At 43.1% G+C, this 144,179-nt stretch overlaps 7 protein-coding genes, 2 long non-coding RNA genes and 1 pseudogene across 13 annotated transcripts in view; 7 read left to right on the top strand and 3 right to left on the bottom strand.

The window, feature by feature from the left end:
• Positions 1-11,747: 11,747 nt before the first annotated feature.
• On the bottom strand, positions 11,748-17,013 carry LOC135542767 (histone deacetylase complex subunit SAP18-like). The gene is made up of 4 exons (XM_064969951.1): positions 16,838-17,013; positions 16,467-16,576; positions 15,362-15,484; positions 11,748-12,169 (listed from the first exon to the last, which is right to left on the bottom strand). Exons 1-4 carry the CDS (start codon positions 16,907-16,909, stop codon positions 12,004-12,006), a joined length of 471 nt encoding a protein of 156 aa, XP_064826023.1. The 5' UTR covers positions 16,910-17,013; the 3' UTR covers positions 11,748-12,003.
• A 27,093-nt stretch (positions 17,014-44,106) lies between these two features.
• LOC135541222 (gap junction beta-2 protein-like) lies at positions 44,107-45,915 on the top strand (annotated as a pseudogene).
• A 3,412-nt stretch (positions 45,916-49,327) lies between these two features.
• Positions 49,328-51,005, top strand: LOC135541221 (gap junction alpha-3 protein-like). The gene is made up of 2 exons (XM_064967322.1): positions 49,328-49,396; positions 49,513-51,005. The coding sequence occupies exons 1-2, from the start codon at positions 49,328-49,330 to the stop codon at positions 50,869-50,871; spliced, it is 1,428 nt and encodes a 475-aa protein (XP_064823394.1). The 3' UTR covers positions 50,872-51,005.
• A 6,445-nt stretch (positions 51,006-57,450) lies between these two features.
• LOC135542766 (paraspeckle component 1-like) lies at positions 57,451-80,731 on the top strand. Of its 4 annotated transcripts, none has more exons than XM_064969948.1 (9): positions 57,452-58,016; positions 58,372-58,673; positions 58,791-58,886; positions 59,088-59,284; positions 60,200-60,284; positions 60,360-60,465; positions 66,838-66,895; positions 69,424-69,578; positions 70,383-77,425. In XM_064969948.1, the coding sequence occupies exons 1-9, from the start codon at positions 57,603-57,605 to the stop codon at positions 70,599-70,601; spliced, it is 1,632 nt and encodes a 543-aa protein (XP_064826020.1). In that variant the 5' UTR covers positions 57,452-57,602; the 3' UTR covers positions 70,602-77,425. The 4 variants fall into 4 exon arrangements, with proteins under 4 accessions (XP_064826022.1, XP_064826021.1, XP_064826020.1 ...); XM_064969947.1 differs by having other exon boundaries at positions 70,380-77,423; XM_064969950.1 differs by lacking the exons at positions 66,838-66,895; positions 69,424-69,578; positions 70,383-77,425 and adding an exon at positions 80,534-80,731 and having other exon boundaries at positions 57,451-58,016.
• Positions 80,732-82,257: 1,526 nt separating this feature from the next.
• On the top strand, positions 82,258-90,848 carry LOC135542763 (zinc finger protein 32-like). The gene is made up of 2 exons (XM_064969944.1): positions 82,258-82,764; positions 88,079-90,848. The coding sequence occupies exons 1-2, from the start codon at positions 82,572-82,574 to the stop codon at positions 88,909-88,911; spliced, it is 1,026 nt and encodes a 341-aa protein (XP_064826016.1). The 5' UTR covers positions 82,258-82,571; the 3' UTR covers positions 88,912-90,848.
• A 1,972-nt stretch (positions 90,849-92,820) lies between these two features.
• On the bottom strand, positions 92,821-103,157 carry LOC135542765 (uncharacterized). Its single transcript, XR_010456130.1, has 5 exons — positions 103,032-103,157; positions 101,030-101,190; positions 100,833-100,934; positions 100,629-100,734; positions 92,821-93,091 (listed from the first exon to the last, which is right to left on the bottom strand). It is a non-coding gene; the product is annotated as an uncharacterized LOC135542765 (long non-coding RNA).
• LOC135542764 (zinc finger protein 239-like) lies at positions 102,844-109,283 on the top strand. The gene is made up of 2 exons (XM_064969945.1): positions 102,844-103,189; positions 106,906-109,283. Exons 1-2 carry the CDS (start codon positions 102,997-102,999, stop codon positions 107,646-107,648), a joined length of 936 nt encoding a protein of 311 aa, XP_064826017.1. The 5' UTR covers positions 102,844-102,996; the 3' UTR covers positions 107,649-109,283.
• Positions 109,284-120,022: 10,739 nt separating this feature from the next.
• Positions 120,023-121,142, bottom strand: LOC135542762 (uncharacterized). 2 transcript variants are annotated; one of them, XR_010456128.1, is made up of 2 exons: positions 120,910-121,142; positions 120,023-120,798 (listed from the first exon to the last, which is right to left on the bottom strand). It is a non-coding gene; the product is annotated as an uncharacterized LOC135542762 (long non-coding RNA). The 2 variants fall into 2 exon arrangements; XR_010456129.1 differs by having other exon boundaries at positions 120,940-121,142.
• A 14,549-nt stretch (positions 121,143-135,691) lies between these two features.
• Positions 135,692-138,437, top strand: LOC135541220 (zinc finger protein 566-like). The gene is made up of 2 exons (XM_064967321.1): positions 135,692-135,975; positions 137,146-138,437. The coding sequence occupies exons 1-2, from the start codon at positions 135,783-135,785 to the stop codon at positions 138,012-138,014; spliced, it is 1,062 nt and encodes a 353-aa protein (XP_064823393.1). The 5' UTR covers positions 135,692-135,782; the 3' UTR covers positions 138,015-138,437.
• Positions 138,438-142,432: 3,995 nt separating this feature from the next.
• LOC135542761 (rho GTPase-activating protein 20-like) overlaps positions 142,433-144,179 on the top strand; it is a 26,889-nt gene continuing 25,142 nt past the window's right edge. The window contains exon 1 of the mRNA XM_064969943.1: positions 142,433-142,862. Within this exon, the coding sequence (XP_064826015.1) occupies positions 142,767-142,862 (96 nt within the window). The 5' untranslated portion in view covers positions 142,433-142,766. The remainder of the gene's footprint in view (positions 142,863-144,179) is intronic.

Raw genomic sequence — 144,179 nt, 5'->3', positions numbered from 1 at the left:
TGTGTGTGTGTGTGTGTGTGTGTGTGTGTGTGTGTGTGTGTGTGTGTGTGTGTGTGTGTGTGTGTGTGTGTGTGTGTGTGTGTGTGTGTGTGTGTGTGTGTGTGTGAGCGTGCACACGTGGACATGTTTAACTATTCTTGTGGGAACCTGAAGTGCCCACAAGAATAGTAAACAAACAGATATTTGACCAACTGGGGACATTTTGTTAGTCTCCACGAGGTCAAATGCTCTTTCAAGGGGGTTTAGGGTTAGGGTTAGAATTAGTGTTAGAATTACATTAAGGGTTAGGAACTAGGGTTAGTTTTAGGGTTAGGGTGAAAGGTTAGGTTCTTGGGTTAAGGTTAGGGTTAGGGTTACGGAAAATAGGAATTTGAATGGGCCTGAGTTGTGTGACCCCACAAGATTAGTTAAACAAGACTGTGTGTGTGTGTCCGTGTGTGTGCTTGCGTCCGTGCATGTGTGAGTGCTCCTGACTCTACAGAGAATGTAAGTGACTGGAATGTGTACAACAGGCTGTCTAGACGAGATGACAGACAGCACACAGCCTCTATCTCTGAAGGCCAGACAGGTGAACTTGACAGAGCATCAAACGATACTTAAGGAGACCAGGAAAGTCACATCGTCAAACTGAACCACCAACACACACAGTCACACACTGAGATCCCCGTGGAAGACACAGAGGGAAAATGTCACATCACATAGCATCTACTGATGTTGTGCAGCATGGGTCCTGGAGATACTGTATCATCAGGAAATGGAACAAAATATCACCATACAGCAAATGTCACCTGAACACAAACAGATTGTGGAGCTACAGGTTTTTTATCAAACAGGGGAAATGGGTGTGTGTGTGTGTGTGTGTGTGTGTGTGTGTGTGTGTGTGTGTGTGTGTGTGTGTGTGTGTGTGTGTGTGTGTGTGTGTGTGTGTGTGTGTGTGTGTGTGTGTGTGTGTGTGTGTGTGTGTGTGTGTGTGTGTGTGTGTGTGTGTGTGTGTGTGTGTGTGTGTGTGTGTGTGTGTGTGTGTGTGTGTGTGTGTGTGTGTGTGTGTGTAACCTAAATCCCAATCAACCATCTACGGATCACATAGATGACTAACACTCTGTATAAAAGTAGATTACATCTGTGTGTGGCATACCAAGTGGATGAAGACAAAACACACACACACACCACACACACACTCAGGAGCAATGCCTGGGCGTGGCCCCCTTCTCTGACTCGAAATGTAAAGCTCAGACATGGAAGATTAGAGCAGACAAAACAGAATTAGCGACAACAATCACAGCGTGTCACAATACTTCACAGCACACACTCACACACAGGTGTTAGCCTGGGAGGAGTACGGATGGAATAGGCAGTCCTTTGTTGAACATTCCAACAGGTTCTTCTTGATGTCATTTAACCAAATAATATGACAATGATAAAAGCCAAAGAAATACATTTCTGTTGGGGTCACTGTTAGATTGTGGTCACTTGAAATCCTGAAATACATACAAAACCATTCCAGAGTGAAACCTTTAAATCAAAGATGACTTTTGACAACGGCTGTGTATGATGAAATGCATTCCTTAAGATCCAATCCTAAAAGTTGACCCCCCTTTTTAAACGGTCGAAACAGTGGAGAATGTCAATTCAAAAACGTAGCGAAGCCTTCAAAAGACAAGTTAAGACATTGTATAACTGTTGAGTAATTATTTGGAAAGTGTTTTCTACTGGGAACAATGTGCTTATGTTCCTAACTCTCCAACAGAGAGTGATGGGTTTATGTCCTGCTGGTTTGTAGAGAACGTGGTATGTTTTGCCATTAGTCTGAAAGGCTTTTTGTGAGCGTTTTAAGTGTCTCAGATGCATCAGAGTGGAAGGGCAGCCACAACACCCACAGGTTGCTTTAGTTTAGACTGAAGGCTAATTCACTTTGCAGAGGAAATCGCTGTAAATTACAAACATAAACAAGAGAGTTATTCCATCTACCAGCCATATTCCATATGCATGACAAAGCAGAAATACATATATATTTTAAAATGGTTAAGTCTCTCTCTCTCTTTCTCTCTCTCTCTCTTTCTCTCTCTCTCTCATAGAAACAGGAAATGTCTGTATAATTTCAGAAATGTCGACAGACAATTTGCTCGTTGGACATGGTGGGATCTTTTTTTGTCTGTCAAATGAAATATGGGAGAAATGGCAGTAGAAATGCCTTTATGCACAAATATTCATACAATAACCATCATATGGAAGTAAACTTGGAGTAACACGACGATATGGGCGAACCACCACGACATGGAAAAGCATCAGAAGTTTATAGCAGATGAAATAGATTATGATGAACTTCACATGGGGGTAAAGTGCAAAGTGATCAGGTACATTTCCAATAGGCTAAACATCGAGGGTAGGCTATTATTTGAATGCTGGTGACATGATGATTGGTGCTTGGCTGCCAATTATCAAATAAAATAAAATGATTTTACTCTTATCCATATTTCTCATTTATCAGCAAAGTTCTGAGAGCAGGTGCAAAACAACTGATTGTGCAAGTTTGCTATGTGACAAAACCATTGGTAGAGTAAGAATGGTGATGGAAATCCAGTTAACTATTCGGAATGTAGAGCAAAAGTTATTTTTACGTGTACTACGTCATCACGCACAGGCTTTTATCCGCAACAAGTCCATCTGATGGAAACACATATTGTTTAATGCAGATTTTAGAATATTCGCATGAGAATATGTTGCTACTTGGATGGAAACCTAGCTACTATGACTAGCGTAACAGGAGGGGATGTACATAGAATTAGGAATTGAATAGGATCTCTATGGGGCCGTGAGCTCCTTGTAAATGGACAGTCAGCATTCCTGTATGTCTCCTAGCCACTGCCCTATAACCATGGCCTCCTTCTGAACCTGTGGTAAGCTCCACTCAGAAACAGAACTCTTCAAAACCAGTCCTGGAGAGATACAGGGTGTGCAGGCTTTTGTACAAGCCCAGCATTAGCGTACCAGACTGCTCCAATTAAGGGCTTGAGAAGCCCCAGACACATTTCAGCTGAAGGTAAGCTCTCTGTTCATCCTCCACAACAAGCACATTACTGTCAGCGGTCGAATTAACATAATTGACACGCGAGGAAATGCAAGTGTACAAAAAATCTGTTTTGCCCTTAACGAGACGGTCGTTAACATACAGGGCCTTCAGAAAGTATTCATACCCCTGGACTTATTCCACATTTTGTTGTGTTACAGCCTGAATTCAAAATGGATTAAATAGTTTTTTTCTCTCACCCATCTACACACAACACCCCATAATGACAAAGTGAAAACATGTTTTCAGAAATCTTTGCTAATTTATTGAAAATTAAATACAGAAAAATCTAATTTACATAAAAGTATTCACACCCCTGAGTCAATACATGTTAGAATCACATTTTGGCAGCGATTACAGCTGTGAGTCGTTCTGGGTAAGTCTCTCAGAGTTTTGCACACCTTGACTGTACAATATTTACACATTATTTATTTTTTTAATTCTTCAAGCTCTGTCAAGTTGGTTGGTTGTCAAGTTAATTTCTTTGCCTCATTTTTTGCAGTTTTACTTTAGTGCCTTATTGCAAACAGGATGCATGTTTTGGAATATTTGTATTCTGTACAGGCTTCCTTCTTTTCACTCTGTCAATTAGGTTAGTATTGTGGAGTAACTACAATGTTGTTGATCCATCCTCAGTTTTCTCCTTTCATAGACATTAAACTCAGTAACTGTTTTAAAGTCACCATTGGCCTGTGAAATCCCTGAGCTGTTTCCATCCTCTCCGGCAACTGAGTTAGGAAGGACACCTGTATCTTTGTAGTGGCTAATTAACAACTTCACAATGCTCAAAGGGATATCAATGTCAGCTTTTCTTTATCTTTTTTTTTTACCAAGAAGTGCCCTTCTTTGCGAGGCATTGGAAAACCTCTCAGGTTTTTGTGGTTGAATCTGTGTTAGAAATTCACTGTTCACCTGAGCGACCTTACTGACAACTGTATGTGTGGGGTATAAGAGATGAGGTAGTCAAAAATCATGTTAAACACTATTACAGCACACATAGTCCATGCAACTTATTGTGTGACTTTTAAGCCCATTTTTACTCCTAAACTTATTTAGGCTTGCCAAAACAAAGGGGTTGAATACTTATTGACTCAAGACATTTTAGCTTTCCATTTTTATTTATTTTTATTTTTTTAAACATGAAAATCATAATTCCACTTTGACATTATGGGGTACTGTCTGTAGGCCAGTTGTATTCAGGATGGAACACAAGAACATGTGTAAAAAGTAAAGGAGTGTACTTATACTTTCTGAAGGAACTGTAGATGATCTAATGAGACAGAGAGGGGGAGAGGGAGAGGGAGGGGAGGGGAAGAGAGGGAGGGGAGAGGGAGAGGAAGAGAGGGAGAGGGAGAGGGAGAGGGAGAGGGAGAGGGAGGGGGAGATGGAGAGAGAGAGGGAGAGGGAGAGGGAGAGGGAGAGGGAGAGGGAAGGGAGATAGGGAGATGGAGAGAGAGAGGGAGAGGGGAGAGGGAGAGGGAGAGAGGGAGAGAGAGGGAGGGGAGAGGGAGAGGGAGAGGGAGAGGGAGGGGAGAGAAGAGAGGGAGAGGGAGAGGGAGAGGGAGAGGGAGAGGGAGAGGGAAGGGGAGATAGGGAGATGGAGAGAGAGAGGGAGAGGGAGAGGGAGAGGGAAGGGAAGAGAGGGAGAGGGAGAGGGAGAGGGAGAGGGAGAGGGAGGGGAAGAGAGGGAGAGGGAGAGGGAGAGGGAGAGGGAGGGGAAGAGAGGGAGAGGGAGAGGGAGAGGGAGAGGGAGAGGGAGGGGAAGAGAGAGAGGGAGAGGGAGAGGGAGAGGGAAGGGGAGATAGGGAGATGGAGAGAGAGAGGGAGAGGGAGAGGGAGAGGGAGAGGGAAGGGGAGAGGGAGAGGGAGAGGTAGAGGGAAGGGGAAGGGGAGAGAGGGAGATGGAGAGAGAGAGAGAGAGGGAGAGAGATGAGGGGTTGCAGACTATATTTGAGCTAGGACATGAAGCTATAATGAATTATAACCAAATCATTAACTCTCAAATTTGACACCTAACGCATAATATCAAATGCAAGGAGAGTGGGTATCTATTTGAATCAGTGTGTGTTGTGGTTGTGCTGTCTTCGTTGATAAGGATTTGCATTTTACATAAAGGGTTTGTATATAGAGGATTTGTATATAGAGGATTTGTAAATAGAGGATTTGTATATAAAGGGTTTGTATATAGAGGGTTGGTATATAGAGGGTTGGTTTGTAGAGGGTTGGTATATAGAGGGTTGGTATATAGAGGGGTGGTATATAGAGGGTTGGTATATAAAGGGTTGGTATATAGAGGGTTGGTATATAGAGGGTTGGTATATAGAGGGTTGGTATATAAAGGGTTGGTATATAGAGGGTTGGTATATAGAGGGTTGGTATATAGAGGGTTGGTATATAGAGGGTTGGTATATAAAGGGTTGGTATATAGAGGATTGGTAGATGACTACTGGATGATTGTTACACTAAAGAAACTGAAAGAAGTGTCAGCGCCTGCAGTCTCAAGAGGTGTGCTGTTCTTCACAGCTGTGTTATCAAAGGAAAGGAGAGAGGGAATAATAGAGTGCGAAAGAGCTCTGCCACACTGCCTTTTCTATTACCTGCCTGACATCCCTCTTTCCTCAACCTGTCAATCACAGTTCACATCCCATTGACCTCTGCTGAGAGCCTATTGTAGACACACACATAGACCGCACGCACGAACACACCTGCCAACACCACACACACAAGCACACGCTAGAGAAGAGGCGTCAAACATGTAGCCCGGGGCTTTTTACCTCCTGCCATCTGATAACGTGTTCCCAATACAAACCTCTTAGTGTGGAAAAAGCATTGAGGCTGGAGAATTAAAACTCCCATCAATGCAGTTAATGAATTCAAACGTGATGCTACGTAGTTAATGAGGCAGCTAATATTCTCTGAACATATACGGCACATTCGGAAAGTATTCAGATCCCTTGACTTGATCCACGTTTTGTTACGTTACAGCCTTATTCTAAAATTAATTTTATTGTTTTATCCCCTCATCAATCTACAAACAAAACCCCACAATGAGAATGAGAAAGCAAAAATAGGTTTTGAGACATTTTTGCAAAAAATTTAAAAAATTAAAGATCACATTTACATAAGTATTCAGACCCGTTACTCTGTACTTTGTTGAAGCACCGTTGGCAGCGATTACAGCCTCAAGTCTTCTTGGGTATGACGCTACAAGCTTGGAACACCTGTATCTGGGGAGTTTCTCCCATTCTTCTCTGCAGATCCTCTCAAGCTCTGTCAGGTTGGATGGAGACTGTTGCTGCACAGCTATTCTCAGGTCTCTCCAGAGATGTTTGATCAGGTTTAAGTCCGGGCTCTGGCTGGACATCTCAAGGACATTCACAGACTTGTCCCGAAGCCACTCCCGTGTTGTCTTGGCTGTGCGCTTGGGGCCGTTGTCCTGTTGGAAGGTGAACCTAAGCCCCAGTCTGAGGTCCTGAGCGCTCTGGAGCAGGTTTTCATCAAGGATCTCTTCGTACTTTGCTCTGTTAAGCTTTCACTCGATCCTGACTAGTCTCCCTCCCAGTCCCTGCCACTGAAAAACATCCCCACAGCATGATGCTGCCAACACCATGCTTCACCGTAGGGATGGTGCCAGGTTTCCTCCAGACGTGACGCTTGGAATCGAACCATGGATCGTCGCATGGGACTCTGGACTGTAGATCGTCGCCGGGGACTTCGGACTGGGAACCCCCGCTGGAGGCTCCGGACTGGGAACCCTCGCTGGAAGCTCCGGACTGGGAACCCTCGCTGGAGGCTCCACTCCATGGATCATCACTGGAGGCTTCCGGCCATGGATAATCACTGGAGGCTTCCGGCCATGGATAATCACTGGAGGCTTCAGGCCATGAATCATCACTGGAGGCTTCAGGCCATGGATCATCACTGGAGGCTTCGGACTGGGAACCCTCACAGGAGGCTCAACTCCATGGATCATCACTGGAGGCTTCCGGCCATGGATAATCACTGGAGGCTTCCGGCCATGGATAATCACTGGAGGCTTCAGGCCATGAATCATCACTGGAGGCTTCAGGCCATGGATCATCACTGGAGGCTTCCGGCCATGGATCATCACTGGAGGCTTCGGACTGGGAACCCTCACAGGAGGCTCCACTCCATGGATCATCACTGGAGGCTTCCGGCCATGGATAATCATTTGAGGCTTCAGGCCATGAATCATCACTGGAGGCTTCAGGCCATGAATCATCACTGGAGGCTTCAGGCCATGGATCATCACTGGAGGCTTCGGACTGGGAACCCTCACAGGAGGCTCCAGACTGCGGAGGCGCACTGGAGGCCTGGTGCGTGGAGGCCGGGTGCGTGGAGCTGGCACAGGATATACTAGGCCGTGGAGGCGCACTGGAGGTCTGGAGCGTAGAACTGGCACAATCCGTACTGGGTGGATGCTCAATTTAGCCCGGCAAGTGTGGGGCACTGGCACCGAGCACACCGGGCTGTGAATTCGCACTGGAGACACAGTGCGTATCACCGCATAACATCGTGCCTGAACGGTCACACGCTCCTTAAAGCGAGTGTGGGGAGTTGGCTCTGGTCTGAAACCTGGCTCCGCCAACCACCCTGTGTGCCCCCACAAAAACATTTTTTGGGGCTGCCTCTCGTGCTTGCGTTGTGGTTGCGAACCCTGGAGTCGTCGTTGATCCTCCTTCGCTGCCTCCGCCTGCTTCCATGGCAAGGTCTTGTCCCCTGCCATAACCTCTTCCCATGTCCATGATGTCCTCCACACCCTTTTCTCCCGGGCCCAGGATCCCTGCTCCTCCTGGCCACGCTGCTTGGTCCTTTGGTGGTGTGATCTTCTGTTATGTTCGTCGTTTGAATGAGGAGACCAAGGTGCAGCGTGATAGGCGAACATCTTACTTTTATTAAAATGAACACCGAAAAACAACAAAATACAAAATGAATGTAATGTTCTGCAGGCTACACAGCAACTATACAAAAACAAGATCCCACAAACTAAGGTGGGAAAAGGGCTGCCTAAGTATGATCCCCAATCAGAGACAACAATTGGGAACCATACCAGGCATAACAAAGAAATAGGAAAACTAGATTGCCACCCTAGTCACACCCTGACCTAACCAAAATATAGAATTAAAAGGATCTCTAAGGTCAGGGCGTGACACTGAGTCTTTAGGTGCCTTTTGGCAAACTCCAAGTGGGCTGTCATTTACCTTTTACTGAGGAGTGGCTTCCGTCTGGACACTCTACCACCAAAGCCTAATTGGTGAAGTGCTGCAGAGATGGTTTTTCTTCTGGAATTTTCTCCCATCTCCACAGAGGAAGTATTTTTTGTATTTGCAAAAAAATCTAAAAAACAGTTTTCGCTTTGTCATTATGGGGTATTGTGTGTAAAATTTTATTTAATCCATTTTAGAATAAGACTGTAATGTAACAAAATGTGGAAAAAGTCAAGGGGTCTGAGTACTTTCCGAATGCACTGTAAATAGATAGAAACATAAATAGATAGGTTGAGAGAGAGAAGGGGGAGTAAAAGAGAGAGCGAGAAAGAGTAAGAGAGAGAGAGAGAGAGAGAGAGAGAGAGAGAGAGAGAGAGAGAGAGAGAGAGAGAGAGAGAGAGAGTGAGTGATGGGGGTGAGTCTCTTTCTTAATAGGTTTCCTTCAAACACACCTGCTGCCAGAAATGCCATTTAATGTCAGCCGTCCGTATCGGACACACACACTGGCCCCTGTCCCATGAGCCTCCTGGGTAAGTTCAAGGTCGTCTTGCCAGGCTGATGCCATGGTCTGTGACTCAGACCAGAGTGGGTGGCTGAAGAGGCTGCCAGTAGAAGATGCACCCAGGCACAGGTCTGGACAACTCAATATTAGGAAGGTGTTCTTAAAGCTGCAATATGTAACTTTTTGTGTTATAGATCTAAGAAGCGGTGTATCTGTTCTATGTGCACTATTTCTATGCTTCTCATTCTTAAGTTTTGTGTTTGTGTCTTTTACTTATGTTTTTATACACCAGCTTCAAATAGCTGAAAATACTATATTCGTGGTTATGGGAAAGATATTTCACAGCGGTTTTGGTGTTACAATGATTATCTATACTATTCTTGCTTGTTTTGTCACACAAACTGAAATTAGGTTAACTATTCAAATTTTAGCAACAAGGAAATGCCGGAGCAATTTCTGCATAGTGTATCTTTAATATTTTGTATACTTAGTGTACGTCATAATAATGTTAAAAGACAATGGTATTAGATTTTGTCCATTTTGATTTCAACAAGGGTTTTTGGTTGAAAACAATAATGGCCAAAGGCAAGCCAAACTCTGTCGATAACTCTGTAGAGTCGCCCAGCCCTACTGGACTGGTAGCACCACCGCACACAGGGAAATAACTATTCATCTCAGTTAGCCCGTTGGACAGTGCTCAGCTACGACTGGGTGGCTACTGGGCTGAGTACACCATCAGGTCAGAGATATAAAATAAACACACACACACTTCTTGGCATGAGCACACTGTTGCATGTGTAATATGATGGATGTGGCTGAATCAAGAGTGCACTTGCCTGTTAATATCATATCATATAATATGCAATTCTAATCCAATCTAGGTTACTCACTGATATTAAAACCATTCATTTAATTGGCAAAGGAAGGGACTTGGGTGTGTGAGTGCTGCTTCATTTCTTCATTCATGTTCTACTCCTTTCTATCCATCCTGTCCATTGTCACAGCTGTGTCTGTCTCACCAATGCAGTCCCGCAATCATTGGTGTGCTTGCTCCTTCATTGGCAATTTCACCAAGTGCCGCACACCCATTTGGGAGCCAACTATAAATAAACCCAGCGATTGCTCTCAGAGAATAAACAGGTTTCCCGCCCTCACACACCCGTCTGACAGCAGCGTGTCGAATGAATGAACCGGGAGGTGTGCAGGCAGAGAGAAAACGCTCTCTCCCTAAAACATGGGCTTGTCTTTACATCTCTTCCCATTTACTCTGAATGCCCACCGTGGCCTCTCTGCGTAGCTCAGGTGGAATAACTCAGCCCATATTTGCTCTGATGAAAAATGGTTTGCTCCTCTGATTCAAATGTCCGTTGTCATTAAAGCAAATTGCCACTGAAGCGTCAGTCTGTTGTGTTATTCTCTGTGATGTCTCTTCAAATTTCAGAGACACAATACCCATTACGCTATTACAGTATATAGTTGGCTCAATAACCCCAGTGACTGGACCACTGATCTGACATGACAACCTATTCCGAGGTTGTTCCGGTGTATCTGAGAATCAACAGATCAACGGTGCTGTAAATTAGCCTAACCTAGAAGCATTATACTGCAACGCACCTGGCTGTGGGTGATTCGGTGGTCAGCATGTCACTGTTTTAATTGTTTGTTCCCTATAGAAATAATTGGAGGAATGTAATGGGAGTCACATCAAAACCGCTGAGCCTCAGATGAATATCTTCTTCAGGAAATATGCATCGGCTTATTCTGCAAGGCATGTATTGCCACATAGACAATGTTGACGATAACCACCACAAACACATTGGGATGCCTTATGCAGATAGGAGAGATGTAAGATAAAAACATTATTGTACCTCGGGGGACACAGCTGTAAACAACCTATATGGCCATGTTTTGATGTCATACTTAATTCTTATATAATATGTGCAAATATTAATCTCTAATAAAAATCTCAATGGTGTCATAACCTTTTCTCAGTCTGCTGCATCCAATGATAGCAGTGTGTAATGTGAATTAATGACTGACAACATTAGCAGTGATGCATTATCAATCATCACAGACCTTAGAACGCAGAGACAGGAGCAGGTCTTCAAACTCACTGAGGATTACTACATTACAAAGAAAGGCATTGTCACAAGTGAAGAAAAAAATTCAAGACCTGGTCCCATGTCCACAAAGCAATTCAGAGTAGCAGTGCTGATCTAGGACCTGTCCATATATTTTAATTATGATCCAAAAGGCCAAACGGATCCTAGATCAGCACTCCTACCCTGAGATGCTTTGTAGCTATGGGACAAGAACATTAAAATGGCTATCCTTATTGGTAGAGTTGATCATAGATCTAGAACAATTAGAATTACAGGCAACTGATATATTGTCTATGGGCTCTATAAGGTCTCTCCTAAGTGAAGTATAGTATAAGAGACATTCATCAATAATATAAAACATCAGATTCAATAACTGGATCCAGGCCAGATGAGCAGATGGCAGAGGGATTCCCTGGTCTAGATGACAGTACAGGTTTGGTTCTGCAGGACTACAGGGATCCATCACATCTGTGATGCGCCCGCCAGCCCTGATGTTCCGTCCTCATTACTGCTGGATTCCAGAAATAAGGTGTCTAGCAATCACCATGCCAACAGCTTTATTACATCCCTCTTCACAAGGGGGAAAAAATTAAATAAATAGTACATTCGGGATGAAAAAAATAAACATTCCAAGAGAAGTTTTTGGAAACAGACAAGCTGGGATGAAAGGAAACAAGGCCCCAGATGGCTTCCTCTGTTCTCGTGGGAAGGGGTCTAGACTGTGTTAACAGTATTTGTGCCTTAATGCTGCCCCCTACAGGAATCATTATGACATTGCAACAACCAACTACACTAGACATTACGCAAACTCTTTCTGCTGGTATTGTTATAAAAAGGAATGACAGAAATTGTTTTATTGTAAGACGGTAACTTTATTTCACACGAGGGTAAAAAAGTAACATACATGTCTGAAATATGATCTATCAGAAGATAAAAAGGATGTATGTGGGGGACAGTGAAATCTGAAGGATGGCCCTATTGAAAGTCACAGTAGTCTCCTGAGACATGGTAAGAGTCAGTCAGTGTGATCAGAAAGGCTTTATGTATGTTTAGAGGTGGGTTTGGGTTTTGTGATATGATGGTTATGTTCAGGTGTGGATACATTCAGAAGGGCCTCCCCATGCCCATGCGTGGGTTAAGTGGGGGGGCTCTGTTGGGTGGTGTGATAGCTATGTCCAGGTAGTCTCCTATCTGGAAGCGCTGCGACTGTAGCGTCATGGAGTCATTTTCCCCCTTCCTGCCTGACACAGTGTTGCCGATGTCTTTCACTCTGTAACCATAGAGACCGTGGGTGAGACAACAGTACTTTCATAATGACATCATCCAATCAAACAACTGAGGCAATGTTTAAATACTTTTAAAAAGGCAAACTCAGCCGATTTACCTAATCCACTGACCACCAAGCTCTTGATTTAAGGAAAAGTCAGCAATGCACAAAGCAAACAGCAATGTCAGGCCGACTTCCACAACAACTACAGAGCATTCGGAAAGTATTCAGACGCCTTGACATTTTCTTATGTTACAGCCTTATTCTAAAATGTATTAAATGAATTGTTTTCCCTCCTTAATCTACACACAAAACCCAATAATGACAGAGCAAAAAGTATATATATATTTTTTTAATACCTTATTTACATAACTATTCAGACCATTTGCTTTGAGCCTTGAAATTGAGCTCAGGTGCATCCTGTTCCTATTGATCATCCTTGAGATGTTTCTACAACTTGATTGGACCTGTGATAAATTCAATTGATTGGACATGATTTGGAAAGGCACACCTGTCTATATAAAAAGGTCCCATTGTTGACAGTGCAGGTCAGAGCAAAAACCAAACCAGGTCGAAAGGAGTTGTCTGTAGAGCTCCGAGACAGGATTGTGTCAAGGCACAGATCTGGGGAAGGGTACCAAACATTTCTGCAGCATTGAAGATAGGCCACTGTGTTCTTGGCTCCATCATATTTAAATTAAATAAGTTTGGAACCACCAAGACTCTTCCTAGAACAGGCCTCCCAGCCAAACTGAGCAATTGGGGGAGAAGGGCCTTGTTTCGGGAGGTGACCAAGAACCTGATGGTCACTGACAGAGCTCCAGAGTTCCTCTGTGGAGATGGGAGAACCTTCGAGAAAAACAACCATCTCTGCAGCACTCCACCAATCAGGCCTTCATGGTAGAATGGCCAGACGGAAGCCACCACTCAGTAAAAAGCACATGACAGCCCACTTGGAGTTTCCCAAAAGGTACCTAAAGGACTATCACACCATGAGAAACAAGATTCTCTGGTCTGATGAAACCAAGATTGAACTATGTGGCCTGAATGTCAAGCCTCACATCTTGAAGAAACCTGGCACCATCCCTACAGTGAAGTATGGTAGCATCATGCTGTGGGATGCTTTTCAGCTGCATTGACTGGGAGACTTGTCAGGATTAAGGGAAAGATGAACGGAGCAAAGTACAGAGCGATCCTTGATGAAAACCTGCTCCAGAGCGCTCAGGACCTCAGACTGGGGCGAAGGTTCACCTTCCAAAAGGACAACGACCCTAAGCACACAGCCTAGACAATGCAGGACTGACTTTGGGACAAGTCAATGAATGTCCTTGAGTGGCCCAACCAGAGCCCGGACTTGAACCCGATCGAACATCTCTGGAGAGACCTGAGAATAGCTGTGCAGTGACACTCTCCAACCAACCTGACAGAGCTTGAGAGGATCTGCAGAGAAGAATGGGAGAAACTCCCCAAATACAGGTGTACCAAGCTTGTAGCGTCATACCCAAGAAGACTTGATGCTGTAGTCGCTGCCATAAGTGCTTCAACAAAGTACTGAGTAAAGGATCTGAATACTTAAGAGATATATATATATCTATATATATATACACACACACACCTTTTTTTTACAAATAAAACCTGTTTTGCTTTATCATTGTGGGATGTGTAGAATGAGGCAAAAAAACAATTGAATCCATTTTAGAATAAGTCTAATGCAGCAGCGTGTAGTGCACCTACGCAGATATTTTTTGCCAGTGCAACGTCTTGCATTGCACTCATCTGAAAACCCTGCGGTTCATCCTGCTGCTCATGACAACATGTCGCTGAGTCTCATTTTAATTAAGTCAGGTGTGTTACAGGGTTCCATTAGCCAGCTAATGCCAGCTTTATCCATAAAAAAACTAAGCCAATGAATAAAAATGTTGCCAGCCAAAATATAACAAATACAGTTGCAAAATATTGCTTTTTAATCATTGGTGGAAATACATTTGACTGTCATGCTTATTGGTCTATAGGTTCATTTGAATAATTTAGTGGAATTCAAATTGTCCTGTTTGTTACTCATCGTGTATCTTATTTATCCAATACAACTATCACACATGCATGCACAGACTATTTTAAGCGGGATTTCTCCTGCAGCTACTCTACTGGTTACTGCTGGAGTAAAACATGTGATTTATCAGCCGAATCAATGCACAACAATTTCTAAATGCAATCGCATGTAAACAGTTTCAGTATTCGATAAAAAAAATAGCAAGTATTTTTATTTTTCAACTGGTAATTGAAGTGTGCCTCCCATTCACCATTCAAGTGCAGGTCAATAGGCTATCAGCACATCACCCACCACTTTACAATGTGAGCTAGAGGCACTATGCATTTTGTTTTTTAAATACTTAATTGTTTGAAACCTGAATATTTTATTTAATATTATGAGACATGTCTTACCTTGCTTCAAAGTAGCGTATAGGCAAAATCCGACCATGGAAACGTGGAGGCAATTATTTTATATAGACTTCAAAGGCAGCACGTGAGTATCATGTTTGGGGAAACTTACAATTTATCCTACCATGTCTATCGTTCTGCCTGCTAGTTATATTTTCAGATACTAATTTTATTGGACCAGTTTCATTTCAATAACGTTTTTGTTTCTCAAAATCATTGTGAAATGTTTAATCATAAAAATCTCAATTAAAATGTTATTGAATTTAAAAGTCTAGTAACACGAGATCACCAGCCTCTGCCATATGGACACATTTTCAAATCTTCCCGGTCACGTTGTCCACCGCCACATTTTCCTAACAGAAACCCTGGTGTGTTTGTACTGGGCTGGAACAAATCCGTGCACACTCTGTGTCCAAGATTATAGAGCATAGCGTGACTTCAATCTACAACAGCCCAGTTGCCCTGAAGGTAGACCCAACGATATGACATTGCCACGAGCAGCACCGCAGATATTGAGATGAGCAAGATGCAAGACTTCGCTCTCACAGTCACACACAGTATCTACAGATGTGAATGGGTTCGCCTCACACTGTTATAGCGTGATAGCCACGGGACCAAAACAGCAGAGAAGTTGAGACTTACACTTCAAAGTTCTTAGTTGTTACTGAAATTGACCCACAATGCGGTTTACTTTGTGCCCATACATCATACCGCTGACTCTACCTTTAAGCTAGGGCCGTAGAAGAGTATACTAACCTGTAGCCATTTCTTTTGGGCTCAGGATAAACGATGGCGAAACCAAAGTGTGTTCCTTTCTTCCGAGCTTCAGGGTACACCTCCTTCACTAGGCTGGTCAGCTCCTTTAGCGAGGCATCCATCCTTCAGGAGAAGGACACAACATCATGTCACAACAATAATCAAAACTATGTAGCCATGGTACCCTGTATAACACACACAACACTATCACCAGTCATCGACTTGGGCAGAGCAGAGTGCAAGTACCACATTTTTTCTCCTTGAGTTTGTGCACGCCTAAATATAAACAGTAACGACACCCAAAACGAGTGCCGAAAATCCCCCCTTGCCAGAATCCCCCCCCCCCCCCACTTCGCGTTCTTCATTTCTGCGGCTTGGTTGCTAGTTCATATTTCTGCTCTTCACTCAGTTGTCAGCTTAGCCTACATTTCACTGATCTTAGTAGCAGAAAGCATTTGTCTGCAGTTTGGCTATTTGTTTCAAGTGTATGTGGCGGTTATAGCTTGTATGGCGCCCTGGGCGAACCCCCCTCTCAGCGCCTGCCCCCGGGCCCCGTTCCACCCCGGCAGCTGCCCATGTCACCTGTACCTAAATCCTCTACTGCTTTTGTCTATAAATAAATCTCTTTGCCAAAATTCGGCATCTCTCCATGTCTTATTCGACTAGTATGTTTGAAAGTATAAGGATAAGAATTCAGACATAGTTGTTCTGAAATGTTTATTGCTTGCCAACATTTTACTCCTGCCTCTTTGTTTAATATAACACACATTACTTATTACTTTTGGTTGCCTGACGTGAAGTTTGTTCTATAGAAAGTATTTGACTCCGATGTGTGCCACAGAAAATATTTAACTCTAGCCACAAAATGTATGAAATTAGAAGGGGGGGGGGGGGGATTCTGGCAGAAAGGAGATTTTCAGAAACAACAACGGAACCTATTTCAGTCCAATTCAAGCACTGGCTATCACATTTTTTTTAACCTTTATTTAACTAGGTAAGATTCGATCTAGTTACTAGCCCAACGCTCTAACCACTAGGCTACCTGCCGGTCCTGCACCTTGGCTTACTTGAACCTAGGTGCAGCCATCCATGTATATATTCTTACCATGTGTAGATTTGCAGCTCACTTGAAGGGACTTGTCCTCGTGCGAATTCGTCCCCTCTGTGATGCCTGCCACCGTTGGTCGTAAATACCCGCAGCAGAAGAGGACAAGTCTATAGACACACAAACAGTTAGTTAACTGGTTAGACAGGAACGTGGCTAGTCTCTTAGAAAATGTGGTAGCAGGAAAAAATATTAAATGCCCGTATAGCCGATTACAGAACTACAACCAATTAGTTTAGTTTGAAGTGGGAGTCACTTGCACAGTTCAAGCAGTGCAGCTGCATTTGCTAGCACAGCAGGCTCGTTAATGCTAACTACGTTAGCGAATTGCTGTCTCACAAACCAAGCGAAGATAAAGTGCTTATAGCTACCTTTTCTCGGTCGATAGGCTTTTCGGGGATTTTTCGTATCTCTTCTTGTGTGATTCTTGATTCAAGAGCCATTTTAGGAGTAAATAAGTTAATTAATTCACGTTGTTGCTCACAGCAGATTTGCAAACACTGTGCCAAATAGTTATTTCCGTTTCCGCTTTCCCAGCGGATGACGTAGGAAAGGTGCGCAAAAACTTTATAAACCTTTAACGATTGCCGTATAAAAAAACATATACGAACAGATTGCAGTTTGCTTGATTTTACAACATTTTTTTATAAACATCTATTCTCCAGTCCGATTAAAGATAATTAAAGATAGTTCTCAAGTGTATGATTGTATTTCTAGTTTCCTCCCAACAGGTGGCGGTAGACAATGATAACCATTCTTATGTTGATTGCAATCCGGGCTCCTTGGGAGGTCCACACTCTAAACAAAACCCTTTTTATTTTTATTTAACCTTTATTTAACTAGGCAAGTCAGTTAAGAACAAATTATTATTTACAATGACGGCCTACCCTTGCCAAACCCTATCCCCGGACGACACTGGGCCAAATGTGCACCTCCCTATGGAACTCCCAATCACAGCCGGTTGTGATACAGCCTGGAATCAAACCAGAGTCTGTTATGACGCCTCTAGCACTGAGATGCAGTGCCTTAGACCGCTGCCCCACTCTGGAACCTTAACCCCTACCCTTGCCTTTACCCTTACCCTAACCATAACCTGTACCTAACTGTAACCTTAATCCTTAACCATTTTAAATGTCAACTTCAATGTACCCCATTCTTATGGGACAGTGGTGCATTTCAATAGTATACATCTCCTCTCCTCAATAAGGTTAAATTACTGTAAGTGTATGTCTACTGAGAATATTCTTTCACTTCCCAGTTCATGTCAAATCAAATCAAATGTTATTGGTCACATACACATGGATAGCAGATGTTAATGCGAGTGTAGTGAAATGCTTGTGCTTCTAGTTCTGACAATGCAGTAATATCTAACAAGTAATCTAACAAATTCACAACAACAACCTTATACACACAAATACACACAAATGTAAAGGGATGAATAGAATATGTACATATAAATATATGGATGAGCGATGGCCGTACGGCATAGTCAATATGCAGTAGATGGTATAGAATACAGTATATACATATGAGATGAGCAATGTAGGATATGTAAACATTATTAAAGCGGCACTATTTAATGTGACTAGTAATAACTTTGTCCATTTACAAGACCATTTATTTAAAGTGGCCATAGATTTGAGTCTGTATGTTGGCAGCAGCCTCTATGTTAGTGATGCTGTTTAACAGTCGGATGGCCTTGAGATAGAAGCTCTTTTTCAGTCTCTCAGGCCCAGCTTTGATGCACCTGTACTGACCTAGCCTTCTGGATGATAGCAGGGTGAACAGGCAGTGACTCGGGTGGTTGTTGTCCTTGATAATCTTTTTGGCCTTCCTGTGACATCGGGTGCTGTAGGTGTCCTGGAGGGCAGGTAGTTTGCCCCCGGTGATGCGTTGTGCAGACCGCACTACCCTCTGGAGAGCCTTGCGGTTGAGGGCAGTGCAGTTGCCATACCAGGCTGTGATACAGCCCAACAGGATGCTCTCGATTGTGCATCTGTAAAAGTTTGTGAGTGTTTTAGGTGACAAGCCAAATTTCTTCAGCCTCCTGAGGTTGAAGAGGCGCTGTTGCGCCTTCTTCACCACGCTGTCTGTGTGGGTGGACCATTTCAGTTTGTCCGTAATGTGTACGCAGAGGAACTTAAAACTTTCGATCTTCTCCACTACTGTCCCGTCGATGTGGATGGGGGCTCCATCTGCTGTTTCCTAAAGTCCACGATCATCTCCTTTGTTTTGTTGACATTGAGTGAGAGGTTATTTTCCTGACACCACACTCCGAGGGCCCTCACCTGCTCCCTGTAGGCCGTCTCGTTGTTGTTGGTAATGAGGCCTACCACTGTAGTGTCGTCTGCAAACTTGATGATTGAGTTGGAAGCGTGGATGGCCACGCAGTCATGGGTGAACAGGGTGTACAGGAGAGGACTGAGAACGCACCCTTGTGGGGCCCCAGTGTAGAGGGTCAGTGGGGTAGAGATGTTGTTTCCTACCTTCAACACCTGGGGGGCGACCCATCAAAAAAATCCAGGACCAAGTTGCACAGGGCGGGGTCTAGACCCAGGGTCTCGAGCTTAGTGACGAGTTTCAAGGCTACTAAGGTGTTATATGCTGAGCTGTAGTCAATGAACAGCATACTTACATAGGTATTCCTCTTATCCAGATGTGATAGGGCAGTGTGCAGTGTGATCGTCTGTGGACTTATTTGGGCGGTAAACAAATTGGAGGAGGTCTAGGGTATCAGGTAGGGTGGAGGTGATATGATCCTTGACTAGTCTCTCAAAGCACTTCATGATGACAGAAGTGAGTGCAATGGGGCGATAGTCATTTAGTTCAGTTACCTTTGCTTTTTTGGGAACAGGAACAATGGTGGCCATCTTGAAGCATGTGAGGACAACAGACTGGGATAGGGATTGATTGAATATGTCCGTAAACACACAAGCCAGCTGGTCTGCGCATGCTCTGAGGACGCGGCTAGGGATGCCATCTGGGCCAGCAGCTTTGAGAGGGTTAACAGATTTAAATGTTTTACTCACAGTGAGTACGACATCTCCAATGCACTTGCTAATTAACTCGCTCACAGAGTCAGCGTATACATCAATGTTATTATCTGAGGCTATCCGGAACATATCCCAGTCCACATGATTGAAGCAGTCTTGAAGTGTGGAATCCGATTGGTCAGACCACCGTTGTTTAAACCTGAGCACGGGCGTTTCCTGTTTTAGTTCATGTCTATAGGCTGGGAGCAACAAAATGGAGTCGTGGTCAGATTTGCCGAAGGCAGGACGGGGGAGGGCTTTGTATGCGTTGCGGAAGTTAGAGTAGCAATGATCCAGAATGCTACGAGATCGCGTCATGCATTCAATATGCTGATAGAATTTAGGAAGTGTTGTTTTCAGGGTAGTTTTGTTTAAAATACCCAGCAACAATAAATGCAGCATCAGGATGTATGGTTTCCAGTTTACATATAGTCCAGTGAAGTTCTTTCAGGGACAACGAGATATTTGCTTGGGGGATATAAGAGAATTCTCTTGGAAGATAATGTGGTCGGCATTTGATTGTAATGAATTCTAGGTCAGGTGAACAAAAGGACTTGAGTTCCTGTATGTTGTTGTGATTACACCATGAGTCGTTAATCATAAGGCATACATCCCCTGCCCTTCTTTTTACCAGAGAGATGTTTGTTTCTGTCGGCACGACACATGAACAAACTGGGTGGCTGTACCGACACTGACAACATATCCCGAGTGAGTCATGTTTCCGTGAAACAGAGAATGTTACAATCTGTGATGTCTCTCTGGAAGGTAACTCGTGCCCTAATTTCATCCACCTTGTTATGTAGAGATTGGACATTGGCGAGTAATATGCTCGAAAGCGGTGGATGGTGTGCTCGCCTTCTCAGTCTGACCAGTAGGCCGCTCCATCTGCCTCTCCTGCGGCGACCACGTTGTCGGTCGACCTCTGGGATTAGATCCAATGTCCAGGGGGGAGGTCCGAACAAAGGATCCGCTTCCGGAAAACGTATTCCTGCTGCTTCCGGAAAACGTATTCCTGCTGCTTCCGGAAAACGTATTCCTGGTCGTAATGTTGGTAAGTTGACATCGCTTTTATATCCAAAAGTTCTTCCCGGCTGTATGAAATAACACTTGAGATTTTCTGGGCTAACAATGTAAGAAATAATACATAAAATAATACATAAAAAACAAATAACTGCATAGTTTTCAAAGGACCTGAAGTGAGGGCGGCCAACTCTGTCGGGGAAAGAAGCCACTATTGAAAACCCCCATTTGTCATCATCATTTGTGTTAAGAAATAATCATTTTCCAGCAATTGAGGTATAGCTCAAATCTGACATAATGCATTAATTGATTTGTCTGCTGTAGTGTGGACAGTGCATGTCAATATACAGTAGTCTACAAAGCATACCAGACACAGTGGGCAATGTAGTGCGCATGTAGGCTATCTATCAATGCAGATCGTGTGTGAATTTCTATGCACTGGTGTGTGTTTGTAGTTGTGCGAGTGTCTACGTATGCCTCTGCTTATCTCCACATACTGTACTGACTTAGTGAGTGTGTAAATGTACTGGATATAAATGATGGGTTTGCAGTTGGGTCTACATTGCAAGACCCATTGTTTGAGCCTCTGGCCTGGACATCTGTGTGCGTGTGCTCCTGCAAGTGTGTGAATGTGCATGCTTGTGTGTGCGGCATGCCAGCAGGAGTGGGACCGTCCAGTCGTAGATCACCTCTGAACCCTGTTCTCAGATCAGCCCAAACCTCCCTCGTCAGGAGTTACACAATACAGCTGTATATCAAATGTGTTTAGCCTTGAAATGAATTGAGTCAACCCAACTCCATCAAGTGACTTCTGGCCTTTTAAGACAACTAAAGACAACTATGAGATTACCCTTTGATACTGTTTATCAGTATTCAAATTGCTGTGTATTGAAGAAACTAGAGTCAAGCACGTTCCACCCTCATCTATCACAACAAAACTTGGCTGGGATTAATGGTAATTGTCCACCTACACGGCCGAGACCTACTGTTTAGTCACATGCAGCTAGAGCCTCTCTCTCCCACTGTCTATCCTTCCCGCTGAGAGAGCCCTCACACTGGCCTCCTCTGTTCTACTGCTGGCTGGATGACCAGGGTCTACTCTCACTAACAATCACATCCATTTTACCCCGACCAGGCCCATCCCCTCGCAGCATCGCACCAGAATTCTCATGGATCTACTTGAAAGAATCTATCCGCCACTCTCTCTCTTTTCTTTCTTCTTTTCTTCTCTCTCTCTCTCTCTCTCTCTCTCTCAATTCAATTCAATTCAAGGGGCTTTATTGGCATGGGAAACATGTGTTAACATTGTCAAAGCAAGTAAGGTAGATAATATACAAAAGTGAAATAAACAATAAAAATGAACAGTAAACATTACACATACAGAAGTTTCAAAACAATAAAGACATTGCAAATGTCATATTACGTATATGTACAGTGTTGCAATGATGTACAAATGGTTAAGGGTACACAGGAGAACATAAATAAGCATAAATATGGGTTGTATTTACAATGGTGTTTGTTATTCACTGGTTGCCCTTTTCTTGTGGCAACAGGTCACAAATCTTGCTGCTGTGATGTCACACTGTGGAATTTCACAGAGAAGATATGGGAGTTTTTCAAAATTGGGTTTGTTTTCGAATTCTTTGTGGATCTGTGTAATCTGAGGAAAATATGTGTCTCTAATATGGTCATTCATTGGACAGGAGGTTAGGAAGTGCAGCTCAGTTTCCACCTCATTTTGTGGGCAGTGTGCATATAGCCTGTCTTCTCTTGAGAGCCATGTCTGCCTACGGTGGCCTTTCTCAATGGCAAGGCTATGCTCACTGAGTCTGTACATAGTCAAAGCTTTCCTTAAATTTGCGTCAGTCACAGTGGTCAGGTATTCTGCAACTGTGTACTCTCTGTTAGGGCCAAATAGCATTCTAGTTTGCTCTGTTTGTTTGTTAATTCTTTCCAATGTGTCAAGTAATTATCTTTTTGTTTTCTCAAGATTTGATTGGGTCTAATTGTGCTGCTGTCCTGGGGCTCTGTAGGGTGTGTTTGTGTTTGTGAACAGAACCCCAGGACCAGCTTGCTTTGGGGACTCTTCTCCAGGTTCATCTCTCTGTAGGTGATGGCTTTGTTATGGAAGGTTTGGGAATCGTTTCCTTTTAGGTGGTTGTAGAATTTAATGGCTCTCTTCTGGATTTTGATAATTAGTGGGATTCGGCCTAATTTTGCTCTGCATGCATTATTTGGTGTTTTACGTTGTACACTGAGGATTTCTTGCAGGATGTCTGTACTACCGATTTGCATATCTTTTTGTTCTGGGCTCTTTGTTGTATTACTGCAGAGGTTTGCAAAGTGATTTCTCCACATATCCCCATTTTAGATAGTCAATTCCTCACGATGAGGTTTGTTTAATTTATTCCAATTCTCCCAGAAGTGGTTTGATTCTATGGATTCCTCAATTCCATCCAGCTGATTTCTAATGTGCTGTTCCTTTTTTGTTCTTAGGGTGTGTTTGTACTGCTTCAGTGTTTCCCCATATTGAAGGCATATATTTTTGTTGTCTCTTTCTCTGTGTTTTTGATTAGATATTTTCTCAATGATTTTCTTAGATTTTTGCAATCATTATCAAACCATTTTTCATTATCTGTTATTTCTGGTTTGCTCTTATGCTTCTTTAAATTAGCTAAAGAGGCTAATTTGTTAAAAATAAAGTTTATGTTCCAAACAGCCAAATTTACACCTTCATACACCTGTAGGAGAATGTTAAGGCTAAAAAGTTCTCCAGGAGAGATTGTATTTTTTGGCTACTAATTGCTTTTTGGTAAATGTCTGTACTGTTTGCACTCCATCTATAGGCCTGTTTTGTACCATGTCATTTATTGGGCCGTGATGCTTTATGGTTGGGTTCTGCTCTTCTCAGATACACTGTGATTTTACTGCTGTTCTAGCATTCAGGTCTCCACAGACCAGTACGTTGCCTTGGGCCTGAAAGTGACTAACTTCCCCTCTAGAATGGAGAAACTCTCTTCATTGCAGTAGGGTGACTCTGAGGGGGGAATGTACGTGGCACAGAGGAAGACGTTATTATCTGGCAAGACAGCCTCCTTGTTGATTTTTAACCATGTAAAGAATTCTCCTGTTTTGATCAATTCGATAGAATTAATTAGTTCAAATGTATACCATATTAGCATTTCCCCTGAGTCTCTGCCCTGTCTGAGTCCTTCTAATTTAGTGGATGGTATGATTATCTCCCTATAACCTAGTGGACAGCCATTGGAAACATCACCTCTGCACCTTGTTTTCTGTAGTACTACAATATCAACATCATCAATTTCTTTCAGGAAGTCTGGGTTTCTGCTCTTTAGTCTTTAGACTTCAAAGATTTCATAACTTTTTTTCTTTCTTTACCTTCAAAATGAGACAAACACTCACAATCCAACAAGAACTCTCATTCTCTCTTTCTCTCTCTGTTTCTCTCTCTCTGTTTCTCTCTCTCTGTTTCTCTTTCTCTCTCTCCCTCTCTCTCTCTCTCTCTCTCTCTCTCTCTCTCTCTCTCTCTCTCCCTCTCTGTTTCTCTCTCTCTCTCTGTCTCTCTCTCTGTCTGTTTCTCTCTCTGTCTGTTTCTCTCTCTCTCTCTGTTTCTCTCTCTCTCTCTGTTTCTCTCTCTGTCTCTCTCTGTCTCTCTCTCTGTCTGTTTCTCTCTCTCTCTGTCTCTCTGTCTCTCTGTTTCTCTCTGTTTCTCTCTCTCTCTCTGTTTCTCTCTCTCTCTGTCTGTCTCTGTTTCTCTCTCTGTTTCTCTCTCTCTGTTTATCTCTCTCTGTTTCTCTCTCTGTTTCTCTCTCTCGCTCTGTCTCTGTCTGTCTGTCTGTCTCTCTCTCTCTCTCTCTCTCACTCTGTCTCTCTGTCTGTTTCTCTCTCTCTCACGCTGTCTCTCTGTCTGTTTCTCTCTCTGTTTCTCTCTCTCTCTGTTTCTCTCTCTCTCGCTCTGTCTCTCTCTGTCTGTCTCTCTCTTTCTCTCACTCTGTCTCTCTGTCTGTTTCTCTCTCGCTCTCTATGTCTCTTTGTCTCTCTCTGTTTCTCTCTCTCTGTTTCTCTCTCTCTGTGTTTCTCTCTCTTTCTCTCTGTTTCTCTCTCTCTCTCTCTGTTTCTCTCTCTCTCTCTGTTTCTCTCTTTCTCTGTCTCGCTCTCCCATAACAGTGCGTTTTAGAGCCCTCCCGAGAGACTGATATCAATTCATTATTTTTGCAAAAACCAGATTACGATCAATGACCCCCTCCATCTCCTCTCTAAAAAGGGATAATTTCCTCTCTCCATTTTCTCTCATCCCACCCGAATCCCTGCATCCTCTGTGTTTAGTTCTAATGTATAAACTCCTCTCTTCAGATGGACACAATGCGGCCTTGTAACCCTGCTGGCGTATATTCTGCCTCAGGGAGAACAGAGACATTTACTGTAGCTACTGTACCTGAATCATGTAACAAGGTGACTGACTGATGTGAATAGAGGGGATGGAGAGCGGAGGTAGACACTTCAGAGTCTCTTTGAAAGTGTATACTGTAGGCTGATTTTGAAGGAAATTTGGTAATTTCAGTGTGTGCTGCCCGGGTGCTGGACGTATGTGCATGCATGCTCGCCTGAAGACATCTAATGTAATGGACATATTACTGTCATCACTGGCCGCCATCGTCAGCTTAGTGGGGGCAGAGATGAGAGTGATACGACAGAGAGGAGACATTTGGTTGTAATGAGCGTTCTGTCTCCTATAGATGTATGTACGTCGGTGCGAAAAGTGCAAATCAATCCCAGAACAACAGCAAAGGACCTTGTGAAGATGCTGGAGGAAACAGGTACAAAAGTATCTATATCCACAGTAAAACAAGTCCTCTATCGAGATAAGCTGAAAGGGCGCTCAGCAAGGAAGAAGCCACTGCTCCAAAACCGCCATAAAAAAGCCAGACTATAGTTTGCAACTGCACATGGGGACAAAGATTGTACTTTTTGGAGAAATGTCCTCTGGTCTGATGAAACAAAAATAGAACTGTTTGGCCATAATGACCATCGTAAAGTTTGGATGAAAAGGGGGGAGGGGCTTGCAAGCCAAAGAACACCATCCCAACCGTGAAGCACGGGGATGGCAGCATCATGTTGTGGGGTGCTTTGCTGCAGGAGGGACTGGTGCTCTTCACAAAATAGATGGCATCATGAGGCAAGAAAATTATGTGGATATATTGAAGCAACATCTCAAGACATCTGTCAGGAAGTTAAAGCTTGGTTGCAAATGGGTCTTCCAAATGGACAATAACCCCAAGCATACATCCAATTTTGTGGCAAAATGGCTTCAGGACAACAAAGTCAAGGTATTGGAGTGGCTAGTTACTAGCCCAACGCTCTAACCACTAGGCTACCTGCCGGTCCTGCACCTTGGCTTACTTGAACCTAGGTGCAGCCATCCATGTATATATTCTTACCATGTGTAGATTTGCAGCTCACTTGAAGGGACTTGTCCTCGTGCGAATTCGTCCCCTCTGTGATGCCTGCCACCGTTGGTCGTAAATACCCGCAGCAGAAGAGGACAAGTCTATAGACACACAAACAGTTAGTTAACTGGTTAGACAGGAACGTGGCTAGTCTCTTAGAAAATGTGGTAGCAGGAAAAAATATTAAATGCCCGTATAGCCGATTACAGAACTACAACCAATTAGTTTAGTTTGAAGTGGGAGTCACTTGCACAGTTCAAGCAGTGCAGCTGCATTTGCTAGCACAGCAGGCTCGTTAATGCTAACTACGTTAGCGAATTGCTGTCTCACAAACCAAGCGAAGATAAAGTGCTTATAGCTACCTTTTCTCGGTCGATAGGCTTTTCGGGGATTTTTCGTATCTCTTCTTGTGTGATTCTTGATTCAAGAGCCATTTTAGGAGTAAATAAGTTAATTAATTCACGTTGTTGCTCACAGCAGATTTGCAAACACTGTGCCAAATAGTTATTTCCGTTTCCGCTTTCCCAGCGGATGACGTAGGAAAGGTGCGCAAAAACTTTATAAACCTTTAACGATTGCCGTATAAAAAAACATATACGAACAGATTGCAGTTTGCTTGATTTTACAACATTTTTTTATAAACATCTATTCTCCAGTCCGATTAAAGATAATTAAAGATAGTTCTCAAGTGTATGATTGTATTTCTAGTTTCCTCCCAACAGGTGGCGGTAGACAATGATAACCATTCTTATGTTGATTGCAATCCGGGCTCCTTGGGAGGTCCACACTCTAAACAAAACCCTTTTTATTTTTATTTAACCTTTATTTAACTAGGCAAGTCAGTTAAGAACAAATTATTATTTACAATGACGGCCTACCCTTGCCAAACCCTATCCCCGGACGACACTGGGCCAAATGTGCACCTCCCTATGGAACTCCCAATCACAGCCGGTTGTGATACAGCCTGGAATCAAACCAGAGTCTGTTATGACGCCTCTAGCACTGAGATGCAGTGCCTTAGACCGCTGCCCCACTCTGGAACCTTAACCCCTACCCTTGCCTTTACCCTTACCCTAACCATAACCTGTACCTAACTGTAACCTTAATCCTTAACCATTTTAAATGTCAACTTCAATGTACCCCATTCTTATGGGACAGTGGTGCATTTCAATAGTATACATCTCCTCTCCTCAATAAGGTTAAATTACTGTAAGTGTATGTCTACTGAGAATATTCTTTCACTTCCCAGTTCATGTCAAATCAAATCAAATGTTATTGGTCACATACACATGGATAGCAGATGTTAATGCGAGTGTAGTGAAATGCTTGTGCTTCTAGTTCTGACAATGCAGTAATATCTAACAAGTAATCTAACAAATTCACAACAACAACCTTATACACACAAATACACACAAATGTAAAGGGATGAATAGAATATGTACATATAAATATATGGATGAGCGATGGCCGTACGGCATAGTCAATATGCAGTAGATGGTATAGAATACAGTATATACATATGAGATGAGCAATGTAGGATATGTAAACATTATTAAAGCGGCACTATTTAATGTGACTAGTAATAACTTTGTCCATTTACAAGACCATTTATTTAAAGTGGCCATAGATTTGAGTCTGTATGTTGGCAGCAGCCTCTATGTTAGTGATGCTGTTTAACAGTCGGATGGCCTTGAGATAGAAGCTCTTTTTCAGTCTCTCAGGCCCAGCTTTGATGCACCTGTACTGACCTAGCCTTCTGGATGATAGCAGGGTGAACAGGCAGTGACTCGGGTGGTTGTTGTCCTTGATAATCTTTTTGGCCTTCCTGTGACATCGGGTGCTGTAGGTGTCCTGGAGGGCAGGTAGTTTGCCCCCGGTGATGCGTTGTGCAGACCGCACTACCCTCTGGAGAGCCTTGCGGTTGAGGGCAGTGCAGTTGCCATACCAGGCTGTGATACAGCCCAACAGGATGCTCTCGATTGTGCATCTGTAAAAGTTTGTGAGTGTTTTAGGTGACAAGCCAAATTTCTTCAGCCTCCTGAGGTTGAAGAGGCGCTGTTGCGCCTTCTTCACCACGCTGTCTGTGTGGGTGGACCATTTCAGTTTGTCCGTAATGTGTACGCAGAGGAACTTAAAACTTTCGATCTTCTCCACTACTGTCCCGTCGATGTGGATGGGGGGGGCTCCATCTGCTGTTTCCTAAAGTCCACGATCATCTCCTTTGTTTTGTTGACATTGAGTGAGAGGTTATTTTCCTGACACCACACTCCGAGGGCCCTCACCTGCTCCCTGTAGGCCGTCTCGTTGTTGTTGGTAATGAGGCCTACCACTGTAGTGTCGTCTGCAAACTTGATGATTGAGTTGGAAGCGTGGATGGCCACGCAGTCATGGGTGAACAGGGTGTACAGGAGAGGACTGAGAACGCACCCTTGTGGGGCCCCAGTGTAGAGGGTCAGTGGGGTAGAGATGTTGTTTCCTACCTTCAACACCTGGGGGCGACCCATCAAAAAATCCAGGACCAAGTTGCACAGGGCGGGGTCTAGACCCAGGGTCTCGAGCTTAGTGACGAGTTTCAAGGCTACTAAGGTGTTATATGCTGAGCTGTAGTCAATGAACAGCATACTTACATAGGTATTCCTCTTATCCAGATGTGATAGGGCAGTGTGCAGTGTGATCGTCTGTGGACTTATTTGGGCGGTAAACAAATTGGAGGAGGTCTAGGGTATCAGGTAGGGTGGAGGTGATATGATCCTTGACTAGTCTCTCAAAGCACTTCATGATGACAGAAGTGAGTGCAATGGGGCGATAGTCATTTAGTTCAGTTACCTTTGCTTTTTTGGGAACAGGAACAATGGTGGCCATCTTGAAGCATGTGAGGACAACAGACTGGGATAGGGATTGATTGAATATGTCCGTAAACACACAAGCCAGCTGGTCTGCGCATGCTCTGAGGACGCGGCTAGGGATGCCATCTGGGCCAGCAGCTTTGAGAGGGTTAACAGATTTAAATGTTTTACTCACAGTGAGTACGACATCTCCAATGCACTTGCTAATTAACTCGCTCACAGAGTCAGCGTATACATCAATGTTATTATCTGAGGCTATCCGGAACATATCCCAGTCCACATGATTGAAGCAGTCTTGAAGTGTGGAATCCGATTGGTCAGACCACCGTTGTTTAAACCTGAGCACGGGCGTTTCCTGTTTTAGTTCATGTCTATAGGCTGGGAGCAACAAAATGGAGTCGTGGTCAGATTTGCCGAAGGCAGGACGGGGGAGGGCTTTGTATGCGTTGCGGAAGTTAGAGTAGCAATGATCCAGAATGCTACGAGATCGCGTCATGCATTCAATATGCTGATAGAATTTAGGAAGTGTTGTTTTCAGGGTAGTTTTGTTTAAAATACCCAGCAACAATAAATGCAGCATCAGGATGTATGGTTTCCAGTTTACATATAGTCCAGTGAAGTTCTTTCAGGGACAACGAGATATTTGCTTGGGGGATATAAGAGAATTCTCTTGGAAGATAATGTGGTCGGCATTTGATTGTAATGAATTCTAGGTCAGGTGAACAAAAGGACTTGAGTTCCTGTATGTTGTTGTGATTACACCATGAGTCGTTAATCATAAGGCATACATCCCCTGCCCTTCTTTTTACCAGAGAGATGTTTGTTTCTGTCGGCACGACACATGAACAAACTGGGTGGCTGTACCGACACTGACAACATATCCCGAGTGAGTCATGTTTCCGTGAAACAGAGAATGTTACAATCTGTGATGTCTCTCTGGAAGGTAACTCGTGCCCTAATTTCATCCACCTTGTTATGTAGAGATTGGACATTGGCGAGTAATATGCTCGAAAGCGGTGGATGGTGTGCTCGCCTTCTCAGTCTGACCAGTAGGCCGCTCCATCTGCCTCTCCTGCGGCGACCACGTTGTCGGTCGACCTCTGGGATTAGATCCAATGTCCAGGGGGGAGGTCCGAACAAAGGATCCGCTTCCGGAAAACGTATTCCTGCTGCTTCCGGAAAACGTATTCCTGCTGCTTCCGGAAAACGTATTCCTGGTCGTAATGTTGGTAAGTTGACATCGCTTTTATATCCAAAAGTTCTTCCCGGCTGTATGAAATAACACTTGAGATTTTCTGGGCTAACAATGTAAGAAATAATACATAAAATAATACATAAAAAACAAATAACTGCATAGTTTTCAAAGGACCTGAAGTGAGGGCGGCCAACTCTGTCGGGGAAAGAAGCCACTATTGAAAACCCCCATTTGTCATCATCATTTGTGTTAAGAAATAATCATTTTCCAGCAATTGAGGTATAGCTCAAATCTGACATAATGCATTAATTGATTTGTCTGCTGTAGTGTGGACAGTGCATGTCAATATACAGTAGTCTACAAAGCATACCAGACACAGTGGGCAATGTAGTGCGCATGTAGGCTATCTATCAATGCAGATCGTGTGTGAATTTCTATGCACTGGTGTGTGTTTGTAGTTGTGCGAGTGTCTACGTATGCCTCTGCTTATCTCCACATACTGTACTGACTTAGTGAGTGTGTAAATGTACTGGATATAAATGATGGGTTTGCAGTTGGGTCTACATTGCAAGACCCATTGTTTGAGCCTCTGGCCTGGACATCTGTGTGCGTGTGCTCCTGCAAGTGTGTGAATGTGCATGCTTGTGTGTGCGGCATGCCAGCAGGAGTGGGACCGTCCAGTCGTAGATCACCTCTGAACCCTGTTCTCAGATCAGCCCAAACCTCCCTCGTCAGGAGTTACACAATACAGCTGTATATCAAATGTGTTTAGCCTTGAAATGAATTGAGTCAACCCAACTCCATCAAGTGACTTCTGGCCTTTTAAGACAACTAAAGACAACTATGAGATTACCCTTTGATACTGTTTATCAGTATTCAAATTGCTGTGTATTGAAGAAACTAGAGTCAAGCACGTTCCACCCTCATCTATCACAACAAAACTTGGCTGGGATTAATGGTAATTGTCCACCTACACGGCCGAGACCTACTGTTTAGTCACATGCAGCTAGAGCCTCTCTCTCCCACTGTCTATCCTTCCCGCTGAGAGAGCCCTCACACTGGCCTCCTCTGTTCTACTGCTGGCTGGATGACCAGGGTCTACTCTCACTAACAATCACATCCATTTTACCCCGACCAGGCCCATCCCCTCGCAGCATCGCACCAGAATTCTCATGGATCTACTTGAAAGAATCTATCCGCCACTCTCTCTTTTTCTTTCTTCTTTTCTTCTCTCTCTCTCTCTCTCTCTCTCTCTCAATTCAATTCAATTCAAGGGGCTTTATTGGCATGGGAAACATGTGTTAACATTGTCAAAGCAAGTAAGGTAGATAATATACAAAAGTGAAATAAACAATAAAAATGAACAGTAAACATTACACATACAGAAGTTTCAAAACAATAAAGACATTGCAAATGTCATATTACGTATATGTACAGTGTTGCAATGATGTACAAATGGTTAAGGGTACACAGGAGAACATAAATAAGCATAAATATGGGTTGTATTTACAATGGTGTTTGTTATTCACTGGTTGCCCTTTTCTTGTGGCAACAGGTCACAAATCTTGCTGCTGTGATGTCACACTGTGGAATTTCACAGAGAAGATATGGGAGTTTTTCAAAATTGGGTTTGTTTTCGAATTCTTTGTGGATCTGTGTAATCTGAGGAAAATATGTGTCTCTAATATGGTCATTCATTGGACAGGAGGTTAGGAAGTGCAGCTCAGTTTCCACCTCATTTTGTGGGCAGTGTGCATATAGCCTGTCTTCTCTTGAGAGCCATGTCTGCCTACGGTGGCCTTTCTCAATGGCAAGGCTATGCTCACTGAGTCTGTACATAGTCAAAGCTTTCCTTAAATTTGCGTCAGTCACAGTGGTCAGGTATTCTGCAACTGTGTACTCTCTGTTAGGGCCAAATAGCATTCTAGTTTGCTCTGTTTGTTTGTTAATTCTTTCCAATGTGTCAAGTAATTATCTTTTTGTTTTCTCAAGATTTGATTGGGTCTAATTGTGCTGCTGTCCTGGGGCTCTGTAGGGTGTGTTTGTGTTTGTGAACAGAACCCCAGGACCAGCTTGCTTTGGGGACTCTTCTCCAGGTTCATCTCTCTGTAGGTGATGGCTTTGTTATGGAAGGTTTGGGAATCGTTTCCTTTTAGGTGGTTGTAGAATTTAATGGCTCTCTTCTGGATTTTGATAATTAGTGGGATTCGGCCTAATTTTGCTCTGCATGCATTATTTGGTGTTTTACGTTGTACACTGAGGATTTCTTGCAGGATGTCTGTACTACCGATTTGCATATCTTTTTGTTCTGGGCTCTTTGTTGTATTACTGCAGAGGTTTGCAAAGTGATTTCTCCACATATCCCCATTTTAGATAGTCAATTCCTCACGATGAGGTTTGTTTAATTTATTCCAATTCTCCCAGAAGTGGTTTGATTCTATGGATTCCTCAATTCCATCCAGCTGATTTCTAATGTGCTGTTCCTTTTTTGTTCTTAGGGTGTGTTTGTACTGCTTCAGTGTTTCCCCATATTGAAGGCATATATTTTTGTTGTCTCTTTCTCTGTGTTTTTGATTAGATATTTTCTCAATGATTTTCTTAGATTTTTGCAATCATTATCAAACCATTTTTCATTATCTGTTATTTCTGGTTTGCTCTTATGCTTCTTTAAATTAGCTAAAGAGGCTAATTTGTTAAAAATAAAGTTTATGTTCCAAACAGCCAAATTTACACCTTCATACACCTGTAGGAGAATGTTAAGGCTAAAAAGTTCTCCAGGAGAGATTGTATTTTTTGGCTACTAATTGCTTTTTGGTAAATGTCTGTACTGTTTGCACTCCATCTATAGGCCTGTTTTGTACCATGTCATTTATTGGGCCGTGATGCTTTATGGTTGGGTTCTGCTCTTCTCAGATACACTGTGATTTTACTGCTGTTCTAGCATTCAGGTCTCCACAGACCAGTACGTTGCCTTGGGCCTGAAAGTGACTAACTTCCCCCTCTAGAATGGAGAAACTCTCTTCATTGCAGTAGGGTGACTCTGAGGGGGGAATGTACGTGGCACAGAGGAAGACGTTATTATCTGGCAAGACAGCCTCCTTGTTGATTTTTAACCATGTAAAGAATTCTCCTGTTTTGATCAATTCGATAGAATTAATTAGTTCAAATGTATACCATATTAGCATTTCCCCTGAGTCTCTGCCCTGTCTGAGTCCTTCTAATTTAGTGGATGGTATGATTATCTCCCTATAACCTAGTGGACAGCCATTGGAAACATCACCTCTGCACCTTGTTTTCTGTAGTACTACAATATCAACATCATCAATTTCTTTCAGGAAGTCTGGGTTTCTGCTCTTTAGTCTTTAGACTTCAAAGATTTCATAACTTTTTTTCTTTCTTTACCTTCAAAATGAGACAAACACTCACAATCCAACAAGAACTCTCATTCTCTCTTTCTCTCTCTGTTTCTCTCTCTGTTTCTCTCTCTCTGTTTCTCTTTCTCTCTTCTCTCTCTCTCTCTCTCTCTCTCTCTCTCTCTCTCTCTCTCTCTCCCTCTCTGTTTCTCTCTCTCTCTGTCTCTCTCTCTGTCTGTTTCTCTCTCTGTCTGTTTCTCTCTCTCTCTCTGTTTCTCTCTCTCTCTCTGTTTCTCTCTCTGTCTCTCTCTGTCTCTCTCTCTGTCTGTTTCTCTCTCTCTCTGTCTCTCTGTCTCTCTGTTTCTCTCTGTTTCTCTCTCTCTCTCTGTTTCTCTCTCTCTCTGTCTGTCTCTGTTTCTCTCTCTGTTTCTCTCTCTCTCTGTTTATCTCTCTCTGTTTCTCTCTCTGTTTCTCTCTCTCGCTCTGTCTCTGTCTGTCTGTCTGTCTCTCTCTCTCTCTCTCTCTCTCACTCTGTCTCTCTGTCTGTTTCTCTCTCTCTCACGCTGTCTCTCTGTCTGTTTCTCTCTCTGTTTCTCTCTCTCTCTGTTTCTCTCTCTCTCGCTCTGTCTCTCTCTGTCTGTCTCTCTCTTTCTCTCACTCTGTCTCTCTGTCTGTTTCTCTCTCGCTCTCTATGTCTCTTTGTCTCTCTCTGTTTCTCTCTCTCTGTTTCTCTCTCTCTGTGTTTCTCTCTCTTTCTCTCTGTTTCTCTCTCTCTCTCTCTGTTTCTCTCTCTCTCTCTGTTTCTCTCTTTCTCTGTCTCGCTCTCCCATAACAGTGCGTTTTAGAGCCCTCCCGAGAGACTGATATCAATTCATTATTTTTGCAAAAACCAGATTACGATCAATGACCCCTCCATCTCCTCTCTAAAAAGGGATAATTTCCTCTCTCCATTTTCTCTCATCCCACCCGAATCCCTGCATCCTCTGTGTTTAGTTCTAATGTATAAACTCCTCTCTTCAGATGGACACAATGCGGCCTTGTAACCCTGCTGGCGTATATTCTGCCTCAGGGAGAACAGAGACATTTACTGTAGCTACTGTACCTGAATCATGTAACAAGGTGACTGACTGATGTGAATAGAGGGGATGGAGAGCGGAGGTAGACACTTCAGAGTCTCTTTGAAAGTGTATACTGTAGGCTGATTTTGAAGGAAATTTGGTAATTTCAGTGTGTGCTGCCCGGGTGCTGGACGTATGTGCATGCATGCTCGCCTGAAGACATCTAATGTAATGGACATATTACTGTCATCACTGGCCGCCATCGTCAGCTTAGTGGGGGCAGAGATGAGAGTGATACGACAGAGAGGAGACATTTGGTTGTAATGAGCGTTCTGTCTCCTATAGATGTATGTACGTCGGTGCGAAAAGTGCAAATCAATCCCAGAACAACAGCAAAGGACCTTGTGAAGATGCTGGAGGAAACAGGTACAAAAGTATCTATATCCACAGTAAAACAAGTCCTCTATCGAGATAAGCTGAAAGGGCGCTCAGCAAGGAAGAAGCCACTGCTCCAAAACCGCCATAAAAAAGCCAGACTATAGTTTGCAACTGCACATGGGGACAAAGATTGTACTTTTTGGAGAAATGTCCTCTGGTCTGATGAAACAAAAATAGAACTGTTTGGCCATAATGACCATCGTAAAGTTTGGATGAAAAGGGGGGAGGGGCTTGCAAGCCAAAGAACACCATCCCAACCGTGAAGCACGGGGATGGCAGCATCATGTTGTGGGGTGCTTTGCTGCAGGAGGGACTGGTGCTCTTCACAAAATAGATGGCATCATGAGGCAAGAAAATTATGTGGATATATTGAAGCAACATCTCAAGACATCTGTCAGGAAGTTAAAGCTTGGTTGCAAATGGGTCTTCCAAATGGACAATAACCCCAAGCATACATCCAATTTTGTGGCAAAATGGCTTCAGGACAACAAAGTCAAGGTATTGGAGTGGCCATCGCAAATCCCTAACCTCAATCCTATATAAAATATGTGGGCAGAACTGAAAAAGCGTGTGCGAGCAAGGAGGCCTACAAACCTGACTCAGTTACACCAGCTCTGTCAGGAGGAATGGGCCAAAATTCACCCAACTGATTGTGGGAAACTTGTGGAAGGCTACCTGAAATGTTTGACCCAAGTTAAACAATTTAAAGGCAATGCTACCAAATACTAATTGAGTGTATGTAAACTCCTGACCCAATGGGAATGTGATGAAAGAAATCAAAGCTGAAATAAATCATTCTCTCTACTATTATTCTGACATTTCACATTCTTAAAATAAAGTGGTGATCCTAACTGACCTAAGACAGGGATTTCTTACTAGGATTAAATGTCAACAATTGTGAAAAACTGAGTTTAAATGTATTTGGCTAAGGTGTATGTAAACATCCGACATCAACTGTATATTAGCCCTCTGATTACAATGAAGAGCAAGACATGCCGCTCTGTTCTGGGCCAGCTGCAGCTTATCTAGGTCTTTCCTTATCTAGGTCTTTTCACTCAACCACAAGACCAGACAATAGTAAAGATAACACCAAATTAGAGCCTGCAGGACTTGCTTTTTGCAGTGCGATGTCATAAAAGCAGAGCATATTTTTGATTACGGACAGGCCTCTCCCCATCTTGACAACCATTGAATCTGTATGTTTTGACCATGACAGTTTACAATCTAAGGTAATGCCAAGTAACTTGTTCAACAGCCACACCATTCATTACCAGATTCAGCTGAGGTCTAGAATGATGTGTACCAAATACAATGCTCTTAGTTTTAGAGATGTTCAGGACCAGTTTATTACTGGCTACCCATTCCAAAACAGACTGCAACTCTTTGTTGAGGTTTCAGTGACTTCATTGGCTGTGGTTGTTGATGTGTATATGGTTGAATCATCAGAATACATGGACACACATGCTTTGTTTAATGCCAGTGGCAAGTTATTGGTAAACATAGAAAAGAGTAGAGGGCCTAGAGAGCTGCCCTGCGGTACACCACACTTTGCATTTTTTAAATTAGAGAATCTTCCATTAAAGAAAACCCTCTGAGTTCTATTAGATAGATAGCTCTGAATCCACAATATGGCAGATGTTGAAAAGCCATTCTCAACAACAGGTTAGGGTCAATAATGTCTAAGGCTGCTCTGAAATCTAACAGTACAGTGCCCACAATCGTATTATTATCAATTTCTTTCACACCAGTTAACAGGCATTTGTGTCAGTGCAGTACATGTTGATTGCCCTTCTCTATAAGCATGCTGAAAGTCTGTTGTTCATTTGTTTACGGAGAAATAGGATTGTATTTCGTCAAACACAAAGCACATTTTCCCAACAGTTTGCTAACTGGCAGTAAGCTGATATGTCTGCTGTTACAACCAGTAAAGGCCGCTTTACCACTCTTGGGTAGTAGAATGACTTTGGCTTCCCTCCAGGACAAAGACTTTTCTCTCATCTCAGATTAAAGATATGACAGATAGAAGTGACTATAGAGTCCTCTACCATCCTCAGTAGCTTTCCATCTAAATTGTCAATGCAATGAAGTTTGTCATTATTGACAAAATTAAAACTTTAAAAACTTTTCTTTCGTTATTCATTTTTTTATGCTTGAGTACGATGGCTCACTGTTCGTTGTTGGCATTTCCTGCCTCAGTTTGCCCACTTTGCCAATTAAGTAATCATTAAAATAATTGGCAACATCAAATGGTTTTGTGATGAATAAGCCATCTGATTCGATGAAAGATGGAGTTGAATTTGTCTTTCTGCCCATCATTTCATTTAAAGTACTCCAAAGTTATTTTTCTCCATTATTCTTTATATCATTCATAATACAATTTCTTCTTCTTTTTCTTTTTTAGTTTAGTCACATAATTTCTCAATTTGGGGTAAGTCAGCCAGTCAGATGTGCAGCCAGACTTATTAGACACTCGTTTTGGCCCATTTCTTTCAACCAGGCCGTTTTTCAATTCCTCATCAATCCATGGAGCCTTAATATTTCTAACAGTCAGTTTCTTAACAAGTGAATATTTAACAATAATTGGAAGAAGCCAGTTTCATAAATTCATCAAGTGCAGCGTCTGGATGCTCCTCATTAATCACATCAGACCAACATATATTTTTTATATCATCCACATTAGAGTCACAGCAAAATATTTTCTATGATCTTATACACTATTTTAGGCCCTGCTTTTGGAACTTTGGTATTCCTGGATATAGCCACTATAGTGTGATCACTGTATCCAATGTGTATGGATACAGCTTTGATAAAAGTTCTACAGTATTAGTAAAAATGTGATCAATACATGTGGATGATCTTATTCCTGTAGTGTTTGTAAACACCCTGGTAAATTAAAAAATAACCTGAACCAGTTTACAAGCACTGGTTACAGTGAAAAGCTTCCTCTTGAGCGGACAGCTTGATGAAAACCAGTCAATTATTCAGGTCCCCAAGAAAGTAGACCTCTCTGTTTACATCATATCAAGCATTTCACACATATTATTTTGATACCCACTGTTAGCACTTGGTGGCCTACAACAACACTGCAAAAGAAAAGGCTTTAGATGTGCCAAGTGAACCTGCAACCACAACACTTCAATAACACTTGCATAAGATATTCTCTAAGCATTACAGGGATATGGCTCTGAATATATACAGCAGCACCTCCCCCATAAGCATTTCTGTCTCGTCTTAGATGTTATGTCCTTGTATTGCTACTGCTGTATCATCAAATAAATTATCTAAGTGAGTATCAGAAATGGCTAATATAGGAATGTTATGTGTATGTGTGTGTGTGTGTGCGTGCTGTGGGGTTGAAGATATGAACCCATAGGCTTGGCTCTCTCATCCCTTCCGGGCATTTGGGAGGGAGGGTGGACAATGAGCCTGTCATAGCAGATGTAAGAAATGTCCCCACGCGCTCTGGCAGCTTTTATGGCTGGGATAAGTTCTTTCCTCTTCTGGAGCACAGTTTCCGGATAGTTCTAGTTGAGGAAGATGTAGATTCCTCTGAAGTTCCTGGCTCTTTCCAGAACAGCTATCTTGTCCTTGAATCTCAGGATCTTGACCACTATCAGCCTGGGCCTGTCACCTGGGCCGGTGGTTGGTTGGTTTTGCAGATCTGTGAGGGTGCTCCACCTCAATCTTCCTGTGGTCCATCTTCAGTTTCTCCGAGATCATTCCCCTTACTTTGGCCTCAGACTCCGTCCAGGTCTCATGTGGAGATTCTGCAATTCCGTCCACAGCCATATTGTTCTGCCTTGAATGTCCCTCGAGATAATCTGATTTTTCCGTCAATGTTGTCATGGATTCACATACAGAACTAATGTCCTCTCTCAATGACTTACAGAATGGAGTCATATTTCCGTTCTCATATTTAAAGTCATCGAGCTGACCCTGAGAGAACTGCCAATTGTTCTTCAGGTCCTGGACCTCTCTGACTCCACCAGTATTTGGACAAAATACTTGAAGCTATTTTCTTGTTGTTGTGACAACTGCTTGTAGAACTATTTTTCGTTGTTAAAAGATCCTTCCCCTGTGATAGAGAGACACCACTGTCCTCATCGGTACTCCTGCCCGCTTTGGTCTTTGTCATGGTAGCAACACAGGTTACGCTGTAACTTCTCGCAGTTCCAGACAGGGCAGGTCGCACGTAAGATTGAAAACAACAAACAGCAGAGATCTAGACAGCCACAAGCCGCGGTCCCAGCTACATTGGCTAACAGCGTCACGTGCTGCGTTCATGCTCTCAAGAAAACCCAGCTATTTTGATAGGCTGGCTGCTACGTCAAGCAGCTCCTCAGACCCTGGATCGGCAGGATCACGGGACAGATAGCAGCGGTCCAAGCAACGGATGCCAACCGCGTCGCAGGATCTAAACTCAGAAAGTAATTAGCTACTAAGAAACTTTTCAATAGACTTTCAAAACTTTCCAAAACAACAAACCAAGCTCTCACTTGTTCTGCGTTCAACAGGAAGTGAATATACAAATGCACGACACTGGAATTGGTGGAGGGTGTTATGATTTTTTGTGAAAATGTCTTTCCAATCTTCCAATAGGGAAAAGCAGATTTGGAGCCATCATATAAATGGGATAAATGAAGCAGAGAATCGTGCTGAGGTGACGAGTCCTACACTCCAACATGTGTGTCTATGTGTGTCTCCACTCACTGTCTCAATATGATACACACTCACAGTCTCAATACGATACACACTCACTGTCTCAATACGATACACACTCACAGTCTCACTACACTACACACTCACTGTCTCAATACGATACACATTCACAGTCTCACTACACTACACACTCACTGTCTCACTACACTACACACTCACTGTCTCAATACGATACACACTCACTGTCTCAATACGATACACACTCACTGTCTCAATACGATACACATTCACAGTCTCACTACACTACACACTCACTGTCTCACTACACTACACACTCACTGTCTAAATACGATACACACTCACTGTCTCAATACGATACACACTCACAGTCTCAATACGATACACACTCACTGTCTCAATACGATACACACTCACTGTCTCAATACGATACACATTCACAGTCTCACTACACACTCACTGTCTCACACTCACTGTCTCACTACACTACACACTCACTGTCTAAATACGATACACACTCACTGTATCAATACGATACACACTCACAGTCTCAATACGATACACAATCACAGTCTCAATACGATACACACTCACTGTCTCACTACACACTCACAGTCTCAATACGATACACACTCACTGTCTCAATACGATACACACTCACAGTCTCAATACGATTCACACTCACAGTCTCAACTCACGATACACACTCACTGTCTCAATACGTCTCATACACACTCACTGTCTCACTACACACACTCACTGTCTCACACTCACAGTCTCAATACGTCTCAATACACACTCACTGTCTCAATACGATCACAGTCTCACACTCACAGTCTCAATACGATACACACTACACTACACACTCACTGTCTCACACTCACTGTCTCACTACACTACACACTCACTGTCTAAATACGATACACACTCACTGTCTCAATACGATACACACTCACAGTCTCAATACGATACACACTCACAGTCTCAATACGATTCACACTCACAGTCTCAATACGATACACACTCACTGTCTCAATACGATACACACTCACTGTCTCACTACACTACACACTCACAGTCTCAATACGATACACACTCACTGTCTCAATACGATACACATTCACAGTCTCACTACACTACACACTCACTGTCTCACTACACTACACACTCACTGTCTAAATACGTCTCAATATGGTACACACTCACTGTCTCAATACACACTCACTGTCTCAATACGATACACACTCACAGTCTCAATACGATACACACTCACTGTCTCAATACGATACACACTCACTGTCTCAATACGATACACATTCACAGTCTCACTACACTACACACTCACTGTCTCACTACACTACACACTCACTGTCTCAATACGATACACACTCACTGTCTCAATACGATACACAATCACAGTCTCAATACGATACACAATCACAGTCTCAATACGATACACACTCACTGTCTCACTACACACTCACAGTCTCAATACGATACACACTCACTGTCTCAATACGATACACACTCACAGTCTCAATACGATTCACACTCACAGTCTCAATACGATACACACTCACTGTCTCAATACGATACACACTCACTGTCTCACTACACTACACACTCACAGTCTCAATACGATACACACTCACTGTCTCAATACGATTCACACTCACAGTCTCAATGTAATACACACTCACTGTCTCAATACGGTACACACTCACAGTCTCAATGTAATACACACTCACAGTCTCAATACGGTACACACTCACTGTCTCAATACAATACACACTCACTGTCTCAATACGGTACACACTTACTGTCTCAATACGGTACACACTCACTGTCTCAATACGATACACACTCACAGTCTCAATGTAATACACACTCACTGTCTCAATACGGTACACACTCACAGTCTCAATACGATACACACTCACAGTCTCAATGTAATACACACTCACTGTCTCAACACGGTACACACTCACTGTCTCAATACGGTACACACTCACTGTCTCAATACGGTACACACTCACTGTCTCACTACACTACACACTCACTGTCTCAATACGATACACACTCACTGTCTCAATACGGTACACACTCACTGTCTCAATACGGTACACACTCACTGTCTCAATACGATACACACTCACTGTCTCAATACGGTACACACTCACTGTCTCAATACAATACACACTCACTGTCTCAATATGATACACACAGTCTAAATACTATACAAACTTTCTCAGATGAGCAAATCATGTCTGGCTGAGGAGGACATTACCAGTTATCATCACTCTGGTTGTGTCTCTTGTTATGCATCACCAGACCCCAGTGTCAACTCACCTAGTTGGTAAACAGAACTGTTGTTGTCGCCAAAAGGAGCCACACAAAGCCATGCCTGTACTCACTACCCACGCCACCTCAGTCCTATCGAGCCCTGTACCCCCTCCTTCCTCTGCCCTCACCAGGGTTTGTGACCAGTGCCCACCCTTCAGCTCCTCTGCTCTGTCCACACCCAATCTACCATTGGGCATCCGCCCCCAATCACCAGGAAATAGGAGACAACCGTGTGTGTGTGTAGGTGTGTGTGTGTCCTCACTGTGCCCTGCTGTTATCCTGGTGGGGCAGGATGGGGGTGATTAGAGAAACCCAATCTGGTGGGAGCAGTTTGGTAGTGAGGGATGAAGGGAGGGAAGAACAGAGTAGTGAACAGAGAGGTGAATAGAAAGAAAAGTGTTTCACCTCGTCCACTGAACCACTCAGACAGAAGGGGAGTGTTTGGGGTGGAATCCTGTACACTGCTACAATGCAGTTCAACCAAGGTGCATGAATAAACTGGATCTTGCAAGCACCTGGATGGGGGTGGGATGGGGTTGAGTTGGGGTAGGGTTCAATGTGTTTTGTAGAGTGTTTAAGTCTAGATTTAGCTAAAAATTCATAGTGTGTAAAACATTCCCTGAGGTCAACATTTTGACCATATTTGAGTGTAAAGACATCAAGACCTGGTTTGTGTATCCACACACCCAAAAAAGTATAATCACCCAATGTGGGATTCGCTGTTTGGTTAGAATCACAAGAAAGCAAAACAAAACCTCTTTTGATAAACTGACTGAATGAACTTCTCCTCGGTCAGTATATATATACACACACACGCACACACACACACACACACACACACACACACACACACACACACACACACACACACACACACACACACACACACACACACACACACACATAAATAAATATATTTGAGCGAAGCAGAGAAAGATGCAGATCAGCACAACATCTATGGCTTGTGTGTTTCTTATACATAGGAACATCCCTCAAGACTCACTCAAACTGCACTTGTTGTCGCTCCAGATTACAGCTCCGCCACCGAAACTGACGTCACGTAGGTGAATCCACAAGTCCAGGTGCGTCTCTGAGAGCGCTCAGAGCACATCAGTTCTAGTCAGCGGTAAATCAGTGGACTGCGTCTCACCCTAAAGGTCTCTCCCTGGAGCTCTGTTGGATCTGACTATGGCAGAGTGAACCAAGCAGAAGAAGTAGGGGTACATGGAGCCTCCCTGACACTCAGGAGAGAAAAGGTGAGGAAGACAGGCTGATGTGTTGTTCTGTTCTCTGTCAGCTGACTTCTTTTTCTCTATTTATTTCATTAGATGGAACATTTCAAAAACTTTGGAGACATGTTATGTGAAATGTATTTTTGTTATCACATGATGAAAGTATTGTGGGGTTGAAAATAATAATTTCCTGCACAATGTCTTGTATTTACCTATCATAGTAATAATAGATGTATTTTATATAGGGCTTTTCATTACACATTGAATCTCAAAGTCACTTTAAAAACATTTTTTTTAAAACACATCAACTTATTGATATTTTATTACTATAGCATGTAAACCCCATTGATGTGAATATTGTGTGTCTTCGAGAGGTGAATGTAACGTGCAGTTATAGTGCAGTTATAAAAACTTAGTACGGCTATATAGCTCAGCTGTCCTCTTAGGGGGAACCTATGAGGGTTCTTCGACTGTCCCCATAGGCGAAACCTTTGTAGAAGCCCTATTGGTACTAGGTAGAACCTTTTTGGTTCCAGGAAGAACCCTTTTTGGTTCCATGAAGAACCCTTTCCACGGTTCTACATGGAACCCTAAAGGGTTTGATTTGGAACCTTTCCCTATGGGGAAAGACAAAGAACCCCTTTTTTCTAAGAGTACTACACATTAGAACTGTTGGCTGGATCAATAGTTCATTATAACATTGGCACTGGTCTAGCCAAGCAACTCTCTCTCCTCCTCCTCTCATCTCTATACTTCCTCCTCTCATCTCATTCTTATTCTCCTCCCTCTCTATTTATTTTTTTAACCTCAACTTTTACCCCCCTTCTCCTCTCCTCTCTCCCTAGAGTAGAGTGGATTGTTCCTGGGCAGCAGAGGAACGATGAGCTTGGGGACCCTGTACCCAATATTTTCTTATCTCCTCCTTCCTCTCTCTTCCCTCCAACTCTCCCTACTTCGATCCAGCTCTCACTCCCTCTCTCCTCTGGTCTCTCCCCGGGTAGAGGTGTGTGTTCTGGGCCAGAGGAGCAGGAGAGATGACCTGGGGGACCCTGTACACCCAGCTGGCTGGTGTGAACCGCCACTCCACCAGCCTGGGGAAGGTGTGGCTGTCTGTCCTCTTCCTCTTCCGTGTCACCGTGCTGGTCCTGGCGGCCGAAAGCGTCTGGGGGGACGAACAGAGTGACTTTGTCTGCAACACCCTGCAGCCGGGCTGCGAGAACGTCTGCTACGACCACTTCTTCCCCGTGTCCCACATCAGGCTCTGGTGTCTGCAGCTTGTCTTCGTCTCCACGCCCGCTCTCCTCGTCGCCATGTACGTGGCCTACCGTAATCACGGCGACAAACGCCAGGTCCTGCAGCAGGGTTCAGTCGGGGGGCGTTGCCGCAGCGACAAGGCCCAGGCGGCCCAGGAGGCTGAACTAGAGAGTCTGAGGAGGCGGAGGCTGCCAATCGCCGGGCCGCTGTGGTGGACGTACGCCTGTAGTCTGGTCTTCCGCCTGCTGCTCGAGGGAGGCTTCATGTACGTACTGTGTTAGCTCACTGAGCAAAGCCTAACAAGTCTTTATTTCAGGCAGACAAGTTACTTGAGTGTAGCTCAATGAACCACCTCCATTACATACAAACGCTTAAGAATAAGATGTAGATACACTTCCTCAAGATTCATGACATCATCATGTACAAGTGTAAGATCTTAATTTGATCACCCTGTTGCAGGAGAATGTTCCCGCAATGCAGGAAATGTCAATCTTGTAGTGTATTTGAGGTTAAAAAGGCTACTGAAGTTTGTCATTTCCACTTTGATATGTCAGACATGATTTTCCCTTTACGAAAAATATATCAACCCCTACAAAAATGTCCATTAATTATAATCAACAAAATAATTCACATGTCCTGTTGCTGTAGGATTATTTACCCGCTGTTGCAAACTGGCTGAAATAAAGATGCTACATCTGTAGTTCTAAGCCTTTATCTTCACCTTCGTTCTCCAGGTATGCTCTATACGTGTTGTACGACGGCTTCCAGATGCCCAGGCTGGTCCAGTGTGACCAGTGGCCCTGTCCCAATGTGGTGGACTGCTTTGTCTCCCGCCCCACAGAAAAAACTGTCTTCACCGTTTTCATGGCCGCCTCCTCCTGCGTCTGTATGGCTCTCAACATGGCCGAACTGGCCTACCTGGTGGCCAAGGCTATCGCTCGGTGCCCGTCATCACGGCGCAGAGGGGGAAAACAGAAAGGGAAGGGTGCAAAACTGTTCCTCAACCTCTTCCAAAGACAAGACTCTGCAGCAGAACAAGAAGAATGAAAAGTTGTTGTCGTCCTCTTCGTCTGGGTCCTCCTGCAGCAAGGCGGTGTGAGGACGGGGGAGCTATAGACATAGCGTACATATGCACACACAGACGTGCAAAACATAAGTAGCCTACAGTACACACACAACCACCCCGAATCATAAATATGTGTAAACACTGTGTAGTCCACTCCAGACATGCACAGAAGATCTCCTTCCCTGCTCACTGGAGTCACTCCGCCATCTAGTGGCCAATATTCACACATGGCCACTGACCCCTCATAGGCGAAGACAGGCGACAGGCCGACAGACAGACATACAGACACCCAGACAGACAGACAGACAGACAGGCAGACAGTTTGTATTGCTCCTATGGAATTGTGATGTTGGTAATGAAGAGATAACATTGTAAATACAGTGACAATGGCATTCGCAGAATCACAGTAGAGTACCACGAGTAAAGACTTATGCAATGACCTACAGAGGATGTGTGTGTTTTAAAAACTCCTGAAATAAAAAATATTAGATATTTGATATACTGTCGGATCATTGAGACACATTTTAGCAAAGCTGCATTTCACAATTTGGGTGATGGTGGGTGGTCAGATGTTTGTAAATCATGTGGTTGTGTTAGTGGGCCTGAGAAAGCACATCCCAGCACTTAATCATGAGATGTGATGTATTATATATATTATTTTCAGATAGCACAAATGTAAAATAGAGTACTACAAAAAATATACAAAGTGCACAAAGAAGATGTTCAGATAGTACAGATAATATAGGAGAGGAACATCCAGTCCTGTACTATAACTCATCTATATGCATTTATGCCTACTCTCCAACATAGTGAAAGCCATCGTTTTCCCCCTGAGCGCGGAGACGCCATGCAAAATTTTGGAGTCCTGGTGTGGAATTTCAGAAGAGCAGGGTGGCAGGGTGGGATGGGAGGTGACGGGGATTGACGGGTGGGCGACGCCACCCCCACACTCTACCCTCCCCACGCGTGCACTCATGGATGGTCACACAATGTGACAGTAGCGATGGCTGGGCACGGGACGCAGCCGCTGCGCTTTGCGGGACCCCATCTCCAGGTTCCACACGCGCCCTTTGACTAGCATCGCTTTGCTCACCCTCGCGCTCTCTCTCTCTCTCTCTCTCTCTCTCTCTCTCTTGTTCGCTCTCTTTCTCTCGCGCACGCCTGGCCTCGAACCCCGAGGGAGAAAAGAAGAGAACGCAGATCGCGACGCTTCCGGGAAAACGTTTTTGGCCGGCCGCTTTCAAAGGAGATTGGTAAGCTGTCAGAGCTGGGGAGTGAGAGGGAAGGGGAGGGATCTTTCTACCTGGGAAGGTCTGTAGGATTTTCCAAGCCTTTCAAAATAGGGATAGCTTCAGTGACCACCGGATATTGCTTCAAGTGGCCAGGGCACAGGGAGTCTGTCCATCCACCCTGTCCTTACGCTTATTTGGGAACGCCAAGTAGACACTTTTACGCTCACCAATTCCAATGCGAGTGATGTTGACTTGACTTAGCCTGCAATCAATTAGTGTATCAATAGGTATTCTGTTAGGATATCTACTGCCTAAGGTTTATATATTTAAATAACTTGGGTCTGTGTGGTCAAATAGTTAAATGGTGCGGCCGCTGGAACACAATGCCGCTGATCCCCGTCAATAGCCAGTGCCAAGGAGCACAATGCGCGTCTGGCAGCTTCTCTATTGTCACAGGTGACAGACGGTATTTCATCAAAACCTCAAAAGGATCAACACATATACTGTGCAGCTCGACACATACTGTCATTATAGAGGGGTATTGCACCACTTTGATACCAGCGCGTTATTGAGTAGGCTAGGCCAGGCATAACGACCATGGAGTCATCTATTGAAATTAATATTGAACTGTAGAAGGCCAGTGATTTGAGTTGAGCCAGTATGGGCTACATTCAGCAACAATGCACCATAAAATCGATAGATTGGGATACTGTGGTAATCATAGTAATCATAGATTTGACAGTAACAGCCTGCCTGTGTTTTAACATCGGGGAAATAGGTCCTTGTTTTCAAAGTTTGTAAAACCACTTCATGTCCAAACAGGAGTTTGTAACAGGTAGAGTAATGCAGCTGGGATCTGTTTTTGTTGTTGTTGTATCTATGTATTGGTGATATAAAGCCCTCTGTAAATGCATATCAGTCGATCCGGGGCAAATATTTCCCCTGATCAGCAGTTGTGTGTTCTGATGATCCGAGCATTCCTCCCAGGCTGTTATGTACTCATCAGACTGCCACAGATGGCCAGCCATTGTAACCCGCTTGCCCAGCAACACACAGACAGGCCTATGGATGGATTGTATACATTCCTCAATTAAATCTGCCTTTCAAAACAAAACACATATGTCTATCAATTCTGTAGCATTCAAAGGGTTCATGGTTCCATGTAGTCTGTCCAATTAGAAACACCAGTCACCTATTTCAGAGAAATAGACATTTTGTGGGAAGATGATGCAGGTTTTTGACTTTGAAGACATGATACATTTTTATTGGTGGCCAGTAGGCTTGTAGCCAGTCTAAAAAGATTGGAGTTGTCCACTCATCTCCGAAGTGTCTATATCGTAAGTTGCATGGACAATAGGCATACAAAAGAATGGTTAATTTGGGTAATGTGAGCATATTTAAATGACATTATAATTGTAATTCATAACTGATATGATGTGTTTTTTGCTTCCAGGTATTGTATTTCTTTTGCACCACTAGTTGATGGATTTATCACTGACAATACAACAACATTTTAGTAAGTCCACCGTCTGTCACTACTTTGGGTGCTTTTTTGTGTCATTGGACATCTGGTCCTTTTTTCATCTGCTTTGCAATGTGTTTAAAAGTTGCCGTGGGCACTTGATTCTCAATTGTAGCTGATTTGAAATTGATACAACTGTAAAATGTCAGCACCGGGAAAAACGTTCCTTTGAAATGCTGCTAATGATTCTAGTAGGCCTGTAAGAAGCACAATGGTGGTGCTCAGGATTTGTTATTGGCACGTTTATCCTCAGTCTCCAGTACTGTGATTAGAGAATGTATTAGAGAAGTATGTGGCCGGTCGAGAGGGAAAGTGATCAAGGCAGCTTGTTAGTCCCGTATGACTGACTCGATGGCGTCCATCCTGTGTCTGAGGGTGGTTGTTCGGTGGTCTCCACAGCTGTTCTGGGCTGTGCTGAGTGGGATGCCACCTTACAGAATCTCCAGATAGAAATATATTACAACAGTATCATTTACGTAGAACAAGGAATCATGCCGCCTCCTAAATGCAACCCTGCTGCCTCCTTCAGTGCCAAACGCATTGGCTTTGACTGAGAGATTGTGTGACGTCACAGAGTGATGTCGGGAGCAGAAAGTACATAGGATGGATACAATGTGTGTGCATAATATGACAGTAATCTTTGTAATATTTTGGCTTCAAACCAGAGGTCAGTGTTTGTTTTGGTTTCTGAACCTGTACATTTTCATTCAAAGTTTTGTATTCCCCTCTTCTCTCATGTCCCCCTCTCTCATTTCCCCACCTCCCTTTCCTGTTTTCTTACCCTCTCAGTTGTTACTCACCCATGCTTGTGCTCCCCCTCTCCCTGGCCTATGCTCTCTCATTCTGTGTGTGTTCTCTCCCCACCTCTCTCTTCCCTCTCATCCCCAGTCGGTGCCTACACAGCCCTATTCCCTCTCTATCTGCACCTCTCTCCAGCTTTCCCCTACCTCTCTATCTGCACCTCTCTCCTGCTTCACCCAACCTCTCTCCTCCAGCCTCTCCCCCAGCCTCTCCCCACCTCTCTCCCCCAGCCATTCCCCCCAGCATCTCCCCACCCAGGCCTCACCCAGTTGCTACTCATCCCAGGCTGTGCTCTCTCTCCCCAGGCTAGAAATTGTGTGAAGCATGGGTGACTGGAGCTTTCTGGGGCGGCTGCTGGAGAACGCTCAAGAACACTCCACCGTGATTGGCAAGGTGCCTGATTGATCGATTGATACAATTATACAGTTATTTGATTGATTGACCCTTTTATTCCTGTGGTATATAGCCCCTTATGCCCTCTTATGTGGCGTTATGTCCCTTGTGTTCAGGTGTGGCTGACAGTCCTCTTCATCTTTCGTATCCTGGTCCTGGGGGCGGCTGCGGAGGAAGTGTGGGGTGACGAGCAGTCGGACTTCACCTGCAACACGCAGCAGCCCGGTTGCGAGAACGTGTGCTACGACGAAGCCTTCCCCATCTCACACATCCGCTTCTGGGTGCTGCAGATTATCTTCGTGTCCACGCCCACCTTGATCTACCTGGGACACGTGCTGCACATTGTCCGCATGGAGGAGAAACGCCGGGAGAAGGAGGAGGAGCAGCGGAAGGCCAGCCGGCACCAGGAGGAGAGAGACCCTCTGTACAGGAACGGTGGAGGGGGAGGGAAAAAGGAGAAGCCCCCAATCAGAGACGAGCACGGTAAAATCCGCATCCGGGGGGCTCTCCTGCGCACATACGTGTTCAACATCATCTTCAAGACGCTGTTCGAAGTGGGCTTCATCCTGGGTCAGTACTTCCTGTATGGCTTCCAGCTCAGCCCCCTGTATAAGTGTGGTCGCTGGCCCTGCCCCAACACGGTTGACTGCTTCATCTCACGCCCCACAGAGAAGACCATCTTCATCATCTTCATGCTGGTGGTAGCCTGCGTCTCCCTGCTGCTCAACCTTCTGGAGATATACCACCTGGGATGGAAGAAGGTGAAGCAGGGGGTCAGCAACGAGTTTGCGCCCGACCGAATGGCTCTCCCCCTGGCCAGAGACGAGGCGGTGGAGTCCAACATGATCCAGGAGGGGATCGCCCACCCGGCCCTCAACTGCTTGCCCACGTATGGTGGCGTGAACGTGGTGTACCTGCCCAACGAGCAGGCAAACGCCACGGCCGCTATATCCGAGCAGCAGGCAGCGGCGGAGGAACTCAAGATGAACCCTTTCCATGAAGACTTCCTGCTGGAGGCTCCTCCCACATCCTTCTACAACAGTGAGGGCAGTGGCCAGCAGCAGTCCATGGAGCAGAACTGGGCCAACATGGCCACAGAACTGCAGACCCTGGACGCTGCCAAGTCCTCCTCCTACCCTCCTCCTCCCTCCTCCCCTTCTCCGCCACCCTCCTCCTCCTCCCCCACCTCCTCTGACCAGGAGCAATCACCCCCTCCACCGAACACTGCCCCTCTTATCCCTGACTCCCACTCCTCCACCCTCCCCCTGGGGGAATCGAGAAGGAGTGAGGAGCTCCAGCAGCAGGAAGAAGAGGAAACGGAGGCGGCGCTGCCACTGACGCACGTTGATGATGTCACGGTGACCCGGGTGGAGATGCACGAGCCGCCCATTTTCACAGCGGCGGACGCCCGCAGGCTGAGCAGGGCCAGCAAGACCAGCAGTGTTCGAGCCCGGCCCGACGACCTTGCCGTGTAACACACACACACACACACACACTCTCACACACCTTCACACAATCACATACAAACACATGCAGACCCCTATCCACCACCGCACCCCAACGCCTCTGGGTTCTATACATTTTATATCTTTGAGGCTCAGGTGTCAAATGTTGTGTGAAATACAGAGGCGATGTGGGAGGGGCTCTGGAGTTGAGATGCTCCTGACATGACTCTCTACAAAAGTTGCGTTATCTGGAGATGCATTCGGTGAGGTGAGGCATAGCTTAGTGCTTCAACGTTATGAGGTGCCAACACGTGTGTGGAGAGGGAGCACACACATTCACTGTTTACAGCTCAGATGCCATGAAAGGATTAGAGATATTGGACTAACTCGTTTGGGACATTAGCAACATTTGGGATGAATATAATTCTGCTGTTTTCTTTATTCTTTGATGGTAGACGTCAGAAGAGGGTTTGCGCTTTCGTTTATTTTTTTCTCTCCTCCTTTCTCTTTTCTTTTCTTGTGATGGACCCTTTAAGATGAAGCCGATGTGTCCTACTGTCTCTTCCTGGTGTCTGTCTGTCTGCCTTGTAGCTAGCCGTCTGTCTGTTCCATGCTCACCCTTCCTATTAAGCTGAATGAAGAGAGGGACACTCTGACAGTATGGTGGAGTGGAGGAAGACAGGGATAGGGTACCTGGGTGGCACTTTATTCAAAATGACTTGCTATTTACTTACAAATGACATGTTAATCACACAATAATACCTTGTGAATTACTTGTAAAACAAGCACGACTAGGCACATTTTGGTACCAGGTCGTTAACAATGAAGTACCCTCTGATAATATGTAATGTACCAGTAAATACCAGGTTAATACCAGTGCATAAGGTAACGTCCTACCGGTTACTGTCGTGTGTAGCCATACTAGTGTGAAGCTTCAACCCATGTTACCACCTCGATCCCAACCTGAGGCTTGGTCTTTAGGCTTCACAGGCATTGTGTGTGTGTGTGTTTCTGTCTGTGTGTGTGTGTGTGTTTCTGTACGTTTCTGTATGTGTGTGAGTGTGTGTATGTGTGTGTGTGTGTGTGTGTGTGTGTGTGTGTGTGTGTGTGTGTGTGTGTGTGTGTGTGTGTGTGTGTGTGTGTGTGTGTGTGTGTGTGTGTGTGTGTGTGTGCGCGCGCGCAATTGATATATTATAAAGTCTTGTTTCAATGTCTACAACAACATTTAGGCAGTTACATCCGGGTAAATAATATATATATGTAAATATATTACATAGTACATATAGGGTATGTTATACATATAAAATTATGACTTATAAAGAACCCATACTGACGCTTGTGTTTGCAGTGTGTTAAAGAAGTGTGTGTCCTCATCGTAAAGACATTCAGCAGATTTAAGACTGTAGGCCCCCCCCACTGGTAGTCAGTATGGGAAGTTTCAGTATAGTGCTTGGAGAGAGTAGGCAATAGAATTGATAGAAGATAGATAGATAAGGAGTATTATTTAAGGCATTGACATTTCATTCTTTGTTACTGAGTCATAATAGCAAAATCAATAGGAATGTGCATTTGCGTATCATTTTCCTAAACTCCTGCCAGTTTTTTAAATCAGAAAATGGCTCTTAACATGCAGTTGTATTTCTTTTAAGCTTCCTGTTTTTTCTCTCTCCAAATTAATTAATTTGATTGTCTTCTAACATTCAAGAAAAAATCATATCTATCGAAAAATGTTTTGGACAAATCTCTTTTGCATTTTGTACCTCCTTATGTTTTGAACAACAGTATATTCTGTTACTGTGAAACTACAACTCACGGACTACTGACTCCCTCAAGCACTTGACCTTTGACCTTGTTATGATGAAATCATATGTTATCATTCCACCACCACCTGGGGTTATTACCATAAAGCAACAAGAAGCAGGGGGCACTTCAATTTTTCTATTTAAAGTAAGAACAGAAAGTTGTGATTCTTACAGTACATTTCAACAATGTAGTAGATAGGCTGTTTGTTCCCATTTCTCTCTCTATCTCCCCCTCCTTTACCCTCACACTCGTCCTTCCTTTCTTTCTTTTCTCTCTTTCTTTTATTCTCTCTCTCTCTCTACACACACACACACACACACACACACACACACAAACTCTACATTGGGGTACATCTTGGGATAGAGGGTTTAGACCGAGACTGTGAATGGGCTGTTGCTGTGCTCTGCTGTATGATGTGTTAAAATGCTTAGAGAATCAGGTCTGCTGTTAGTTGCGTTGCCACACACACAGAATCCAAGTGCCTCTCAAATCGTTTACATACCATACACATACAGTATGTTAAAAAAAGCCACCAGGTGATGAGATCGAGCTGTGACATTGTAATCCAAAAAAACGCTGTCCACCAAAGAGAGAAAATCTAAAATGGCCACCAATAGAACTCTGTTAAGAGTTGTTGAAAACAGGTTACGTTTCTGTTAACTCATAATTTCTGTTTATAACCTTGTCATTTCGGTTGTTTAAAGTTGACACTTTAGCATGTAGATAATGATCTGGACAGTTAAGACAGAATGGTGTTCTAAGATCAAATAACAAAGGACATCTCAAAAAGAGGATGTCTCAATATTTTATAAAGTATTTATTTTTATGAGAGAATTACCAGATTACCAATTACAAAAAAATTGATTTTGAAAAAAATATTGCTACTTTGTTGATTGTTTTGTCCAAAAAAATACAGGAGAGGTGTTTAGCTAGGTTAAAGTTATACCCCATTGTTGTGTCAGGCATCTCCCCCACCCCATCGGAAAACTGACATTTTGTTGGACTTTTGGAATCTCTGGCGTGGAGTGAGATTTCATTGGCCAGTGAGGCAGGGAAGGAGATTTAGATATCCTCAGACCAGATACCCCATTGTGAATTCACTGTCTATGAAGAGAAGTGCCTTACGTCTGAACTTTTGTAAGAACATGTTGATGTAAATGTTAATTTACCTCAAATGTTTACAAAACTGTTACTGAATAAACTTTTTGTACCATATCTAACTTGTCGCCTGGGGGTTTTGTTTGGTGAAATAAAATAAGTACTTTGCCTTCTCACAATGCAGAAAGAGATAGTAGTTATGCTTTTTGAGGACATGGGGGTATGAAGGGAGGGGGAGATGAAGTGAGAGGAAAGGAAGGGATGGGGGAGAGAGGAGAAGGGAGTGAGAGGTTGGGAAGACACACAGGCACACGGTTTTCACACTGTGATGAGGAACGTCCATCAAAATGTAATTTAGTTTCCTTTATAACATGCAACTATAGCCTATCTGACAGGCTGTAACCAACACCAATGGGGAACAGTTGGATGTGATAGTGAAAGTCAAGATTTCTCAGTCACTTTCAGTACTTAGCCCTTACTGGTTCAGTATTCACAGAGATAAAAAAAAATACAATTTGGGGAGGGGCCTGAGGGAAGTGTAGGGGTGAAATTAATCACTATCTTGGAGAATCGGGGACGTCTGGAGTGAATTTGGTGGATTGAAGAAAAGATAGTGGGTGAAGTCTTGGACTAAGAGAGGGAGATCTTAGTCTTTTGAAGAGTACAGACAGCATATTCCATCCTTAGCTCTCCCTCTCTTCCTTCCCATCTCCCTCTTTTGCTCTACATACAGCTCTCCTACTCTTCCTGTCTCTCTCTCCCCCAAACCCCACCCTGTAGTGTGCTCTCTCCCGCTACATACCTCCCCTCCCTCCACATCTCCCACTCCCCCGCCTCTCAATTCAATTCAAGGGGCTTTATTGGCATGGGAAACATATGTTAACATTGCCAATGCAAGTGAAGTAGATAGTATACAAAAAAGAAATAAACAATAAAAAGGAACAGTAAACATTACACTCACAAAAGTTCAAAAAAAATAAAGACATTACAAATGTCATAGTATGTACTGTATATATATATACAGTGTTGTAACAATGTGCAAATGGTTAAAGTACAAAATGGAAAACAAATAAGCATAAATATGGGTTGTATTTACAATGGCGTTTGCTCTTCACTGGTTGACCTTTTCTTGTGGTGACAGGGCACAAATCTTGCTGCTGTGATGGCACACTGTGGTAATTCACCCAGTAGATATGGGAGTTTATCAAAATTGGGTTTGTTTTTGAATTCTTTGTGGATCTGTGTAATCTGAGGGAAATATGTTTCTAATGTGGTCATACATTGGGCAGGAGGTTAGGAAGTGCAGCTCAGTTTCCACCTCATTTTGTGGGCAGTGTGCACATAGCCTGTCTTCTCTTGAGATCCAGGTCTGCCTACAGCGGCCTTTCTCAATAGCAAGGCTATGTTCACTGAGTCTGTACATAGTCAAAGCTTTCCTTAAATTTGCCTCAGTCACAGTGGTCAGGTATTCTGCCACTGTGTACTCTCTGTTAGGGCCAAATAGCATTCTAGTTTGCGTTGTTTTTTTGTTAATTCTTTCTAATGTGTCAAGTAATTATCTTTTTGTTTTCTCGTGATTTGGTTGGGTCTAATTGTGTTGCTGTCCTGGGGCTCTGTGGGGTGTGTTTGTGTTTGTGTTTGTGAACAGAGCCCCAGGACCAGCTTGCTTAGAGGACTCTTCTCCAGGTTCATCTCTCTGTAGGTGGTAGGTGTAGGAATCGCTTCCTTTTAGGTGGTCTCTCTCTCTCTCCCCCCTGTTGTTTTTTCATGGCCACACTAGTTCATATCATGTGATTGGCAGAGGATTGCCTAGTTAATCTCTGGCTATAATTCCCCCTTCGCCACTGGCCTCCCCTGCAGACCTAGCCCACTGACCCTGCTGAGAGCAGCACTTCCTTTATGCCCCTGAAAGCACAGGGGATTGAGCCCTAACAACAAAAACTAATCACCCTCCTCCCCTCTCTTTCTATCGCCCGGCCACTAGCCTGGCAGTGTGTGTGTGTGTTCATGTGACACACACACACATCAGTCAGGTGAAGGTTAGCTGCCAAAGTTTTCTCTGTGACCCTTTCCAGGGATCTGGGAAGACTATCGTTGCTATGCAAACATTAGCACACAGACGATAAATTGGGTGTACCAGGCATCTGCCTGACAACTTTGGTAAAGAGACACCAGATGCTGCGTAACTAGCCCATCACAGAGCTAGATACCTATAAATGATTTTGCCACTGAGCTTGTCCAGGTAGAAATGGACCGTTGGCAAAGATCTAGGACCAGTTTACCATCACCTTAATAACCATTAAGGGGGAACACAAAACTGACTTAAGATCAATGTCTAGGGGCATCTTAGTACATCCTACTCTGAGGGAGTCACCCCCCACAGATCACTATGGAGATGAGGGAGGAACATTCTAATAATGACTGGGCGCCCTTCATACCTACTGTATGAGTGGCTGAATGGCTTGCAATGTCAAATTATGGTGTTCCTGAGTCAGACAATAGGAGATAAGAACAACTGGGCCCCACTTTACTTCAAATCAAATCAAATTTTATTTGACAGAAGGGGTACATTCATCTGTAATGAGGGTAGAATACCAGCTGTCATAAACAGTATTGACAGCTTATGTCCGCTTATAACCAGTTTATGTGGGCTCTGGTCAACTATGTGGGGAATAGAGGTTTTATTTTACAATCATTAGACTTGTGATTTTTACTGTCAGGCATCTGTGTCTGTCTGGTTTCCAGTGACCCTGGCGTCTTTTGTCATCACAATGGGCAAAAATGTGGCTACAGGGCCATTTAGTTGTGTGAAGGTCCCTGAATGCCATCGTTATCACATGACCAGTCTCAGTCATCGTTGTCACATGACCAGTCTCAGACATCTGGCACAAAGAGACCAACCATCCCTTTTATCACCCCATGAACCCCTTCCCTCCACATTACCCCCATAGGATGTGTGCCACCGTGCCATGGTCCAAAGTGTGTGACCATAGACAGAGTATGAGAGTATGAGCTCTGCCCCAGGCCCAAATGGCATTAATGACTATAAGCATAGTGAGCCTACAGGCATCTACCAGTACCACTGCCAAGTGGAGTAATACTCCTACTGACAGAGTTTTCCCACCTTGGGAAGGGAACCAACATACTGCTGTTACGAATAGCAATCATTTAGATAGACTATTGTAAAGTGGCTGTTCCACTGGATGTCAGAAGGTGAATTCACCAATTTGTAAGTCGCTCTGGATAAGAGCGTCTGCTAAATGACTTAAATGTAATGTAAATGTAGTAAAGTGTCAGCGGCAGCACACTGAATCTTCCCATTACATTTTTTTTTGTACCTTTATTTAACCAGGCAAGTCAGTTAAGAACAAATTCTTATGTTCAATTATGGCCTAAGAACAGTGGGTTAACTGCCTGTTCAGGGGCAGAACGACAGATTTGTACCTTATCAGCTCAGGGATTTGAACTTCCGGTTACTAGTCCAATGCTCTAACCACTAGGCTACCCTGCCGCCCCATTGACCTTGAACATGTGCGACACCAGCATCAGCATCAGCATCAGCATCAGCATCAACATCAGCATCAGCATCAGCATGCCACCGTGCCATGCAAAACCTTCCCGACATCCCTGATCTTGTGAAAGTCTTCGTACACCACCTAGCGGCCAAGGGGAAAAACACAGCCACGTTGAATACCTCGCGTCAACGGTGCGCGCGCAGTCATCGCCATTTTGAATTACAGCCGCACTTCGCTGGCTGATGACTGAAAGGAGGCAAGATTTCGTCGTTTCTGAAATATTTCTGCGCATTCAAAGCTATATTTACTGGATACATATTGTGAGAGATTTACATCGCTCTAAGTATGGCTCACCGAAATCTAAAGCAGGTCAACATTCAAAACAACGCACCGTCGCCGAAACCTCAGCAGCAGCAGCAGTACCACCAGCAGCAGCACACAAAGCGCAACATGGACTCTCCAGGCATGGAGCGAAGGCCGAATGTTGCGGATGGGAAAACCCCACCACCAAAGCCGCCGACGGCTGCCAGTCCTGCGGCAGAGGGGGAGGGTGGAGCCGGAGAGTCGCAGGAGATGACGCTGGATATAAAGAGTTTCAGGAGACCCGGGGAGAAAACCTTCACGCAGCGTTGTAGGTTGTTCATCGGTAACCTCCCGACAGACCTCACGGAGGATGATTTCAAAAAGCTGTTTTCCAAGTATGGCGAGGCTAACGAGGTGTTTATCAACCGAGACCGAGGATTCGGCTTCATTCGACTGGTAAGACTGTGTTTTAGAGTAACGTTAATCTGTAATATCTAACTCCGTGGTGAAGGAAGCTGCTTTTGAATGTTGGCGTTTAGGCCGCATTAGTATCGATAGCCATCTGTTTCCCCTAGTTAGTTAGCTACTATTTATTACTCAGGCGGATGGGTCTGCCTGACCAGTTGTTAAGCCTACTCCCCCCACCCGAAGCCATTCATTACTTGATACATTGGGTCCCTTCGAAACATACTTGACTAGATTTTATGGCAACACTATCTAGGTGGCAATTCTCATTAATCAATCAAGACTGCATAAAAAACGCTTGAAAGTTTGCTATCAATGGAGCCTAACCTTTGGCCTGGTTTTCTAGGAAACCAGGACGCTGGCGGAGATTGCCAAGGCAGAGTTGGATGGCATAGTGCTGGGGAACCGACCTATCCGGATCCGCTTCGCCACGCACGGCTCTGCCCTCACGGTGCGGAACCTTTCCCCCGTGGTCTCCAACGAGCTCCTTGAGGAGGCCTTCTCCGAGTTCGGCCCCGTGGAAAGGGCTATCGTTGTCGTGGACGACCGCGGAAGGCCCACTGGGAAGGGCTTCGTGGAGTTTGCCAACAAACCTTGTGCTCGTAAAGCCCTGGATCGCTGTGCTGACGGGGCGCTGCTGCTCACCACGTAAGACAACCAACGACTGCATTTACTTAGTTACCTGGTTTACGAAATAACCCAAACGCGCCAAATCAATTCCAAGCAGTGTGAGTGATCACTCCCATCTCACCATGTTGTCTCCAGGTCTCCTCGGCCTGCCATTGTGGAACCCACCGAGCAGCTGGATGAAGAGGATGGACTCCCAGAGAAGTTGCTGGTGAAATCTGTACACTACCACAAGTACGTTATACACACAATCTCCTATTGGGAGTTTTACTCTCTGTACCAGTCTTGACAACAGGAGTTCTTTATCATAACCAGTATGAATTTGTTGATTTATTCACTTGCCTGTCAGTGTGTGTGTGCACCGTTCCACTTTCCTCATGGTCTCCCTGCAGGTCTTAGTCCAGCCACTAACCCCTCTCCTCCCTGTCTCCCCAGGGAGAGGGAGCACCCCCCGCGGTTTGCCCAGCCGGGAACATTTGAGTTTGAGTACTCGTCCCGCTGGAAGGCCCTGGACGAGATGGAAAAGCAGCAGAGAGACCAGGTTGAGCGCAACATCCGAGAGGCAAAGGAGAAGCTGGAGCAAGAGATGGAGGCCGCCAAGCACGAGCATCAGCTCATGATGATGAGACAAGGTACACACACTCAGAGGAACCTCTCACACACACTGAGGAAGACACTCACTTCTCAAGGACAAAGTTAACATGTTACCTTTTGTGTTGTGCGCATATTCAACATTAGCAGACATAGCCATAGGCCTACTTCAAGTGTTGTCAGAAACTGTCACATGTGAATACAAAAAAACATTAATACCAAGCCAACCCCTTTCTCTCAGACCTGATGTAATACCAAGCCAACCCCTTTCTCTCACACCTGATGTATTACCAAGCCAACCACTTTCTCTCAGACCTGATGTAATACCAAGCCAACCCCTCCTCTCAGACCTGATGTAGTACCAAACCAAGCCAACCCCTCCTCTCAGACCTGATGTAATACCAAACCAAGCCAACCCCTTTCTCTCAGACCTGATGTATTACCAAGCCAACCCCTCCTCTCAGACCTGATGTAATACCAAACAACCCCTCCTCTCCGACCTGAAGTAATACCAAGCCAACCCCTCCTCTCAGACCTGATGTAATATCAAACAACTCCTCCTCTCAGACCTGATGTAATTCCAAGCCAACCCCTCCTCTCAGACCTGATGTAATTCCAAGCCAACCCCTCCTCTCAGACCAGACCTGATGTAATACCAAACCAAGCCAACCCCTCCTCTCAGACCTGATGTAATATCAAGCCAACCCCTTTCTCTCAGACCTGATGTAATACCAAGCCAAGCCAACCCCTCCTCTCAGACCTGATGTAATGCCAAGCCAACCCCTTTCTCTCAGACCTGATGTAATACCAAGCCAACCCCTTTCTCTCAGACCTGATGTAATACCAAGCCAACCCCTTTCTCTCAGACCTGATGTAATACCAAGCCAACCCCTTTCTCTCAGAGCTGATGTAATACCAAGCCAACCTATATTTCTCTGTCATCTCCTCTTTCTCAGACCTGATGAGGCGTCAAGAGGAGCTGAGACGTCTGGAGGAGCTTCGCAACCAGGAGCTGCAGAAACGCAAGAATATAGAGATGAGGTACGTGTGTGTACCTCCCACTCTATTTTCTACTTGTCAGAAGTGTGTGTGTTAAACGTTCTCTCCTGTTTGTAGACATGAGGAGAGGCGTAGGCAGGAGGAGGAGATGATGCAGCGGCATCGAGAGCAGGAAGAGATGAGACGCCAACCGGACGGCTTCAAGCCAAACTATGCGGACACCGTGAGTTCACCGGACAGACACACAAACATGCACACACAAAGGTCAGACCGGCTCAAGCCTAACTTCATGAAGAGTGTGAATACACTTGGAGAACACACACACAGCCAACATAGACATTCACATCAGTACAGTCAGTATCACTCATTTCTTGGTTTTTGAATACACAAACTATCACACTTTAAAAAAAGTTTCTTCAATTCAGAGAAGCAGTGTTCACACACTTTCATTCACATGATTCTGCTGAGGGTCTGCGTTTTAGATGGGGATTTTGAGAACATTCTGATAGGGATTTTTCGGGTCCATCGATCATGTTGGGTGCTGAGAAGAGATGCCTAACAGTCCTACCGCTCTACGTCACACTGATGATGATCAAGCATACTAGGGACGGGCACGGTTAATTAAATACCCGGATATCTGACCGAATGTTAGTATTCAGTTACTTGAGTGTTAATTTTTTTAGATATTTATTTAGACCTATTTTAACGATGGAAAAGCTTTGTCTATATTACGTCATCCTTGTGATATTTTTATCTACAAAGAAATACCAGGACATCTGAAATTCTTAATTGAATTAAACAACAAACCTTTGAATGTAGTTTCTATAGCGGTGCGTTGAGATACTGCTGGGTATTTAGCCCTCCAGGCTGCCTGACTCGGTATGCCATTTCCCCCACTTCAAATAGCAATGACAGGCACTCCCTTGACAGAGTTTCCACAATACCTGACACAGATCAATGCAAAACACTCACCAGAAAACCTTTTTTTGTAGCAGAAATGCTTCTATCACGGCGAAAATCAGACTTCTCTTTCGCTGTTGCTGTTAGCCAAACTACCGGAAACGCAGTATCTCCTCTGTTTACCTCTGCCATGTGCATTTTTTGACTATCTGGAAAATATAAGTGATGTTATTTGAATAGTAAAATCATTTTGAATACCCATTCCTAAAGCATCCCAGAATGCTGCCTTTCTCTTTTCAAATAGTGTCCCATATCACTATAGGAGCATATCTTTTCTAGGCAACTACAGATGAACATAGTGTACCGTAGTCCTGTGTGTGAAAGTCTAATAAAAATGTATTTTGGGTTGGTCTAGTTTAGGGTAGCCTACTACCGATTTAGTGCTATTTCTTATCTAAGTAGCATGTCACAATACCAACAGGGCTCTAGGTTTGGTTTTGGTATCTTCCAAAGACTTTCGCTTGGAAGACGCAAACCTGATCTGAAATTGACCTCAAGCCACTTCATTCTCCTTCTTACGGGACTGATAGGTGTAAGCAGTGCAGCAATTGCTCAACCTAACCCTCCAATGGGCTTAGGGTAGCAGCTGACAGCCACCATCTTGTTTACACCCATCTGGTTTCTTCAGATCTGCTAAAACCAAAAGAGAAAGGCCGAGGGGTTTTCATATTGGTTCATCGTTGTTTTACTGTGGTTTTCAGGGTGTATTTTTCTCACCAAACTGATGTCTAGCAATTAGCAGCCCTTCTAAGCTGTGTATCCACAATACTATCCTCACAGCCAGCGACATAAAACACCATGTAGCTGTCCCACGTTATACGTATATCATCAATTCAAATGTCTGTTGTATTTACCTGGGTTTTCAACACCTATTTTACTAAAGTAGTATGGGTGAGGGACACAGAACAAAATACTGCTCTATCTCTGCTGAGTTGTCTGAAGTAAGTTAGATCCTGTAACCGACAGCTTGGCTTTCTTGTGGGAACGTTAAGAGGGGAGAGGCTAATGATTGACAGACCCTTTCACCACAATGCTCATTTGTGATGCTTGAGTTTGTTCCAGATGAGAGTAACTTCACTTCCAGAGAGAGTCCTCAGAATAGTTCTAAGGTTTTCCATGAAGGCGATAGGGTAACTTGAATGTCAATCTGTTAAAATGTTAATGGCATGTCTATAAATGGCCACTGTGCAAATGCTGTGTCCTTTGGTATCTTCACTTTATCTAATCACTTGACAAAAACACAGGCAAAGAGGTGAGGAATCTGTCATCAGCTTTTTTAGGTGGATTTTAATGTCTTTCATTTCAGGCCTAAGTCTTGGTCCCAATTTTCAGTACTTCAATAGTCTCCAGTCAACTTTTCATCATTGCAACTCTGTGATCATGGGTTGGGAAACATACTGACATTCTCAGGAAACATGTGTTTATCTACCTAGCCCTTGGTGCACTTGTATTACTGCATGCCTGTGGATGTGATGTGTCTTATGATGTTGCTGCATAATAACTTTTCTTCTCTGTTTCTATTGTGTGTTGAGAGGCCGTAGAGAAAGAGGACCGGCTGGAAATATCGTACAAAGCACCCTCTGCTGTTACAGCCACCCTTACACTACTCTTAGCATGAACTCTTGCTCCTATGCAACAGTTACAACTCCTACAGCTTAACCCAAAACAACCCGCACAAGGATTAACATAGATCTATTGTCGTTACCCTTTACCATTAGTCTTGTGGGGTGGGGGGGGGGGGTGTTACACTGGCGGCAATCTCAGAACATGCTCGCAAGCCTCACACACACTTACGAACAACACGTATACCTAACACACTTTTTGTCTCCCTCTTACATTTTAGTAATTTAGCAGACGCTCCCATCCATCCTTAGTTAGTGCATTCATCGTAAGAAAGCTAGGTGAGACAGCCACATATCAGTCGTAGTAAGTCAATTTTTCCTCAATTAAAGTAGTGATCAGCAATGTCAGTGCTAGTAGGAAAAGACGAGTGCAGGTTTAAAAAATTAAATGATGCTCCATCCCCTAACTTAATGCGCTATCGACCGAGGAATGAAAACCAAAAGGGATGGTTGAATAGAAGTCCATAAGACAAAGCTGAACTACAACTTAGAAGTCAGAAGTGTCTGGCAATAATATAACTTTTAAAGATCTATCAATTGGGCACCACTTTGTATTCAATGTGTCCCGTCATCCAGAGTGCCAAAGTTGTGCTCGTGTAAAACATACACAGGATTACAGTACAGTATATGTAGGCCTACTATTATTAGTGGCACTAGCAAAAGTCCTCACTTTAAATATTTTACACAAAAAAAAATACTTATGGTTGTTATTATGTAGCACGCTCTTAACGCAGTTTCAGATAGAAATACCATTTCAAATTTTAAAATGTGTAGACTGGTCTGGATTAAGTTGCTTGCATAGCGTTTTTTTCATAGCATTTTATTTTGATAATAATAATTTTACCCCCTTTTCTCCCCAATTTCGATCTTGTCTCATCGCTGCAACTCCCCAATGGGCTCTGGAAGTGAATGCCGAGTCATGCGTCCTCTGAAACATAACCCGCCAAACCGCGCTTCTTAACACCTGCCAGCTTAACCCGGAAGCCAGGTAAACCAATGTGTTGGAGGAAACACCGTTCACCTGATGACCAAGGTCAGCCTGCAGGTGCCCAGCCCACCACAAGGAGTCGCTAGAGCGTGATGAGACAAATGAAGCTCCCCCTGTCAAACTCTCCCCCTAACCTGGATGATGCTGGGCCAAATGTGCGCCACCCTTTGGCATTCCTGATCATGGCCGGTTGTGTGATACAGCCTGGGATCGAACCCGGGTCTGTAGCAACACCTTTAGCACTACGATGTAGTGCCTTAGACCGCTGCGCCACTCGGGAGGCCCTGCATATATACTTGTTAAATTATTAAACTTTTTGTCCTTAAAACTTTGTATAACAATGTGACTTTTTACACATCAGCTGCTTTGACCTCTTTCCCAACAATTTAGACAAAACTTAGAGGACATGAAATATTTGTCTTCTCTGCTATTCAAATCTGAAATCGGGAACGGAATTATCTTCTAACAATCAAACTATACAGCTGTTTTAGGAACCGCATCAACTATCTCTTCACTTTTGACTACTTTCATAAAAACTTAGTGTATGAAATCTTAAGTCTGCTTTTCAAATCTGAAATCAGAACAGCAATATCAAATTATTATTATTTTAATGTATTTTACCTTTATTTAACTCGGCAAGTCAGTTAAGAACAAATTCTTATTTTCACTGATGGCCTAGGAACATTGGGTTAACTGCCTGTTCAGGGGCAGAACGACAGATTTGTACCTTGTCAGCTCGGGGGTTTGAACTTGCAACCTTCCTGTTACTAGTCCAACGCTCTAACCACTAGGCTACCCTTACTCTAGCCTACCGATCTAAAACAGTCACTACTGCAATGTAGACTACTGCTAGTACTTCTAGGCTACTTACTATACTACCTAGTCTCCCACTGAAGGCTACTATTCATAAATTAATTTTATAAATCAGTCACACCCTCTACTACACCAGACTCAAATTTTCAACACTAACAAACTTCTACCACTAGGTGTAACATATTCATCACCCCTAATTATAGCCTACAACTTTTCTAATTCCTTATGAGTAAAAGTATTGTAGTCTGAGTGTATTTACTGTATTCGTGATGAAATATGTGCTCTGACTCCCCCACACGCCAAAGTAATAAGGTTTTTATAGTTGTCTATCATAGTATGGGCTTATCAGACTAGATATTTTATCATTTAACTTTGGCTATAATTCTTCACTTAAGTAAAATGTTTTACATTTCTTCAACTACCACACAAATACTTTCAAATACCTAAAGCAAGTCCCACAATTTTTTGTTAATTGATAATTACCTTCTAGTTACTTTTTAAGGTATAAAATAAAAATGTTTAGTAGTAGTGCATACTGTACTTTGGGGAGTATTTATCCATAAACATTTGTGCGGAAATTGTTCCAAAATACCTATATCAGATATTCTGATCAATACTCAAGATTTAATTCCAACAAATACTATACATTTTGTTTTGTTTCTCGTTTAACAGTTCTCATTCTTTTTCTTTTAAAGATTCTTCCATTTAATTAACTCAAACTTTTGTAATACTGTCACGTGTCATGTTAATTAACATGACATTTTAATTTCCCATACTGCACTTACCTCTGTACTCAACAGAGACGAGAGTGAGTGTGTGAGAATTTGTTGCCTCGTGTGTTTGTCTGTGATGAGAATTTGTGTGTGTGTACTTAAACTACTTCATGTGCTTGTCTTGAAGGAGTGTTGTGTGCAAGTATGTGTGATGGAAGTGTTCGATCTTCAATGTGGAACATTTGCATTGTATTCCAGGTAAGTATATTCAAGTGGAGCTGTAACTATATAACTAGAACACAATTTGTCCCACAAAAGATGAGTGAATGCAGCTGGTGAAGGATTTTTAGTGTCCTTCCCTCATTAACTATTTAAATGTAACATGATTTGAAATATAGTATATTAATATGTAATATATGTACTATTTACCCATGTTTACTTTGTTTTAGCTGGCCAGTTTAAAATTCACAGGAAACTCAGATTTGACAACATTTTGGACCAGGAGGTGTATTCTGTGGTTCTGCAGTGTTTAGAATGTTGCTGGTAGAAATGCAATGAGTAGAGCTGACACTGTTCCCTATTACACGTTACAGAGCATGTCTGTTCTAAACAATGCTTTTCTATCTGTAACGCGTCTGACGTTCACACTATAACGTAGCACACAGGACTATACTGTATGTGTATCATATTTGTATGATGGTGTGAGTGAGCGAGTTGGGAGGATGTTGAGTGTACTTGCATATTATTTGTGTCTGCGAGTGTGTGTGTGGGGGGGTTGAGTGATAATGTGTACTTATGTGTGTGTGAGAGGGCGAGTGGGGGCATGTTTATTGCATGTCCTTTATAATATATTTTATGTGAGTGTGTGTGTGAGGGGAGGTCAGTGTTGATAATGTGTGTGTTTTGTACAGCTTCATTTGTGGGTTTGTGTAGTGTACATATATATTTGTGTTTACTAATGTTTAGGTTGTCTGAACATTAATGTGTGGAAGGGATTTATCTACTTCTCTATCTTTTCTCTTGCATATTTATCAGTAACCCTTATTCCTCTATTAGGCTGTAATTACCACAAGGTCACTTCAGTGTTTGATCAACTTTGGACTAAATCCATGTTATATTTTGGTTTGGCCCATATTAAGTTATCACATACAGACCCATATTGACCTTTTTAGATGGACCTTGAGAATCCATACTGGACACATAGGTAACTTGTTAAGCAAACCTAGGAACTCAGATGATCATTCCGTATGTGCTCCTCTCACACTAAATTCTTACATATCCAATACAGTATCATTCCACACACAGCTTTTGTAACTTCTCCTTCATGACTTTTTCTATCACAGTTGGGAGAACATTATTATCCTTATTCCCTGGCTGTTGCTTATATATCTGTGTGAGTGTTGTGATGTGTGAGGAATCATCCTACACATGTCCTAATGGTCCTAGTAGTTATTGTCCACAAGGTTTACGGGTGCACCACTCTTCTTCACTTCTTCCAGAGAGAACAGGAAATGAGAATGGGTGAACTGGGCCCTCGTGGAGCCATTAATATGGGAGGTAGGGTCATAACGATGACTCAGCACTGACTGGTCCATAAACAACCATGAACTACCCCCTCCCCCTTTCGGTGTCTACAGATCTAAAGGAACTGGGAAGGTGTTGGCCATATGGCTATGTTTGTGAAATTCTGGTAACTTTCTCAATTCCCAGGGACTGGGATTCCTGCAAAGCCTGGGAATTTGAGGAAAGTTACTGGAGTTTTGCCACAAGGCAGAAGTTCCCCCTAAGAAGGCTAGGTGGAGCCTCCGCCATATTGTGTGCACCTGGCTAGTTCCTTCAGGTCGGCAGACATTAAAGGGCTCGGAGCAGGGCTAAAGACATATTGTGAGGCTCTGAACGGGATGGGCTGTGTGAGGCTCATGGTGGCTCCTTCACCACTTCCTGATTGTAACCCGGGGCTGCACATCACCTACATACTGTGTGTACTGAAGTACTAATACTACTGGGGGAAATATGCTCATGTGGCGTAGTTCGAGAACATGCTAATCATGTTGTTGTGTCACTGATTAGAACTGTGAGTGAGAGTGACTAGGGTGTAAGTGTGTTTTGGGGGATTGTGAGACTGAAATAATCGTGGAGGGGTTAAAGTTATCTATCACTGCAAAGGATTTCCAAATGTTTTAGAGATTTTTTGTTTGTTTTAATGGCTAAATGGTGTAATTCAGTTTTAATACATGTACCCAATTATCCTCTTTCCTGACAAGTAATGATGGTCATGCCTTTTTTTATTTGAATGAAAAGGGAGTTTTGCAGTCGATCTGAGATTGACTTAAATTTCAGTCATGTGATTTATTTTGTTTTTACCCCTGATTTGTGTGGAGAAACTGAGTACATCAATTCGTAGAAAGACACATCTACCTTTTTTAGTGTGAATTTTACATGATGACTTCACTACTTATGATCTTTTTGTTATCAGGTCATTTGTTATTTAGTCAACTGGTTGAAGGAAACCATTGTTTTCTTTAGTCCTTAATGTTTCATGTAACTTCACTTTTGCTCTTTCTACAGACCTACTTATTTATAGGTTACCTGATTCGAACAATAGATGAGGCCCAAACCGAACAAACATTTCTAGCTTGAGGGTTTTTAGCAAATATTTTGTATCAGCAGTAGCCACCAATCCAACACTTGGTCAACGTTTATCTACAAGCTTAGAATAAACCTACCCCTTTGATTGTATTTACATTTAATGTGTGTGTATGTTTACTACTTACAAACATAATGCCGTGGGTTGTTCAAGGAGGTGGTGGATTATTTTTATTGAGGGGGGGGGGTTTGCAGTATCATTTCTGTGTGTGTATGTTTACTACTTACAAACATAATGCCGTGGGTTGTTCAAGGAGGTGGTGGATTATTTTTATTGAGGGGGGGGTTTGCAGTATCATTTCTGTGTGTGTATGTTTACTACTTACAAACATAATGCCGTGGGTTGTTCAAGGAGGTGGTGGATTATTTTTATGGGGGGGGGCTTTTTGCAGTATCATTTCTGTGTACATATACCATCTAGGATAAGTTGATACTCTGTTCATTTCTAGCAATGTGTGTGGGTGGGTGGGGTCAGTTCATAACTAATACAGCTCTGTCTCATTTAGTACCTAGAAAGCATTATGAACTCTTTACTCGTGTTTCCATTAGTAGTTGATGCAACATTTTCTATCTTAAAAAAACAAACAATTAATGTTATTTTTTTATTAAATGCCTTGTCATCCTACGGATGCTTTTAAAGACCTGTATCTTATGGCTATGAATGCTGTGAATGGGATTTGGGTCCGGGGTTGAGTATCTGGCAACGGTGATGTGCAGTCACGGTATTTAACCTAGAAGCAGAACTGGGTGATGGCGTTCTTTCGCCTGAAATCGGAAATTCATCCTGACTGAGGGCCTCTCACAGCTTGTCCCACATTGCTATTTTACTGTAATGGAACTCTTGCTCTGTTGATTGAATGGTACGATACACTGCTCCTGTTCCCAATGACCTGTAAATAGTCTGTTGTAGGAATCTATCTGCTAACGTTGGTTTTTGGTTGTTCAGCTATATATTAATTCAATTTGACCAATTTTAAGGCATAGCCTAATGATTACATGTGCTGTAGACTTTTAAACTGCCTTATGAAATCATTAACAAATTATGAATGTATGTTTTTAAAAAGTCAATTGAAAAATTCATTAGGCCCCCAGCTCATGTAACATGAGACCAACATTTTACATGTTGCGTTTATATTTTTGTTCAGTGTATATATTGATATGGATATCTCACCACAGACTAACAAAATGTGATATGTTTTCAATTGTGTACCACAGTGCTCAATATTTTTGACTTATTTTTCCTATCAAACTAGGGAAATGAAACATTTGACACCTACATAATTGGCATTGCTTGTGTGACCAACAACCAACGTTAGCTAGCTCTGTCAGCCCTGAGAGATTTTTACACCACTCTACAACAACAAACAGTGCACACGGGGTGTGATGGGTGGGGTTTACTTCCAGTGTGACCAAACGATGCTACGTTGTTTTGCGTGTAGATGGGTTTAACCCCGCCTCTGTTGCCGGGGCCAGTGTAAACCAGGGACCCCCTCAAATGATTGGCATAGGCATGAGCGGAAGAACCGGAGCCATGGGCCCCGAGGGAACTCCAAACATGGGCGCGCCAAACATGATGCCAGACAATGGAGCCATGGTAATGTATGCGCGAAGATGGGCGCTTACTCTCAACCTCTTCAATTTCTCTCAATAACTCGCTCTCCGTAACCTGCTCAACCCTTGGTGCTGAATAGAAACTGCAGTGTATTGTTTTCAGGTTTGAACCAGTGGTGAGAGGAGATGCCAGAGGCTGCTTATGGATATTACATTCCAATGTGTTTTACATTACATTACATTTAAGTCATTTAGCAGACGCTCTTATCCAGAGCGACTTACAAATTGGTGAATTCACCTTCTGACATCCAGTGGAACAGCCACTTTACAATAGTGCATCTAAATCATTAAAGGGGGGGGGGGGTGAGAAGGATTACTTATCCTATCCTAGGTATTCCTTGAAGAGGTGGGGTTTCAGGTGACTTTGATTTGAATAGTTTATGGTACAGATATCTCGTCCAGCTGGTCTTTTCTGGCATCTTTTCCCCTACCATTGCGGTATATTTAATCATGATATCATGTATCCCTTGGTGGTGATTAGCAAATTGAGGTTAATAATAACATTTACTCCCCTGACTTCACTATTCACATCATGAGGTTAGTGCGGGTTAGGAAAGGGATTCTCATAGCTTATATCAGCTCTGCACCCATAACTAATGGACTGATTCCTCTCTCCCTCTTCTGACTCTGCCCGGAACTCCTCTGCTTGCCTACTTTGACGTTCGGAACGCCTTCTCATTGCCTCGCCAAAACGAACATTGTTATTGAATATCCCTCCCATCTGATTCTTCTGCATCTGGACTGCTCATAATATCTCCACCAACCCTATCCCTTTATGCTGTAGCAGCGCAACGATAGGTTCCCCCAGGGGGCTCCTAATCAGATTGGTTCGTCCCCAATGAGTGGCCGTCCAGGTGTCGAGTCCCCTCAGCAGCAACAGGCAGTGGGAGCAGGGCTTATGGGGGCAGGGCCTGGACCTGCAGTGGGGGGGCCAGCAGGCTTCGGGAGGGGAATCCCTGTTGTGGGAAACTATGAAGGGCCTAACAACAAACGTCGCAGATACTGATTGTGTTATTATGTTTACATTTTTTCAACGGTGTACCCCAAGGCTCAATATTTGGATCTCTTGCTTTTCCTTTCTCATTATGTAAAATAACTGATTTATTTTCTCATCAAATGTTTGTTTCTGTTCTTTTAATTTGGGCTGATTATTTCCCTCAGCTTCTTCATGTGTACCAAATGTTGACTGAGGGGAAAAAAATACTTGTTTTATATCAAAAGCCAGGCCCAATAGTCATGCAAAAACACAAATCTTCAATGTTGGCCTCCAAAGGCCAATGTCAACTGCGATGTATATTGATGTAGTCAGGTCTGTAGGTAAGGTTTAGGCCAATATTAACTGTGATGTATCTTGATGTAGGCAGGTCTGTAGATGGCTTATAAACTTCTGTATGATGTTGTTTCTTGATTTTTGCTATCAATATCCTATCCTCCTGTTATTGTTGTTTTCAGTAGATCCTAGTAACAAGTGAAGGCCTGCATTGCCTCTGCAATGGTTAGCTTACTTTGATTTCCTCCCGTCCATGGAATGTCTTTCCAGTACATTGCATCCTGTAGTAGTAGTTTGGCTAACTGCAATAAAACTGTGAAATGCCATTTTGTGAAAACTAAGTTGATTGAAGTAAAAAAAAAAAAAAAAAACTAATTTGTAGCCTCTCTCTCTCTTGCCTTTTTAGATATTTTGAGATTTCTCACCTCCATCCTTGTTTCAAGTATTATGAACTCAAACTAATCTCTTAATTTTTCAGAGTAGAGCCAAAATGATGTCTGTGTAAAACATGCACAGCCTTATGTTGTCACCCAGAGTCACATTTGTTTATTTGAAAGCTATTGGACACAATATTTTGCCAAGGAACATCTATCGTAGTATCGCGATACTGGTATCGAGACATCACTATTGGGTGTAATTGATCCTCAACCAGGCAAAATACCTATATCGGATATTCTGATCAATACACTAGAGTTTAATTTGAACCAATAAGCTACTCTACATTTTGTTAGTCATTTCTCATTCTTTTTCCGTATATTTAAAGTTTCTTGCATTTTAATTAACTTAAAATTATAGACAAACTTTTGTAATATTGTCATGTGTTATGTTATTTTATCATGACATTTGAATATCCCGTACTCGTGCACTTACCTCTGTACTCGAGCGAGAGAATGTGTTGCCGTGTGTGTAGAAACATAGTAAAATCATGTGCTTGTCTTGAGTGTTGTGTGGAAGCATGTGTGATGAAAGTGTTTGATCTTCAATGTGTAACATTTGCATTATATTCCAGGTAAGTATATTCAAGTGGAGCTGTGACTACACTACATGACAGTATGTGGACACCTTCTCATCGAACATCTCATTCCAAAATCATGGGCATTAATATGGAGTTGGTCCCCCCTTTACTGCTATAACAGCTTCTGGGAAGGCTTTCCACTAGATGTTGGAACATTGCTGTGGGGATTTGCATCCATTCAGCCACGAGCATTAGTGAGGTCGGCACTGATATTGGGAGATTAGGCCTGGCTCGCAGTCGGCGTTCCAATTCATCCCAAAGGTGTTCGATGGTGTTGATGTCAGGGCTCTGTGCCGGCCAGTCAAGTTCTTCACACCGATCTCCACAAACCATTTATGTATGAACCTCACTTCATGCACAGGGGCATTGTCATGCTGAAACAGGAAAGGGCCTTCCCCAAATGTATGTATTTTTGATTGAATATCCAAAACATACAATATACGTGCAGTGAAGCCGCTCAACAACTACACCACACCAGACTCCCCTTCAGAGCGAAACACAGAAGCATCCAGGGTCAACGCCCTGCTAAAGGGCATGTCAACAGATCTCCCATGAGGCCAAAAAAGGATCCAAACCCGCCTCGCCCGAACCATGAAAAACAGTCTGACCATTGTTCCTCGTCCACCAAACTATACAGTTGGCACTATGCATTGGGGCGGGTAGTGGTCTCCTGGCATACACCAAACCCAGATTCGTCCGTCGGACTGCCAGATGGTGAAGCGTGATTCATCATTCCAGAGAATGCGTTTCCACTGCTCCAGAGTCCAATGGCGGCGAGCTTTACACTGCTTAAGCCAATGCTTGGCATTGCACATGGTGATCTTAGGCTTTTGTGTGGCTGCTCGTCCATGGAAACACATTTCATGAAGCTCCTGACGAACAGTTTGGAACTCGGTAGTGAGTGTTGAAACCGATGACAGGCAATTTCTACATGCTTCAGCACTCTGCGGTCTTGTTCTGGGAGCTTGTGTGGCCTACCACTTTGTTGCTCCTAGACGTTTCCAATTCACAGTTACAGTTGACCGGCGAAGCTCTACTGGAGCAGCTCTGGCAGGGCAGAAATTTGACAAACAAACTTGTTGGAAAGGTGGCATCCTATGACAGTGCCACGTTGAAAGTCACTGAGCTCTTCAGTTAGGCCATTCTACTACCAATGTCTGTCTATGGAGATTGCATGGGTGTGTGTGTTCGATTTTTATACACCTGTCAGAAATGGGTGTGGTTGTAATAGCCAAATCCGCTAATTTGAAGTGGTGTCCACATACTTTTGTGTGTGTAAATATGTATGTGTGTCTAGCTTGAACACATACACCCACTATAGATGAGTGAATTGAACCGGTGAAGGAATTAGTTTAGTGTCCATCCCTCATTAAGTATTTTGAATATAGTATATATGTTTAATTTGTGTTAGCTGGCCAGTTTTTTTAAATTCAAAAGAAACTCATATCTTGCAACATCTTAAGACATTAAATGTAGATTTTTGGACTAGGTCTATTCTGTGGTGCTGCAGTGTTTAGAATGTTGCTGATAGAAATGTAATGTGTAGAGCTGACACTGTTCCCTAATTACACATTACAGAGCATGTCTGTTCTAAACAATGCTTTTCTATTTAACTCTTTTGACTTTGACAATATAACGTAGCATACAGAACTATACTGTGTGTGTATTTGTATGATTGAGCAAGTGGGGAGGATGTGTCGAGTGATAAGGACGTGCACTTACACATGTTTGCGAGGGAGTGGGGGAAGATTTAGTGGCATGTCCTTCAAGATGATTTGGGATTTTAGTAGTCTTCTGTCAGGCTGACTGCAGGAATGTCCACCAGAACTGTTGCCAGAGAAATTAATGTTAATTTCTCTACCATAAGCCGACTCCATGTTTAGAGAATTTGGTAGTACGTCCAACCGGCCTCAACAGCAGACCAAGTGTGACCACGCCAGCCCAGGATCTCCACATCCGGCTTCTTCACCTGCAGGATCGTCTGAGACCAGCCAGCCGGATAGCTGATAAAAGTGTGGGTTTGCACAACCGAAGAATTTCTACACAAACTGTCTGCATGCTCGTCATCTTCACCAGGGTTTTGACCTGACTGCAGTTCAGCCTCGTATCAAATCAAAGCTTATTTGTCACGTGCGCTGAATACAACAGTGAAATGCTTACTTACAGGCTCTAACCAATAGTGCTAAAAAAGGTATTGGGTGAACAATTGGTAGGTAAAGAAATAAAACCGTTAAAAGACAGGCTATAAAAGTAGCGAGGGTATATAAAAGTAGCGAGGCTACACACAGACGCTGGGTAGTCAGGCTGATTGAGGTAATAGGTACATGCATATATGGTTAAAGTTACTATGCATATATGATAAAGAGTAGCAGCAGCAAAAAGGGGGTTGGGGGGGCACACAATGCAAATAGTCCGGGTAACCATTTGATTACCTGTTCAGGAGTCTTATGGCTTGGGGGTAAAAACTGTTGAAGCCTTTTTGTCCTAAACTTGGCACTCTGGTACCGCTTGCCATGCGGTAGTAGAGAGAACAGTCTATGACTGGGGTGGTTGGGGTCTTTGACCATTTTTAGGGCCTTCCTCTGACACCGCCTGGTGTATAGGTCCTGGATGGCAGGCAGCTTAGCCCCAGTTATGTACTGGGCCGTACACATTGGGGATGAATCAGAATTAGTTGGGTAACATAAGATGTTTTATTTTCATAATATGCTTGTGAGATACTTGTCATTTAGAGGTTATCTTTTTGTACTATAGTTTTGGCCATTTGCAGTTATCCTTTCTCTGTCCTGGGTTCAGTTACTGGGGCCACACAGAGGGGAGAGGTCAGGCTTGTCATGTGTAAACGTATCTTTTAAACCATGTGAAGGGATGATTGAGGGGGAACCAATTATCTCTTGGCTCCACAATGTCTGTTCCAGTCACTCCCTACTTTTCCCATTGGGGAGAGGAGGATGGCAGTGTCTGGAACCATTCCATGTTCCCTCTGAGGTTGCCCTTATTTATCTTGACCTAGAGGCTCACTCTCCTCTCTGTGAGATTGTCCAGGATGGGTTGTATTTGGGATGGGAGTATCTAAAATAACCTCATCCAATGGTATATATCAATTGTTATGTCTTGGTACTATTTTGTACCAAGAATGAGATAAAAGCTTTGTTTAGGAGACCAAACTGAACGACAATTTATAGCTAAATACTGTCTGGCGATGGGATACTCCTCTCTCAAGTAAAATATTTCCTTGTGAAAGTTCCTATTATCTGTGTTTTGTCATCATGTCGACTAGGGGGGTGGATCTTTGCTATAAAAGATCTCAGTTGCCATTATGTTGACCACTCAACTTTTTATTAGCTATACTGAAATGTTGAAAGTCAAAATGCTATTGCAAAAGCTTAATTCTTATTAAAGGTGAAGATTAAGCATAACTCTGACTGGTGTGTGATTTGCTCTCTCATCATTTGGTAATTAAGGATATTTCCACGACAACACACTACCCTCTGTAGTGCCTTGCGGTCAGAGGCCGAGCAATTACTGTACCAGGCAGTGATGCAACCAGGATGCCGTTGATGTTGCTACTGTAGAACCTATTGAGGATCTCAGGACCCATGCCAAATCTTTTTAGTTTCCTGAGGGGGAATAGGCTTCGTTGTGCCCTCTTTACGACTGTCTTGGTGTGTTTGGACCGTTCTAGTTTGTTGTTGATGTGGACACCAGAGAACTTAAAGCGCTCAACCTGCTCCACTACAGCCCCGTCGATGAGATTGGGGACGTGCTCGGTCCTCCTTTTCCTGTAGTCCACAATAATCTCCTTAGTCACGTTGAGGGATAGGTAGTTATTCTGGCATCACCCGGCCAGGTCTCTGACTTCCTCCACTTTCGATGGCCACTGGCATGCTGGAAAAGTGTGCTCTTCCTGAATGAATCCCAGTTTCAACTGTACTAGACAGATGGCAGACAGCATGATGTCGTGTGGGAGAGCGGTTTGCTGATGTCAACTTGTGTACAGAGTAACCCAAGGTGGCGGTGGGGTTATGGTATGGGCAGGCATACGCGAGAGACAACGAACACAATTGCATTTTATCTATAGTAATTTGAATCCACAGAGATACCGTGACGATACTGTGACGAGATCCTGAGGCCCATTGTCGTGCCATTCATCCGCCTCAATCACCTCATGTTTCAGCATGATAGTGCACACTCCATGTCGCAAGGATCTATACACAATTCCTGGAAGCTGAAAATTTCCCAGTTCTTCAATGACCTGCATATCTACCAGACGTGTTACACATTGAGCATGTGTGGGATGCTCTGGAAGTCAAGATCAACGTGCACAACAGCAGGTTCCAGTTCCCGCCAATAACCAGCAACTTTGCACAGCCATTTAAGAGGAGTGGGACAACATTCCACAGCCACAATCAATGGCCTGATCAACTCTATGCAAAGGAGATGTCACGCTGCATGAGGCAACTTGTGGTCACACCAGATACAGACTGGTTTTCTGAACCACGCCCCTACCTATTTTTATTTTTTTTTAAGGTCTCTGTGACCTACAGATGCATATCTGTACTCCCAGTCATGTGAAATCCATAGATAAGAGCCTAATGAATTTATTTCGATTTGATTTCATCATATGACCTGTAACTCAAGTCTTTGGAATTGTTGCGTGTTGTGTTTTATATTGTTCAGTGTAATTTGGCCCCAAAAAATGTCTCAACAGAAAGAAACAAAAATGGTTTAAACCTTCACAAAAGTTTTGAACAGGCTTATATTGCAGCAATTACCAACAAAAGCGGTGCCTTCTGTAGGCCTACAAAATAAAAAACAGTTCAAACTTAATTTAGCCAACAAAAATGTCTCAACAAAGAAACAAAACACTTTTTCCAATAATAATATACAATACTAAAACAAAGTATAATCAATATGAAAATAATATTTTCACTATATTATACTTTGTCGCTAATGGTGATACGAATAAATTAAATCAAAACCCTCTAATTTTACGTCAATGAAAATCCATCTTCACAATCAATAGTAGGGCGAGGGCTGTTGCGGTGACCATATTACCGCCACACCGGTAGTCATGAAGGCAGTCAAATTCCACATGACCGTTTAGTCAAAATAATTAGACTTCTATCGCTCTGATTCTGCTGATGGCCATTAGTAGCCTACCAAACTTGCTAACTGCCTGGTACTCAGCGCACTAATTGTCCCTCTAATCACTGACATCAATGCAAATGTATTCAAATCTAATAAAACAGAGCTCATGTTGTGAAACTTTTTTTTTTACCCCCTTTTTCTCCCTAATTTCGTAGTATCCAATTATTAGTAGTTACTATCTTGTCTCATTGCGACAAATCGGGAGAGACGAAGGTCATGCATCATCCGAAACACAACCCAACCAGGCTGCTTCTTAACACAGCGCGCATCCAACCCGGAAGCCAGCCGCACCAATGTGTCGGAGGAAACACCATGTACCTGGCGACCTTGGTTAGCGCGCACTGCGCCCGGCCCGCCACAGGAGTCGCTGGTGCATGATGACACAAGGATATCCCTACCGGCCTAACCCGGACGACGCTAGGCCAATTGTGCATCGCCCCAAGGATGCACAATGGGTCTAGCGTCGTCTGGGTTAGGCCGGACGACGGGTTAGGCCCCAAGGTCGCGGCCGGCTGCGACAGAGCCTGGGCACGAACCCAGAGTCTGTGGTAGCACAGCTAGCGCTGCGATGCAGTGCCCTAGACCACTGCGCCACCTGGGAGATCTGCAACATTTCTATAGGCTATGCAATTGCTGGAGAAAACAGAGCGATGGCCGCTGATGGTCGCTAATAAAAAGAGGGTCCCATCAGCTTTCTATAGGATAGGCCTACTATATGTATTTGTATGTATTAAGCACATGACTTATTCACAACAGGAGTATAACCCACCTGGCTGGCATGAAATAAACCACCGGGAAAAGCTTCTTCCATTTGCTCTTTAAGTACAGAGATGACATTTTTCCTGCTGCCCCTGTTTCAATACACATGCATGATAATGGTCCATTCTAAATCAAAACAAATTTCACACATTATTTAGTATATGTAAAGACGAATAAATCAAGAATAGCCTGATGGGTGACAATATTAGCTTAATATTATATACAATTATTTGTGAATTATGCCCAGCATATTTTATAGCCCATAGGCCCATATGCTTTAAAGTTTGTATCACAACTAAAGTGGCCAAATAACATCTTAAAATGAAGCACATTTAATCCGCTTTACAAAGGGCGCCTAACTGGCATACATAAGCAGCGTGTGTTTCAAGTTTGGGGAAGATAATTTTCACCATAAAAAATGCACCTTTTCTAATAAAAGCATTACATGCATAACTGCATTTGCGGTCACTTTTGATAATGGTGTTTTCCGCTAATGGAACATTCACGCGTATAGCCTACTACCATGTGCTCATTGCTGCGTGTATAATGTGAAGAAATAGACTAATATGTAGTAAACATTTAAAGCTGAAGTTTTGACCTGTTGCGTCAGCCACATTGCATTAAAAAAATGTTTTGATGCTAGTGGTTTTATTCGTTTGGGATCTCGCATCCCACAACTGTCCCAGACTGTTTGGAATATTTATTTCTCGCGCTGAATAGAATAGGTCAACTTTTGTACTATGGGGGATAGTAGACTGAAATAGGCTATTCCTTTTGCTGTTCGTTAGGCCTACTCATATTGTTGGCTGACGAAAAGTAAATGTGGACAGTTCTTCCCATATCTTCAATATGATTTTTCAAATCATCATGCAGCCTAACAATGTATTAAAAAGCAAAACATATAGCCCAACATTTGTAGAACAAGTTACATTAATAACTCTAAATTGAGCATAAAGGAGTACCTATTTATTTGTTAACGCACTCCCTCAAATCATTATGAGAAAATATATTTTGTTCAACTTTGTTCAATTTAATTCTTAATACTATGAAATAATGCCACGGAATTCTAAGCAAATCCTGTCCGCTAAAGGAACTAGTGTAGCCCACAACCATTTGGCATAGCCACATCAAGACCTAACATAAGGACAACTCAGAGTATACTATTCTAATGAAATAGACATTTTCTTCATATCATGCTTCTTTAGACCTGTCTAAAATAAATAATGGATTTATTGTGAAGGTGTAGGCTATGTTACATGGATTTATTAGACTTTTTAAAATTGTAGACTATATGTTGAAAACAGGAGATGCTAAATGTGTTCATGTTAATTAATGGTCAATTACCTTATTTGCTTGACAATCACCGGCTGATGAGATTTCGTGACTGCCCTAGCCTAGGCCAAGGCTCCTTTCACTCGCTCTCTCCGTCTCCACAGCAGAAGGCACATGTGAGGTGAGCAGCCGGACCCAGTTTCAGCTATACATTTTTATTGGGTTGCAATTGGCTGACACATAACAAGCTTGCGTAGTTGTCATCAACTCACACACACATTAAAGAGGACGGTTCTGGTTGGTAAATCAATTTCAATTGCACGTACCTGAGACCGTGACAATTATATCAGATCTGAGTCAAAAGTCTGAAATATAGAACCCGACCGGGTCCCTGGTCAGATCTCAATATTTCAGGCCTGTTGAACCTGAAATAACAGCATTTCTGTAGCTTGTTGGTTGCCTAGCAGCAGGACTGACAAACACTGCTTTAGGGCCACCTGTTCCGTTTAACACAACAGTCCTTACAACATACACCTGTCATTAGTATCCTGAATGAATGTTGTTTCATTGTCCTCTGTGACATGACACTATTAATCCACTTGGTGGAACCCACTGTGTATTAGTAGAATGAAGGAAGAATTAATAAGGGAGTCAATGAATGAAGGATGCTTGTCCTTCAAGTGGATATCACCTGGTGACCATCTCGCACTTCAAGGCCGCAGCACCGTCGGTCATTCTAAATGATCGGTCTGACTTGTCCTGTTTCACTAAAGCATGTACCACATGGAGTTTCGTATTGCATCTGTCTGACACACACACACACACACAATTGTTTTCTCAATCGATATGTGTTTGTCATCTACAAAGTGTGCACCCAGAGGGGGTCCCAGGACCGAGTTTTGGAAACCCTGAACTACTTAGTAAATGAACCTCATCTATCAGTACTCCTCATAAGCCAATTGACATATCAATATAACGAGTAATAATGGCCTGTTTTACGGATGGAGGTTCGGTGTTGAAACAACCCCATGGGTGCACAACTATGCTCCTTGAAGGCAGCTGGTTTTCATCCTAGTGTAACATCAAAGATGTATTCAGTGAGGTGAAACATTGACCATTTCAGATCAACATCGAAGTTAATGAGAAGAGCTGACATGATTTACTCATCTAATGACAGACAACCATATGTTACATATAAGTCATTTAGCAGACACTCTTATCCAGAGCAACTTACAGGAGGAATTAGGGTTAAGTGCCTTACTCAAGAGCACATTGACAGATTTTTCACCTAGTCTCTGGGATTTAAACCAGCACCCTTGTGGTTACTGGCCCAACGCTCTCAGTAGGCTACCTGCTGCCCTGTTCTAATCTATACAATGTATTTCTATCTGTAGAGGATTTCCTGGATTGGGATAGGTCGACTGGTGTGGAGGTGGTTTTAATCATGTCATTGTCTCCCTCTGTTCCCCAGGTGCACTCGCTCTACATGCTGCAGATATGAGACCAGAAAACTGGTTAAAAACAACAACATTAACATTGCTCTTCAGTGTTACCTCATTCCAACTGTTTTTATTTGGATTCCCTACAGGTAAGTGTTGCTTTTTCCTCCTATTTATTCTCCAACGCAGTGTTATGTCTCTTATTACAGTAAATAAAAAAATACAGCTTACAAAAACCAAGTGTTTGGTGCCTTATTCCTTTATTGATTGATTTCAGAGGTAATGACAAAGTCTTCTTTGTATGACGCTACAAGCTTGGCTCACCTGTATTTGGGGAGTTTCTCCCATTCTCCTATGCAGATCCTCTCAAGCTCTGTCAGGTTGAATGGGGAGCGTCACCACACAGCTATTTTCAGGTCTCTCCAGAGATGTTTGATCGGGTTCATGTCCAGACTCTGGCTGGGCCACTCAAGGACATTCAGAGACATGTCCCAAAGCCACTCCTGCATTGTCTTGGCTGTGTGCTTAGGGTCGTTGTCCTGTTGGAAGGTGAACCTTCGCCCCAGTCTGAGGTCCTGAGTGCTCTGGAGCAGGTTTTCATCAAGGATCTCTCTGTACTTTGCTCCGTTCATCTTTCCCTCGATCCTGACTAGTGTCCAAGTCCCTGCTGCTGAAAAACATCCCACAGCATAATGCTGCCACCACCATGCTTCACTGTAGGGATGGTGCCAGGCCAAACAGTGCAATCTTGGCTTCATCAGACCAGAGAATCTTGTTTCCTCGTGGTCTAAGAGTCCTTTAGGTGCCTTTTGGCCAACTCCAAGCAGGCTGTCATGTGCCTTTTACTAAGGAGTGGCTTCCTTCTGGCCACTCTACCATAAAGGCCTGATTGGTGGAGTGCTGCAGAGATGGTTGTCCTTCTGGAAGGTTCTCCCATCTCCAGGTTAGTAAACTCGCTACAATCATGCAGTAATGTTACAGTGTACAGTCAGTAAGCAGTTTAGCACTGACACCGGTGGGGCCCAGTGGTAATAAATGAGTAAAACCAAAAGCTTACCTTGACTTAGAAGAGCTCCAGTGTTGTGTTGGATAGTCATAGCCAGCTAGCTGACATAACATCCCTCTGTTTGAGTAGGCTAAACTAGCTTGCTGCATTTGCTAGCTAAGCAAGTCAAACAACGGAAATTACAGTCTCCCTCTTGCTTCTCCTTAATTTTGGAAGAAATTAAATTGATCAAAACTGTTCAACAATTGTCTTTCTCTCTCTTTGACTGAACTACTCACCACATTATGTACTGCAGTGCAAGCGAGCTGTAATTTATGCTTTCAGTACTAGATTAATTATCTGATCCTTTGATTGGGTGGACAACATGTCAGTTTATGCTGCAAGAGCTCTGATAGGTTGGTGGACATCCTCCAGAAGTTGTCATAATTACTCTGTAAGTCTATGGAAGGGGTTGACAACCATGAGCCTCCTCGGTTTTGTATTGAAGTCAATGTACCCTGAGGAGGACGGGGGCTAGCTGTGGTGATACCCAACAGAGTACTGTTGAGGCTACTGTAGACCTTCAATGCAAGTGTCTTTTAATACATGATTTGGTGATGTGAATATATTTAGTATAGTTTTATATAAAAATGATCACTTTTAATGTTTTACTATTTTAATTTGTATAAAATTCACTGAGGATGATGGTCCTCCCCTTCCTCCTCTGAGGAGCCTCTACTGGTCCATTATTGTCCAAAGGTTGCTACCAGCCACTAAACTAATGTCCCTTCCTTCCAGGATGTTGGCCTGAGGTAGGACTACATAGGTTTAAATAGTGGAATAGGGTGGTGGTGTTGTAATGAGTGTAGGGTTAGATGGTACCATATTTTACCCTTTTCATGTAAAGTATAAAGGATTTATACCCCAGTCTAGTTGGTGGCGGTAATGCAACATTTATTGGATGCCAACTGCCGTTAAACCTCATCGAAGAAGAAGACGAAGAACGCTAAGCAGAATCAGTGATAGAGGATTCAACCAACATTTCTTTGATAAAGCGAAAAGCTACTTTCATAACCATTGCTAATATGTCAAAACTACAGATGTTGAATGTGTTTGTCACTGAGCGTTTGTCAGCGGCTGCTGTGGAGATATTCGGAGCCGTGGAGAAGACCGTAGCAGAGTATCAGGAAGAAATCTGCCGTTCAGCGGAGGAGAACGAGCGTTTACGCAGGCTGTTGGATTTGGTTAGCAAACCAGAGATAAAGTTACACAGAGCAGGTTCGTACAACATTCTGTTGTTGAAACGAGATTTGACTAGATTCATGTTTATTTTCGATTTTTTTTAACCGTTATTTTATCATGGAGTCATTCGTGTGCAGGGTTGCCAGGTCTAGCTAACATTTCTAGACAATGACTACTCAAAACCTACCACAAGGCCTGAAAACTAGCCCCAATTTGGGGGGTTGCAGTAAAAGATTTGCCACGTTTATCCAGTAAACCCTTTTCCATAACGTTATCGAGCGAATTAAGAAGGAAAATTCGCGTCACGACGTAAGAATCTAAATGCGTTTCCCATGAAAATAATTATTATTGCGAGCCAACGTGATGTAATCGAGGAATTTTAACATGTCGCAAGAGGAAAGACATATCGCCCTTATTAAACTCGCCAGATAATTTTCCATCAACGGATGTCGATTTAACTCGTTTGACTGCTATGATTGTATATCAATCCCATTTGCGAATGTGTATAACTATACATAAATCCGACAGAAGAGTTTGAGTGATGAAAGTTGGACAGAGCATCACAATCTCTGCGCAAGACACACTTGGACGAACTTTAGGCAATTTTCTGGCAGTTGTGTCCTTACGTGCTAGCGGGGTTGGGTAGGTTACTTTCTAAATGTAATCCATTAGTTACTAGTTACCTTTCCAAAATGTAATCCGTAACTTAACTTTTGGATTACCCAAACTCAGTAATGTTATATGATTACATTCTGTCACGTTCCCCTTAAGAGGCATTATAAAAAGACAAAAATGTATGTTTACTTTATTTAACCTTTATTTAACTATTGAGCCACATCTATTGCAGAATAAAACAATGTTACATTTTACATAGCTGGCTATATATGGATGTTAAATTTTACTTTATAGGGTTGATTATGTCGGCTTCTGACCATTCACTTTCTACTATATATAATAATATGATTAAATTATATATTTACATTAAAAACCAAAGTCTTTCAGAATTCCAATCATTCCAATAAATGCTATACACCTTGATCTTCAAGAATAGGACTTGGAAATATGTGTAACCGATGTGAAATGGCTAGCTAGTTAGCGGTGGTGCGCGCTAATAGTGTTTCAGTCGGTGACGTCACTCGCTCTGAGACCTAGAAGTAGTGGTTCCCCTTTACAGTGTTTGTTTACATTTACAATGTTTTAGAAACATTGGAGTAAAACAAGCTTATATTTTGGGTTGTCATGGAATGTGACAGTTTAACTAAACTCATGAGGCATTTATAAGTTCTATTCTTCAAGAATCAATTGATCAATTGAGATATATATATATATATATATATATATATATATATATATACAGGACCAGTCAAAAAGTTTGTACACACCTACTCATTCAAGGTTTTTTAAATTTTTCCACGTTGTAGAATAATAGTGAAGACATAACTATGAAATAACATATGGAATCATGTAGTAACCAAAAAAGTGTTAGACAAAGTAGCCACCCTTTGCCTTGATGACAGCTTTGCATATGCTTAGCATTCTCTCAACCAGCTTCACCTGGAATGCTTTTCCAACAGTCTTGAAGGAGTTCCCACATATGCTGAGCACTTTCCTTCACTCTGCGGTCCAACTCATCCCAAATCAGGTCTGGTGATTGTGGAGGCCAGGTCATCTGATGCATCTGATGGTTACAACATGATTCCATATGTGTTATTTAATAGCTTTGACGTCTTCACTATAATTCTACAATTTAGAAAATAGTAAAAAAAAAATAGAATGAGGAGGTGTGTCCAAACTTTTGACTGGTACTGTATATTTATCATTTATAATTCCAAAAATGGATGTAGCAACTACAGATTGCTAATTTTAAGTCTAGCAAAAGTGTGCAAGTTTGAGCATGTGTCCAGTAGGCCTATGGATTATTATTATTTTACCAGCATGAATTAGATTGAGCAATAAAATCCCCACTAGTATTCCATAGGTTTGGATCTGCACTATATAGCTGTTGCAAGAGCACATTTTTCTCTGGCTGTCCACTGGTTTCAAAAACAATAACTGATGATTGATAGGTAGCTTAAACTTATTGAATTCAACCATTATTGGGTTCAAATACACATTTAGATGTGGCGCAGATATCTAAAATGAGAGAGCAGCAGTGTGATTCACATCAATGCCCTATGTAGATATCAATACTAAGTGATATCCGTATCGCCGTAGACTACACCTCTGCTGTCATCCTGACCTCCAAGTGTTTATTCAAGTTGGATAATCTTTGGATGCCGACAGCAGTCGCACCATTGGAAGACATAGATTGGACTGTAGCCTACAAAAACCTATTCTGTCTTTTCCCCAGCGATCCATCAAACCCATTTGGTGTCATCATAGTGGTCTCTGACTTGTTCAGACTTGTTTGGGTTGAACAAACTTAAATTTGCATCTTTTTTCAATGCTGATTTGAATGCCATTGAGAACAGAAGTGTAAAAAAAAAAAATCTGCAAACATACTTTCTGAATTTAACAGTAATCCTCAAAGTAATCAGCTAGTTTTTCAAAAGTATGTGTATCCGATTACAATATATTTACTGGTAACGTAACGGATTACAGTTACCGTTTTGTTGTAATCCCTTACATGTTACGGATTAGATGTAATCCGTTACTCCTCAACCCGTTGTGCCAGACTTCAAACCATTATAAAAGGCCTATTTGCGATATTGGATTGTCATTTGAATAGGCATAGGCTACTGACTAACATCTGGGTTTATGATTGTAATTAAACTTTGTCATGGTTTGGTTAGCGAGATGCAGGTAGCCTATAGCCCTTGATAGGCAAGATGTAAAGTGAACGATTTAGCATCTTGCTTAGTTCCAATTGACAGACTAATTTATTCAACATATAGTAAGGCGATTTTGGGGCAAGAAGTGCTTGTTGCCCAATAGCCTGCTGGAATAGGCTACTAAGGGGTCATAATTTCAATCACTGAATAAAATATTAATATGGATATGAACTAATATGCTTGTCAACAACAGCCAGTGTTTATTATTAGTTTTACCTGTAGCCTATTCTGACTGACTTAACAGTCAATCTAATGCTACAGTAGCCTACAAAGCCATAGAAATTAGTACTCTACTTGATGTCTAACATATGCCATTCTCCACATTTTAATGTCAGTTTTTTATTGTGCACTTTTCCCGGAGAGGGAATTCCATAACGGCCATTTCAAATGTCCACTCGAGACCTGCTGCTGTCACACCTCCTTCCGCCCCTCCCCATCACTCATTCAGTAACAGCCCCCCTCACTGCCTGATAGTCAGCAGCAACCGGTCACAGTAAAATGTATATATATATATATTTATTTTTTAAAGAAATGCGATGGTGACCGCAGTGCAAAGTAGGCCAAAAGTGGGCAAAAAACCTGCAGCCCAAGAACAATTCACCCGCAACATCGTTTTCCAAGTAGCCCAATTTCGGGGAATACCACGGGCATGGCAACCCTGCTCATGTGACACGTTGTGATATGTTTAAAGGAAGAGGCTATACGAACACGCCTGGTTCCCAAATTGATGACGTGTGTCGCGCAGTTGAGAGTCGAGTGGAGACGAATGGATTCGGTTCAGTCAGTCGTCCTGGTGATACTAGTTTATGCGGGCTAGTTGTCACAGCAGCATTGCGCTAGTTTAAACGTGTAAAAGACAGTGATGCATATTTCGATGTGCGAGGGAGAAATAACTTGTGGTATTGGTCACCATCTGGATAGCACCCTGATATGCCAATTAGCTAACGTATCGACACACTCGATCCATTGGAATACTGCGTTACTTGATCTTATTTCAAAGAGCGCTCCGTTAGCCACGCCCCAGGACATTGCTTGACATTTTTCAGTGAGACGCGTTTTAATGGGAAGAAACGTCTCTCAATTTAAAATGGGTCGGTGACGTCACTCTCTGAGACCTTGAAGGAGTTGTTCCCCTTGCTCTGCAAGTGCCGCGGCTTTTGTGGAGCGATGCTTCGAGGGTGAATGTTGTCGATGTGTGCAGTCTGTCCTTCACTCTTGATTGCCGAGCACTGCTGTCCTGTAGTAGGGAGAGGGACGTATCTAGATAGTCTAGCCAATATCAGGCCAGAGTGACAGCTAAAGCACATTTATTGTAGTGATTTTCACCGAAAATGTACAACTGCGACATAAAAAAAAATCAACAATGGAATGAAGTCCCAACTTCGGCAAACAAGTTTATAATTCTCGACAGGTTACGTGGGTACAGTAAGGATGTGGCGTGACTGTAAACATCTTTGATATCAAGCATCTCAATCACGTCACGTGATTTCGCATAGGTTGTTTGGTGAACCGTTACAAAATAGAACTAGCTAGCTGAGGAGGACGACTGACTGAACCGAATCCGTTCATCCCCACTCAACTCTCGGCACGACATACGTCATCAATTTTGGGCACCAGGCTTGTCTGTATAGCCTCTCCCATCCTCGGTCGTCACTAGATACCACAGCCACAAAGTCATAAATCCCTCCTATTTCTAACATGTATCTTCATAAAATGTGATTTTAAACTTAACCCCACTGCTAACTTTATGCCTAATCTTAAGAAAGGTTAAATAAAGAAAGAAAACATCAAAAAGCACATCTTAGCCAATTTTGACTTTGTGGCTGTGTGTGAAAACCCTTCCTCTCTGGCTATAAGCACCCTCGAACGAAACTCTGGTTCACCAACATTGCTTTGTATAAATCACGTGCTGAGGGAGCGGCTTTAAGGATATTCCTGACCCGTAAACGACAAACCAAAATCTAAAACCGAGCCTAACCAAACCATTAACCTTAACACTGAACTTAAACTAATTCTGAAATAAAATACATTTTTTTGCAGATCAGGAGTGCCCTTATAGTCTTTTCTGTGCTGTTTATTATAGACTAGTCAACAAAATGGTCTTATTTTTGAGCACAGAGAGGGCTTCCAAACTAAATTTCTGATACTTTATTAAAGCTGGAATATGTAATTTTTTGGCCAACTGACCAAATTCACATAGAAATGTAGTTATAGATCTGTCATTCTCATTGAAAGCAAGTCTAAGAAGTGGTAGATATTTTCTATAGGTGTTAATTCTCTGCTTCCCATTCTTAAATTTAGTTTTTTACTTTCAGTTTTTTACACAAGCTGAAAATACAATATTTTTGGTTATGGAAAATATATTTCACAGCAGTTTCGATGGTATAATGATTCGCTACACTATGCTTGCTTGTTTTGTCACAAACTGAAATAAGGCAAACTTAGAATTTTAGCAACCAGGAAATGACTGAGCGATTTCTGCATAGTGCACCTGTTTAAGATATATTGTTTCCCTCCAGACTTCCAGGTACTGCCTCCTGCTGTTCACCCTGAGCAACTTAATTGTAAGCAGGAGTGGAGCCCCAGTCTGGGGCAGGAGGACCCAGAACCCACACAGATTAAAGAGGAACAACAGGAGTTCAGACTCAGTCAGGAGGACCCACCTCAGCCCTCACATCTTTACCAAAACCAAACTGTGGATGACGGAGAGAGGTGTATTCTACCTATCATCATAACTGAAGAGATCAAAACAGATCCTGATGGAGAGGGCGACATAGTACCAGAACCAACCAGTGATCAGCCCCTTTCAGTTCATCCAGACTGCTCTGCTGCAGTGGAGAAACCATATCGGTGTCAACAATGTGACAAAAGCTTCACACGTAAGGGACACTTGACCATCCATTCAAAGATACACACAGGAGAGAAATCCTATCTGTGCAAACAATGTGACAAAAGCTTCATCCAGAAAGGCGACTTGGACAGACATACAAGGGTACACACAGGAGATAATCCATACCAGTGCAAACAATGTGGCAAAATGTTTAACCAGAAAGGAAGCTTGACCATCCATTCAAGGATACACACAGGGGAGAAACCTTATCAGTGCAAAGACTGTGACAAATCCTTCAACCAGAAGATGGAATTGATATTGCATATGAGAGTTCACACAGGGGAGAGACCATATAATTGTCCTGTATGCAAGAAAGGTTACATGGCATTAAGCTATTTAAGACTTCATCAGCGTGTTCACTCCGGGGAGAAACCTTACCTGTGCAAAGAATGTGGCAAATGCTTTGGTTATAAAGGAAGCTTGAAGTCTCATATGAGCACTCACACAAAAGCTTCAGCTTGAAGTCAGAACAACAAATTTCACTTGAATTTCTTGTTACATCCAACTTGTAAATAATTTATGTTCTATTTTCTGGCATTTGACAACTAAACAAATTTAGTTATTTGAGAGGAGTGATCAAACATCAGTCAGTATCAGATTTGTAAGCTCATTTTAGCTCTTAGTTTTTTTGGATACCTACTGGCCAGGACAATGAGGGAATTTGACCATGCTGGCCCGGCTGAAAAGTGATTGCATCCTTTTTGAAACCAGGCTGCCTCACAGGCATGAGCCACTCCTCCCTCACCGCTTTTTCCTGGTCACATGACAGGCCATAGTCCAGTGCACCGCGGTTCAGCCTAATCAAACTCCTGCACTGCTGGCTTCAGGAAGTTGTCACAGCTGTGTCTAGCAGAACACACACTTGGATTCCTAAACAACAGGAGTTCATATTCAATTGTTTAACAAGGACATACAGGATATTTGGGCCACTATCTGTACTTCTGTCTGCATGTTAGAATATTGAAGTAGCCTAATATATCTTTGTTGACTATATAATGCAGCAAATATAGATCAGCTTTAATATTGCAGACAGATTGTGGCTTTCAATGTAATTATCTGCATCATTTCCCCCATATATATAGATATATCTATATATATATTTACATTTTATTATTTTCCCCTAACCCTACCATCCCTCCCCTAATTGGAGTAAACTAAACTAATGGACAACACTACTTAGGTTTCTACTTCCATCTTATATATACACTATATACATTTTACGGACACAGTATATTTTACAATAGTTATCTTTTGTTTGTTTTTAGTCCCTTCCTTCAGCAACCCTCAACCCCTCCCATATATCTCTGAACACCATCCAATGTTGATTTCTATTTGCCATATGTTTTCCAACTGTGCTGTTTCACATACGTTCTGAAACTCTACACATTTTACGGACACTATATTTGACATGAGTTATCTTGTTATTTTTAGGCCCGCCCTTCAACTCCACTCAACCCCTCCCATCTATCTCTGAACATCAGAAAGTTTGGATTTCTATTTTCCAGACCAAAGGACAGATGTCCACCGGTCTAATGTCCGTCGCTCGTGTTTCTTGGTCCAAGCAAGTCTCTTCTTCTTATTGGTGTCCTTTAGTAGTGGTTTATTTGCAGCAATTGACCATGAAGGCCTGATTCATGCAGCCTCCTCTGAACAGTTGATGTTGAGATGTGTCTGTTACATGAACTCTGAAGCATTTATTTGGACTGCAATTTCTGAGGCTGGTAACTCTAATGAACTTATCCTCTGCAGCAGAGGTAACTCTGGGTCTTCCTTTCCTGTGGCAGTCCTCATGAGAGCAAGTTTCATCATAGCGCTTGATGGTTTTTGCTACTGCACTTGAAGAAACATTCAAAGTTTTTGAAATTTTCCGGATTGACTAACCTTCATGTCTTAAAGTAATGATGGACTGTCATTTCTCTTTGCTTATTCAAGCTGTTCTTGCCATAATATGGACTTGGTATTTTACCAAATAGGGCTATCTTCTGTATACCACCCCTACCTTGTCATAACACAACTGATTGGCTCAAACGCATTAAGAAGGAAAGACATTCCACAAATTAACTTTTAACAAGGTACACCTGTTAATTGAAATGCATTCCAGGTGACTCCCTCATGAAGCTGGTTGAGAGAATGCAAAGAGTGTGGAAAGATGTCATCAAGGCAAAGGATGGCTACTTTGAAGAATCTCAAACCTATTTTGATTTGTTTACCACTTTTTTGGTTACTACATGATTCCATATGTGTTAATTCATAGTTGATGTCTTCACTGTTATTCTACAATGTAGAAAATAGTAAAACGGTGTGTCCAAATGTTTGACTGGTACTGTAATATATATATATATAAATCATTATTGGTTGCAAGAATTTTGTATAATAATTAAAAATGAAAAGCACTTGAATACGCCGTCATTTTGTGTATCAGTACATCAAAAATCTCTTCCCAACTACTTTACAAGCTATTTCTTAATATGACACAGCGGTTATTTTTTTGGTCCTTAAATGAAACTGGTATACTTATTTTCTTTATCACAATTTTTGTTAACCAATTATGTTCTTTAATGCCGACAGGCAAGTTTCTTTCTCCCCCTTTCCACTTGCCTCTTCCATTTTTGCACTATTGCTGCAATTAGTTGGTTGTAATTTTGAGTAGAGCAGACATTTCCATATATTTGTGTTGGCTGCATGTGTGACAACTCCACCAGTCCTATCTATGATATAATTTACAAAGATTATACAGTTGTAAAAAAAAAAAATCATGATTTTTTTAATCAATTAGTATATTTGAGTTGAACCGTTATTTATTGTAATATTTGTTCTGTCTTTTCTGGTGGATTAAACTGAAATTGCAACCAACTTTCTACAGCTTGTTTTCAAAATAGAGATATTTGGGAGAATTACATTTTAAATAACCGAAAGTGAGAGGTTGAAATCTGAATAAAGGGGAAAAGGCCCTTCTTGAACATGGGGTGAGACATTCTTACTCATCTGCTAGAGAACCAGTACGGATTTAAGTAGAACTTTGTATGACTGAAGCCTTTAGTGAGAGGTCTAATGCTTTAATATTTAATCATTTCTGCCCTCCGAGTTCATATTCATTATTTAAATAGGCCCGTTTAATTTTGTGTGGTTTATCATTCCAAATCAAATTAAATATTTTTTGCTCATATAATTTAAACAAATCACTAGGTGTAGGCAAGGCCATAAGTAAACTGGGACATGACTAAAGAGTTAATCATGGGTCTTTTCCACAAATAGGCAGGTATTTTCCTTTCCATGGTAGTTATTTTTACTAACTTTCTATTAAAATGTATTGTAGTGAGAATTTCTTTCTTTCTGGATATGAAAACAGTATGTTCTCCAACCCTAACCACTCAGCCCCTACCCAGATGGTCATGCACCATCGCAATCTTCGCTCTCTCTGTCCCACTACTCTGCTCTTCTATCCTATCATCTCTCCCTTCTGCTAAATCCTTCTCCCCCCTGATTCTGCCTCTTCGACCCCACTCTCCTCCCTTTCCACATCCTATGACTCACACTGTCCCCTTTCCTCCCGACCGTGTTGGCCCTGCCCTCCTGCTCCGTGGCCGAGTGACTCATTGCGAGCTTACAGAACAGGACTGCAGCCAGCTTAGCAAAAATGTAGGAAAACTAAACTTCCGGAGGACCTATCATCCTTTCACTCCCGCCACTCTACCTTCTCTTCCTCTGTATCCACTGCTAAAGCCACTTTCTACCACTTTAAATTTCAAGCTTCTGCCTCTAACCCTTGGAAACTATTTTTCACCTTCTCCTCCCTCCATCACTCACTCCCCCTTCCTCTCTACGGACGACCCCATCCCCTTCTTCAGACCTTCTCACTTCCCTCATCCCTGACCACTGGCTGCGTCCCATCTGACTGCAAAATGGCAGTTGCTGACCTCCTAAAGAAACCAACACTCGACTCATCTGACATCAAACTATAGACCTGTATCTCTTCTTTCTTTTCTTTCCATAACACTTGAGCTTGCGGTCTCTGATCAACTTTCTTGTTATCTCCCTCAGAATGATCTTCTTGACCCTTAGCAGTCAGGCTTCCTCTCTGAGTCGTGGAGGCTCTCCCCACTGACAAAGCTGACTCTTTCCACTGCCTTAGACACCGTGAACCATCAGATCCTCCTCTCCACCCTCTCAGAGCTGGTTGTCTCATGCTTTGCACACCCTTGGATTGCATCCTACCTGGCAGGCCGCTCTTACCAGGTGACGTGGAGAGGATCTGTGTCTGCACCATGTGCTCTCACTAATGGTGTCCCCTAGGGCTCAGTTCTAGGCCCTCTCCTCTTCTCTCTATTGGTCGTGGAAATTCTAACCAGACAGGAAGACAGAGACTGTAAATTCCTCAAAACAAGTTATTTTATTATAAGATTTGCAATAATGGAGCAGGTGCAACAGTCAAGAGCCCAACAAACAACAGTTGTTTCTCAGCCTTTATAGGAACATACCACCTCTTGTCTATGTGGCATTTTAGCAGGTGTGTGAGATCATGGTGGGAGCATAGCATACAAACAAGTGATAATGCCAGTTTTGTTACTCCTTTCTGCAGATAAAATTGTCGCTGCTGCTCAAGCTAGCCTCTGTTCTCTTCATATCTCCACACAGCTGTGCCCTTGAAAGATGGGAAAAGAACAGGTTGGACCAAAAAAACGGGTCACTCAGACGGCCCTTTTGTCACTGGACTCGTGACTAAGTTACTCAGAAACAAGAGAGGAAAAACACATGATAGAAACAGACAGACAGTGGAAATGTTCAGGTTTAAGGCGTATACAAATGATGTGCATAACAGAGTTTGTGTTTTTGTCACTATACTATACACCAAGTCACTCAACTCCATCATATTATCACATGGTCTCTCCTATCATTGCTATGCGGCTGACACTCGACTACTTTTCTCCTTTCCCTGTTCTGACACCCAGGTGGCGACACGCATCTCTGCGTGCCTGGCAGATATTTCAACATGGAGCTCAGCCCACCACCTCAAGCTCAACAAGACAGAACTGCTCTTCCTCCCGGAAGGCCTGCCCGCTCAAAGACCTCTCCATCACAGTTGACAACTTCACAGTGTCGCCCTCCCAGAGTGCAAAGAATCTTGGTGTGACCCTGGACAACACCCTGCCGTTCTCTGCAAACATCAAAGCAGAGACATGCTCCTGCAGGTTCATGCTCTATAACAGCCGTAGAATACGACCCTACCTCACACAGGAAGCGGTGCAGGTCCTAATCCAGGAACTCGTCCTCTCCCGTCTGGACGACTACGACTCGCTGTTGGCTGGGCTCCAAACTCGTGCCATCAAACCCCTGAAATTATCCAGAACGCTGCAGCCCGCCTGGTTTTCAACCTTCCCAAGTTCTCTCATGTCACCCCACTCCGCACACTCCACTGGCTTCCAATCGAAGCTCCCATCCACTACAAGACCATGGTGCTTGACTATGGAACAACAAGAGGAACTTCCCTTACTTACATTCAGGCTATGCTCAAACCCTACACCCCAACCCGAGCACTCCATTCTGACACCTCAGGTCTCTTGGCCCTCCCACCCCTACAGGAAGGCAGCTCCCACTCAGCCCAAGTTCTTCTCTGTCCCGGCACACTAATGGTAGAACCAGCATCTCCCTGAAGCTAGGACAGCAGAGTCCCTGCCCATCTTCCCCCCTGAAGCTAGGACAGCAGAGTCCCTGCCCATCTTCCCCCCTGAAGCTAGGACAGCAGAGTCCCTGCCCATCTTCCCCCTGAAGCTAGGACAGCAGAGTCCCTGCCCATCTTCCCCCCTGAAGCTAGGACAGCAGAGTCCCTGCCCATCTTCCCCCTGAAGCTAGGACAGCAGAGTCCCTGCCCATCTTCCCCCCTGAAGCTAGGACAGCAGAGTCCCTGCCCATCTTCCCCCTGAAGCTAGGACAGCAGAGTCCCTGCCCATCTTCCCCCTGAAGCTAGGACAGCAGAGTCCCTGCCCATCTTCCCCCTGAAGCTAGGACAGCAGAGTCCCTGCCCATCTTCCCCCTGAAGCTAGGACAGCAGAGTCCCTGCCCATCTTCCCCCTGAAGCTAGGACAGCAGAGTCTCTGCCCATCTTCCTCCCTGAAGCTAGGACAGCAGAGTCCCTGCCCATCTTCCCCCCTGAAGCTAGGACAGCAGAGTCCCTGCCCATCTTCCTCCCTGAAGCTAGGACAGCAGAGTCCCTGCCCATCTTCCCCCTGAAGCTAGGACAGTAGAGTCCCTGCCCATCTTCCCCCTGAAGCTAGGACAGCAGAGTCCCTGCCCATCTTCCCCCTGAAGCTAGGACAGCAGAGTCTCTGCCCATCTTCCCCCTGAAGCTAGGACAGCAGAGTCCCTGCCCATCTTCCCCCCTGAAGCTAGGACAGCAGAGTCCCTCCCCATCTTCCCCCCTGAAGCTAGGACAGGAGAGTCCCTGCCCATCTTCCCCCCTGAAGCTAGGACAGGAGAGTCCCTGCCCATCTTCCCCCCTGAAGCAAGGACAGCAGAGTCCCTCCCCATCTTCCCCCCTGAAGCTAGGACAGCAGAGTCCCTGCCCATTTTCCTCCCTGAAGCTAGGACAGCAGAGTCCCTGCCCATCTTCCCCCTGAAGCTAGGACAGCAGAGTCCCTCCCCATCTTCCTCCCCTGAAGCCAGGACAGCAGAGTCCCTCCCCATCTTCCCCCTGAAGCTAGGACAGCAGAGTCCCTCCCCATCTTCCCCCTGAAGCAAGGACAGCAGAGTCCCTCCCCATCTTCCTCCCTGAAGCAAGGACAGCAGAGTCCCTGCCCATCTTCCCCCTGAAGCTAGGACAGCAGAGTCCCTGCCCATCTTCCCCCTGAAGCTAGGACAGCAGAGTCCCTGCCCATCTTCCCCCTGAAGCTAGGACAGCAGAGTCCCTGCCCATCTTCCCCCTGAAGCTAGGACAGCAGAGTCCCTGCCCATCTTCCCCCTGAAGCTAGGACAGCAGAGTCCCTGCCCATCTTCCCCCTGAAGCTAGGACAGCAGAGTCCCTGCCCATCTTCCCCCTGAAGCTAGGACAGCAGAGTCCCTGCCCATCTTCCCCCTGAAGCTAGGACAGCAGAGTCCCTGCCCATCTTCCCCCTGAAGCTAGGACAGCAGAGTCCCTGCCCATCTTCCCCCTGAAGCTAGGACAGCAGAGTCCCTGCCCATCTTCCCCCTGAAGCTAGGACAGCAGAGTCTCTGCCCATCTTCCTCCCTGAAGCTAGGACAGCAGAGTCCCTGCCCATCTTCCCCCCTGAAGCTAGGACAGCAGAGTCCCTGCCCATCTTCCTCCCTGAAGCTAGGACAGCAGAGTCCCTGCCCATCTTCCCCCTGAAGCTAGGACAGCAGAGTCTCTGCCCATCTTCCTCCCTGAAGCTAGGACAGCAGAGTCCCTGCCCATCTTCCCCCCTGAAGCTAGGACAGCAGAGTCCCTGCCCATCTTCCTCCCTGAAGCTAGGACAGCAGAGTCCCTGCCCATCTTCCCCCCTGAAGCTAGGACAGTAGAGTCCCTGCCCATCTTCCCCCTGAAGCTAGGACAGCAGAGTCTCTGCCCATCTTCCTCCCTGAAGCTAGGACAGCAGAGTCCCTGCCCATCTTCCCCCCTGAAGCTAGGACAGCAGAGTCCCTGCCCATCTTCCTCCCTGAAGCTAGGACAGCAGAGTCCCTGCCCATCTTCCCCCTGAAGCTAGGACAGCAGAGTCTCTGCCCATCTTCCTCCCTGAAGCTAGGACAGCAGAGTCCCTGCCCATCTTCCCCCCTGAAGCTAGGACAGCAGAGTCCCTGCCCATCTTCCTCCCTGAAGCTAGGACAGCAGAGTCCCTGCCCATCTTCCCCCCTGAAGCTAGGACAGTAGAGTCCCTGCCCATCTTCCCCCCTGAAGCTAGGACAGCAGAGTCCCTGCCCATCTTCCCCCTGAAGCTAGGACAGCAGAGTCTCTGCCCATCTTCCCCCCTGAAGCAAGGACAGCAGAGTCCCTGCCCATCTTCCCCCTGAAGCTAGGACAGCAGAGTCCCTCCCCATCTTCCCCCCTGAAGCTAGGACAGCAGAGTCCCTGCCCATCTTCCCCCTGAAGCTAGGACAGCAGAGTCCCTCCCCATCTTCCCCCTGAAGCTAGGACAGGAGAGTCCCTGCCCATCTTCCCCCTGAAGCAAGGACAGCAGAGTCCCTCCCCATCTTCCCCCCTGAAGCTAGGACAGCAGAGTCCCTGCCCATTTTCCTCCCTGAAGCTAGGACAGCAGAGTCCCTGCCCATCTTCCCCCTGAAGCTAGGACAGCAGAGTCCCTCCCCATCTTCCCCCCTGAAGCTAGGACAGCAGAGTCCCTCCCCATCTTCCCCCCTGAAGCTAGGACAGCAGAGTCCCTCCCCATCTTCCCCCCTGAAGCAAGGACAGCAGAGTCCCTCCCCATCTTCCTCCCTGAAGCAAGGACAGCAGAGTCCCTGCCCATCTTCCTCCCTGAAGCAAGGACAGCAGAGTCCCTGCCCATCTTCCCCCCTGAAGCAAGAACAGCAGAGTCCCTGCCCATCTTCCAAAAACATCTGAAATAATCCTCCTCCTCACCTCAAGGTTTTTGGTGTCCATTACTGGCCGTTACAGGAAAGCCCCACACAAACCGCCACCATAGATTTTTTTAACTAACCTGTTCTTAGCGATAATTTGCAGGTGGTTCTATAAAAAGAAGAAAACTCAGAAAGATATTAAATCCATGTTTTGTACCCTGGAGGTTCCTTGCCATTTTAGCTGCCACACATCTAACATTTCCCAGCATTTTTTCTGGAACTAGTCATTTCTATGCGAAGCGTCAACGGCCACGTGTAGAAGTAGATGACAACGCATAACAAAGTGCGACCAGAACAAGATCTACACACATGGAAGAGGCATATCTCACTCCATACAAAACATGTATGTAGTATCTTTCAGAATTTTCGTTGCCAAGAACAGGTTAGTTGATCTAATGGACATTAAAAGTATCATCGTTCATAACTATCATCTATGTGCAAACTACAGTTGTTGAATACGTTAGTCACCGAGCATTTCTCGGCGGCTGCTGTGGAGATATTCGGGGCGGTGGAGAAGAACATAGCGGTGTCAGGAAGAACGAAGGTTACGTACGTAACCACGGTTATGTGAGCTATTGAATCATTCCAATATGGTATCCTTCAATAAGGTATCCCTCCGCGCAGCAGGACACATTCTGAGTAAGGATTTCAGATTTGTAGCTGGTAGTGCTGCGACGAAACCACTTAAGTAGCTGCCGCTGCACTACTTCCCCCTCGTGTCCTTTTTCGAGGTGCCATAGATCACCGACAAAGAGGATTGGAGTGATCCGGTAGCACACATAAGTGGTTACTGATAAAATCATTTTAATGTTGAAAGATAATGATTAAATAATTCCACTCTGAAACCTTATAACTGTATGAAATTGATTAGAATCATAAAATTATAATCCGATGATGTGTGTAGTTTTAGTTGGAATTAGGTTAAACAATGTATCTGTATAGTGGAAAAACACAGACTGTCTGAGCAAGGCGTAGCTTAGGATTTGAACTTGTATATGTGTGTGTGCCGAAGAAAACACAGAGAACAGTTCAACTGTGTTTGAACCGACCTGGCAGGAACTCTGAGGAACCTATGAGAGCACAGGGAGTACTTCTCAAGGTTTCCCTAATCTCGGATGAATGGAACTGTCGGCTAGGCAGTGATACACAGTGGTGAGAACTATGGAGATAAAACGCACCTACTGTTTGTGTGGAAGTATGTGCGTAGGATATCTACTGTTTGTGTGGAAGTATGTGCGCATCTATGAAATGGATGTCTTTGTATAATGGACTTTAGAACGTTCTCTGAATAAACTACTATCTTTTTGCATAAGCTGAGTCTTTGACTAATTATTATTAAACCCATGGTCTTACAGATCTCAGGGATTGGTCAAAGCTATTGATTGTCAGTTATTATCATTGGGATTGAAAATTCTTGTGACAGTTACATATGCAACCTTCGTTATGTAGCACTATATTGGATCACTCCAAAATGGTGTCACAATACAAGAATAATCGGTGAACTATGTAAGGGCCAGACAGAGAACAAAGTCCCATAGAACTGAGCTCAGGGCAGTCATAGTTGCTGTATCCCTCCGTCCCCACTCAGAGAAGAGGAGGCAACACCCAGCACAGCCGTCCCAACCTTATTGGCGGGGATAACATTGACTCAATTGTACCTAGAAAAAGTGCTATACGATGCCCAACTGGCCGAGGCGAAAATGTAATTGAGGGGAAACTCCTCAGAGCAGGGCCCACCATGTAGCTACTCCTCTAATAGAATACGCTACTACAACAGAGGTCAGAGGCCGGCTGTCCAGCCAATATACTGCAGTAATAGTGTCCACAATCCAATGTGAGAGTCTTCAGGCTCTGTAGGCTCTGTCCCAGAACTCTCTCACTATAGAAAACGAATAGCCAATCAGACTGTCGTATTGCCTGTGTAATGTAAAACATGAAAAACACCCATCTCACGAAGGGGCATACAGTGCATTTGGAAAGTATTCAGACCCCTTCCCCTTTTCCACATTTTGACATGTTACTGCCTTTCTCTAAAATTGATTAAATCACATTTTTCCTCCTCAATCTACACACAATACCTGATAATGACAATTCGAAAACACTTTTGTAAATTTATTTAAAAAATAAAACATACCATATTTACACCCTTTGCTATGAGACTCAAAATTGAGCTCCGGTGCATCTTGTTTCCATTGATCATCCTTGAGATGTTTCTACAACTTGATTGGAGTCCACCTGTGGTAAATTCAATTGATTGGACACAGTTGACAGTGCATGTCAGAGGAAAAAGCAAGCCGTGAGGTTGAAGGAATTGTCCGTAGAGCTCCAAGACGAGTCAAGGCACAGATCTGGGGAAGGGTGCCAAAAACTTTCTGCAGCATTGAACATAGTGGCCCCCATTATTATTAAATGGAAGAAGTCTGGAACCACCAAGACTCTTCCTAAAGCTGGCCGCCTTGCCAAACTGAGAAAATGGGGGAGAAGGGCATTGTCAGGGAGGTGACCAAGAATCCAATGGTCACTCTGACAGCGCTCCAGAGTTCCTCTGTGGAGATGGGAACATCTTCAGGAAGGACAACCATCTCTGCAGCTCTCCACCAATCAGGCCTTTATGTGGCCAGACGGAAGCCACTCCTCAGTAAAAGGCACACGACAGCCCGCTTGAAGTTTGCCAAAAGGCACCTAAAGGACTCTCAGACCATGAGAAACAAGATTCTCTGGTCTGATGAAACCAAGATTGAACTCTTTGGCCTGAATGCCAAGTGTCACATCTGGAGGAAACCTGGCACCATCCCTACGGTGAAGCATGGTGGTGGCAGCATCATGCTGTGGGCATGTGTTTCAGCGGCAGAGACTGGGAGACTAGTCAGGATCGAGGGGAAGATGAATGAAGCAAAGTACAGGGAGATGCTTGATAAAAACCTGCTCCGGAGTGCTCAGGACCTCAGACTGGGGTGAAGGTTCACCTTCCATCAGGACAATGCCCCTAAGCACACAGCATAGACAATGCAGGAGTTGTTTCTGGGAATGTCCTTGAGTGGCCCAGCCAGAGCCCGGATAAGAACCTGATCGAACATCTCTGGAGAGTCCTGAAAATAACTGTGCAGTGACGCTCTCCATCCATTACCTGACAGAGGTTGAGAGGATCTGCAGAGAAGAATAGGAGAATCTCCCTAAATACAGGTGTGCCAAGCTTCATACCCAAGATAACTCGAGGATGTAATCGCTACCAAAGGTGCTTCAGCAAAGTCCTGAATAATGGGTCTGAATACTTATGTAAATGTGATATTTCAACATTTTAAACAAACCTGTTTATGCTTTGTCATTATGGGCTATTGTGTGTAGATTGAGGGGGGAACAATTCCATTCATTATAGAATATGGCTGTAACATAACAAAATGTGGAAAAAGTCAAGGGGTCTGAATACTTTGAATGCACCGTACAAGTTTTGCTCAAAGCAGCCAACTAAAGTAATGTAGTTAACGTAAGTTCAATCACAAAGGCTGGTCTGAGTGCATTTCCTGTTTCATTGAGTAGTACAGCACAATTCACAGTTGCATTTCATCATGGGCACAGTGGGAATTTATATCTGTGATGTTTAAATTATGTCTTACCCCCAGAGCGAGAAAGTACATCACTTCCAGCAGATCTCCTTGCTGAGGGCGGCGTTGACCATGCACTGCTTCTCGTGGGGTGAGCCTGATGTTCCGCATATCATGTCTATGTGTTTAACATGGGGAAAAGGGGACACAGTCAAAATTGATGCATCTACAAATTCACTGTTTTACACAATATTGTATCATATTTGAGTTACTGACCTGTCTGTCTACAGGCTTGTCCTGCATTAGTCTCCACAACCGGATCACACTGGCACGGGATGTCCATGCACTGGATGGACTGAGGGATGCACTCCTGTTGGCCTGGAAAAGTGGTGGGTATTTGTCAATGCTGTATCACCATATTTATCTGGACAGAAAACAAATTGTTTCTCATACTCAACACCCAATCCTCATGCCTTATTGTTTGTTCTTGTTTCCCAATCAACAGTCTGGATCTTCATCTTCTGCCATGGTGGATGAGCTGCCTTTTCTGGTAAATACAGGGCCTTTTCTCTTTCCCACCGGAAAAGGGCAGCTACAGACCCAAGTGTTGTCACTGGGTTTCCGGTCCATCCACCTGAAAGACAACAAAAGTTACTTTTACCACCTAGCTAAATTGATATCTTCATTAAAATACCATAACCCACAGACTTGACTATAGTAACAGTAAAATAGACTGGGCTTTGGTCTATCTGCACATCTAAAGTCCTACTATGTGGATGGGACATTTCTGCTGAGATGAAGGAATTATCTGGAATGCTCAACTAGATGATCAGGACAGTCTAGGTTACCATTTGCCAGAAAAGGTGAAATATTGCAATGAGCTATACGACTACTTCTGATTCTAATTCTCAAGAGGAAAGTTAAAACCATCAGCCATAAGGTCACTAAAGAGGAAGAACAGTGATAGGGTGATTGTCTGAAAGGCACTGACATGCAGGAATAATAACATAAGGATTTTGGGCACTGGCCAGCAGACCAAGATTTCTACATTCAGGTCCTAAATCTGTGGCATGCGATGTTTACAAAGAAACATTTTCAATAAAGAGGTCACAACATTCATTATGCTATTATATGCTAGTTTCTTTTTTTTACTTGTAAGGAGGGTAATGTGCATTGTACATGTAACGACAGTCGGTGGTTATCTATACTGAAAAAAATCTAAACGCAACATGTAAAGTGTTGGTCCCATGTTTCATGAGCTGAAATTAAAGATCCTTGAAAAAGTTATTTCCCTCAAATGTTGTGCACAAATTTGTTCACCTTGTGTTGAAGAAAATAAAAGGCCACTAAAATGTGCAATTTGTCACACAACGCCACAGATGTCTCAAGTTGAGAGAGCGTGCAATTGGCATGTTGAATACAGGAATGTCCACCAGAGCTGTTGCCAGAGATTCAATGTTAATTTCTCTACCATTAGCCAACTCCAACGTCTATTTAGAGAATTTGGCTGTACATCCAACCAGCCTCACAATCGCAGAACATGTGAAATCACACCAGCCAAGGACATCCACATCCAGCTTCTTCACCTGTGGGATCATCTGAGACCTGCCACCTGGACAGCTGATGAACTTGAGTATTTCTATTTGTAATAAAGCCCTTTTGTGGGGAAAAACTCATTCTGATTCGCTGGGCCTGGTGATGCCAAGAATGCCAAGAGTGTGCAAAGCTGTCATCAAGGCAAAGTGTGGCTACTTTGAATAATCTCAAATATATTTTGATTTGTTTAAAACTTTTTGGGTTACTACATGATTCCATGTGTTATTTCATAGTTTTGATGTCTTCACTATTATTCTACAATGTAGAAAATAAGAAAAATTAAAAACCCTTGAATGAGTAGGTGTGTCCAAACTTTTGACTTGTATATTCACCTGTATTTACTCCACAAAAATGAAACACTAATTAGCTAATAATGTGGCTTTTATAAAGAACTACAATTCACTATGGGGAAACTGAATGGTGGAAAGGCGATTGGAACCATGTCCCTGTTTGACCACTAGATTTGATGTGTATTATGATACCTCCACTGTGGGGCTCTATTGCAACTTTAATTAGAAGGTACTAACAGACAAGGCAAAGGCATGAATAAAACGGCGTCTTGGGACCCACATTGAAACTGAGGGCTAAACTCTGCTTTGTCCAGGTAATGGGCTGGATCCAATAACTGGTTTTCCATGAAATGCTCCAAAACAGCAGGTGGCGCTAATGTAATGCAGTATTTTTTTTCTGCCGACCAGCTTTTGTGAAAGGAGAACACTATCAATTTTTTTTTTTTAATATAGAAATTGTTGTTCAAAGGGCGCTAAGCAGATTCTTATAGAAAGGTTTCAACCAATATTTATTTGATAAAACGAACAGCTACACTTTCATAACCATTTCCAATATGTCGAAACTACAGTTGTTGAATGTGTTCGTTACCGAGCGTTTGTCGGCAGCTGCTGTGGAGATATTCGTGGTCGTAGAGAAGACTATAGCGGAGTATCAGGAAGAAATCGGCCGTTCAGCGGAGGAGAACGAGCGTCTACGGAGGCTGTTGGACATGGCTACCAAACCAGAGAGAATCTCACACGTAGCAGGTTTGTAGTGAAATACAGTTGATGTACGAGATTTGACTTGTAGACCAATAGATTAGATTAATGTGGCACATTGTGATATGCCAAAGGGGAGGTGAAGGGTGTAGCTTCATCCCAATATGGCGACTGGATTAAGGGCTGGTATAATGAAGTGGGTACGTCAAAAGCGCTCTGTTATGGGTTAGACGGTTTTGATTGGTGTTTTTTTCTTTGGGTTCTTACCATGTTGTTCAACTACTTTACATGCAGCTACTGTACCGCAAGAGTTTGGATATCTGTTTTCAAGCTAGAGGACGAGTCTGAGCATTGGTGGAAAAAGTACTAAATTGTCATACATGAGTAAAAGTAAATATACCATAATAGAAAATGACTCAGATAAAAGTGAAAATCCTAGTGAAATATAGTACTACTTGAGTAAAAGTATTTGGTTTTAAATATACTAAACACTACAACCGCTGGGCCTCGAAGGATCCCCCTTTATGCAAATGAGCAGTCATTCTGACTGCAAAATTCTAACAGTGTAATTAATTCATTTTATATGCTATCACTGAAATAATAATTTGATTGTGTTCATGATGGTGTTTGGTAACATTGGAAAATGTGTTCCCTGATTTCAAGTAACAAAATAGCATTTTCATTAGTTGATGTAGGCTATATGTAAAAACACAAATTCCACTGTTAAATCAATTTTATTTGTGGAGTGCCTTTGTTACAACTATGAAACAGAAACTATATAATATGCGTTGGGACATGGTAACAGCTTATTTTTATAAGTACTTTTGTTTTTACAAAATACTAGGGCTGAGTGATATGGACAAAATATCGTATCACAATATTTTTCTAAATGTTGCCAGTACTTTGTTTTTTAATATAAAAGTTAGACATTTGCTTTATGAGTAGTTCTTGACCCTAGGGTGGCAACACATCCATTCTAAGTTATTTCAATGGGTCTTACTCATTCTAATTGTTTTCTACTGTTCAATTCAACTTCAACTCAAAATAATTTCCTGCACTCATTTGAGATTATTTCATTGAAAATTTCATTGAAAATAAGAATTTGTTCTTAACTGACTTGCCTAGTTTAATAAAGGTAAAATAAATAAACTTGTGATTTAGATCAACACTTGGGTGAACTGTTGGAATCATGGAAAAATTATTATTCTAATTCTATAGCTAGAAGATAATAGTGGACACTTTGAATACAGTGTTCTTTGACAGGACACAAACAAAAATACCAGGGAGGAGTTAGTGTCAGGGTAGGAACCAAAGTGATGGTCAGTGTTTCTTTGGGTAACCTATAATCTCTCTTAGCTACTTCATGTAGCTAACATATTTAAGCTTTGCCTATTCCTCATTGATTTAGAAGATACTGTTGCACAAACAACATGCTGGTTTAGACCTACACCATCACTGGTATCAGGTTGTATAGCTAGCTAAGTTTGCTCCGACTCAGTACATTTATTATCTAGCTAGCCAGATAACTAGCGATTAGCAGCTAACACAACTTAGCCACAACTTGCTAAGAAAATACAAACTAGCAGTTTGTAGATGTTGTAGATTAAGAAGCAAAGTGGAAACAGCATCGTAGTTATCAACATTGTTGCATGTGATGCTTTGAACATGCAGACTGAATGCAAGTGTCCCGTGGTCGAGCAACAACAAATGCACTCGAGTGACAGGGGGTGAGGTAGGGCTAGGTCTGTGTGGAAAGCGGCATGAGAGAGCAGTGATGAAGTAGGGGAGTAAACTATAAAAGTGGACATTACATACAGCGTATCACATTTTAACAAACCAAACATTAAAATACCCTTATAGAAGGTAAAGTAAAAACCCAAACCGGTCCGTGCATCAATACCGGTATATAGTAATATACTGTATACTGCCCAGCCCTACCACTGTCCAGTAAACAACTAACCAAAATCTAAAACTGACCCTTATCTTAACCCTAACCTAACTTTAACTCATTCTGAAATTAAATATACACTGCTCAATAAAATAAAGGGAACACTAAAATAACACATCCTAGATCTGAATGAATGATATTTTTATTAAATACTTTTTTCTTTATATAGTTGAATGTGCTGACAACAAAATCACACAAATTATCAATGGAAATCAAATGTTTCAACCCATGGAGGTCTGGATTTGGAGTCACACTCAAAATTAAAGTGGAAAACCACACTACAGGCAGATCCAACTTTGAAGTAATGTCCTTAAAACAAGTCAAAATGAGGCTCAGTAGTCTGTGTGGCCTCCACGTGCCTGTATGACCTCCCTACAATGCCTGGGCATGCTCCTGATGAGGTGGCGGATGGTCTCCTGAGGGATCTCCTCCCAGACCTGGACTAAAGCATCTGCCAACTCCTGGACAGTCTGTGGTGCAACGTGGCGTTGGTGGATGGAGCGAGACATAATGTCCCAGATGTGCTCAATTGGATTCAGGTCTGGGGAACGGGTGGGCCAGTCCATAGCATCAATGCCTTCCTCTTGCAGGAACTGCTGACACACTCCAGCCACATGAGGTCTAGCATTGTCTTGCATTAGGAGGAACCCAGGGCCAACTGCACCAGCATATGGTCTCACAAGGGGTCTGAGGATTTCATCTCGGTACCTAATGGCAGTCAGGCTACCTCTGGCGAGCACATGGAGGGCTGTGCGGCCCCCCCAAAGAAATGCCACCCCACACCATGACTGACCCACCGCCAAACCGGTCATGCTGGAGGATGTTGCAAGCAGCAGAACGTTCTCCATGGCATCTCCAGACTGTAACGTCTGTCACATGTGCTCAGTGTGACCCTGCTTTCATCTGTGAAGAGCACAGGGCGCCAGTGGCGAATTTGCCAATCTTGGTGTTCTCTGGCAAATGCCAAACGTCCTGCACAGTGTTTGGCTGTAAGCACAACCCCCACCTATGGACGTCGGGCCCTCATACCACCCTCATGGAGTCTGTTTCTGACCGTTTGAGCAGACACATGCACATTTGTGGCCTGCTGGAGGTCATTTTTCAGGGCTCTGGCAGTGCTCCTCCTGCTCCTCCTTGCACAAAGGCGGAGGTAGCGGTCCTGCTGCTGGGTTGTTGCCCTCCTTCGGCCTCCTCCACGTCTCCTGATGTACTGGCCTGTCTCCTGGTAGCGCCTCCATGCTCTGGACACTACGCTGACAGACACAGCAAACCTTCTTGCCACAGTTCGCATTGATGTGCCATCCTGGATGAGCTGCACTACCTGAGCCACTTGTGTGGGTTGTAGACTCCGTCTCATGCTACCACTAGAGTGAAAGCACCGCCAGCATTCAAAGGTGACCAAAACATCAGCCAGGAAGCATAGGAACTGAGAAGTGGTCTGTCGTCACCACCTGCAGAACCACTCCTTTATTGGGGGTGACCTCCATGGGTCTTGCTAATTGCCTATAATTTGCACCTGTTGTCTATTCCATTTGCACAACAGCATGTGAAATTTGTCAATCAGTGTTGCTTCCGAAGTGGACAGTTTGATTTCACAGAAGTGTGATTGACTTGGAGTTACATTGTGTTGTTTAAGTGTTCCCTTTATTTTTTTGAGCAATGTATTTTTGTAGGTCAGGAGTGTCAGTATAGCCTTTTCTGTGCTGTAGTGTAGACTAGTCAACAAACTAGTTTGAGTGCAGAGAGGTCTTCCAAACAAAATTACAGGTATTGTATTAAGAAGACAATATTGACTGAATGTTATTTTTACCTCCAGACTTCCAGCTACTGACTCCGGTCATTCCCCCTGAGCAGCAGGAGTGGAGCCCCAGTCTAGAGCAGGAGGACCCAGAACCCACACATATTAAAGAGGAACAACAGGAGCACAGACTCAGTCAGGAGAACCCGCCCTCACATCATTACCAAAACCAAACTGTGGATGATGGAGAGATGAGCGCTCTACCTATCATCATAACTGAGGAGATCAAAACAGATCCTGATGGAGAGAACTACAGAGTACCACAACCAACCAGTGATCAGCCCCTTTCAGTTCATCCAGACTACTCTGCTGCAGTTGAGAAGCCATATCAGTGTAAACAATGTGGCAACAGCTTCACACGTAAGGGACACTTGACCATTCATTCAAGGACACACACAGGAGAGAACCCCTATCAGTGCAAACAATGTGGCAAAAGGTTTAACCAGAAGAGCAACTTGACCATCCATACAAGGGTACACACAGGAGAAAATCCCTATCAGTGCAAACAATGTGGCAAAATGTTTAACCAGAAGGGACACTTGACCGTTCATTCAAGGATACATACAGGGGAGAGACCATATCAGTGCAAAGACTGTGACAAAGCCTTCAACCAGAAGATAGAATTGACATTGCATATGAGAGCTCATACAGGAGAGAGACCATATATCTGTCCTGTATGCAAGAAAGGTTACATCGCATTAAGCTATTTAAGACTTCATCAGCGTGTTCACAAAGGGGAGAAACCTTACCAGTGCAAATAATGTGGCAAATGCTTTGGTTATAAAGGAAGCTTGAAGTCTTATATGAGCACTCACACAAAAGCTTCAGCCTGAAGTGAGAACAACAAATGATTACTCACTTGAATTTCTTGTTACATCCAACTTGTAAATAATTATTATATTTCCTGCCACTTGACAACAAAACAAATGTAGTTGTGTGTTAAAGGTTTTGTTTTTTCAATTTATGTTTTCAGGTTGGACTTTAGGATGTATAGCACTTTAGCACGTTGGAGGCAGCGATTTGTGTCACCTCGTTAGTCAGTATGTGTTACACCTGTGCTGGCCCTTGTGCTATTTAAGAGTGGCTGGCCCAGTGCTTCAGTTGCCTTGAAATGTGGACGTTCGGTCAACACCTTTTTAGTTGGCTCTCCCGATTTCATTTATAGAAAATATTTCATTTGTCTGATCTTCCCTGTATTTGTTTTGCTCAACTTTTTGGTTTGTTTCCTGTCTTTTAAGTTTGGTGTGGGTTTTTCTTGTGTTGGCCTCTTCTTGGGCAAATTTAGTGGGTGCTCGTGGTGGGTGTCATTTATGTTCCAGTTGTTGTGACTAGTCAACTTTCAGTGGATACCCCAACGAGTGTCTTTCAGAACCCCTCGTAAAACCCTGCCTGTTTCGTTTTGGTTGTCAGTGACTTTTTTTACTTCCCCCTTCTGTTTGAGCAACATTATGTGGTTTTGTAGCTGAGGAAAGTAACAATGTGCGTATGGAGTGTAAAGCATCACTCTATCCAATTTGTAAGCTCATTTTGGTGCTCACTTTTTTTGGATGCCTATTTGCCGTTATAATGAGGGAATTTGATTATGCTGGCCTGGGTGGGCAGAGTTTGCACCAGGTGAAAAGTGATTGCACAGTTTGAGACTATGCTGCCTCACGGGTGTGATCTAATCACATGACAGGTCATAGCAGGTGCACCGCGGTTCAGCCTCATCAAACTCCCTCACTGCTGTATCTAGCACAGAGCACACATTTTGGATTTATGAACAAGTTATTCAATCGTTTAACAATAACATACAGGATATTTGGGCCACTATCTTCTATCTGTACTGATGTTAGAATATTGAAGTAGCCTATTACGTATTTGATAATCTATATAATGCAGCACATAATTTGTTGTAATAAAGTACTTAAAAAAATGGATGTCATTCATATTGGAGGATGTATTAAACCTGCCTATCAGCTCTATTTCCTGCCTCCTACCCCAACCCTATCCTGACCCATTAGGCAGATGGGAATGTATCTGGGCCTGTTTTCATGAAGCATCTTGGGTGAGTGCTAATCTAGGATCAGATCACTCCTGTCCGTTCATTATAATTGAAAAAGCTAAACTTATCCTAGATGAGCACTCCTGCTTTGAGAACACAACCCCTGACCCTGTGTTACTGTTTAGGATCAACATTTACCTCCTCCCAGTTGGTGCACCAAAGACATTACAGTATGAAGATGGGTAGAAACTGCTTCTCCAATAGAAATCCCGATCACACTTGTAGGCGATGCAATGGCGACATTGTGAATGTGCAGAAACGTCATTGGGTCTTACGGTCGTCCCGCCCCGAACTGCGCATGTGCAAATCAAAGGCACTCTTTTGAAATAAAGTTGTTTTTGACAAATGAAAACGTGTCAGTTTGTTACTTTCACAAGGTTGGAGTAATAGCATGTTCAATTACTTATTACAATGACTCAAATCTAGTTTGTGCCTTTTAGATTTAGAGAAAATGAAAAACAGAAAATGCTCTACAGGAATGATGGAGTCCATCTGAATCATCTTGGCTCCTGGACTCTGTCCACACATTTCAAGGATGCGTTGAGACAATGACTTATCGATGATCCAAGCCCAGCTCAGTTAAGCCCTACCATTTTGTCGCTGAGTTGTCATAATGCTGCAGCAAATGTACATTATCCCAATGGTGTTTGCAGACACAATGTAAGTAACCTAATTGATGTCCCCCTAACTGCCCTGAATGCCTCTGTTGATCCTACAGTTATTGTATGCAGTAATCATGTGCCTATGAACAGGAGCTCTACTGCTAGCACTGAGGCGGTGTGCCCTAGTAGGAAGTCCACTCAGCTCAAACATAATGAGCCCACATTAACATCTGTAACCTAAGAAACATGGTTCATGAAATCAATAACTTGCTAGTAACAGATGGAATTCATATCTCTGAAACTCACTGAAATAAAACATTTGATACAGTGGTAGAAATACATGGTTATAACATTTACAGAAAAGACAAAATGCCAATGGTGGAGGTGTTGCTGTTTATATTCTGAACCACATTTCTTTAAAGCTTAGAGAGGACGTTAAATACTCACGTTAAATACTGTTGAAGTAATATGGCTACAGGTTCATCTGCTTAACCTAAAGCCCATTCTTGTGGGAAGCTGTTATAGACCACCAAGTGCTAATAGTATCTGGATAATGTGTGTGAAATGCTTGATAATTTATGTGATATCAACAGAAAGGTATATTTTCTGGGTGATTTAAATATTGACTGGCTTTCATTAAGTTGCTCACTCAGGAAAAAGCTTCAAACTGTAACCAGTGCTTGCAGCCTGGTTCAGATTATCAGTCAACCTACCAGAGTAGTTACAAACAGCACAGGAATGAAATCGTCAACATATATTGATCACATCTTTACTAAAGCTGTAAAAATTTGCTTTAAAGCAGTATTCAAATCCATTAGATGTAGTGATCACATTAAAGTAGCCATATCTAGGAAAATCAACATTTCAAAGGCTGTGCCTAGTAGTGTGAGGTCATACAATGTGTAGTGATTCTTATGCTGATGATGTAAAGAATATTTGCTGGTCTGTGGTGTGTAATGAGGAGCAACCAGACGCTCCACTTGACACATTTATAAAATTGCTTATTCCAGTTACTAATAAGCATGCCCGCATTAAGACAATGACTGTAAAAACTTAAATGCCTGGAGTTTGAGTGAAGAATTAAAAAAATGTAGGGTTGAGAGCGATGAGGCAAAAGTAATGGCAAATATATCTGGCTGCACAACCGATTGGCAAACATACTGCAAATTGAGAAATCATATTACTAAACGGAATTTAAACAAGAAATCATACTATGAAACACAGACAAAAGTATATGAAGAATAATAGTAAAAAGCTTTGGAGCACCTTAAATTAAATTTTGGACAAAAAGTTCAACTTGGCTCCATCATTCATTAAAACAGATGGCTCATTCGTCACAAAATATTGCCAATTACTTGAATGATTTTGTCAATAGCAAGATTAGCAAACTTTGGCATGATATGCCAGCAAAAAAAACGCTGACACTACACATCCAATTATAACTCGTAAAATTATAAAAGGTAAGCATTGTCATTTTGAGTGTGGAAGAGGTGAAAACATTATTGTTGTCTATCAACAATGACAAGCCACCAGGGTCTGACAACTTGGATGGAAAATTACTGAGAATAATAGTGGATGATATTGCAACTCCTATTTGCCATATCTTTAATCTAAGCCTACTAGAAAGTGTGTGCCCTCAGGCCGGGAGAAAAGCAAAAGTAATTCCACTACCAAAGAATGGTAAGCCCCCTTTACTGGCTCAAATAGCTGCTCAATCAGCCTGTTACCAACCCTTAGTGGGCGTTGTTTTGTTAGACTTCAGTGTGGCTTTTGGCATTATCGATCAAAGTCTGCTTTTGTAAAAACGTATGTGTTATGGCTAGGGCTGTCACTGTGACCGTATTACCTCCACACCGGCGGTCAAGAGTCATGAACGCAGTCAAATTCCATGTGACCGTTTAGTCACGGTAATTAGGCTTCTCCAAGCTCTGATGCAGCTGATGGTCATTCGTAGTCTACCAAACTTACTAACTGCCTGGTACTCAACACTCTATTGTCTCTCTAATCACTGACACCAATGCAAATGTATTCAAAAATATAATCAAACCCTTCTTGAGAGCCCATGAGCTCATGTTGCGCAACATTTCAATAGGTTATGCAATTGTGTGAGAAAACAGAATGATGGCCTCTACTGAAAAAAGGAGGATCAAATTTCTGATAATGGTCTATTCTAAATCTAAATAAATTTCACACATATTATTTAGTATAATATATTATGTAAAGACAAGATTGAATCAAGAAGTCTGATGGGTGACAATATTAGCCTTATATATTGATGCCCAGCATAAGAAACAATGGCTTTTTTTGCAACTTTTTCGAATCATAGTCTCACACCTCATGTAGCCTAGCCCATAGGCCTATATGTTTTAATAAGATTTGTATCACAACCTCAGGATGCTAAGTTGGTGGTTGAAGATATCCCTCTAGTGGTGTGGGGGCTGTGCTTTGGCAAAGTGGGTGGGGTTATATCCTTCCTGTTTGGCCCTGTCCGAGGGTATCATCGGATGGGGCCACAGTGTCTCCTGACCCCTCCTGTCTCAGCCTCCAGTATTTATGCTGCAGTAGTTTATGTGTCGGGGGGCTAGGGTCAGTTTGTTATATCTGGAATACTTTTCCTGTCTTATCCGGTGTCCTGTGTGAATTTAAGTATGCTCTCTCTAATTCTATCTTTCTCTCGGAGGACTTGAGCCCTATGACCATGCCTCAGGACTACCTGGCATGATGACTCCTTGCTGTCCCCAGTCCACCTGGCCCTGCTGCTGCTCCAGTTTCAACTGTTCTGCCTGCGGCAAAGGAATCCTGACCTGTTCACTGGACGTGCTACCTGTCCCAGACCTGCGGTTTTCAATTCTCTAGAGACAGCAGGAGTAGTAGAGATACTCTTAATGATCGGCTATGAAAAGCCAACTGACATTTAATCCTGAGGTGCTGACTTGCTGCACCCTCGACAACTATTGTGCTGGTCATTTATGAACATTTGAACATCTTGGCCATGTTCTGTTATAATCTCCACCCGGCACAGCCAGAAGAGGACTGGCCACCCTTCATAGCCTGGTTCCTCTCTCGGTTTCTTCCTAGGTTTTGGCCTTTCTAGTGAGTTTTTCCTAGCCACCGTGCTTCTACACCTGCGTTGCTTGCTGTTTGGGGTTTTAGGCTGGGTTTCTGTACAGAACTTTGAGATATCAGCTGATGTATGAAGGGCTATATAAATAAATTTGATTTGTCCTAAATATTTCAAAAACTAAAAGCATTGTATTTGGGAGTAACCCTGGATTGTAAACATGGTCAAAACATGTTGATACAACAGTAGGTAAGATGGGGAGAAGTCTGTCCATAACAAAGCAGAGATCGAGCGTCTACGGAGGCTGTTGGACATGGTTAGCAAACCAGAAATAATGTTACACAGAGCAGGTTTGTAGCGAAATGCAGTTGTTGTAACGAGATTTGACATGTAAACTAGTTAATAGACTAGATGCTTGTGGCACGTTGTGTTATGCCGAAGGGTACATGCATTGTGCCCAAATTGATGACGTATGTCGAGTGGAGACGAATGGATTTGGTTCCGTCAGTCGTCCTGGTGAGACTAGTTTATGAAGGCTAGTTGTCAACGACCCCATTTATTTCGATGGGCAAGGGAGAAATGACTTGTATTACTGGTCACCATTCTAGATATCACCGTGACCTGCCAATTAGCTAACATAACGAATTAAAAACTCGATCCATTGGAATACTGCGTTACAAATGCTTATTACAAAGAACGCTCCGTAAGCCAAGTATCAGTGGTTGAAAACTAGGTATGTTACACATTTTTTTTAAATTAAAAGGCATACATTGGGTCCGCCATGGTTCAGTGTAGCCTAGTAACGCTAATATATGGAATATACAGTGCATTCGGAAAGTATTCAAACCCCTTCCACATTTTGTTACATTACAGCCTTATTCTAAAACGGACACAATTAAATTTGACCCTCATCAATCTACAGACAATACCCCATAATTACACAGCGAAAACAGGTTATACATTTAACACTTACATAAGTATTCAGACCCTTTGGTATTAGACTCAATTGAGCTCAGGTGCATCCTGTTTTTATTGATTATCCTTGAGATGTTTCAACAACTTGATTGGAGTCCACCTGTGGTACATTAAATTGATTGGACATGATTTGGAAAGGCACACACCGGTCTATATAAGGTCCCACAGTTGACAGTGGATGTCCGAGCAAAAACCAAGCCATGAGGTCGAAGGAATTGTCCGTAGAGCTCCGAGACAGGATTGGGTCGAAGCATAGATCTGGGGAAGGGTACCAAAACATTTCTACAGCATTTGAAGGTCTCCTAGAACACAGTGGCCTCCATCATTATTAAATGGAAGAGGTTTGGAACCACCAAGTCTCTTCCTAGAGCTGGCCACCTGGCTAAACTGAGCAATCAGGGGAGAAGAGCTTTGGTCAGGGAGGTGACCAAGAACCCGATGGTCACTCTGACAGAGTTCCTCTGTGGAGATGGGAGAACCTTCCAGAAGGACAACTATTCTCTGCAGCACTCCACGAAATCAGGGCTTTATAGTAGAGTGGCCAGACGGAAGCCACTCCTCAGTAAAAGGCACATGACAGTCCACTTGGAGTTTGCCAAAAGGCACCTAAAGTATTCTCTTTGGCCTGAATGACAAGCCTCACATCTGGACCTGGCACCATCTCTACGGTGAGGCATGGTGGTGGCAGCATCATGCTGTGGGGATGTTTTTTCAGCGACAGGGACTGGGAGACTAGTCAGAATCAAGGGAAAGATGAATGGAGCAAAGTACAGAGAGATCCTTGATGAAAACCTGCTCCAGACGGCTCAGGACCTCAGACTGGGGGCGAAGATTCACCTTCCAACAGGACAACAACCCTAAGCACACAGCCAAGACAACGCAGGAGTGCCTTCGGGACAAGTCTCTGAATGTCCTTGAGTGGTCCGGCCAGAGCCCGGACTTGAACCCGATTTGAACGTCTCTGGAGAGACCTGAGAATAGCTGTGCAATGACACTCCCCATCCAACCTGACAGATCTTGAGAGGATCTGCAGAGGAAGTATGGGAGAAACTCCCCAAATAAAGGTGTGCCAAGCTTCTAGCTTCATACCCAACAAGACTCAAGGCTGTATTCGCTGCCAAAAGCACCTCAACAAAGTACTGAGTAATGGGTCTGAATACTTATGTAAATGTCATATTTCCTTTTTTTTGGTCATTATGGGGTATTGTGTGTAGATTGATGAGGGGGAAAAAACTATTGAATCCATCTTAGAATAAGGCTGTAACGTAACAATGTGGAAAAAGTCAAGGGGTCTGAATACTTTCTGAATGCACTGCACTGTGCCAACGTTTACTACCTGAATTATTGGGTTCATCTGGTTACCACCAGTGTTTGGAATACACTGAGCTCGTTGACAAAAACAGACCCTGGGAGGCCTTTTCACACGGGGATGTATTTGTCACAGGTGGGTCTGTGTAAACTATGAGGTTCTATTGGAGAAAGGTTGATAGCAGTGAATGTCATCAAATGATTTACTGTTACAGTATTTCTAAGTAGCAGCCATATCAGACAGGGAAACTAAGAGCATTCAGATTTTTCTGCCTGACTGTGGCACTCTTTACCTGTGTTTAAGATTTTCTTGTGATTACAACAAAACTACTTATTTTACTAAACTATAGATTTAAATAAATTGTGATTCTTTAAAAAAGATGGGCCTGACTGTTTCCTCACCTTATTCTCCTTGTGGTTATCTGTGGTTGTTAGTTGTTCAGATTCATTCTGTTTTTATCTGAGTAAGTTCCAACTTTGGCAGACACATTTCAAATTCAGCACATCTCAATCAGATCAGGTGAAGGAGTTCCCATAGGTCGTTTGGCGGCCCTTTACGAAAACAACGAGAGCTAGTTACGATGACTGACTGAACAGAATCCGTTCGTCTCCACTCAACTCTCGCTGCACGACATACGTCAGCAATTTTGTGCTCCAGGCGTGTCCGTATTGCCTCTCTTATGCCAAAGAGCTTTGTATCTTCCTCGGTCGACACTAGTTACCACAGCAACAAAGGCATAAATCCCACCTATTTCAAAAATGTAACTGAAAATGTTAAACCAAACCTTAAACACACCTTAAATTAAGATCAAGGCGCAAATGTTCGATTTCACTATTTTGCCAATTTTGACTTTGTGGCAACTAGTTGAATCCCTCTTCTTCTCTGGCTATGCGCACCCATGAACGCAACTCCTGGTTCGCCAATATTGCTTTGTTATGTCACGTGCTGGGGTACCGGCTATAAGGACACTCCTGTCCTGTAAACAAGTAACCAAAATCTAGAACTGACCCGTTACCTTAATCCTGACCATAAACATAACCTAATTTGAACTCATTCTCAAATTGAATAGTTTTTTGTAGGTCAGGAGTGTCAGCATAGCCTTTTCTGTGCTGTAGTGGAGACCAGTCAACAAAATAGTTTTATTTGAGTGCAGAGAGGCGTTCCTAACAAAAGGACAGACATTAAGATAAGTCTATATTGATTGAATATATTTTTTCCCCGCCAGACTTCCAGCTACTCACTCCTGCCGTTCCCCCTGAAAATCATTACTGTGAGCAGGAGTGGAACCCCAGTCTGGGGCAGGAGGACCCAGAACCCACACATATTAAAGAGGAACAACAGGAGTTCAGACTCAGTCAGGAAGACACACCTCAGCCCTCTCATCTTTACCAAAACCAAACTGTGGATGATGTAGAGAGGAGCGCTCTGCCTATCATCATAACTGAGGAGATCAAAACAGATCCTGATGTAGAGGGATACAGAGTACCACAACCAACCAGTGATCAGCCCCACTCAGTTCATCCAGACTACTCTGCTGCAGTGGAGAAACTATATCAGTGTAGACAATGTGGCAACAGCTTCACATGTAAGGGACACTTGACCATTCATTCAAGAACACACACAGGAGAGAACCCCTATCAGTGCAAACAATGTGACAAAAGGTTTAACCAGAAAGGTGACTTGGACAGACATACAAGGGTACACACAGGAGAGAATCCATATCAGTGCAAACAATGTGGCAAAAGGTTTAGCCAGAAGGGACACTTGACAGTCCATTCAAGGATACATACAGGGGAGAGATCATATCAGTGTAAAGACTGTGGCAAAGCCTTCAACCAGAAGATAGAATTGGCATTGCATATGAGAGCTCATACAGGAGAGAGACCATATATCTGTCCTGTAAGCAGGAAAGGTTACATTGCATTAACCTATTTAAGATGTTATCAGCATATGCACACCGGGGAGAAACCTTACCAGTGCAAAGAATGTTACAAATGCTTTGGTTATAAACATCGCCTAACATCACATATGAGCACTCATACAAAAGGGCATAAATTATATTACTACACTGAGTGCAATAATAGCCTGAAATGAATCTGAAATGAAAACAACAAATTAATACTTTGTCATTGGGAATTTCTTAATACGTCCAACTTCTGAATAAATATGTTGTTTTCTGGCAATTGACAACAGAACAAACTGAGTAATGTGTGTTGAGGGGAAATCACCAGTCAGTATTAGATTGGTAAACTGAATCTAGCGCTCAGTTTCAGGGACCTACACTGCTGGCTTCAGGAAGTCGTCACAGATGTATCTAGCACAGAACACACTCCTGTTCTCCGTATACACAAATAACAACTGTATGCAAAAACAGTGACCTCGCCTTCATCAAATACCTGTATGCGGACGACATGGCTCTGGTTGCTTGCCTGGATGGCAAATCCAGCTCAAGTTTCTCCCAATTAATTGATGACCTCGTGACATGTTTTGACAATAGCTTAATTAACGTCCATTTCACCAAGACTAAAGAACAATGCCTTGGTGGTAAGATGCGGAATAATGCAAGCAAACACACACTGACCATGGTGTAAAGATCCCTGATCGAGAGTGTTCTCACCTTCATCTCCACCTGGTATGGGAATTGGGACCCTCTCGTTCAGGGACAGGAGTAAACTGGCAAAAGTTGCCAGTCAGGTCAGCAAAATAATCAGCAGCAAAACAACCACAACTGCAGAACTGTACAAACAGAACATTACAAGGAAAGCACTCCAGGTCTTCAACGACCACACCCACCCACTGCATTATCCTTCCAAATGCTGCAGTCTGGTTGGAGATGAAAGGTGCCACTCGCACGGAAGAATGGCTGGAGAAATCCCCTCCTCAGTGACAATTCTAAATAAGATGAACTGACATGTAAATGCTTAATGTAATGTGTATGTTTTCATCCATTTAATGTAAGCCAGAGCGCCAAAGACACTTTCCCATTCTGTGCAAATTTACTGGACCAAAACGTTTTCTAATCTCATCTTTCTGAACAACAGGAGTTCTTGTTCAATTGTTTAACAATGACATACAGGACATTTGGGCCACTATCCCATCTGTACTGCATCTTAGAATATTGATGTAGCCTATCACATCTGTACTGCATGTTAGAATATTGATGTAGCCTATCACATCTGTACTGCATGTTAGAATATTGATGTAGCCTATCACATCTGTACTTGCATGTTAGAATATTGATGTAGCCTATCACATTTGTTTTGACATAATCCAGGAAACAAACTACCTTTCCTGTGTAACCCTCTAGAGTCCATTGACACATCGGTGCATCAATCTAAGTAACGTAATACAAATCTGTCAGTTTTAAGCTAGAGATGTTTTTTTTTTTTTGCATTGGATGCTTCTCAATCTGCCTATGTTGCACTTCCGCATTTGTGGTAAATGGTGGCAGAGGTAGAGCGGTGTTTGTCAGACCATGTGACATCGGTCTTCTCACAAAAACGTCTATCAGTGTAAACAATGTGGCAACAGCTTCACATGTAAGGGACACTTGACCATCCATTCAAAGATACACATACGGGAGAGAGCATGTCAGTGTAAAGACTGTGGGAAAGCCTTCAACCATGGAATTGACATTGCATATGAGAGTTCATACAAGGAAGAGACCATATATCTGTCCTGTATGCAAGAAAAGTTACATCGCATTAAGGTAAACTACATGACCAAAAGTATGTGGACACATGCTCATCGAACATCTCATTCCAAAATCATGGGCATTAATTTGGAATTGGTCCTCCTTGCTGTTATAAAACCCTCAACTCTTCTAGGAAGGTTTTCCACTAGATGTTGGAACATTGCTGTGGGGACTTGCTTCCATTCAGCCACGAGGATTAGTGAGGTTGGGCACTGATGTTGGGCGATTAGGCCTGACTCAAAATCAGCGTTCCAATTCATCCCAAAGGTGTTTGTTGGGGTTGATGTCAGGGCTCTGTGCAGGCCAGTCAAGTTCTTCCACACCGATCTCGACAAACCATTTATGTATGGACCTCACTTTGTGCACGGGGGCGTTGTCATGCTGAAATAGGAAAGGGCCTTCCCCAAACTGTTGCCACAAATTTGGAAGCACAGAATCGTCTAGAATGTCATTGTATGCTGTAGCGTTAAGATTTCCCTTCACTGGAACTAAGGGGCCTAGCCCGAACCATGAAAAACAGCCCCAGACCATTATTCATCCACTAAACTTTACAGTTGGCACTATACATTGTGGAAGGCAGCATTCTACTGGCATCCGCCAAACCCAAATTTGTCCTTAAGACTTCCAGATGGTGAAGTGCGATTCATCACTCCAGAGAATGCGTTTCCACGGGTCCAAACTCCAATGGCGGCGAGCTTTACACCACTGAAGCTGAAGCTTGGCATTGCGCATGGTGATCTTAGGCTTGTGTGTGACTGCTCGGCCATGGAAACCCATTTCATGAAGCTCCAGAGGCAGTTTGGAACTCGGTAGTCAGTGTTGCAACCGAGGACAGACTATTTGTATGCGTTACGCGCTTCAGCACTCGGCGGTCCCGTTCTGTGAGCTTGTGTGGCCTACCACTCGGCGGTCCCTTTCTGTGAGCTTGTGTGGCCTACCACTCGGCGGTCCCGTTCTGTGAGCTTGTGTGGCCTACCACTCGGCGGTCCCGTTCTGTGAGCTTGTGTGGCCTACCACTTGGCGGTCCCGTTCTGTGAGCTTGTGTGGCCTACCACTCGGCGGTCCCGTTCTGTGAGCTTGTGTGGCCTACCACTCGGCGGTCCCGTTCTGTGAGCTTGTGTGGCCTACCACTTGGCGGCTGAGTCTTTGTTACTCCTATACGTTTCCACTTCACAATAACAGCACATTCAATAGACCGGGGCAGCTCTAGCAGGGCAGATATTCGTTGGAAAGGTGTCATCCTTCAGCTCTTCAGTAAGGTCATTCTACTGCCAATGTGTCTATGGAGATTGCATGGCTTTGTGCTCGATTTTATACACCTGTCAGCAATGGGTGTGGCTGAAATAGCCAAATCCACTAATTTGAAGGGGTGCCCACATACTCATGTATATATAGTGTATTTAAGATGTCATCAGCGTGTTTCACATGGGAGATCTCTTACCAGTGCAAATCATGTGGCAAATGCTTTAGTTTGAAAGGAAACTTGAAGTCTTATATGATCACTCACAAAAGGGGTTACATAAAAGCTTAACCTGAAGTGAATCTGAAGTTAAAACAATACATTCATACTTTGTCATTGTGAATTTCTTGACACATCCAACTTGTGAATATGTTTTATATGATGTTTTCTGGCAATTGATAACAGAACAAATTGTGTAATTTGTGGAGAGGGAAAAGCATTAGTCCATCAGATCTGTAAACTGAATCTAGCTCTGACTCAGGGACCTACCCTCCAGGACACTGCTGGCTACAGGAAGTCCTCACGGCTGTCTACAACAGAGCACACACGCCCGTTCTCCGTATAGATGACATGCTCTAGTTGCTTGCCTGGAGGGCAAATTCAGCTCAAACTTCTCCCAGTTCATTGACGGCCTCCGGACTTGGTTTGACGTGCTCCAAGACAGCAGGTGGCGCTAATGTAATGCAGTCTTACACCGTTCGCGGTTGATGAATAGAAAACGCAGCACGTGACATTGTTGTTTACAAAGGTATCTACTAGGTAGTGTAAACCCGCTCGGCTGAAGCAGACAGACGTTTAAACATTTCTTTGATAAAACAAACAGCCAGACTTTCATTGTCCTCTCCAATATGTCCAAACTACAGTTGCTGAATGTGTTCGTTACCGAGCGTTTGTCGGCGGCTGCTGTGGAGATATTCGGGGCTGTAGAGAAGACTATAGCGGAGTATCGGGAAGAAATCTTCCGTTCAGCAGAGGAGAACGAGCGTCTACGGAGGGAGATGGATATGATTATCAAATCAGAGATACAGTTATACAGAACAGGTCTGTAGCGAGTTAACGAATAACAATATTTTAATTGTAGAATAATGGTACTATACCATTTATGTGGCACGTTGTGCAATTCTCACCCTGACCGCAGCTCTGGGGAGTAATCATTAGTGCAAACAGATGCAAAATGAGAATTTATATTAAACAAATTCAGGTAGATCCCTTTCCGTTTTGTTCCGTTTGCTTCCGTCTAAGAAACGTTTTGCAACAGATTCAGCGTAAGGAATACACCTCTGGCTTGCCAACGTTGCTTCATTGAATCACGTGCTGTAGTGTAGACAGAAAGGGGTGCAACGTTGAATTTAACGGAAACGGAACGAAAAAGTTTGGATTATGGTGACCAGAGGGCGGTTACCATATGGTGATGGACGATTTTTTGCGATTTCAGACTGAGGGGATAGGATTAACCTGCCCGGGTTGAACCGCTTGCCCGGGCTACTCAAATCGAATGGTCATCTGCGCTGCTCGGTCATATTGTCAAAAATTGATCATGGCGCATCATTCAGGAACATTCAACATCTCTTCTCCATGAAATATGAAGTACCAGTCAAAAGTTTGGAGACACCAACACATTCAAGGGTTTTCTTTAATTTTTACTATTTTCTACATTGTAGAATAATAGTAAAGACATCAAAATTATGAAATTACACATATGGAATCGTGTAGTAAACAAAAAAGTGTTAAGCAAATCAAAATATATTTGAAATTATTCAAAGTAGCCTCCCTTTGCCTTTATGACAGCTTTGCACACTCTTGGCATTCTCTCAACCAGCTTCATGAGGGAGTCACCTGAAATGCATTTCAATTAACAGGTGTGCATTGTTAAAAGTTAATTTGTGGAATTTACCTCCTTCTTAATGCGTTTGAGACAATTGGTTGTGTTGTGACAAGGTAGGGGGGTATACAGAAGATAGCCTTATTTGGTAAAAGGCCAAGTCCATATTAAGGCAAAAACAGCGCAAATAAGCAAAGACAAACGACAATCCATCATTACTTTAAGATGTGACATGAAGGTCAGTAAATGTGGAAAATGTCAACAACTAGTGCAGTCGCAAAAACAATCAAGCGTTATGATGAAACTGGCTAGCAGGAGGACTGCCACAGGAAAGGAAGGCCCAGTGTTACCTCTGCTGCAGAGGATAAGTTCATTACAGTTACCAGTCCAAATAAATGCTTCACAGAGTTCAAGTAACAGACACATATCTACACCAACTGTTCAGAGGAGACTGCGTGAATCAGGCCTTCATGATCAAATTGCTACAAAGAAACCACTACTAAAGGTAGATGATCTCTGCATATGTGATTCCCACCGTGAAGCATGAAAGAGGTGTGATGGTGTGGGGTACTTTGCTTGTGACCCTGTTGGTGACTTATTTAGAATTCAAGGCAACCAGCATGGCTACCACAGCGATACGCCATCCCATCTGGTTTGTGCTTCGTGGGACTCATTTGTTTTTCAACAGAACAATAATGCAACACACCTCCAGGCTGTGTAAGGGCTATTTTACCAAGAAGGAGAGTGATGGAGTGCTGCATCAGATGACCTGGCCACCACAATCAACCGACCTCAACCCACTCCACAGAGTGGAGGAAAAGCAGCCAACCTGTGCTCGGCATATGTAGGAACTCCTTCAAGACTGTTGGAAAAGCATTCCCGGGTGAAGCTGGTTGAGAGAATGCCAAGAGTGTGCAAAGCTGTCATCAAGGCAAAGGGTGGCTACTTTGAAGAATCTAAAATATATGTTGATTTGTTTAACACTTTTTTTGGTTACAACATGATTCCATATGTGTTATTTCATAGTATTGATGTCTTCGCTATTATTCTACGATGTAGGCTTTATTCATCGGCCAGAACGGAGCATCTGGCTCACAACCGGGAGGCAGCCCGGTTCCAAAACAAATGCAGTCAACGCTAACCCGGTACACCAGGAGCATCGAATCCCCTCGTGTTTACACATATGTATCAGGTAATACCGCCTAGCGACCAGGGGTGTGTTCAGTTCGTTTGAAAGTTTGCTATGTTGGTGAACGGTTTGTTTTGTACGTTCTTTGAACCCACAACTCAACCTTATCCGTTCAATTGAACATTATTTTTAAGTTTTTATGTACTGAATGCAACCCAGGCAGATGAACTGCCACAGGCACCTTAAACTAGCAAAGACCTCAAACAAAGTAGTTTTTCTATGGATTTAGGAAAAACTCAAATTTGAGCTTCTCATATCGCCCCAAATCTACTCCAGTTACTGTGTGTGGGGAGAATCAGTAATATCCAATCAGATCCAATGGCTGTCTCATAGTCACCAATGTGATATCAGCTGAACATACAGTTTATCTTTTGCATTGAAGTGTGTATCAAATCAAACTTTATTTGTCACATACACCGAATACAACAAGTGTAGACTTTACCGTGAAATGCTTACAAGCCCTTAACCAACGGTGCAGTTCAAGAAGAGTTAAGAACATATTTCCCAAATAAACTAAAGTTTTTACAAAATTTAAAAGTAATGCAATAAAATAACAATAACGAGGCTTTATACAGGGGGTACCGGTACAGAGTCAATGTGCAGGGGTACAGGTTAGTCGAGGTAATTTGTGCATGTGTGTAGGGATGAAGTGACTGCATACATGGCTACCACTCTGAGTATACACTGTTTTAGAATTCGTGGGCAGTGCACAATAGGTTTGAGAAAAAGTCAACGCAAAACAGGCCCTATTCAATTCAAAAGATCTGTTTACAGGTCCACAGCAATTTGCAATTGTTTTGTTTTATAACCTTTTTGTCTATCAGATTCGGTCAGATCCTATGGCTCTTTCATAGACACTTTTGCGATAGCAGCTGGATCTGGGGCCTCATTTATGAACCGCAGGTAAAAGTTGGCATTTATAAAAACTGAAGTTGATGTGAAAATGTGCTCACATTCCCACAATCTTTAGACCATGCACACTAGAGGTCGACCGATTAATCGCAATGGCCGATTAATTAGGGCCGATTTCAAATTTTCATAACAATCGTAAATCGGTATTTTTGGACACCGATTTAAAATATATATATATTTTTTTTTTACACCTTTTATTTAATCTTTATTTAACTAGGCAAGTCAGTTCAGAACACATTCTTATTTTCAATGACAGCCTTGGAACGGTGGGTTAACTGTCTCGTTCAGGGGCAGAACGACAGATTTTTACCTTGTCAGCTCGAGGGATTCAATCTTGCAACCTTACAGTTAACTAGTCCAACGCTCTAACCACCTGATTACATTGCACTCCACAAGGAGCCTGCCTGTTACACAAATGCAGTAAGCCAAGGTAAGTTGCTAGCTAGCATTAAACTTATCTTATAAAAAACAATCAATCATAATCACTAGTTAACTACACACGATTGATGATATTACTAGCTTATCTAGCGTGTCCTGCGTTGCATATAATCGATGTGGTGCGTATTGTTGCTCCAATGTGTACCGAACCATAAACATTCATGCCTTTCTTAAAATCAATACACAGAAATATATATTTTTAAACCTGCATATTTAGCTAAAAGAAATCTAGGTTAGCAGGCAATATTAACCAGGTGAAATTGTGTCACTTCTCTTGCGTTCATTGCACGCAGTCAGTGTATATGCAACAGTTTGGGCCTCCTAATTTGCCAGGATTTTACGTAATTATGACATAACATTGAAGGTTGTGCAATGTAACAGGAATATTTAGACTTATAGATACCACCCGTTAGATAAAATACGCAACGGTTCCGTATTTCACGGAAAGAATAAACGTCTTGTTTTCGAGATGATAGTTTCCGGATTTGACCATATTAATGACCTAAGGCTCGTATTTCTGTGTGTTATTATGTTATAACTAAGTCTATGATTTGATAGAGCAGTCTGACTGACCGGTGGTAGGCAGCAGCAGGCTCGTAAGCATACATTCAAATAGCACCTTTGTGCATTTTGCCAGCAGCTCTTTGTTGTGCTTTAAGCATTGTGCTGTTTATAACTTCAAGCCTATCAACTCCCAAGATTAGGCTGGTGTAAACAATGTGAAATGGCTAGCTAGTTAGCGGGGTGCGCGCTAATAGCGTTTCAAACGTCACTCGCTCTGGGACTTGGAGCGGCTTTTGTGGAGCGATGGGTAACGCTGCTTCCAGGCTGGCTGTTGTCGATGTGTTCCTGGTTCGAGCCCAGGTAGGAGCGAGGAGAGGGACGGAAGCTATACTGTTACACTGGCAATACTAAAGTGCCTATCAGAACATCCAATAGTCAAAGGTTAATGAAGTACAAATGGTATAGAGAGAAATAGTCCTGTAATTCCTATAATAACTACAACCTAAAACTTCTTACCTGGGAATATTGAAGACTCATGTTAATAGGAACCACCACCTTTCATATATTCTCATGTTCTGAGCAAGGAACTTAAACGTTAGCTTTCTTACATGGCACATATTGCACTTTTACTTTCTTCTCAAACACTTTGTTTTTGCATTATTTAAACCAAATTGAACATGTTTAATTATTTATTTGAGGCTAAATTGATTTTATTGATGTATTATATTAAGTTAAAATAAGTGTTTCATTCAGTATTGTTGTAATTATCATTATTACAAATAAATATACAAAAATTCGCCGATTTAATCGGTATCGGATGTTTTTGGTCCTCCAACAATCGGTATCGGTCTTGAAAAATCATAATCGGTCGACCTCTAATGCACACGCACAGTTTCTAGTGGTTGAAGTATTGCATTGCAACTAGATTAATATTTTGTGAAAAAGGGGCACACGAGGGACGGCTTATTCATCACAAACAGGTTAATATCAAGATGCAATAATTTGCCATTGGTGAGGAGAGGAAGTCTAATTTGTTTGTCTTTGCATTTTAAAATAATTAGAAATAAGTATATTTCCTAGGCTATTATTTATTTAATTGCATAATAAAATCCTCTATTTTTTGCAATGGTTTCATACTCACGAGGTAGCCTATAGTCCTACAACAGTGATACCTTTCGTTCCGTCTCTAGTTTAATGGGACCCACTTCACAGCAGTCAATAGATAAGCTACAGTATTTTGCAGTATTTTGCGGTATGCCATCTGATCTGGAGTACAGGTTATTAAGGTGTAGGTTACTACTATAGTTTACGTCTGAATACTCTAATTTAACATGTCTTCAGTAGACAATATTGGATTTATACTCAACTTTTCATAACCATTGTAGAATAATTTTTTCACCTTTTCTGGGCATGCTGGGTTCATATTCCCGAAGTAGCCATAGCCTATATACAACATATTACCATGCACATCTCTCATTTAATTGGGCCTATTAGATACACTATTATTTCAAGTATTTTGCTCTATACATCAGAAAGGAAGCTGGTTTATAACAAGATCGAATTTAACAGGTGAACAGACAGTTGATAGTTTGCATTGAGGTGTATGGATACCACTGTGAGTAGACACTGTTTCATAATTTGCGGGCAGTGCAGCATAGGTTCCAGAAAAAGTTAATGCAAAACATGCCCTATTAAATTCAAACGATCTGTTTACAGGTCCACGGCCATTTGCAATTGTACAGCAAGTTTAACATTGTGCCATCCCCTCCAAAGACATTTGATCAAGTTCACTATTGCTATTTCCTTTAGAAACATGCTTCGGCCTAATTCAAATACTTTTAAAGTATACAGCAAATAAGGGCGTTATTGTGACCATAAAAGGTGAACGATAAGCGTATTTCAGGCAGAGTTTTAATGCTCGTTCACGAGTGCACAGTTTCAGGACGGGTCGGATTTTATAACCGTAAACATGCGCCAAGTTGATAAATCTCAATATTTTTGTATGTGCGCAAACTTTTCAGAAATGGCGCACAAATTTAATTGGTGTGAAATTTAAGTAACATTATAAATGAGGCTGGTCTACTTATGCGGCAACCAGATAATATGAGTCTATGAGGTGTCTCGGTTTCTACACCTTCTCTGGCGTAGATGCTGCGTTCTTAGCCATGTGGGAAAGTGTTAATTACCAGCTGTGGAGTCGTAAATACGAGTTGGATGCATTCACATGCTTTGAACTCGTTGAGAAATGCAGATTGACCAATGGCAAACAAGCTGCTTCAACCATAATCTAAAAGTACAGTTATCATGCTCACAAATTGTGTAAAACCATATTCATAGATTTTATAAATAATGTTTTGTTGCATTTACCGGCCAAAAATGACATTCTCAAGATAATTATCTTAATGTGTGGTTCAGCATGTGTCAGGTTCAGCATGTGGGATAAGTCGGAGCTTGGGACGATAGATGAGTTTCCCACTAGTATTTACCAGTTGAAGGGATGTTTTTCCCTGTCGTATGTGGTATATACCATCTTCCCATTTGGTTATGAACAAAGCAAGACCAGTCTTCTTCTAAAGTGGGATTTTAGGGCAGACGGCGTCAGTCATCCAAAATGCACTCAGAACCAGGTCTCCAGCCAGTACTCTGTGTAGCCCCTCGTCCATGACATCATTCAATCCTAAGAGATGTTCAGCTGCAGATATGATATCGATCAATCTTGAGTTCTTATCCACTCCGGCAGTGCAGTTTATAACCAAAGCGATAAATGACAAAGTCCACCTTTTTCACAACGAGGGTGTCTGGACCCTGCACCTGGCGAACGGCACCCACAGGACTAGACTACGGTGTCTCCATCATGGCAACCGACCCACAAGCACTTTCTTTCACTCTTTTGGCTGCCTCGGCATAAGAGACACTGGACAGCTCTTATCCTGGAAATCTCTGCCTCCTTCACCCTTACAGGGAATTCAGGGAGCTCATTTTCATGTTTCCCATCAGTGTAGACAAGACAAGAAATAATCTTGTTATTTTTTTTGCACAGACAGGCCTTCCAAGTAAAAGTACATATTTTGTATTAAGATAAGTCAATATTGATTGAATATATTTTTTTCCTTCCAGACTTCCAGCCACTCACTCCCTCTGTTCCCCCTGAGCAGCAGAGCTGTGAGCAGGAGTGGAGCCCCAGTCTGGGGCAGGAGGACCCAGAACCCACACAGATCAAAGAGGAACATCAGGAGTTCAGACTCAGTCAGGAAGACACACCTCAGCCCTCACGTCTTTACCAAAACCAAACTGTGGATGATGGAGAGAGGAGCGCTCTGCCTATCATCATAACTGAAGAGATCAAAACAGAACCTGATGTAGAGGGCTACAGAGTACCACAACCAACCAGTGATCAGCCCCTCTCAGTTCATCCAGACTGCTCTGCTACACTGGAAAAACCATATTGGTGTCAACAATGTGGCAAAAGCTTTACACGTAAGGGAAACTTGACCTTGCATTTAAAGATACACACAGGAGAGAAACCTTTTCTGTGCAAACAATGTGGCAAAAGGTTTAACCAGAAGAGCAACTTGACCATCCACACAAGGGTACACACAGGAGAGAATCCCTATCAGTGCAAACAATGTGGCAAAAGATTTAACCATAAGAGCAACTTGACCAGCCATGCAAGGATACATACAGGAGAGAATCCGTATCAATGGAAAGCTATTTAAGACTTCATCAGTGTGTTCACACGGGAGAAATCTTACCAGTGCAAATAATGTGGCAAAAGCTTTGGTTATTTTTTTATTTATTTTTTTATTTTACCTTTATTTAACCAGGTAGGCAAGTTGAGAACAAGTTCTCATTTACAATTGCGACCTGGCCAAGATAAAGCAAAGCAGTTCGACACATACAACAACACAGAGTTACACATGGAGTAAAACAAACATACAGTCAATAATACAGTAGAAAAATAAGTCTATATACGATGTGAGCAAATGAGGTGAGATAAGGGAGGTAAAGGCAAAAAAGGCCATGGTGGCAAAGTAAATACAATATGGCAAGTAAAACACTGGAATGGTAGATTTGCAGTGGAAGAATGTGTGAAGTAGAAATAGAAATAATGGAGTGTAAAGGAGCAAAATAAATACATACAGTAGGGGAAGAGGTAGTTGTTTGGGCTAAATTATAGATGGGCTATGTACAGGTGCAGTAATCTGTGAGCTGCTGTGACAGCTGGTGCTTAAAGCTAGTGAGGGAGATAAGTGTTTCCAGTTTCAGAGATTTTTGTAGTTCGTTCCAGTCATTGGCAGCAGAGAACTGGAAGGAGAGGCGGCCGAAGGAAGAATTGGTTTTGGGGGTGACCAGAGAGATATACCTGCTGGAGCGTGTGCTACAGGTGGGTGCTGCTATGGTAACCAGTGAGCTAAGGGGGGACTTTCTTTCAGATGACCTGGAGCCAGTGGGTTTGGCGAAGAGTATGAAGCAAGGGCCAGCCAACGAGAGCGTACAGGTCGCAGTGGAGGGTAGTATATGGGGCTTTGGTGACAAAATGGATGGCACTGTGATAGACTGCATCCAATTTATTGAGTAGGGTATTGGAGGCTATTTTGTAAATGACATGGATGGTCAGTTTTACTAGGGTATGTTTGGCAGCATGGGTGAAGGATGCTTTGTTGAGAAATAGGAAGCCAATTCTAGATTTAACTTTGGATTGAAGATGTTTTATGTGAGTCTGGAAGGAGAGTTTACAGTCTAACCAGACACCTAGGTATTTGTAGTTGTCCACATATTCTAAGTCAGAACCGTCCAGGGTAGTGATGCTGGACGGGTGGGCAGGTGCAGGCAGCGATCGGTTGAAGAGCATGCATTTGGTTTTACTTGTATTTAAGAGCAGTTGGAGGCCACGGAAGGAGGGTTGTATGGCATTGAAGCTTGTCTGGAGGGTTGTTAACACAGTGTCCAAAGAAGGGCCAGAAGTATACAGAATGGTGTTGTCTGCGTAGAGGTAGATCAGAGACTCATCAGCAGCAAGAGCGACATCATTGATGTATACAGAGAAGAGAGTCGGCCCAAGAATTGAACCATGTAACACCCATAAAGACTGCCAGAGGCCCGGACAAAAGGACCTCCGAATTGACACTGAACTCCATCAGAGAAGTAGTTAGTGAACCAGCCGAGGCAATCATTTGAGAAACCAAGGCTAACGAGTCTGCCGATGAGGATGTGGTGATTGACCGAGTTGAAAGCTTTGGCCAGGTCAATGAATACGGCTGCACAGTATTGTTTCTTATCGATGGTGGTTAAGATATCGTTTAGGACCTTGGCTGAGGTGCACCCATGACCAGCTCAGAAACCAGATTGCATAGCGGAGAAGGTGCGGTGGGATTCGAAATGGTCGGTAATCTGTTTGTTGACTTGGCTTTCGAAGACCTTAGAAGGGCAGGGTAGGATAAATATAGGTCTGTAGCAGTTTGGGTCAAGAGTGTACCCCCCCTTTGAAGAGGGGGATGACCGCAGCTGCTTTCCAATCTTTGGGAATCTCAGATGACACGAGAGGTTGAACAGGCTAGTAATAGGGGTTGCAACAATTTTGGCAGATAATTTTAGAAAGAACGGGTCCAGATTGTCTCGCCCGGCTGATTTGTAGGGGTCCAGATTTTGCAGCTCTTCAGAACATCAGCTGACTGGATTTGGGAGAAGGAGAAATGGGGAAGGCTTGGGCGAGTTGCTGTGGGGGGTACAGTGCTGTTGACCGGGGTAGGAGTAGCCAGGTTGAAAGCATGGCCAGCCGTAGAAAAATGCCTGTTGAAATTCTCAATTATAGTGGATTTATCGGTGGTGACATAATTTCCTATCCTCAGTGCAGTGGGCAGCTGTGAGGAGGTGTTCTTATTCTCCATGGACTTTACGGTGTCCCAGAACTTTTTTGAGTTTGTGTTGCACAAAGCAAATTTCTGCTTGAAAAAGCCAGCCTTGGCTTTTCTAACTGCCTGTGTATATTGGTTTCTGTCTTCCCTGAAATGTTGCATATCACGGGGACTGTTCGATGCTAATGCAGAACGCCATAGGATGTTTTTGTGTTGGTTAAGGGCAGTCAGGTCTGGAGAGAACCAAGGGCTATATATGTTCCTGGTTCTACATTTCTTGAATGGGGCATGCTTACTTAAGATGGTTATTTCTTTAAATAACCAGGCATCCTCTATTGACGGGGTGAGGTCAATATCCTCCCAGGATACCCCGGCCAGGTCGTTTAGAAAGGCCTACTCACTGAAGTGTTTCAGGGAGTGTTTGACAGTGATGAGTGGAGGTTGTTTGACCACTGACCCATTACAGATGCAGGCAATGAGGCAGTGATCGCTGAGATCTTGGTTGAAAACAGCAGAGGTGTATTTAGAGTGCAAGTTGGTTAGGATGATATCTATGAGGGTGCCCGTGTTTACGACTTTGGGGTGGTACCTGGTAGGTTCATTGATCATTTGTGTGAGATTGGGGGCATCAAGCTTAGATTGTAGGATGGCCGGGGTGTTAAGCATGTTCCAGTTTAGGTCACCTAGCAGCACGAGCTCTGAAGATAGATGGGGGGCAATCAGTTCACATATGGTGTCCAAAGCACAGCTGGGGGCAGAGGGTGGTCTACAGCAGACGGTAACGGTGAGAGACTTGTTTATAGAGAGGTGGATTTTTAAAAGTAGATGTTCAAATTGTTTGGGTACAGACCTGGATAGTAGGACAGAACTCTGCAGGCTATCTCTGCAGTAGATTGCATCACCACCCCCTTTGGCCGTTCCATCTTGTCTGAAAGTGTTGTAGTTAGGGATGGAGATTTCAGAGTTTTTGGTGGTCTTCCTAAGCCAGGATTCAGACACGGCTAGGACATCCGGGTTGGCAGAGTGTGCTAAAGCAGTGAATAGAACAAACTTAGGGAGGAGGCTTCTAATGTTGACATGCATGACACCAAGGTTATTTTGGTTACAGAAGTTATCAAAAGAGAGCGTCTGGGGAATGGGAGAGGAGCTAGGCACTGCAGGGCCTGGATTCACCTCTACATCACCAGAGGAGGAGTAGGATAATGGTACGGCTAAAAGCTATGAGAATTGGTCGTCTCGGACGTCTGGAACAGAGAGTAAAAGGAGGTTTCTGGGGGAGATAAAATAGCTTCAAGGTATAATGTACAGACAAAGGTATGGTAGGATGTGAATACAGTGGAGGTAAACCTAGGCATTGAGTGATGATGAGAGAGATATTGTTAATATTGTTATAAACAGCCATACTTCACATATGAGCACTCACATTAAAGGGCATACATTATATTACTGCAGTGAGTACAGCAAAAGCTTCAGCCTGAAGTGAAAGTGAAAACAACATGATACTTTGTGTCGTTGTGGATTTCTTCTCACATCCAACTTGTAAATTAATGTTATGTTCTGTTTTCTGGCACTTGACAACAAAACAAATTGAGTTGTGAAAATCATCAGTCAGTATTATATTTCTTAGCTGAAACTAGCTCTCACTTTCAGAGACCTACAGTGCATTCGAACAGTATTCAGACTTTTCCCATTTTGTTATGTTACAGCCTTATTCTGAAATGGATTACATTGTTTTTCCCCTCATCAATCTACACACAATACCCCATAATGACAAAGCATAAACATTTGTTTCAAAATTTTAGCAAATGGATCTCTCTGTACTTTGCTCCGTTCAGCTTTGCCTCGATCCTGACTAGTCTCCCAGTCCCTGCCACTGAAAAACATCCCCACAGCCTGATGCTGCCACCACCATGCTTCACCGAAGGGATGGTGCCAGGTTTCCTCCAGATGTGAAGCTTGGCATTCAGGTCAAAGATTTCAATCTTGGTTTCATCAGACCAGAGACTCTTGTTTCTCATGGTCTGATAGTCTTTTAGGTGCCTTTTGGCAAACTCCAAGTGGCAAACTCCTTCTGGAAGGGTCTCCCATCTCCACAGAGTGACGGGCTGTCATGTGCCTTTCACTGAGGTGTGGCTTCTCCCTAGAAAAGCCAAAACCTAGGAAGAAACCTGACCACTCTACCATAAATGTTCAAATGCCTAAATGACCATTGGTGGAGAACAGCTGCAGAGATGGTTGTCAAGTAGTCCTGGGGCATTCTGGAAGGGTCTCCCATCTCCACAGAGTCAGACCTGGGGCAAGGCCCTCCTCCCCACCGATTGCTCAGTTTGACCCCAGTCCCCCGACACATAAACTACTGCAGCATAAATACTGGAGGCTGAGACAGGAGGGGTCAGGAGACACTGTGACCAAGAGTCTTGGTGGTTCCAAACTTCTTCCATTTAAGAATGCTGGAGGCCACTGTGTTGTTGAGGACCTTCAATGGAGCAGAAATGTTTGGTATCCTTCCCCAGATCCGTGCCTCAACACAACCCTGTCTCGGAGCTCTACGGACAATTCCTTCTACCTCATGGTTTGGTTTTTGCTCTGACATGCACTGTCAACTGTGGGATCTTATATAGACAGGTGTGTGCCTTTCCAAATCATGTCCTATCAATTGAATTGTAGAAGTTGTAGAAACATCAAGGATGATCAATTGAAACAGGATGCACCCGAGCTCAATTCCCAGTCTCATAGCAAAGGGTCTGAATACAGTATCTGTTTTATATTTTTAATACATTTGCAAACATTTTCTAAACTTTTTTGCTTTGTCATTATGGGGTATTGTGTGTAGTTTGCTGAGAATGATTTTTTACTCGATTTTAGAATAAGGCTGCAATGTAACAAAATGTGGAAAAGGTGGAGGACACAACTGGCTTCAGGAAGGCCTCACCATATCATCTGAGGAAAACTTTCTCTCTGTATTTGTGTTTTTTGTTTTTAATGCGTTGGTTGTTTCGTGTAAAGAAGAGAAAAATGAAATAAATTGTCTACATCTAAAGAAAAAGGAAGTCCTCACCACTGTATCTAGCACAGAGCACACATTTGGATTTCTAAACAATAGGAGTTCTTATTCAATTGTTTAACAATGACATACAGGATATTTGGGCCACTACCTTCTATTTGTACCAACGGCTGCATGTTAGAATATTGAAGGATTCTATCACATCTGTGTTGACAGTTAATAATGCAGCAAATCATTTGTTTTAATAAAGTAGTTTTTTCAATAGATGTCATAGTGAAATGCTCTTTTTTTGCTGTTGAACATGATTTCTGTGATGGTTCATACTAGGCAGGTTTAATACATCCTCTATCAGCTCTATTTCTTGCCTCTTACCCCCAACCCTATCCTGAACCGTTTTTATAAAGGGTCTGAGCTGAGGGCCGATCTAGAATCAGTTCGCCCCTGCCCATTCATTATAATTGACATAAAGCATCTCCAATGAGTGCTGATCTAGGATCAGATTGTCCCTGTCCAGTCATTATAATTGAAAAAACTCCCAATCAGATGCTTTGGATCCGATTCCAATTTAGGAAATTATGCCTTTTTTACGCCCTTCTCAGTAGTTGGTATTCAGACTTACCATATGAAGGTGCATAATGGGCTTTGCAGGTGTGACTCTTTTGTGTGCGGTGAATAAATGTAATTCAACCACTAAAATCCGCTGGCCAACTGATGTTCTCATTGAGTTTTAATTCAGAAAGGTTTTCAGGTCATTTATCTTAAGCCGTGATCCCTTTTAAATACAGTGTATCTTCAATTAGAAGTTTGTCGACAGACTAGAATACATTGAGAGAACGAGTTCAGAAACGGTTCAGAAAATCGGGGTAAATGAAAGAACGCCATCTAAATAGGATTTTAAAAAATCCATATCCCTATTTTCTGAACCTGTTCTCTCGATGTATTCTAGTCTGTCGACAACATTCTAAATATTGCGCCATGGGTTTAGTTCAAACTGTTACGGCTCAGTCTGTGCCTCAGCACCAGAACGATTTAATTAGCCTGCATCCATTTTTTTGGTACCACTTTACTCGACACCTAGCATCATAACGCGTTATGACACGGTCATATTCATGTCAGAATATGTCATAACAGCTGACATAACTTGTCATAACACTGCCATGACACATATTTACACCTGTTGTGACACATTGCGTTATTTTATGGCTGGTGAAGACGCCTACATAAGAGTATCAAAATCTACATTTATTCAAATGTGTTTTTTTGCAGAATCTCCCCGCGGCCATGTTTAATCATTTCAGTCGCCCAAACTCATATTCCTTATATGAATAGGCACCTTTAATTAGCAACATTTTGGGCTCATATGATTTAAAAACATGTCATCTGGAGTAGGCTGCGCCATAAATTAGACAGTAAAATGGAGATTGGACTTGAGTTAATCAATGTGATTTGCCCATAAATATACACATATACCTCTCAATGGTTGCAGAATCTTGTCTATTTTTGCTAACTTTTTATTGAAATACTTGTGGTAAATTAATTGATATCTTTAAGGATATGAATATCAAGTATGTCTACTTCACCATCAGGCTATTTTATAGGTAAACTACAAGGTCATGTAAAAATGTTGTCTTTTAACAATCCAATACATAAGGTACACTTATCATAATTGGGTTTAAGTCCAAAGAGGATAGAAAATGGATCAAGATCTTCAATGAGACTGTGCAGGGATCCAGATTTGCAGATTTAAGAGGTCATTCTAGTCATTGGCATACATTGACACTTTCGTTTTCAAGCCCTGTATTTCTAACCCCCAGAATTGGGGCCTTTGTGAATACAACCCCATGGCCCTAACCCTGTGTTACTGGTTAGGGTCAACTTTGACCTCCTCCCAACTGGTGTCTCCTGGGACATGGTGGTTTTTCATGCAAAGGCATGAAAAAAACGTCTCGTTGTTACAGAATATACTGACTGACAACAGTTAGAAATCTAAACTAGCAATTCAGAGTATAGTCTGCTAGAAACGAAGAAGAAGACATTTTAGCTAAATTTGGTGTTGGGGGTAGGATCCAGTGACTGGTTTTCCATTAAATGCTCCAAGACAGCAGGTGGCGCTATTGTAATGCAATCTGTTCTTCACCGATCGCGTTGTGTAAGGAGCACACCGTCCATCGTTGTTTACATATGTTATAGATTAGATCTGCTAGGCCAAAGCAGACAGAAGTTTCAACATTTATTTGATCGCCAATATGTCCAAAATACAGTTGCTGAATGTCTTCGTCGCCGAGCGTTTATCCGCGGCTGCTGTGGAGATATTCGGGGCCGTAGAGAAGACCATTGCAGAGTTTCAGGAACTAATTTTATGTTCAGCAGAGGAGAACGAGCGTCTACGGAGGCTGTTGGCCATGGTTATCAAACCAGAGCTAAAGTTACACAGAGTTGGTGTGTATAGCGAGCTACAGTTGTGATACGATATTTGTATATTTAACGTCACTAGACTAGATAATTCAGATGGAACGTTGTGATATGCGCACTCTTAGCCCAATATTATACCTTTGATCAATTATTTATTTCATTAACTAATAAGACGAGGTTTAAATAGCCAGTAGATGCGACATGTTCGCTTACAGCTGCACTAGGGTCGGACAGGCTTCCTGCATAGATTAAGACCCCGTGGAGGGATGAAAATTCGGAGTACAACGCATTTCTCAACCCTGGATTGAGATACATTTTTCGAGACATATCTCGCAGAAGCCTGTCCAAATTTACTGCAGCTGTAAACACGCGGGTTGGATATGCTGGCAGAGTTCTGAAGGGCATTCCATAAAGATTTGAGAATTTGATAGATCTACATCCTAGTTCTGATTAGGCCCATTTGTCCCGCGTCTGAAGCTATCTACACCCTAGTTCTGATTATACCCATTTGTCCCGCGTCTGAAGCTATCTACACCCTAGTTCTGATTATACCCATTTGTCCCGCGTCTGAAGTTATCTACACCCTAGTTCTGATTAGACCCATTTGTCCCACGTCTAAAGTTATCTACACCCTAGTTCTGATTAGACCCATTTGTCCCGCGTCTGAAGTTATCTACGCCCTAGTTCTGATTAGACCCATTTGTCCCGCGTCTGAAGTTATCTACACCCTAGTTCTGATTAGACCCATTTGTCCCGCGTCTGAAGCTATCTACACTCTAGTCCCGATTAGCTAAACACATTTACAGTGCATTCGGAAAGTATTCAGACCCCTTGACGTTTTCCACATTTTGTTATGTTTCTGCCTTATTCTAAAAATTAAAAAAAAATCCTCATCAATCTCCACACAATACCCCATAATGACAATTGGACCATGAGTTATCTCGAATGCAGTCACTATGAAATGCCCAAAGACCTCGTCACTAATTCACAAAATAATTAATGACAAGTCTAATATTGGGATAGCGCACCCTGAACATAACTTTGGTTGGCCAACATTGCTCTGTTGAATCATGCTGTAGCTAGTGTAGTAGACCATTCAACAAATCCTCTTGTTTTTAAGTACAAAGAGGCCTTCCAAACAAAATCACTATTTTTAGTCATTCAAAATATTGATTGAATATATTTGTTTCCCTCCAGACTTCCAGCTACTCACTCTAGTCGTTCCCCCTGAGCAGCAGAACTGTGATCAGGAGTGGAGCCCCAGTCTGGGGCAGGATGACCCAGAATCCACACAGATTAAAGAGGAACAACTGGAGCTCAGACTCAGTCAGGAGGACCCACCTCAGCCCTCACATCTTTACCAAAACCAAACTGTGGATGATGTAGAGAGGAGCGCTCTGCCTATCATCAAAACTGAGGAGATCAAAACAGATCCTGATGTAGAGGACTACAGAGTACCACAACCAACCAGTGATCAGCCCCACTCAGTTCATCCAGACTGCTCTGCTGCAGTGGAGAAACTATATCAGTGTAAACAATGTGGCAACAGCTTCACACGTAAGGGACACTTGACCATCCATTCAAGGATACACACTGGGGAGAAACCTTATCAGTGCAAACAGTGTGGTAGATGTTTCAATGTTATGAGTAACCTGAAACAGCATATGAGAATACACACAGGACAGAAATCTTATCAGTGCAAAGACTGTGGCAAATGTTTCAGTCGGAAGTGTGACTTGGACAGACACACAAGGATACACACAGGGGAGAAATATTTTCAGTGTGAAGACTGTGGCAACGCTTTCAACCAGAAGATAGAATTGACATCGCATATGAAAGTTCATAGAGGACAGAGAACATACAGCTGTCCTGTATGCAGGAAAAGTTACATGGCATTAAGTCATTTAAGACGTCATCAGAGCATTCACACAGGGGAGAAACTTCATCAGTGCAAAGAATGTGACAAATGCTTTAGTTATAAAGGAAGCTTGAAGTTGCATATGAGCACTCACACAAATGGGATACAGAATATCACTGCAATGAGTGCAGCAAAAGCTTCAGCCTGAAGTGAATCTGAAGTGAAAACAACAAATTATACTTTATCATTGTGGATTTCTTGTTACATCCAACTTTAAATTAATGTTCTATTTTCTGGCACTAGACAAAAAAGCGAATTGAGTTGTGTGTATGGAGGGGGAAGCATCACTCAGTGTCAGCTTTTTAAGGTGAATCTAGCTCTCACTTTTAGGGACCTACCCTCCAGGACACTGCTGGCTTCAGGATGTCCTCACCACTGTATTTAGCACAGAGCACACACTTGGATTTGTAAACAACAGGAGTTCTTATTCAATTGTTTAACAATGACATACAGGATATCTTCTATCTGTACTGATGGCTGCATGTTAGAATATTGAAGTAGCCCATCACATCTGTATCAACTCAATACAGCAAATAAACTTTGTTTTAATAAAGCTGTTTTTTTCAATGGATGTCATAGTGAAACCCTATTTTTCTCTGTTGAACATGATTTTTGTGCTGGTTCATATCAGGAAGGTTTAGTACATCCTCTATCAGCTCTATTCCCTGCCTCTTACCCCCAACCCTATCCTGGAACAGCATTCCTAAACTCTCAGACGCTTTGTCCATATAGGCCCTGTGTCAATTTTACCTTCTGACTGGTGTCTCCTGGGACATGGCTGAAAGTAAATCTGTGCCTTTGTTTGAATTATTGGGTCACAAAAACCTTTGTTGGGTAAAGGTCAGGCTGTAAAGGACTTTGTGAACCATTACCTTATACTGACAGTGGCTTCCTGTGAAAACTGTGAGTGTTTAAATGTAGGTCAGTGCGATATTTGACAGGCCACATTCCTAAGGAACACCAGCGTCATGGAGAATCCTAAACATTCCAACTGACCTGACTGCGCTCTCCACAACCGTGTCTCCTTCCCCCATCCCGAGCCTGACCACAGAGGGCCCTGAGGTACAGTGTTGTGAGAATCAGGACCAGCTTTAACTGAGTGTTTGAGGTCCATCTCAGTAGTCATAAGCCCCTCCCCCTTTCCACTCCTTTGACCCCTCCCCTTTTCCACTCCTTTGCAACTCTTCTGCAGGTCGTTGTTTTGTGAGAGAAGGGTTCTCCGTTGACTAAAGTAACTGGAGTAAAAAATCAGGTAGATGATAGCTACAATGATACTTTTCGCCTGTGCATACTGCTCTCTACTTGCAGGGCTCTCAACACATTTTGGGGTTGTGGTTATTCCTCCTGTGGTAGTGACTGTCAGAAATGCCACTATAATGGCAAACTTGAACTGCTGCTGACCTGACACCAAGACAACTGTCTCATCATCTCTAACAACACTTGGCAAAGGAATGTTGTAGGGATTTATTCAGATAGATATTACTAGATCCACAAAAATCGATAATTTACGTCTACTTTTATCCAAATATTTGCCTGTAGGATTAGGGGGACAGTGTCGCTGGTGCCCGTCTTACAAAATCAATAAAGATTCAACCACAAAGTTGACACATCATGAAATATAATACAAATATTTCTGAAGATAATAAACAGGTGGTCCCACTTCTAAACTAATCCTCTGCCACATGTGGGGTGGTTTGATTTGGCCCTATTTGGTCAATGCCTCCTAATAATCTCCAGTCATTTATCAATCAATAAGAACTGAATTTGAACTAGTACTGGCCGCTTAACATTTGTCTGGGTGACTTTGTCAGGACCGGTAGTTTCCTCTGTTCCCTGTGTTTCCAGGGCAGATCTGGGTCTGTGTTTGTTATCATAGGCTGTGATAATCGCTCCTCAGACTCCCTCCAGTACAAACTAAATGAAGGCCTCTGAAAGGAAGGCCTCTGACAGTTGTGGCCAGAAACATTGTTTTAAATTAGATTCATGTAAGCCGGCATTGTTCGTGTGCCAATGGTGGAAATGCAATATTAATTTCAGAGAGAAATGGGTCAAGAAAACAGAGAGAGGAGCTGGAGGGTATAGGACTCTTTTATTACTAGTTTTCAGAGTGGAAATATGTAGGAGAAAAATTCCCTGAGGTCTATCATCTAGTTTTCAAAGGGGCCAGAGACCGTAATAGATGACAGGCCTGCTTGCAGAAAACAATACACCCTGAGACTGAAACATTACAGAAAAAAGTACTACAATTCTTGCATACAACAAACATAATCAAATGTTGCCATAAAAAGACTTACTGTAGTACTTCATTCTCAAGTACTGATGAACCTTTGGGGATGCATTGAAACACGATCCTGATGACAATCCAATGTCTCTGTTTTATCTGACAGTCTTTCAGCGGCAGTGGCAATTGAGGAATACTGTCAGTAGAACAATGGTCAATTGGTCGGTTCAGGGTCCTCTGACTATGATGGAGGGTATCCACAGCTTTTTCAGGCCATTCTTGGGCAGCTATAAAGAGACACGTGAGCCATTAGATTATGGCTATCAGGATGGCGATCGCTGCCACGGGACAAACAGAGTGGATACCAAAGGACAGACTGTATGTGATCGTATCTGATCACATCTGTATGAACCCACTCTAAACCAGTACCAGAACAGAGCTCGAACCAAAGTCATTCAGCTCACATCTCTGGCCCAGTCCCCAAGTCCAAAAACTTCCCTCTGTATTTTATCTGTACAGATGATGTATTGCCTTTACAGCGCTGACACAGCAGAGGAATCTTTCCATAAACAGATGTGTGTGTGTGTGTGTGTGTGTGTGTGTGTGTGTGTGTGTGTGTGTGTGTGTGTGTGTGTGTGTGTGTGTGTGTGTGTGTGTGTGTGTGTGTGTGTGTGTGTGTGTGTGTGTGTGTGTGTGTGAGAGAGAGAGAGAGAGAAAAAAAAGAGAGAGAGAGAAAAAGAGAGAGAGTTTGTCTACTGTTGGACTGAAGGGAGGGAATCTACGCACTTCATAAATATTTATCTCACATATCAGTCTCTCATTTATTGGCAATAAACATATCCTGCCTCTGACGTCTGCAGCTCATACAGGCTACGGAGGGCAGGAAGGAACATCAAGTGATAGGATATAATGTAATTGGATGGCGCCAACTTTTTACATTTGTAATATTCAGTCAATTGTAGTTCTCAGTTTTCAGCCAAGTTTTACATGACCCTGTGTTGCTAGTTGCTGCAGGTAAAGAGGAGAGGTGATGTCCCCAGGACCTTGCATAGCGAACAGACACACGCCTCTCTGCCTTTTTCTGTCTGGAACATTGGCTCATTAGGGAAGCTGATTAAATCGATGGGACGAGGGTCGGGCCAACCACTGGAGGGAGAAATGCTGTGCTGGAATGAACATGGAGAGAGGGAGGAGGAGATGAAGGAAGAGAAACACAGAAAGAGGTGGAGGGACGGATGGGGAAGTAAAGGGCTGTTTGCAGAAGGGAAAGAGGCATGAACAGAAAGAGTGTGGGGAGTTGAGGGAGAGAGGGATAGGCAGAGTGGGAGAGAAAGATAGGAATGTAGTGTTAGTGATTGTAGTTGGCGGCTCTGAGGGCTCTTCGCCACATGTTTTGGCTGTGCAGGGAGACCAGACGTTCCTTTCTAATGGAACCCTACAGAGCACAGGTGAAAAGCCACTCAAATCCTCTATCTAATGAAATAACATAATGTGTCTGTGTGTGCCTGAAAAATAGGGGATGTCAAGAGAAGTTAGGAGGGATGTTACTAGGAGGGATGTTAGGAGGGATGTTACTTTTTCTCTTTTAAACTTCAAACATATTTTTAATGAGGACTAATTAGGTTCCAGGAAACCGGCCCTCAAGATTAAAGGAGAAAGTGGAAGTTTCAGAGAGACAATAATGAGGGTATGTTGTACTTTCTATGTGTGCTGTCTGCCCAACAGCCCAAGGCATTTCATTATCACCCTCATTCATCTAATCATCGGATTTTCTGAACCACTTTAAATGGGGCTATGATTGTGATTGGTTTGGGGAGCACACACTGTCCTGGTTCTTCTCACTTTAGCCCAGTTTGTGCTCCACTTCTGTCTGATGCTGCAGTAAAATGGATTTTTATTACACTCTTTCTTTTTTTGAAACCGAGTTCCAAGTTCTACAAAGTTTTGGGTCCCATTTCTTATCTCCTACTCTTATTATGACATTGAGCACAGCGCCCTCTTGTCTATTACACTGACCACCTGTTAATGAATGTCTATCATGTCTAATTCCTGCTGATCATGATAATAAGAATAGCGTTTTTCACGAACAAGTCTAAAATTCAAAGCTCACCTCAAGTCTTGGAATAATACAACAAGCACATACGATTTTTTTTGTTATCAAGCTTGTAACATAGTCCCACTCTCATTGAAATCTTACCTGGTCCATTTTCCCTCAGATATTTCACTTAAAAAGAACAAACGCTTCTCTACCAGACCACGTCTGCAGTAGGACCCAGGGGCCACCGAGGCGCCGACTCCACAGGTCTCACGAGCTCCTGTGTAAAGAATTGACACAGACAATTTGTTTCAGTGTGTGGAGAGCCTGAGTGAGGTGCGTGTATAGAGGACCTATAACTTGTGAAGATGTGCATGGCATAGACAGTTCGTTTTCAACACCAGACAACTGAACTCTCATTTTCAACCACGACGGGCATAATACCGTATACAGATCCTGTGCGTACTTTATACGACTTTGGTTGGACTGCAAGGTGTCGACAGGAGAATTTATATTTCTTTCGCACATGCACAGCGACGCATGGGTGGAATGCTTCTAACGAATAAGGACTTTTATGGAGTTTCATAGCTTTGGGACAGTAGAGCGCGGTTGCAGCTCCTCTTTTCCCACGCAACTCTACCTGGATGGAAACCATGTCACCACAGCAACAGAACGAGCTGAGCCGCAGGACTTCACTCACCGGCGAGTCCAAGACCAGCACGCAACATGAACACAAGAGGGTAAATTAACGTCATAGGCCAAATCATGTGTTTTTACGCATTCATTCCCTATGAATGTGTGTGATTGTTATGCGTTTCAAAACAGTGAATATACTTCTTTTGGTCAAGGAGCTTATTGCAAGTGTGTTGTGTTGCGCGCTCTGTGTCCGGTAGCGCACGGGCTCACACGGGGATTGCCGGTGCTATGTTCAGACTCATGGTGTTCGCAGGAGGAGGGAGTAAATCGCCGTTAAACCGAACCCTCCGGTTAAGATACTAATCAGAATATCCATAGACAGACCCAGGAATTAGGCCTATGCAACTCAGTTATTTGCTGAAAACAGCACTACTTGTTGCATAGCCATGCGAAAATATGACATTTCAAAAGCGTTTCAATGCTCTGAAACCATTGATCTTATGCAGTATATCAATTATGACATCTTCGTTTGAAACCTTAGGCTTTTATCATATAGCCAACTGTAGGTTATTATAGGACAATGATCAACAGTTGGAATGTATAGATTCCCCCTCCGCAGTCTTCTGAATCAGTAGTTGTGGTGTTTGTGTAAAAGCTGTGGTGTTCTGTAGCCGGGTATTCCAGTCTCTGGCACCACTATAGTGTCTGTCTGCGTGGGGACTGGCAGCCTTTTGCAGTAGGCTTTACGCACTGCTCTGCTTTGTGTGGAAATATCGGCTATAAGCAAGCCTGCCATTAATACCCTGACTGCTTCAGTAATTGATAGTTTTAATAACTATTTAATTTATCTGTCCAGTCACAAGACCTACAGTGCATTCAGAAAGTATTCAGACCAGTTATTATTGAACAGTTATTTTCAGGTCTCTCCAGAGATGTTAGATTGGGTTCAAGTCCGGGCTCTGGCTGGGCCACTCAAGGATATTCAGAGACTTGTCCCGAAGCCACCCCTGTGTTGTCTTGGCTATGTGCTTAGGGTCTTTGTCCTGTTGGAATGTGAACCTTTGTCCCAGTCTGAGGTCCTGAGCGCTCTGGAACAGGTTTTCATCAAATATCTCTCTGTACTTTGCTCTTTTCATCTATCCCTCGGTCCTGACTAGTCTCCCAGTGCCTGCCGCTGAAAAACATCCCCACAGCATGATGCTGCCACCTTTACGGTAGGGATGGTGCCAGGTTTCCTCCAGACGTGACACTTGGCATTCAGGCCAAAGAGTTCAATATTGGTTTCATCAGACCAAAGAATCTTGTTTCTCATGGTCTGAGAGTCTTCAGGTGCCTTTTGGCAAACTCCAAGAGGGCTGTCATGTGCCTTTTACTGAGGAGTGGCTTCCGTCTGGCCACTCTACCATAAAGGCCTGATTGGC

The sequence above is a fragment of the Oncorhynchus masou genome, chromosome 6 (assembly GCF_036934945.1).
Source record: "Oncorhynchus masou masou isolate Uvic2021 chromosome 6, UVic_Omas_1.1, whole genome shotgun sequence".
Lineage (NCBI taxonomy): Eukaryota > Metazoa > Chordata > Actinopteri > Salmoniformes > Salmonidae > Oncorhynchus > Oncorhynchus masou.
The sequence above is the reverse complement of the archived record's forward strand: the minus strand, read 5'-3'. Positions and strand labels throughout refer to the sequence as shown.

What these genes read in the sequence shown, in the direction of transcription:
- LOC135542767 (XM_064969951.1), bottom strand. Translation starts at nt 16,909, where the DNA reads ATGGCTCTTGAATCAAGAATCACACAAGAAGAGATACGAAAAATCCCC. An exon ending in AGCCTATCGACCGAGAAAAG is followed by an intron (nt 16,577 to 16,837) that starts GTAGCTATAAGC and finishes GTGTGTCTATAG; the next exon opens with ACTTGTCCTCTTCTGCTGCG. An exon ending in CCCAAAAGAAATGGCTACAG is followed by an intron (nt 12,170 to 15,361) that starts GTTAGTATACTC and finishes CTATGGTTACAG; the next exon opens with AGTGAAAGACATCGGCAACA.
- LOC135541221 (XM_064967322.1), top strand. Translation starts at nt 49,328, where the DNA reads ATGGGTGACTGGAGCTTTCTGGGGCGGCTGCTGGAGAACGCTCAAGAA. An exon ending in ACTCCACCGTGATTGGCAAG is followed by an intron (nt 49,397 to 49,512) that starts GTGCCTGATTGA and finishes CCTTGTGTTCAG; the next exon opens with GTGTGGCTGACAGTCCTCTT.
- LOC135542766 (XM_064969947.1), top strand. Translation starts at nt 57,603, where the DNA reads ATGGCTCACCGAAATCTAAAGCAGGTCAACATTCAAAACAACGCACCG. An exon ending in GATTCGGCTTCATTCGACTG is followed by an intron (nt 58,017 to 58,371) that starts GTAAGACTGTGT and finishes CTGGTTTTCTAG; the next exon opens with GAAACCAGGACGCTGGCGGA. An exon ending in TGGAGCCATTAATATGGGAG is followed by an intron (nt 66,896 to 69,423) that starts GTAGGGTCATAA and finishes TTTTGCGTGTAG; the next exon opens with ATGGGTTTAACCCCGCCTCT.
- LOC135542763 (XM_064969944.1), top strand. Translation starts at nt 82,572, where the DNA reads ATGTCAAAACTACAGATGTTGAATGTGTTTGTCACTGAGCGTTTGTCA. An exon ending in GATAAAGTTACACAGAGCAG is followed by an intron (nt 82,765 to 88,078) that starts GTTCGTACAACA and finishes GTTTCCCTCCAG; the next exon opens with ACTTCCAGGTACTGCCTCCT.
- LOC135542764 (XM_064969945.1), top strand. Translation starts at nt 102,997, where the DNA reads ATGTCGAAACTACAGTTGTTGAATGTGTTCGTTACCGAGCGTTTGTCG. An exon ending in GAGAATCTCACACGTAGCAG is followed by an intron (nt 103,190 to 106,905) that starts GTTTGTAGTGAA and finishes TTTTACCTCCAG; the next exon opens with ACTTCCAGCTACTGACTCCG.
- LOC135541220 (XM_064967321.1), top strand. Translation starts at nt 135,783, where the DNA reads ATGTCCAAAATACAGTTGCTGAATGTCTTCGTCGCCGAGCGTTTATCC. An exon ending in GCTAAAGTTACACAGAGTTG is followed by an intron (nt 135,976 to 137,145) that starts GTGTGTATAGCG and finishes GTTTCCCTCCAG; the next exon opens with ACTTCCAGCTACTCACTCTA.